Source organism: Phyllobates terribilis, unplaced genomic scaffold, assembly GCF_046119375.1.
Source record: "Phyllobates terribilis strain yellow unplaced genomic scaffold, ASM4611937v1 Scaffold_1__5_contigs__length_1240528914, whole genome shotgun sequence".
Taxonomy (NCBI): Eukaryota; Metazoa; Chordata; class Amphibia; order Anura; family Dendrobatidae; genus Phyllobates; species Phyllobates terribilis.
The window spans coordinates 1,064,432,955-1,064,577,133 of NW_027362761.1; positions in this window are offsets into that span (position 1 = coordinate 1,064,432,955).

A 144,179-nucleotide genomic window follows, 5' to 3' on the forward strand; every position below is an offset into this window, starting at 1 on the left:
TTCATCCCCGGTTTCACCAAAAAGGCAGCTCCTATGCAGGACCTCCTGATAGGCCAGTCCCGGAAGGCCAAGAACCAGAAGCCACCCTTCAGATGGGAGAAGTTAGAAGAAGAGTCCTTCCGCCAGCTGAAGATGGCCCTCACGGGGGATGAAATCCTGGCGTACCCTGATTACAGCCAGCCCTTTATCCTCTACACCGACGCAAGTAACATCGGGCTAGGAGCCGTGCTGTCCCAGATCCAGCAGGGGAAAGAACGAGTAATCGCTTACGCCAGCCGAAAACTGCGACCCACCGAGAGAAACCCTGAGAATTACAGCTCATTTAAGCTAGAGTTCCTGGCAGTGGTGTGGGCAGTCACCGAACGCTTTAAGCACTACCTCGCTTCTTCCCGGTTCACCGTGTACACGGATAACAACCCGTTGACACCTGGACACGGCAAGACTCGGTGCCCTAGAGCAGAGATGGATGGCCCGTCTGTCCAACTACGAATTCACAATCAAATACCGGGCAGGACGCTCCAATACCAACGCGGACGCCCTGTCCAGGATGCCAAACCTACCGGACGTAGGAGAAGATCCAGAGGGACTGGAAGAAGTTGAACTCCCCGCGTTCCACCGTCATGGGACTATCCAGTATTCCCATCGGGTAAGGAGTAAGCAAGCCGCTACGTTTAACCCCTTGCCTCACTACAACTGGGAGGAAACGCAAGACAGTGACCCTGCCGTCCGACTGGTGAAGGAGATGCTGACTCGGCCAGAGGCTCGCCTTGACCCAGACGCTCCGGAGGAAGCCAAGCAACTGTGGGCTGAGAAAAGTCTACTGTTCCTTTACAAGGGGAAGTTGTGCCGCAGAATGGTTAACTCCCGGACGCATGAACTAATCTGGCAAGTAGTGGTGCCACGGAGAGACGCAGCCATGGTGATGGAGGCATACCACGACGGGGCTGGACACTTCGGATGGAAGAAGCTGGAGTTCCTGCTGCGCGGGCAGTTCCACTGGGTAGGCATGAGGGGAACCATCGAGAGGTGGTGCAGAGACTGTGGCCCGTGCAACCTAAGAAGGAAGGACCGTGCCAGTCAGAAGACTCCCCTGCAGTCCATCGTCACCCGGCAGCCGTTGGAACTGGTAGCCTTGGATCATGTAAAACTGACCCCAAGCAGAAGTGGCTACGTTTACGCACTAACCATCGTGGATCACTACTCCCGGTTCTTGGTTGTCGTCCCCGTCAAGGACTTAACAGCTCGAACAGCAGCTAGAGCCTTCCAGCAGCACTTCTGCCGTCCACACGGGTACCCGGACCAAGTGCTGACGGACCAGGGACCTGCCTTTGAAGTGGAGGTCTTCCAGGAATTCTGCAATCTGTATGGCTGCCGGAAGATAAGGACGACACCCTATCATCCGCAAACTAATGGACTTTGTGAGAAAATGAACCAGGTGGTAATGGATCTTCTGAAAACGTTGCCCCTGGAAGAACGCAGTCTGTGGCCTGAGAAGCTGCCCGATCTGGTGGACCTATACAACCACATCCCGGTAGGTTCCACCAACTGTACCCCGGCTTACCTGATGAGGGCAAGGCCTGGTAAGCTACCTGTTGACCTGGAGATGGGAGTCCTGACACCCGAGGACACTTCACCAGAAGCAGACTGGGACACAGAGAGGCAGCAGCAGTACCGGAAAGTACAGGAGAGCGTGGAGCGAAGTCTCTGTCAAGCTAGGGAAAGACAAGAGAAAACTTACAACCAGTTTGCTCCCGCTGTTCCCCTGGTACCCGGAGAGCAGGTCTTGAAGAGGAAAAGGCGGCTCCACAAGTTGGACGACCAGTGGGAGAAGGACCCGTACATCGTACTGCCCTCAAGCCACGACAACCCAAAGGTCTGTACCATCAGTAAAGACGGAGGGGAAACCACAACCATTGTATCCCGGGATCACCTGAAGAAGTGTCCCGAACAGCTACGGAACCCTGAAGAGGAACAAGAAGACCCTCGACCCGTAGAGGAAAGGGAAGACATGGTTAGTACTGTGCTCGGAGACTTCCCTCGGTCTTGGACTCAAGTCAATGGCGCAGTTGTGGTACCCGTACTCACCTTCCTCCAACCAGCATCCCAAGCACCTATGGAGCAACAGGTAGAGCTGGAAGAACAGCCGGTCCAGGAGGCAGAAGACTCCACACAAGCAGAACAGGAGGATCAACCCTCTGCTTATAGTGAGCCTGCCGTACCCCTAGTGAGCCAAAGAGCCGGTAGACAGCTGCCCAGTTTACCCTTGACAGCTCCTACACCCTGTAGTTCAGGGCTAGACAGTCAGCTCCGTAGGTCCACTAGGGCCACTAGAGGCCAGTTACCCGCACGTTGGAGGATTTGAAATGTATAAATTGTTTTATTTGTGGTTACCTGTTTTTCTTGTTGCTTGTAAATAATTATGTGTTTCTAGTTATTTTTAGGAGTCCTTGGTGGATTTACCGGGAATCCTTGTACAATTAGTTGGAGCGTAACCCAGGATGGACTAAAAGACTGATAAGGACTCGGGGCAGGACAGACCCCTACCTGGTTACGTCTCCCTGTTTTGGTGAAATGGACACCTTTGTTTTCTTCAAAACTGCACCCGGTTGCGGACACGCCGTAACCATCTTTATGTGTTTTTCTTATTGTATTATTATTGTTTATACCTTGTTATGTTTTTCTAAAAATATGTTTAGTCCCGGAGTACTAAATTTCACTAGGGGGGAATGTGACACCCCAGGGGTCTGGTTGCCACAGTGATAGAGATATTACGTCTGAGAGCAGGTGGGAGGTCTCTTGGTCAGGGATCCTATGCATGCCACACCTCCTGCCCAGTCCTGGGAGGGGAAGAACTTCCCCTATATAAACCTAGGGCTGAGGCAGGGTTAGTGAGTAGAGAAGAAGTAGAGAAGAGAAGCAGCATAGGAAGAAACAACAGGAGCTCTGTGGGAGCAGTGCTACAAGGAGTCAGGGGCTGGCAGCTGCAGAGCTCGCCCTGAATGAGAAGTTATCACCGGACCCGGAGTCCGAGGCTGTGGGGACTAACTCCTACCCAGCAGCAGAAACCGACCGGCAGGGGATTGCAGGTCCTCTGGCCCAGAAACCCGAAGGCACGGTCACACGCGTGGGACCAGCACCGCCGTCGTGGAGCGAAAGCTACTAGAAGGCCCCGAGTCACCGGCCATACGGGTGAGCACCACACGGTACACTCAGGGACGTGGGCTACTTATACCCGCCTCTAGCAAGGTAGCCAGAAGAGTATCGTTAGTTTGGGAGGCCTACAACTCCGCCTGGCCAGGGGAGATCCCATCTGCTCAAGGACTGACCAGGCCCCAATCGCTAGCCAGTACTCCGGGAGGGTCTATCTTTGTCACCAGTAAAGACCCTGAACTACACCGTACCGTCTCCGAGTGGTTCCTGCTACCCCCATCATCCACGTCGGCTGCCCTGAGGCCATACCCCTCCCGTTGGGGGTTATACTATCACGCTGCACAATCCTACCACCGGCCTCAGCGGTCTGCCCTGCAGCAGCAGCTCCTCAGCTGTACTCAACGGGTGGCGTAGTCGTCCAACATCTACCGCTAATACAGCGCCACTTAGTCTGACTCCCTGGGCACGGACCGGATCACCGCCACGAGACTACAACCCTCAAGAGATCCGGCTCCGGGTAAGCTCCCGCGTGCGCAACGCAGCGCGACACAGGCCCAGGGGCGCGTCAACTGTATTCCACAACATATATCTATATCCATCAGAACTAATGCTGTGTGCCCACTATGCATTTTTTAAGTGTTTCTGTAGCGGCAATTCCGCTGCAGAAAGACTTAATAAAGCTTGGTAGAGGGTCTGCAATGTTCCCCAATGATAATCCGCATGTGCTGTGCACATACTGCTGTAATTTCTGCTGCGGATTATCATTGCGGAAAAATCTGCAGCACTACCAATTATTTTGCGTAATCGCGGCGTTTTTGCCGCCATTGACTTGCATTGAATCGCTTAATATCCGCATGACTACATGTGCCATGTACACATGCGGATATTAAGCCATTCAATGTGCGGATGGTACCCGAGTCTGGAGAAGAGGAGACTCTCCTCCAGACCCGGGTACCATAGTATTTTTTATTTAAAATAAATAATATACATTATACTCACCTTCTGATGGCCCCCGATCTCCATAGCGATGCGTACTAGATCCCCCGCAGCTCGCGATGGTCTAAAAGGACCTGCCATGACGTCATTTAGTCATGTGATGGGTCACGCGACCGCTGACATCGGAGGTCGCATGACCTGTCACATGACTAAATGACGTCATGGAAGGTCCTTTTACACAACCGTGAGACACTGGGAAGACCGGACGCACCGGAGAAGGAGACCAGGGGCCGTCGGAAGGTGAGTATAATGTTTTTTTTTTTTTTTACCATTTTAATTCTTTTTTTTAGCTAACTTGGTCACACTATATAAAATCCATGCCGGTTACATGGATTTATATAGTGTGAACAAGTGGTTAAGCACTTTCCAAGTGATGCTAAAATCACTTGGAAAGCGCTTGACAACCCGCATGCGAAATCGTATGATCAAAACGCTTCACTTACACTTGTCTCTGCCAGGAAAAACGCATGTAAAATCCGCATGCATTTTTTCTGCCAGGGAGATGCAGAAACGCTCAGGAAAAATCCTTCTGAGGACTAATTTAGCTGCATATAATCAGTGGTGATAGCAGGAATTAGGCAGGCAGGGAGTGTATGTGGCAGACTACAGTGCATATAGCAAGAGGGTCCAATAAACGTCTTGTTAGTCTAGGTATTCCACAACATACATATATAGTATATATAATCGTCTTATCCCGTCTGTCTGTCTGTCTGTCCTTCTGTCCAGGAAATCCCTCGTCACTGATTGGTCCGGCCGCGGCCAATCAGCGACGTGGGATTTCAGAAAAAGATGGCAGCCGTTAGCGGTTCATCTACCGCACAGAGGTCAACGGCGATGCAGCCGGGAGATGACCGGCTGCTCGCAGCAGAAGTACCCCGACCGGCGGGCTGGGGCCGCTGATCTCCCGACGGCAAGTGTGAAGAGTGGACCGGGGAGCGGCGCCGCCGGTCGGGATACTTCTGCTGCGAGCAGCCGCTCATCTCATCTCCCAGTTGCTCGCAGCGGAAGTACCCGCACAGGCAGCGCCGCTCCCCGGTCCTCCACGGCTGCGACCAATCAGCGATGTTGGCGCCAAATTTAAACACCACTGTGCTGATTGGTCGCGGCCGGCCGCATACATATTCTAGAATACCCGATGCGTTAGAATCGAGCCACCATCTAGTATATATATATACAGCTCTGGCAAAAATTAAGAGACCACTGCACAGTTTTCTAAAAATCACCATCTCTACATGTCTGACAGCCATTTCATTCCCGTGTCAGTTGAATTCCAACCAAACTACACCTCATGTGCTTCTGATTAGGTGATCACCTGATCTAAATCTTATGTAACGAGGGAAAGTATAAAAAACCCTGCTGTGGTCTTCACAATCATTTTGCAATAGGACAAGCTGGATAGCAAAACAAGTACTAGGAATAGTCCAAAACTAATTTGAATGAAAAAATAACTTTTAACCATGCCAAAGAAGTTGAAAAGAAAAGTCTTGAGTGAGGAAAAGAAGGGCTCATCTGACTTCACTAGCAGAGGGACACAGTGAGTGTTATGTTGCCTTCATCCTTAAAATTTCAAAGATGGCAGTCCATTACAACAAGGTCAAGCAGCAAACATTGGGGGCAACAAAGCTACAGACCGGCATAAGACGAAAGCGACTCTCCACTGACTGGGATGACCGTCATCTTATTCGAATGTCACTCAGCAACCGCTGTTACAGATTTTTCAACAAATAGCACCAGGTATCAGAGGCCAGGGATAATTATTTTTTTGATCTTAATCCTGATTATTTGGTTAAAAAGCAATCCAGAGAACACCGTTATTCTGCTCCATTTGCTTGTTGCCACAGCAGAATACAGCCAGATTCTTTCCATATTACAGCAATAAAAATCCTGAAATTTGTAGTAAATGTGGAAAATATTGGCCTCCATTTGTTGCAATGTGTCAGTGAAGTTATTGACACCAGGTCGCTGTGAAAAATAGTAACCTACAGGCCAGCTATTTAAAACCGTGGTTTCCCGTCACACGTATCACATATAAGTTCGCTCCAAATTCAGCCATTTCTGGCCTCCATTTAAATTTTGTTGCAGTGTGTCAGTGAAGTTATTGACACCAGGTCGCTGTGAAAAATAGTAACCTACTGGCCAGCTATTTAAAACTGTGGTTTTCCGTCACTCGCATCACATATAAGTTTGCTCCAAATTCAGCCATTTCTGGCCTCCATTTAAATTTTGTTGCAGTCTGTCAGTGAAGTTATTGACACCAGGTCGCTGTGAAAAATAGTAACCTACAGGCCATCTATTTAAAACTGTGGCTTTCTGACACACATATCACATATAAGTTTGCTCTAAATTCAGCCATTTCTGGCCTCTATTTAAATTTTGTTGCAGTGTGTCAGTGAAGTTATTGACACCAGGTCGCTGTAAAAAATAGTAACCTACAGGCCAGCTATTTAAAACTGTGGTTTTCCGTCACACGTATCACATATCACTGCGGTTCCAATCCAGCCATTTGTAGTGAACCTGGAAAATATTGTCCTCCATTTAAAATGGGCAAGGCGCGTGGCAAATAACAGGGAAGTGGACGTGATGGTGATGATGGTGCATGCAGAGGACGAGGCCGAGGCCGTGGGCAAGGTGAAATTGTGCCACAACAAACACCCACATCTTCTCTCTCGACCTTACTGTCCCAATTAATAGGGGACCGCAGAACACCACTATTGAACACAGAGCAGTGTGAAAATGTTATTGGTTGGATAGCAGATAATACTTCCAGTCACTTAGCCACCACCACCCCCACCCTGTCTTCCACACGGTCAAGTTTCAGTAGCCGTGAGTCTGGACCGCATATTCCTCACCCTGATCCTCCTTCCTCCCACGATGCTAAGTGCCCGGAGACAACTGATCCCACACTTGGACACTCCAAATGTTATGGATCCGGGTGGTGAAACCTCTGTGCTGCTGTGCAAGGAGGGACCAGAGGGGCGTAACTAGGTATCAACTCTGACCGACCAAGGTCATACAGCGGCTCAATCGACTCCGTGACCAGGAATGGACCTAGTAGAGGGACCAGGTGCTACTCTGGGGACCGACCTTGTATGAGAGCAGGTGACTCCCACGGGTCAGAAGGCAGGGACTGACCGGTACAGCAGATGAGCACAGCAGGTGGGCTGATGGGTGATCAGGGCAGACTGACTGGCAGGCACGGCAGGTATCAGGCAGGAGCCTCCAGGTAGGCTGGCTGGTAGGCACGTCAGGTAACAGGCAGGAGCCTCCAGGTAGGCTGGCTGGTAGGCAGGTGCTTCTAGGTAAGCGGGCTGGCAGGCATGGCAGGTAACGAGCAGGTGCTTCCAGGTAAGCAGGCGGACAGAGTCCATAGACAGACTGGCGGACTGGCAGGAGGCAGACTGTCGGGCTGGAGAGTAGACAAGCAGATGGACAGGACTATTAGTCCGGATGGGGGACTGGACTTGTAGTCCGGCTGGCAGGCTGGACTTCTAGTCTGGCTGGCGGGCTGGTCTTGTAGCCTGGCTGGAGGGCTGGACTGGTAGTCAGGCTAGCAGCGGGACCTGAGGTCTGAATCAGAGTATAACACACAAAGCTACAACCTTGCACTGGCACCTCCATATTGGAGGAGGTGCCTTTTATAGGGGAAGTCCTCCGGCCATTGGCCAGGGACTTTTTAGGATGGCGCACGCGGCCCCTTTAAGAGGGAGGGAGCACGCACGCCCTAAGCACAGAGCCAGGGAAGCTGCGCGCACCAGCAGCAGCTGCAGGGAGGCCAGAAGATGCCGGAGCAGGACCGCGGCGGTAAAGGGGACGGCATCTCTGCCGGGCAGGAGGCAGAGACGCTGATGCTACAGTACCCCCCCTTTACGCCCCCTCTTTTTCAGGCTAGCAAGAAATTTTTTAAGGAGAAGCTGGGCGTGGATGTTCTCCCTGGGTTCCCAAGTTCTCTCCTCTGGGCCAAACCCCTTCCAATTCACCAGAAAAATGTTTTTCCTCTTACCCTCTTGGTGGCCAGAATGTTCTCTACCTCATAGACGTCCTCAGTGGAGACCGGAGCTGGGGAGGTACCTGGATTGTCGGAAAAAGAATTAAGCACAACTGGTTGAGGAGAGATACGTGGAAGGAGTTGGGAATCCGTAAGGTGGCCGGGAGTTTTAACTTGTAGGCTACTGGGTTGATTTGCTTGAGGACTTCAAATGGGCCGATGAACCGTGGACCCAACTTATAGGAGGGTATTTTGAGATGAACATGTTTGGAGGAGTGCCAAATCTTGTCTCCCGGACGGAATTGAGGTGGATCCAGACGTCTCTTATCAGCATGCTTCTTCATCCGCTCATAGGATTGAAGAAGTGCGGATCTAGTGTCTTCCCAAATAGTGGAAAATTCGCTGACCAGAGACTCCGCAGCCGGGTTGTCCACAGAAGCAGAAACGGGAAACGGAATCTGGGGATGTTGACCGTAGACCACAAAGAACGGGGACTTGGAAGAAGATTCGCTCTCATGGTTGTTGTAGGAGAACTCGGCCCAAGGTAGGAGCTCCACCCAATCGGTATGGTGAGCGTTGACGAAGTGCCAGAGGTAGCTGGTAAGGATCTGGTTGATACACTCCACTTGGCCATTGGATTGTGGATGGTAAGCGGAGGAGAAATCCAGGGTGACGTCAAGCAGTTTACACGTAGCTCTCCAGAAGCGCGAAGTGAACTGGACCCCTCGATCAGACACAATGTGGAGGAGTAGGCCGTGGAGACGAAAGATCTGAAGGATGAAGTCCTTAGCCAGCACAGATGCAGATGGGAGACCAGGCAGAGCAATGAAGTGGGCCATTTTAGAGAAGCGGTCAGAGACCACCCAAATGATCGTACAAGCGGCAGAAACAGGGAGATCCGTAATACAGTCCATAGCAATGTGTTGCCATGGGGCGGCAGGTACAGGAAGAAGCAGGAGACGGCCGGCAGGAAAATGTCTGGGAACCTTGTTGCGAGCACAGGACGAACAGGCCGTGACGAAGTCTACCACATCCCGGCGCAGGGTAGGCCACCAGTAATGCAGGGTAATAAGCAGGAACGTCTTCTTCTGGCCAGCATGGCCGGCTAGTTTAGATGAATTACCCCAGTGAAGAACCTTCTTACGATCCAGAACTGCTACAAATGTCTTACCGGGTGGGAGACGAGACAGATCCAAGGGGACCACATTCATCACTTTAGAGGAATCGATGATATGCATAGGCTCCTCCTCTTGATCGGAAGACAGGAAGGATCGGGACAAGGCGTCTGCTTTAATGTTCCTGTCCGCCAGGCGGTAATGTAGGGTAAAGTTAAAGTGGACGAAGAACGGCACTACCTGCACAACTGCCATACCATCTGTTCAGCGTGGATGGCCAGAGGACAGGAAGGAGGAGGAAGAAGAAGAGGAGGAGGATGATGAGGAGAGCATGGTCAGTCATCCTCTTGATGAGGAAATGGAAGTAGTGATGAGCGAGTGAGTTCTGTTAACCCTTTCAGTGAGTATGCTTGGGCAAACTCTGAGCATCTTCCGTCTACTTGGGTGTTTTGTTTCAGTCTGTCTGTGTGCATGATTTGCGACTATTTGACAGCTTTAATACATGTGAGGTATGCTTAAAAAGCAGACATTCCTCACATGTATTAAAGCTGTCAAAGAGTCACAAATCATGCACACAGAAAGACAAAGACATAACACTCGAGCACATGGAAGATACTCGGTGTTCAATTGAGCATACTCACTGAAAGGATTAACAGAACATACTCGCTCATCACTACACGGAAGTCTTGCCTCTTTGCAGTCTGGCACACATGGCCGAGTTTATGTTACGCTGCCTTTCCCATGACCCTCGCATTGTCCAAATTTTGGGTGACAGTCATTACTGGTTGGTAATGCTTTAGACCCACGCTACAGGGAGAACTTTATGTCTCTTATTCCTTTGCAGGACATGCCTAATAAAATGGGGCAGCATGGGAAGGCCCTTGTTGTGGAATTAGTGAAAAAATTCCCATTTGAAATCACTGGCGGCAGAGGTCACAGTTCGTTGAACAACCAAGGTGTACAGGTGAGAGCCAAAAATGCAATCCAGCAGAGGCAGGGGAACACTGTCAAAGTTCTGGGGCAGTTTTCTCAGACCCTACTATCGCACAGGCCCTGAGACATGGGGTACTCTCACAAGGAGTGAAAAGTTTCGGAAGATGGTGAGGGAGTACCTTGCCAACCGTTCCAAAGTCCTCCGTGATTCCTCTGTTTCTTATAATTATTGGGTATCCAAGCTGGACACATGGCATGAACTGACACTCTATGCCTTGGAGGTCCTGGCCTGCCCTGCCACTAACGTTTTGTCAGATAGCGTTTTTAGTGCCGCCGGTGGAATTATAACCGATAGGCGCATTCGCCTGTCAACTGAAAATGCTGACAGGCTGATTCTTATAAAAATGAAGAAGAGCTGGATTGGGCCAGACTTCTGAACACCACCGAATGATAGCAGCGTAACATAAACTCAAATACAGTGTCTTTTTTTGGGGGAGGTCTAACATGCACCTCTGTCTTCACACCCAGACATGGGTATACGCTTCCTGATTTTGTCTATTTGCTCTTGTCTGCCTCCGTCTCCACTAGTGTTGAGCCACCCCCGTAGTGTTCGAGTTCGTTTTGGTTCGTCGAACACCCATGTGTTCGCCGAACTGTTCGTCGAACTGTTCGTCGAACACCTTCGAACACCGTTAAAACCAATGGCAGGCAAACAAAAACACATAGAAATACATAGAAAACACCTTCAAAGGTGTCCAAAAGCTGACAAACTGCTCAGAAGACATAACTAACACATGGAAAAGTGACAAGTACATATAGTCATGCGAAAATAAAAGAGGTGGAGGAGTAAAAGGAGGTGGAGACACAGATATAGGCATGTCATGCCCTTCTAAAATCCAAAAAGTGAGAAGCCGACACGGCCAGTCCGCTCCTGCCCGTGCCACCTCCGTGTCGCCGGGTTTGTGCCAGAGCCGCGGTGAACCCTGACGGCCAGCCCCCCTCTCCCAATACTGGTGCCTGTCCGCTGGTGGGTCGAGCGAGCCCCCCTGTGGTGGAGGCAGCTCTAAGCTTTTTAATTTAAATTGTCTCTCTAATTTGAATGAATACACTTTAAATCCATTTACAAGGATCTATTGGAGGGCAAGTCTCATGCCAGCAGCCGCGGTAATTCCAGCTCCAGTAGCGTCCACTAAAGCTGCTGCAGTTAAAAAGCTTTTATAAGGATCGAGCTCGGCTGTCCACCGCAAGGCATCCTACTGCCAGTCCCAGCCCCTATGCCTTGGGGTGCCTCCTGATGCTCTTCACTAAGTATCCCATGGTCCCAAAGCATTTCCTTTGAAAAAATTAAGTGTCTAAACTACAGGTGGTGTAGCTTGCTTAACAGCCGGGATAATCCGCTGACTAGCAGACACTGCTACTAGGCACAAAGTATTTCCTGGGCTAGATGCAGTTAAAAATTTGTAATTAGATACTCTCGTTGGATGCTGAGAAAGCATTCCATAGAGTCTCCTGGCACGCCATATATGATTCTCTTAAAAAGCTTGGGGTAGGGGTCTAGGGGACCCTTTTATAGCCAAAATCACGGCCCTGTATCGCAATACGTCACCTAGGCTGAAGATAAATGGAACTGTAGCACCCTGAGGGCTCGGTTGCTACAGACGTATTGCACCTCACCCAGAGGTGTGATATCTCACTCTCAGGTAAGGATGGAGTGTGGATCAGGACCCGACACCTGCATGCATTACACCACATTGCCGTGGGGCAGGGCGACCAATATGCCCCTGAGATGGGCACGACAGTCCCTGTCCCTGGCTGGAGTGGGGGGAGGGAACACTGAGGAAGGGGAACCCTGTAGTGCAGGAGCAGGGAGGAAGCAGTTCCTGGGTGCATTGAGAAGGGAGTATAAAAGGTGGGCACCATCTTAGTTCAGTGCAGAGAAGTCTGAGCAGAAGTGGCAGGGAGCAGGGGCTCTGCATGAGCTCTGCTCCGGAGGCGGGCCTAGTAACAGAGGCCCAGGCCTGGAAGAGGGAGAAGGAAGGAAGAGGAGCGGAGAAGGCTCCAGGAACGAGGAATGAAGGGATCCCAGGGGTGCGGACGGGCGAGTCGCCACCGCACGCCCGAATCCACCTGCGTGGAGGGGTCAGGCCAAAGGGGGAGACCGGTCCCCGAACTAGTGGAGGCAGGAAACGACCCTCAGCTAGAAGCAGGAGGCTGTGACATTTTATGTGGCGCAGCCCCTCGCTACACCCGCTAGGAAGGCTATGCTGCACCCACAGCACCAGCCTCTGTCCCCTCTCTTATACATCCTAGTGACGGAGCACCTGCTCTCATCAATTCGCCATAACCCCAATATTAGGTGGATTGAGGTGGGAGGCACCGAGTACAAGTGCTCTCTATTTGCTGATGATGTCCTAGTATATATCACTCAATCACATATATCCATCCCTGCTGTTTTGGCTGAAATAGATCACTTTGTTACATGGTAAAATTTTAAAATCAATGCAGCGAAGTCTGAGGCCCTCGATGTCTCCCTCCCCAAATCCATATAGGATTCCATCCAGTCCAACTTTCCCTTTGCCTGGCCCTCACAGGGTATCAAATACTTAGGAATTCCTATTCATAGAGACCTCTCCCATCTATGTTATCTTAATTTTGGGCCCTTTATTGAACAATTCCATACAGACCACGGTTGGCAAGTTAGAACTGTAAGATTCACTACGTGAACCACTGGTGTTTTGTGGAAAAGCACATGTACACTGCGTTCCAAATTATTATGCAAAAAGTGTTTAGGAGTGATAAGGGAAGAATTTGTTTGTTTGTCAGTTAAACTCATTGATGGTGATGTGTGTCAGGGCTCTTTATATCACTGTAAGCAATTGCAGACACCTGTGCTAATTAGTTTGGCAGGTGTGTCCAATGAAAGGCAAGACTACTTAAGAAGGCTCTCTCACATTATTAAGCAGCCTACATTTTCTGCCAAAATGGGAAAGAAAAAGGATGTGTCGGCTGCTGAGAAGCAACAAATTGTGGAGTGTTTAGGTCAAGGCATGACTACAATCAACATTGTGCGATGATCAGGATGAAGTGTCTTGGCAATCAAGAAGTATGTAGCTGATTCACAGTACACACGTGTGCATGCTGATAAGGGCAAATTGAGGACTCTTTCCTACAGGCAATTACGTCAGGTTAAAAGAGCAGCGGCAAGAAAGCCTTGTCATAGCAGCAGACAAGTTTTTGAAGCTGCTGGTGCCTCCAACGTCCCCCGAACAACAAGATGCAGGGTCCTTCAGAGGTTTGCAGCTGTGCATACGCCATCCTGTCGACCTCCTCTATCCACTTCACACAAGCAGAAACGGCTCCAGTGGGCCAAACATTACATGAAGACTGATTTCAAAACTGTTTTGTTCACGGATGAGTGCCGTGCAGCGCTCGATGGTCCAGATGGATGGAGTGGAGGATGGCTGGTTGATGGACACCCCACGCAAACACGGCTACAGTGCCAACAAGGAGGAGGTGGAGTAATGTTTTGGGCTGGAATCATGGGGAGAGAGATTGTCGGCCCCTTTAGGATCCCTGAAGGCGCTAAAGATGAACTCCATAATGTATGTGGATTTTCTCAAACAGCACTTCCTGCCATGGTTCAAGAAGAAGAACCGTGTATTTCACAGCAAGATCATTTTTCTGCATGATATTGCACCATCTCATGCTGCACATAAAACATCTGCATCTCTGGCTGATATGGGCATAAAAGGGGACAAACTTATGGTGTGACCCCCATGCTCCCCTGACCTCTACCCCATTCAGAACCTTTGGAGCATCATTAAAAGGAGTGTCTATGATGGCGGGAGGCAGTTCACATCTAAGCAACAGCTCTGGGAGGGTATTCTGTCCTCATGCAAAACAATTGAAGCAGAAACCATCCAAAACCTGACAAATTCAATGGACGAGAGAGTTCAGAAGCTCCTTTCGAACAAGGGGTCCTATGTGAAAATGTAACATCACCTACAATAAAGTTTTGAGTTGAAAACTGTTTGATTTCAGTTTCTAACAACCTGCTAATGCTTATAATTTCAAAAATGACCATTTTTTTGGTCTTTATTAAAATGAAAAGGTTGATCGAAAAGTTTGGGGGATCTAAGAGTGTGGCAACCCAGTAGTCATGATTACTTCGAATTCTGACAATATGAGGGTCATGCTGCAGGTAGTGCAGCAAGAAGGCACTTATGTGTCTTGCGCATCTCGGAGCCCCAAAATTATTTTCCGGGCTAGATGCAGCTAAAAATTATTTTTAATTTTAAATCTGGTGGAGCTTATTATAGATGGCCTAATAGGATCAGTGCTGCACACTGCTACAAAGCCCAAATTATTTTCCAGTCAAGATACAGATAAACATGATTAGTAATTTGAAAGCTTAAAACGGTTGGTAGGGTGATTTTAACCAATCATCAAGCTTTCACTCTCCCCAGGATGACACAGGGGTAGAAAAGTCGTTTCGGATCCATGATTTGTTCATCTTTATGAACGTGAGTCTGTCTACATTATCAGTGGAGAGCCGCGTGCGCTTATCTGTCAGCACACCACCAGCAGCGCTGAACACACGTTCAGACAGAACGCTGGCTGCGGGGCATGACAAGATCTCCAAGGCGTAAGTGGCTAGCTCCGGCCATTTATCCAGATTGGAAGCCCAAAAAGAGCAAGGGTCCAGTGACACAGTCGTGGCTTCAATGTTTACTTGGAGATACTCCTGTACCATCGTCTCTAGGCGTTGACTATGTGTCAGACTTCTTGTCTCCTGTGGCCTTGCAAAGGATGGGCTAAAAAAGTGGTGAAATGATTCTGCAAAATTGATGTTACCAGCAGATACTGTGGTTCTGTTACGGTTTGAGTGCTGAACACTTGACGGTCCCACGGTTGGCAAGTTGGAACTGTGAGATTCACTACGTGCACCACTGGTATTTTGTGGAAAAGCACATGTAAGATTCTGCAACAGTCTCTGCTGATACTCCTGCATGCGTGCATCCCTTTCTATGGCAGGAATAATTTCTGCAAATTTACTTTTGTACCGGGGATCTAACAGTGTGGCAACCCAGTAGTCAGGATTATTTCTAATTCTCACAATTCGAGGGTCATGTTGCAGGTAGTGCAGCAAGAAGGCACTCATGTGTGTTGCGCATCCAGGAGCACCAAGTCCCTGTTGTGTTGGTGGCGAGGTAACAATCATGCTTCCTTCCTCTGTCCTCTCCCCCCAACCTCGCACAACAGAAATGTGATCAAGGTCTCCCTCATCTGATGAGTCTTCCATCAGTTCGTCCTCCACTTCTTCCTGGGCTCCTGCACCTTCCTCACTAGTTTGGCTGCTACCATGCGCCCTGGTATAACCATCTCCCCCACCCTAACATGCCTGCCGCCTTGGTGCTGCCGACCGTCTGGACCTTGCAGATGTTAGCCCTTCCGCATACAACTCCTCCTCCTCTACTTCCTCCACCTCCTCTTGTGCCACCACCTGACTCCGAATTCTGTTTAACATGTGCTCCAGCATGTAAATCACCGGAATAGTCATGCTGATAATGGCATCGTCAGCACTAAACATCTTCGTCGCCATTTCAAAACTGTGCAGAAGGGTGCATGGGTCCCTGATCTGAGACCACTCCTCCAGCGTGATTTGCCCCACCTCTGAATCTCGTTGGCCCAGGCTATACGTCAGAACGTATTGCACCAGGGCTTGTCGGTGCTGCCACAGTCGCTGCAACATGTGCAGAGTTGAATTCCACCGGGTAGGCACATCGCATTTTAGCCGGTGAAGTGGCAGGCCCAACGACTTCTGTAGAGATGTAAGTCGCTGAGCTGCGGGATGCGAACGGCGGAAGTGAGCACACAGCGACCGTGCCCTCTGCAGAAGGCCATCTAGTCTGGGATAGTGGGCTAAAAATTGCTGGACAACCAGGTTCAACACGTGAGCCATACAAGGCACGTGTGTGACATTGCCCCGGCGAAGGGCCGCACCCAGGTTTGCAGCATTGTCGCACACGGCCTTCCCTGGTTTCAGGTCAAGTGGAGACAACCATTCATGAAATTGGTTCTCCAGAGCTGACCACAACTCCTCAGCTGTGTGACTCACATTTCCCAGACATTTCAAAGTAAAAACCGCCTGATGACGTTGAGCCCTACTGCCAGCATAGTAAGGAGGTGTGCAGGATCCCTTCTGCGCAGTTAGAAAGCTTGTGGCATGACCAGACAGGCTTTGGGTGCAGGTGGAAGACCGAGAGAAGGTTGAGGAGGCAGAAGCAGTGGAGGAACTTTGACATAAAGAGGATTGACGCACAACTCGTGGGGACAGTAAGACTTGGACAGCAGCCCCTTGTCCTGCTGTCACCATAGTTACCCAGTGCCCAGTCAGCGACATGTAACGCCCCTGTCCATGCCTACTCGTCCAAGTGTCTGTGGTGAAATGCACCCTGTCACACACAGAGTTTCTCAAAGAAGCAGTGATGTTGTGTGCGACATGCTGGTGGAGCGCAGGCACACCTTTCTTTGAGAAGTAGTGCCGACTGGGCATCTGGTACTGGGGCACTGCGATGGACATAAGGTCTCGAAAATCCTCTGTGTCCACCAAGCGGAAAGGCAGCATTTCTGTAGCCAAGAGCTTGCAGATGGTGAAATTCAACCTCTTAGCTTTCTCATGGTTAGGAGGAAATGGTCTTTTACTTGTCCACATCTGAGGGACCGAGGGCTGGCTATTGTGCTTAGACGGGGTTGATAAGGGTGTCCCCGGCAAACTGCCGGTCTGTGAGGAAGATGCAGGCGGACATGTTAGGTTGCCTTGATCCAAAGGTGGTGCTATCGATGTCGGACAGCGCTCAACACCAGCTGGTGTTACCACCTCCAAAGAAAATGATGACCTGCCAATCACGCTGGCTGTTGCGGGTAAAGAGGTGGCAGGTCTGCGCCCCAAAACAGGTGTGACTGCTGTCCCCCCAGTCACAGAGGATGAAGAGGCCGCGGATGCACAAGATATGGCAGACGGTGGTTGGCCCGGCCGGCTAGGCCGCATTGTAGCACACTGAGCTTCCCACTGCAACTTATGCTTCATGTCCACGTGCCGGTTCATGCATGAAGTACTCAAACTATGTATTTTTTGGCCTCTACTTAGCTTTTGCTGACAAATGTTACAGATAACACGAGTTGGGTCATCTTTATCGATCTGAAAAAATGCCCAGGCTATGCAAGGCTTAGCACCCATGCGACCTGAAGAGCCACCACGACTTGTGGTGAGAGGCAGAGTTGTGTTTGAGGATGCAGTTGTTGACGTGCTTCCAGTACTACGTCTCTGTCCAGGAAGGCGCAACCTGACCTCGTCGTCACTAGCATCTTCCTCCACCTCCTCTGCTGACCTCATCTCTTGGCTGACTGTGGGTTGACAGTAAGTGGGATCTCCAACCTCATCATCATCACCCTGTGTGTTATCACACCCGTCGTCCTCAGAGCCAACCTGTTCCTGCCCTGACAAAAAACTAAAGTTGTCGCTCCAATCAGGTATTTGAGTCTTATCATCGTCTTCCTCATTGTCTCCACCAACAGGAGTTACAGATTGGGAATGAGGGTCTACATTATGGTCAGAACCTTCTGCGTCTGGTCCTGGATCCGACTCATAAAGATTCTGGGCATCAGTGCAGATCATTTCCTCGTCTGGATTCACAGAAGCGCTGGAGTCGACCTCTGATTCCCAGGCTATAGTATGAGTAAACAGCTCTGCAGACTCAACCATCTGTTCTACCTCATTCTCAGACGGGCAGCTGGAGATTTGGGAGCTGTGAGGAAGCAAGTGCGATTTGGGTGACACCTTTGAGGACTGGAGTATTTGTGATGTTGAAGTTGATGTGGAGGAGAGCCCACTTAAAGGAGCACTTGATATCCGTTGAAGCACCTGCTGTTTTTGTGCCTCATCTGGAATTTGTAGCGATTGGCATGGCCGTAAGAAAGGGATCTTATTACATTGTCCGCTAAAAGAAGTAGACATTTTAGTTTGGCTGGAAGATGGTCTTTCTTCTGCAGATGTTACTGTTGCTTTAACACCTACCCCACGGACACAACCTTTTTTCCCCTTCCCAACACGCCTATTCCCCTTTCCACCAGCAGCAGGCCTTTTTCCACTCATTTTGGTGGTTAACTAATTCACAACTCTGGAGTTGTTTGCACAAAAAAACAATGGATGATAACCGAGCAGAGCTGAGTGGCCAAACTGTGGTATTAGGCCAAAACTATTGGCTGGGTTAGATGCAGAAAAAAATTATATTCAATTTGCAACCTGATGGAGGTCAGTATAGATGGACTAATACAACAAGTCCCACACACAGCTAGAAGCCCAATATTTTTTCAGAGGTAGATGCAGAAAAAAATATATTCAGTTTGCAACCTGATGGAGGTTAGTATAGATGGACTAATACAACAAGTCCCACACACAGCTAGAAGCCCAAATATTTTTTCAGAGGTACTGTAGATGCAGATAAAAATTATTTTGAATTTGCAACCTGATGGAGGTCAGTATAGATGGACTAATAGAGAAAGTCCGACACACTGCTAGAAGGCCAAATATTTTTTCAGAGGTACTGTAGATGCAGATAAAAATTATTTTTAATTTGCAACCTGATGGAGGTCAGTATAGATGGACTAATAGAGAAAGTCCGACACACTACTAGAAGGCCAAATATTTTTTCAGAGCTAGATGCAGAAAAAAATTATATTCAGTTTGCAACCTGATGGAGGTCAGTATAGATGGATTAATACAACAAGTCCCACACACAGCTAGAAGCCCAATATTTTTTCAGAGGTAGATGCAGAAAAAAATATATTCAGTTTGCAACCTGATGGAGGTCAGTATAGATGGACTAATACAACAAGTCCCACACACAGCTAGAAGCCCAATATTTTTTCAGAGGTAGATGCAGAAAAAGATATATTCAGTTTGCAACCTGATGGAGGTCAGTATAGATGGACTAATACAACAAGTCCCAAACACAGCTAGAAGCCCAATATTTTTTCAGAGGTAGATGCAGAAAAAAATATATTCAGTTTGCAACCTGATGGAGGTCAGTATAGATGGACTAATACAACAAGTCCCACACACAGCTAGAAGCCCAAATATTTTTTCAGAGGTACTGTAGATGCAGATAAAAATTATTTTGAATTTGCAACCTGATGGAGGTCAGTATAGATGGACTAATAGAGAAAGTCCGACACACTGCTAGAAGGCCAAATATTTTTTCAGAGCTAGATGCAGAAAAAAATTATATTCAGTTTGCAACCTGATGGAGGTCTGTATAGATGGATTAATAGAACAAGACCCACACACAGCTAGAAGCCCAATATTTTTTCAGTGGTAGATGCAGAAAAAAATATATTCAGTTTGCAACCTGATGGAGGTCAGTATAGATGGACTAATACAACAAGTCCCACACACAGCTAGAAGCCCAAATATTTTTTCAGAGGTACTGTAGATGCAGTTAAAAAATATTTTGAATTTGCAACCTGATGGAGGTCAGTATAGATGGACTAATAGAGAAAGTCCGACACACTGCTAGAAGGCCAAATATTTTTTCAGAGGTACTGTAGATGCAGATAAAAATTATTTTTAATTTGCAACCTGATGGAGGTCAGTATAGATGGACTAATAGAGAAAGTCCGACACACTACTAGAAGGCCAAATATTTTTTCAGAGCTAGATGCAGAAAAAAATATATTCAGTTTGCAACCTGATGGAGGTCAGTATAGATGGACTAATACAACAAGTCCCACACACAGCTAGAAGCCCAAATATTTTTTCAGAGGTACTGTAGATGCAGTTAAAAAATATTTTGAATTTGCAACCTGATGGAGGTCAGTATAGATGGACTAATAGAGAAAGTCCGACACACTGCTAGAAGGCCAAATATTTTTTCAGAGGTACTGTAGATGCAGATAAAAATTATTTTTAATTTGCAACCTGATGGAGGTCAGTATAGATGGACTAATAGAGAAAGTCCGACACACTACTAGAAGGCCAAATATTTTTTCAGAGCTAGATGCAGAAAAAAATTATATTCAGTTTGCAACCTGATGGAGGTCAGTATAGATGGACTAATACAACAAGTCCCACACACAGCTAGAAGCCCAATATTTTTTCAGAGGTAGATGCAGAAAAAAATATATTCAGTTTGCAACCTGATGGAGGTCAGTATAGATGGTCTAATACAACAAGTCCCACACACAGCTAGAAGCCCAATATTTTTTCAGAGGTAGATGCAGAAAAAAATATATTCAGTTTGCAACCTGATGGAGGTCAGTATAGATGGACTAATACAACAAGTCCCACACACAGCTAGAAGCCCAAATATTTTTTCAGAGGTACTGTAGATGCAGATAAAAATTATTTTGAATTTGCAACCTGATGGAGGTCAGTATAAATGGACTAATAGAGAAAGTCCGACACACTGCTAGAAGGCCAAATATTTTTTCAGAGCTAGATGCAGAAAAAAATTAGATTCAGTTTGCAACCTGATGGAGGTCAGTATAGATGGACTAATAGAATGATGCTATGCCCAAAAGATTTTACTTCACTAGGTGCAGTAAAAAAATTGGTATTCTATACACAGGTGGTATATCTTGCAACACAGATAGGCTACACCACTGACTAACACACTCTGCAATAGGCCAAAAAGGATTAGCTTTGCTAGGTTCAGCCAAATGCTGTGAAAAAACTTGCACAGCACTGGCACAGACCTGCCTGGCAAAAACTGATAGGAACTGATGTAACCTAGTCCTGAAAAGGACTCCAATTACAATTAGTCTTTACTCCCACAACCTATCTATTTAAGAGCACAGACCTGCCTGATAAAAGTCGTAGGAAATGCTGTAACCTAGTCCTTAAAAGGACTGCAATCACAACTATTCCCTACTCCCAAGCTATCTGTATATTTGTGCGAAAATTGGCTTGAAATTAACAAGGTATAGCGCACACAGCAACAGCGGTGCCGTCTAACACGCAGCTGCAGCAGTGAGAAAATGGTGGCGACGGGGAAAATGTCTGGGTCTTATAGGGCAAGGACATGTGACATACACTGCCAATGACACATGCCCTTGCTTGTGTGAAAAAAAGCACTTCGCTCCGTGCGTGCGCTGCTGATAGGCTGACAGATTGCACCTCCCCACTGTAAATGCGGGAAAGAGAAAAAAAAATGCAGATCTTCATTGTTCCTGCAGAGATCCATCCCCTGCCCCTCCCCCCACCCCACTGTACACTCAAACTGCGTATTAACATTAATTTTCATCATTACTGAGAAAAAATCCAGTTATGATTTTGGTGTACGAACAGTTATCGAACATAACCTCGAACAGCCGAATTTTTCTCAAATTGTTCGTGTTCGCCGAACGGCTCGAACACCGCCCAAAACAGCTCGAATTTGAGATTGGCGAACAGTTCGAGTAGAACAACGCTCATCTCTAGTCTCCACATCCTCATACTCCACCACCATATCAGCACCATATGTACCTTATCAACATATCTACATCTCTTGCAAGGGGTATTGGAGTTCCTCCAAATTTTTGGCAACTGTTGCTTCACTGCATAGGCAAACACTATGGGAGAACCACTTCCTAATAATGGGAACATTGTTTTAGGAGGTTCTCTGACCTCTACATCTCTTCCAAGGGGCATTGTAGTGCCTTCAAATTTTTTGCAGCCTTTGAAGTCACTGCATACGCAATAACAGTATAGGAGACCCACTAACGTAAAAAAAAAACACAGTAGGATCTTTCTTTAGTATAAAACCAGAGTCGCCAGTTTAACCTCAATTTAATCACATTGTTCATCTACTGCACCTCCTCTTCCAGTTCGGCCTCCATCTCCGAAAGTCCACATCAGTCACAAGCTGAAAGCACTGCAGCACTGCCTTGGCCAAGCGGCAACAGTCTGTGCTGAAGATAACATGCTTAATGCTTAGGTGACAAACCGCCCACCGCTGCAGAGTTGTTAAAAGCTGTAACACAGCAGCCTGATCTGTGGCTCTCACCGCTGAAAATACAGCCAGGCATGGTCGTGTGTGACAATGGGCAGAACCTGGTGATGGAGAAATGACAGCCGGAGTAGATACAGTTTCCCAAAATCAGTCCTTTCACCGAGCTAAAAAATATGGCTGTGGGGAAATACAACTCACCGACAAGCTGTGGACTGGCTTCGTACCGTCCCTGGCCACATTCATTTGTCCACATGTTTGTGGTTAGGCTGTCCTTCCCAGTAAGTGCACTGGAGATGGTACGGGTAATATAACATAGTAACATAGTTTTTAAGGTTGAAGGAAGACTAAGTTCATCTAGTCCAACCCATAGCCTAACTTGTTGATCCAGAGGAAGGCAAAAAAAAACCATGTGGCAAACACTAAGCTCCACATTGGGGAAAAAAATTCCTTCCCAACTCCATACGACAATCAGACTAGTTCCCTGGATCAACGTCCTATCAAGGAATCTAGTATTTATAACCTGTAATATTATGCTTTTCAAGAAAGGCATCCATGCCCTTCTTAAATTTTAACAGTGAATCACTCATTACAACATCATGCGGCAGAGAGTTCCATAGTCTCACTGCTCTTACAGTAAAGAATCCCCGTCTGTGATTATGTTTAAACCTTGTTTCCTCCAGACGTAGAAGATGCCCCCTTGTCCCAGTCTCAGGCCTCAAAGTAAAAAGATCAGTAGAAAGGTCTTTGTACTGTCCCCTCATATACTTGTACATAGTAATAAGATCACCCCTAAGCCTTCTTTTTTCCACAGTAAATAACCCCAAGTGTAATAACCTGTCTTGGTATTGCAGACCCCCCAGTCCTCTAATAACCTTGGTCGCTCTTCTCTGCACCCGCTCTAGTTCAGCTATGTCTTTCTTATACACCAGAGACCAGAACTGTACACGGTATTCTAAGTGTGGTCGCACTAATGACTTGTATAGAGGTAAAATTAGGTTCTCCTCATGAGCATCTATGCCTCTTTTAATGCATCCCATTATTTTATTTGCCTTTGCAGCAGCACCCTGACACTGGCCACTAAACGTGAGCTTGTCGTCCACCAATACACCCAGGTCTTTTTCAGTTACAGTTTTGCCCAGTGTTTTACAATTAAGCATATAATTATACATTTTATTTCCTCTGCCCAAGTGCATTACCTTACATTTATCCCCATTAAAGCTCATTTGCCATTTATCAGCCCAAGCTTCTAGTTTACATAGATCCTCCTGTAATATAAAATTGTCCTCCTCTGTATTGATTACCCTGCAGAGTTTAGTGTCATCTGCAAATATTGAAATATTACTCTGTATGCCCCCTACAAGGTCATTAATAAATATGTTAAAAAGAAGGGGGCCCAATACTGACCCCTGTGGTACCCCACTGTTAACTGAGACCCAGTCTGAGTGTTTTCCATTAATAACCACCCTTTGTTTCATATCACTGAGCCAATTCTTAACTCACATACATATATTTTCCCCTATCCCCATTGTTCTCATTTTATGTATCAACCTTTTGTGTGGAACCGTATAAAAAGCTTTTGAAAAGTCCATATACACAACATCCACTGCATTTCCTTGGTCCAGTCCAGAACTTGCCTCCTCATAAAAACTGATCAGATTAGTTTGACAGGAACGGTCCCTCGTAAACCCATGTTGATATTGGGTCATGAGGTTATTCTTCTTCAGATACTCTAGTATAACATCTCTTTGGAAACCCTCCAGGATTTTATCCACAGTAGAGGTTAAGCTTACCGGCCTATAATTTCCAAGATCAGTTTTTGTCCCCTTTTTGAATATTGGCACCACATTTGCTATACGCCAGTCCTGTGGTACAGACCCTGTTATTATGGAATCTTTAAAGATTAAAAATAATGGTCTATCTATGACGTTACTTAATTCCTGCAGTACTCGCGGGTGTATCCCATCTGGGCCCGGGGATTTGTCAACTTTAGTGATTTTTAGACGCCGCCGTACTTCCTGCTGGGTTAAGCAAGTGACATTTACTGGAGAATTTTTGTTATCACCAATTATGTTTTTTGTCATGCGATTTTCTTGTGTAAATACGGTTGAAAAAAAATCATTTAGCATATTGGCTTTTTCCTCATCCTCATCCACCATTTCACCCAGACTATTTTTAAGGGGGCCAACACTATCATTTTTTAGTTTTTTACTATTTATGTAGTTAAGGAATATTTTGGGGTTATTTTTACTTTCTCTGGCAATGATTCTCTCTGCCTCAATCTTTGCTGCCTTGATTTGGTTTTTACATAATTTATTTAATTTTCTATATTTATTTAATGCCTCATCACTACCTACTTGCTTTAGTTCTCTAAATGCTTTCTTTTTGTCACTTATTGCGCCCCTTACAGCTCTATTTAGCCATAGTGGTTTCCTCCTATTTCTTGCATGTTTATTCCCATAGGGTATATATTGTACACAGGTCCTATTCAGGATATTAATAAATGTCTCCCATTTGCTTTGTGTAGTTTTATGTCTCAGGATATCGTCCCAGTTTATTGCACTAAGATCATCTCTTAACCGTTGGAAATTTGCCTTCCTGAAGTTTAGTGTCCTTGTAACCCCTCTACTACACATCTTATTAAAGGTTACATGAAAACGTATTATTTTCGTGACTATTACCCAAGTGACCCCCAGCTCGTATATTTGATATGCGGTCTGGCCTATTGGTTAATATTAGGTCTAGCAGTGCCCCCCTTCTTGTTGGGTCCTGAACCAGTTGTGAAAGGTAATTGTCTCTCATAGTAGTCAAAAACCTATTTCCTTTGCTTGAACTACATGTTTCTGTCCCCCAATGTATTTCAGGGTAGTTGAAGTCTCCCATAATAATGACTTCTCCTTGAGTCGCTGCTTCATCTATTTGCTTTATGAGGATATTCTCCGATACTTCCATTATTTTTGGAGACTTATAACAAACTCCTATCAGTATTTTATTATTTTTTCCCCCTCCCCTTATCTCCACCCACAGGGACTCTACATTTTCATTAGATTCACATATATCCTCCCGCAAGACAGGTTTTAAGGATGATTTTACATATAAACACACACCCCCCCTCGCTTGTTTGTACGGTCATTTCTGAACAGACTATAGCCCTGTAAATTAACTGCCCAGTCATGGCTCTCGCCCAGCCACGTCTCAGATATCCCTACCATGTCATAATTATTTTCCAACAAAATTAATTCTAATTCCTCCATTTTGTTGGTGAGGCTTCTGGCATTAGTGTACATGCATTTTATGTATCTCTCTGTACCTCTATTCCTTCTTACTTTATTGACAGTTCTAACCCAACCCCCAATTTCTTTATTTGTGCCCAGGTCACTATCTGCACTATCTTCCCCACCTATAAAATGAATACCCTCCCCCCCAATCCCTAGTTTAAACACTCCTCCAACCTTCTAGCCATTTTCTCCCCCAGCACAGCTGCACCCTCCCCATTAAGGTGCAGCCGGTCCCTAGCGTAGAGTCTGTAGCCAACTGAGAAGTCGGCCCAGTTCTCCAGGAACACAAATCCCTCCTTCCTGCAACAGTTCATGAGCCACTTATTTATCTCCCTAATCTCCCGTTGCCTCTCTGGCATGGCACGTGGTACCGGTAGTATTTCAGAGAATACCACCTTGGAGGTCCTTGCTTTCAGCTTGCAGCCTAATTCCCTGAAATCATCTGTAAGGACCTTCCACCTACCTCTAACTTTGTCATTTGCGCCAATGTGCACCATGACCGCTGGGTCCTCACCAGCCCATCCCAGTAATCTGTCAACCCGATCAGCGATGTGCCGGACTCGAGCACCATGTAGGCAGCACACTGTTCGACGATCCCTGTCTTTGTGACAGATTGCCCTATCTGTTCCTCTAATAATTGAGTCCCCCACTACCAGCACCTGCCTGGCCTGCCCTACTCTCCTATTTCCCTCTTTACTGGAGTTGACACTCCTCCGGCTTTCAGGGGACATGCCTTGCTGCAGTAGTGCTACCCCTGTACCGTCACTCCCCTCATCTGCCAACTTTGCAAACTTATTGGGGTGTGCCAGATCAGGACTAGCCTCCCTGGCACTCTTCCCTCTACCACCCCTTCTAACTGTCACCCAACTAGCGACCTCACTGTCCTGCAGCTCCCGACTACCACCCTCCCCCACATCTACCCCAGTGAGCTGCTGCTCAGTGAACAGCAGACTCTTTTCCATGTTGTCAATGGATCTCAGTATTGCCAGCTGCTCATTTAGATCCAGTATCTGGGCTTCCAAACGCACAACGTGCACACATCTCGCGCAGCAGTAAGCAACCTCGACCGGCTGTTCAAGGAATACATACATGTGGCAAGATGTACACTGGATAGCATTGTCAATAATGGAGCTCATTTCCTAATGGGGATTGCAATATACAGAATGTTAAGTAAAAAGTAAAGTAAAGAAATTAATGAAATACAGTCAGCAATTCAGTCCAAAGTCCTCCCTTCCAAACTCCCTGAATCCAAAGTCACTGAAAAACAAGTCACACACTTACTTTCGTTTGCACTTACGCTCCGGACACACGCAGCTCGTTCACACTCGCAAACTAAGAGATTTAAAGAGTTTTTTTTTTTCCCTTTTCCAGCAATGCACCCTTCACCTCAATGCACTTCCAAAGGACTGAATGCCCAACCAGCTGCCCCTTATAAACCCTTAATTATGACCCCTTCCCCTTAATTAACACCTTGTGAGTAAAGCTACACCTCAGGATTTTAGTGCAATGTAGTTAACCCTTAAATACACAGGTAGTAAACTAAGAAACTAAAACTGTAGTGAGAAAATAGGTTTTAAAAAGCCCAATAAATCTAAACAGGTAGAAAAGCACTCAGCAGGTCACAATGCAGCACTCACCGCAATTCACACAGTTTGCGAGTGTGAACGAGCTGCGTGTGTCCGGAGCGTAAGTGCAAACGAAAGTAAGTGTGTAACTTGTTTTTCAGTGAAGAGGTATTGGGAATCCTGCAGAAAATACCTGTGTGAATTGTGGTGAGTGCTGCATTGTGACCTGCTGAGTGCTTTTCTACCTGTTTAGATTTATTGGGATTTTTAAAACCTATTTTCTCACTACAGTTTTAGTTTCTTAGTTTACTACCTGTGTATTTAAGGGTTAACTACATTGCACTAAAATCCTGAGGTGTAGATTTACTCACAAGGGGTTAATTAAGGGGAAGGGGTCAAAATTAAGGGTTTATAAGGGGCAGCTGGTTGGGCATCAAGTCCTTTGGAAGTGCATTGAGGTGAAGGGTACATTGCTGGAAAAGGAAAAAAAAAACAACTCTTTAAATCTCTTAGTTTGCGAGTGTGAACGAGCTGCGTGTGTCCGGAGCGTAAGTGCGAACGAAAGTAAGTGTGTGACTTGTTTTTCTGTGACTTTGGATTCAGGGAGTTTGGAAGGGAGGACTTAGGACTGAATTGCTGACTGTATTTCATTCTTTCTTTACTTTACTTTTTACTTAATTAATCCACCTGACCTACTTATCTGATTCCCCCATCCATACTTGATACTTAATTGATCCCCCGTCCATACTTAACTGATCCCCCGCCAATATCTAATTGATACACTTGCACATCCCTAATTGATCCCCGTCCATACACCTATATATAAATAATTGTGTTTTGTACTTGTATATATATACTGACTGTATCCCCATATTTAGAATGACGTCCATGTTGGCCGAAGCCGTGCAGTGTACATCTTGCGCAATGTATGCATTCCGTGAGCAACCGCTCGAGGATCCATATTGCTGCGAGAGATGTGAGCATATTGTGCACTTGGAAGCCCAAATTCTGGATCTAAGTGCTCAGATAGCGGTACTGAGGAGCATCGACAACATGGAACGGAGTTTGCTGCTCACCGAGCAGACACTCAATGGGTCAATACTGGGGGTGGAGCATAGAGGGGAAGTGCAGGCTGAACAGGTAGGGAGCTGGATAACAGTTAGGAGGGATAGAGGGAAGAAGTATAGGAAGGCTGGTTCAGAACCGGCATTATTGGAGCACGACTGATCCTCTGACTGCCGGGGGAGTGTATGCTCCAGTAATGAGGGGGAGGGGGGAAGTGTAGGGCAGGCAAGACAGGTTCTGGTAGTGGATGACTCTATTATTAGGGGGACAGACAGGGCAATCTGTCACAAAGACCGGGATCGCCGAATGGTGTGCTGCCTCCCTGGCGCTCGAGTCCGGCACATCGCGGATCGGGTTGACAGGTTACTGGGTGGGGCTGCCGAAGCCTCAGCGGTCATGGTCCACATCGGCACCAATGACAAAGTGAGTGGTAGATGGAGGGTCTTTAAAAATGATTTCAGGGACCTAGGTAGGAAGCTTAGGGCAAGGACCTCCAAGGTAGTTTTCTCAGAAATACTACCAATCCCGCGAGCCACACAGGAGCGCCAACGGGAAGTTAGGGAGGTGAATAAGTGGCTAAAGAGTTGGTGCAAGGCAGAAGGGTTTGGGTTCATGGAGAACTGGGCCGACTTCGCGGTCGGCTACAGGCTCTACCGTAGGGACGGGCTGCACCTCAATGGGGAGGGTGCAGCGGTGCTGGGGAAGAAGATGGCTAATAGGTTGGAGGAGTTTTTAAACTAGAGAAGGGGGGGGAACCAAGGAAATAGGTGGGATGTGAGGCAAGCAAGGGGGAAGGGGAGAAGTGAATATAATGAGGGTGGAGAGGGGGGTGGGGATAGTACAGTTAGATCGTTAGAGAAGAATAGGATGCTAAATAACCCCAAAGTTTTATCTTGCATGCTGACCAACGCAAGAAGCCTGACCAATAAGGCGGATGAGCTGCGGGCGCTTATATCGGAGGAGAGGTATGACATCGTAGGTATAACAGAGACTTGGCTAGACGATAGCTACGACTGGGCGGTAAATTTATTAGATCATAGTTTATTTAGAAGGGACCGGAAACAGGGGAAAGGCGGAGGAGTCTGCTTATATGTAAAGTCATGTCTAAAACCCAGACTAAGGGAAGATATAGGAGAGGGAGAAGAGGGGGTCGAGTCCATGTGGGTAGAGATAGAGGGGGCAAAAAATAATAATAAAATATTACTGGGGGTCTGCTATAAGCCACCAAATATAACAGAGGAGAATGAGAATCTGCTATTAGGACAAATAGACAAAGTAGCAAAACATAATGAAGTGATTGTAATGGGGGATTTCAACTACCCGGATATTGACTGGGAAACAGAAACCTGTAGATCTCAGAAAGGAAAAAGGTTCTTGACAAATATTAAGGATAATTATCTCTCCCAAATAGTGCAGGAACCAACGAGAGGGAAGGCCGTGTTGGACTTAATATTAACTAATAGGCCTGATAGAATAACTGAGGTACAGATAGGGGGGCACCTAGGTAATAGCGACCATAATATTATCGCCTTCAAAATGCCCTTCAGTAGGGTTATCAATAAGGGAACAACAAAAACATTAAACTTTAGGAGGGCGAAGTTTGATCAGCTGATAGAAAACCTTCAACTTATTGACTGGGACAAAGTTCTTAATCAATGGAATACGAATAGTAAATGGGAAACCTTCAAAAGAATTCTGAATACTCAGTGCGAGAGGTATATACCGTATGGGAATAAAAGGGCCAGAAATAAGAGGAAACCAATATGGTTGAACAAGAACGTAAAAGGGGCGTTAAATAGCAAAAAAGAGGCATTCAAGAGATTAAAACAGGAAAACAGTAAGGAGGCACTAATGTGTTACAAGGAAAAAAACGAGAACCTGCAAAAAACAAATAAAAATAGCGAAGGAGGAAACAGAGAAACGTATTGCTAGGGAAAGTAGATCAAATCCCAAACTGTTCTTTACGTATATAAATAGTAAAAGGATTAAATCGGATAATATTGGACCGATAAAAAGTGAGGAAGGCAAAATCATAGAGAAAGATGAGGATAAAGCTAATCTATTAAATAATTTTTTTTCGACAACTTTCACAAAGGAAATAGAACTAACAGGAGAAATGAGAAGTGACAAGCTTAATCCTCCACTAAGTATGACTAATCTAACCCAAGTTGAGGTACAGAAACGCCTCAGTAACATTAAAATAAACAAATCACCAGGACCTGATGGCATACACCCACGAGTACTAAGGGAACTAAGTAATGTGATAGACAGACCGTTATATCTTATATTTAAGGACTCTGTTGAGACTGGGTCTGTACCACTTGATTGGCGACAGGCGAATGTAGTGCCAATATTCAAAAAGGGAGCGAAAAGTGACGCCGGAAACTATCGGCCGGTGAGTCTGACGTCCGTTGTGGGCAAAATTTTTGAAAGCTTCATTAAAGAGGCAATTACGGAGCATCTTGATGCTAATAATCTTTTAATCCTGAACCAACATGGATTCATGAGGAATCGCTCCTGCCAAACAAACCTGATTGACTTCTACGAGGAGGTTAGCTCTCGATTAGATCAGGGGGAACCAGTGGATGTCGTGTATCTCGACTTCTCAAAAGCGTTCGATAGCGTGCCACATAATAGGTTGGTATACAAAATGAGGATGATGGGGCTGGGGGAAAATGTCTGCAAGTGGGTAGCTAACTGGCTAAAGGATAGAAGGCAGAGGGTGATTATAAATGGAATATTCTCAGATTGGGTAAGCGTCACTAGTGGGGTACCACAGGGGTCTGTACTAGGCCCAATGTTATTTAATATCTTTATTAATGACATAGTCAACGGGATAAATAGTAAAATATCAATATTTGCAGATGACACAAAGTTATGTAAAACAATTAATACAAAAGAGGACAGTGCAGACCTACAGAGGGATTTGGATATGCTGGGTAGGTGGAGCATTAAATGGCAAATGAGGTTTAACGAGGAGAAATGTAAGGTCATACATATGGGAAGGAAAAATGGAAGTCACCAGTACTCACTGAATGGGAAATCATTGGGGAATTCAGAGATGGAGAAGGACTTGGGCATCTTGATTGATAGCAAACTAAATTGGAGTGCCCAAAGTCAGGTCGCTGCTGTAAGGGCAAACAGGGTAATGGGATGTATCAGAAGAGGTATAGCTGCAAAGGATGAGAACATTGTTCTTCCACTGTACAAAGCACTGGTCAGACCACACTTGGAATACTGTGCTCAGTTATGGGCCCCAATATATAGAAAGGATATAAACGAGCTTGAAAAGGTACAAAGGAGGGGAACAAAATTAATAAAGGGAATGGAGGAACTGCAATACCCAGAGAGGTTGGCAAAACTAGGACTATTCAGCCTGGAAAAGAAAAGGTTGAGGGTGGACATAATAAATGTGTACAAATATGTTAGGGGACAGTATAGAGATCTTGCCCGGGATTTGTTCAAAAGGAGGGATATTACGGTAACAAGAGGGCATTCACTAAGACTGGAAGACAAAAGGTTTCAGCACCAGCATAGGAAGGGGTTCTTTACGGTAAGAGCAGTGAGAATATGGAATTCACTGAGTGAGGAGACGGTAATGTCAGATTCACTACACCAGTTCAAGCGGGGACTGGATGTATTTCTAGATACCAGGCAGATTTCAGCATATACTTAAAAATAAAATAAAATAGTAGGTTGATACAGGGATTTATTCTGACTGCTCGTTTCTGAGTCGGGAGGGAATTTTTCCTCAGGTGAACATTGGCTAAATCATTTGGGGTTTTTGCCCTCCTCTGGATCAACTTTAGCAATTACAGAACTAACAGGTCGAAATTGATGGACGCAAGTCTTTATTCGCCTTTGCAAACTATGTTACTATGTTACTATGTTACTATTTTCTGCAGGATTCCCAATACCTCTTCACTGAAAAACAAGTCACACACTTACTTTCGTTCGCACTTACGCTCCGGACACACGCAGCTCGTTCACACTCGCAAACTAAGAGATTTAAAGAGTTTTTTTTTTTCCCTTTTCCAGCAATGCACCCTTCACCTCAATGCACTCAATGGGACCCGTGCTTGTGGAAGGCGGAGACAACACCGGGAGAAATAGTTGCGGCTGGGGACCAAGTATGGACACCCGGCCGCTTCTATCATGAGGTTGTGGACAGCTTCCACCTCCACGAGCCTAAAAGGCCACATTTCAAGTGCAAACAGCTTTAGAGTCCTTTCACCAAGCTAAAGAATATGGCTGTGGTGACATACAACTCTCAGAAAAAAAGCTGTGGACTGGCTCCATACTGTCCCTGGCCACATTCACTTGGCCATGTGTTTGTGGTTAGGCGGTCCTTCCCAGTAAGTGCACTGGGGAGGGCACGGGTAATGTTGTGGGACCCATGCTTGTGGAAGGTGGAGACGACAACGGGAGACATAGTGGCGGCAGGGCACCGAGTATGGCCACCACCACCATGAGGTTGTGGACAGCTTCCGTCTCCACGAGCCTAAAAGGCCACATTTCAAGTGCAAGCAGCTGTCAAAAATTTGGCAGTATAGTATTGCGGCCTGTGGGTGGGTGGCTGCATACTTGTACTTGCATTCCAAGGAATGGGGTAGGACAACTGAACGCTGCGCTGGGACAAGGATGTGGACAGTGATTTTTGCAAGTCTGCAAAGACAGGTGCATGGTAGGAGGCCTCTTTGCATGCGCCAAGGATCACTTATGATGGGCACAATTTTAGGCAGTGACCTGGGAGTCAGAGATGCTTCCAGCGGTCTCCCGCATGCTGTTCTCATGTCTTTTCATCACTGTATGCATATGTCTGATGATGTGTCACACACCACATGGCCAAAAAAGGGTGTAAAATGTTAAAATGCATTTGTCTCGGTTGAAAGCAATGCAAAGGTGCAAAAACGCTTCAAAAGCACTACGTGTGAACATAGCCCAAGGTGTGGAGGAGCATTTTTGTTTTTGCTTGTTTATTTTGCCTTATATACAAGTCATTACCCTGGAAAGGATGTTCTTTAACATATTTCCCAGGAAAATGCATTTTGGTTTAGTTTTTGCCTGTTTTATTTTGAGTCCGTAAAAGTGGCGTAATACCTCTGACAACGTTGTTGACAGCAGTGACCTGGGAGTCAGAAATGCTTACAGGGGTCTTCCTCATGCTGTTCCCATGTAATTTGAGCACTGTTCCCATTGATTTGGGCAATTTTTAGGCTCTCTGCAGACTGCCGGGGGGAGCCGCCTGTAAAATGCTCGAGTTTCCCATAGACTTACATTGGGCTCGTTACTCAGACCGAGCACTCGAGCATTCCAATTTGCTCGACCCGAGCAACGAGTACCTGAGCATTTTAGTGCTCGCTCATCACTAATCTTGATCTTTTCCTATGGCTGTACAGTACTTGGGTGTAGAAAAGTTAGATTTTTGTCTACTTGGTATCTTTAAAAAAAATGGTTGATTTTTTGTATTCATCGCTCCTTAAATCAATATTTTTTATTATCATGTGTTTCATGAGCGGTTCACTATAATGTTATCAAATAATAATTTACTCACTGGTAAATCAAAAATGTTGTTCAAGAGTTGATCTATTCTTTGACTTCCAATCTATATTACCAAAAGTTACTGTTCTCCTCTGTTAGTGATTTTAAACACTTCTATGCCTAGAAAAGCCCACAGCCTTTAGTAAGCTTACAGGCAGCAAGTTACTTGAATAATAGCCTCAAGATGTCTTAAGTTCTTATAAGTACAATATTTTTGTGAGAACAATTTATGTAAAATTTGAAATAAAGCAATATTTTTATTACAATGTAGTTTTTTAGGAATTATCGATGTACAGTCAGAATAGTAATTAAACAGTTTTGGTAAATCCTATATTTATTTCCATAAGAGGACATTTAGAGACAGGGCATAGGAAAAATGGGAAAGAAATAGAAGCTATTTTTAAAAGTAGTAGCTGCAATCTACTGTGTGTATTGCATACAGCTGGGCTCTTTTTTTCCAATGATACACCATACAAACAGTAGGCTAGTTACTCCTCTAGAACCTCAAAAAAAGTGATGCCTTTGAATTAGAATGACCAAGTGGATTGTTCTGGAAAATACAATATATCTACCGGTGAGATCATGGCTGTAGCCAATTAACATATTTTAAAAGTGGTAAAAAATTGTTCCAAAGTTCCAGCGTTTTTCCTCATACTTGATGCCTCTTGTTTGCTCTTATGTGAAATCAGTGTCAACAATTATGACAAATTATCTAAAGTGTCTGTCACATTGGGGAATTCAACAGAAAACTGTCAATTTGCATAAATAAAATTATTTGCACTTTTGATATCCATCACATTCATGTACCTAATTTGAGAATAAGTAATCATACAGCTTTCCCATATATACTGTCGCTCACCTCTCATGATTCCTACACAATACACAACCGGCCAGTTCTGTGTTATCTCTTGTGCATCGGATTGCCGCTCTGATAATGTTAACCAGCCATATCAGCAAAATCTGTCTCAGGTGGCAGGATTCCACCAGAGTATTCAGGTAGTTGCCATTCCTGACATTACTTTGCACCACCACAGTAAACTCAACCCCACTGTTCTTGTCATCTTGGTTGTAGCACGTACTATTACATCAAGCTTTGCTAAGCTACTAGGGTTATTCTGGTCATTGTAGTTCAAGCACTGTAAGATCAAGCTTCACTGAGTAACACTGCAGCATTAAACATCCATTGCAAACTTAGCACTGCTACACTGTTTTTTCTCACCTCTTCCGGCACAAGAGCCAGACCTGGCTTCCTTCTCCCATGGCTGCTTTCCATTGTAGTAGTCCTTCTCAGGATTTTCAGGTAACCTGGCAAACTCTTATAACATCCTCACAATAGAGTTTTAAGGCTAGCTCTGAGAGGTCAGGTGCTTGCATATTAATTGCCATTGTTCAGTGTTGTTTCAAGTTGGTCAAAAGATTTCACCTGCTTCATTTAGCTAAACTTCAGCTAGGCATCTGTCATCTCTTCTGCTATTTCTGATTTTCCATGCTACAATCAGCACTATTTCTAAGCATCGTTCAACTTACTAGGTGTTGTCCACACCAACCTCGCAGCATGCAAGTTACCAACTCCTTGCAACTGTTTTCAGTCATGGCCTCTGCAATCAAGGTAATGCATTGCACCGATGGAAGATATTAGTTTCCTATACAGTTACTATTCACATGTGTATCCACACCTGGCTCTGCTTCATCTGTGTACCTGCTCCAATTGTTTGTCAGTTGTCCAGCAGACTCTACTATCTTGTTCCTTTGTGATCCATTTTTTCCTTGTCAAGACCCTCCTCATTACAACATTTCCTCTGGTCAGTGTTGGTCAGCCCTAGGATTAAAGAATCCACCTCACAAGGTGAGTCTAGTCTGTAATAACTGGTTCCTCAATGTTGAGAAAACTCTGCTACATCGCTGATTCTGCTCTGCTGCTATCATACCTGTTCAGCTACTCAAGTTGTTGCTTTTCTAGCTCTGCCACTTCTACCACCACTTGTACCAATGCCCCCTGTGCATGCAGCATTAGAACTGCTCATCTAGACCAAGGGCTTCTGGATTCACCTCTCCAGGTTAGATGTGGCATATTAGAAAAAATCCGGTACTCTGAGTATAGTGAAAAACATATTTTTTTTTATTGCAGTGGTCCATATAGACAATGTGTATTACATGAAACGCTTCCGTCATCAAAGAACTTTCTCAAACATACACTGTAAAGACAAACAAACAAAAAGGCATACCTTGAGAAATATAATACAAAGCATAAAATTAAAAATATAGGTATGACTTAATGCTTAAATGAAGGCCATCTAAACTGGTGTATACAAACTACAAGTCTATCTATGAGCAATGATGAAAAATAAATATTGCAATGAGTAAGATCATTGCAAACAAAGACCACCAAACAAAATACAAAAGTGGAATGAAGGGAAAAAACATAAAAAAGACTGAATAAAAGAAAAATAAAATGAAAATATAATAATAAATTGATTGATATGGGAGTGCCGTATTTCCTTTCTACTACATATACAGTGGGGAAAAGGAGTATTTGATACGCTGTTGATTTTGCAAGTTTTCCCACCTTCAAATAATGGAGATGTCTGTAATTTGTATCATAGCTACACTTCACCTGTGGGAGACAGAATCTAAAAATAAAAAACAGAAAATCACATTGTATGATTTTTAAATAATTAAATTGCATTTTATTGCATGAAATAAGTAGTTGATCACCAACCAACCAGCAAGAATTCTGGATCTCACAGACCTTGTAGTTTTTCTTTAAGAAGCCCTCCTACTCTGCACTCATTACCTGTATTAATTGCACCTGTTTGAACTCGTTACCTGTATAAAAGACACCTGCCAACACACAATCAATCACACTCCAACCTCTCCACCATGACAAAGACTAAAGAGCTGTCTAAGAACATCAGGGACAAAATTGTAGACCTGCACAAGGCTAGGATGGGCTACACAACAATAGACAAGCAGCTTGGTGAGGAGGCAAAAATTGTTGGCACAATTATTGAAAAGGGAAGAAACACAAGACACTGTCAATCTTCATCGGTCTGGGGCTCCATGCAAGATCTTGCCTCGTGGGGTAAGGATGATTCTGAGAAAGGTCAGGAATCAGCCCAAAACTGCACAGGAGTAGCTGGTCAATTAACCGAAGAGACAAGAGACCAAACATTATTGTTAGTAACACACTATGCCGCCATGGATTAAAATCCTGCATGGAAAGCAAGGTCCCCCTGCTCACGCCAGCACATATCCAGACCCGTCTGAAGTTTGATAGTGACCAGGTGGATGATCCAGAGGAGGCATGGGAGAAGGTCATGTGGTCAGATGAGACCAAAATAGAACTTTTTGGTATCAACTCCACTCGTCGTGTTTGGAGGACGTATAGCCCAAAGAACACCGTCCCAATTGTGAAGCATGGTGGGGGGAAACCTCATACTTTGGGGTGCTTTTCTGCAAAAGTGACAGGATGACTGCATCATACTGAAGGGAGGATGGATGGGGTCATGTATCGCGAGATTTTGGCCAACAACCTCCTTCCCTGTGTAAGAGTATTGAAGATGGGTCATGGCTGGGTCTTCGAGCCTGACAATCACGTGAAACACATAGCCAGGGCAACTAAAGAGTGGCTCTATAAGAAGCATTTCAAGGTCCTGGGGTGGCCTAGCCAGTCTCCAGACCTGAACCCAATAGAAAACCTTTGAAGGGAGCTGGAACTCAATGTTGCCCAGTGACAGCCCCGAAACCTGAAAGACCTGGAGAAGATCTGTATGGAGGAGTGGGTCAAAATCCCTGGTGCAGTGTGTGCAAACTTGGTCAAGAACTACAGGAAATGCCTGACCCCTGTAATTGCAAACAAAGGTTTCTGTACCAAATAATAGTTCTGTTTTTCTGTTATATCAAATACTTATTCCATGCAATAAAATGCAATTTAATTATGTAAAAATCATACAATGTGATTTTCTGGATTTTTTTTAGATTCTGTCTCTCACAGGTGAAGTGTACTGCGATAAAAAATTACAGACCTCTCCATTCTTTGTAGGTGGGAAAACTTGTAAATTGGCAGTGTATCATATACTTATTTTCCCCACTATATATTACTGCTCACTGAAATTCTTTCCAACAGAGTAAAAATGTCAGGGCATTTTCTCTACCACAATTTTATATTGTACAACAGGCATACAAACTTTTAAGTCTGCAAAAATTCTATGAAGAATCAAATAACATTTTCAAAAATACCCGATCATGCTGTCCCACCAGAGTATCTCTTGTGAGTATCTCCTCTGTACCATACTATAAGTTTTCTAAAGATGCAGGATGGAAGTTATGAATAAATACCTTTGGTGGAAATGGAAGCCCAAGAACCCTTAGTTTAACATTGTATAAATATATGTAACATACAGGGGTTAAATGTTCTAGTTTTGGCAAGAGGTCTGAAAGTTCTGCTAAGGATAATGGGCTGCACATAACCTGTTATAAATGTTGTACAGACCTTCCCTTAATAATATAGTTGCCCATCATATATCATATTTATATGTGAGGCTTCGGTCCACTGTTTGCTTTGGAGATGCTTGATTAGTGGGTATATATCTATGTATTAGCTTTAATAGCTCTTCTGACCTGTAGATATGTCACCACTATTGTATATTATATATGTGCTACTGACATTAAAGGGTAGGATGTCTAATCGGATGTAAATGGTTATTGCAAATGGATATGCATATTGTAAATGATGAAGGTGATTGCAAATGAGCAGGCTGACGGAATATTTTAATACAATGTACATTAAGCATTAAGGTAATTAGCATAATTGGTCTTCTCCACCATTATCCTCTTTCAGTCTTGTTGCTATACTAGTTATAAATTCTCTGCTATTTTATTGGGTATGAATACTGATTTGCACTCAGTTATTCCTGCACTATGTGATGGAATTTATGTTAATTTTCATTAATTTTATTTGAATATTATGTTTCGCTCTGGTTTTGACAAATATATATAACCGACTGATGTAATCTATCCTCTGGCTTGTGTGATAATTGATCCTAGCAGGAACGCTGTTTAGAAAGAACCTTGGGATAACAGGTCACCCTCCAACATTAATCCTGTCACATAACAGAATCTAGAATTCAGCGCTCTGCGGGAAATGTGAGTTAAGTCAATTCTATAACCCTGTGCTACTATGAATATTATTCTCTTGCAGATTCCTTCATCACAGAATGGAAGTGAGAGTGGTCTTTATATTCCATATTTTAGTTAACTGTACAGTATGTTAAAATAATTGCTCAGGCATAAAATAATAAAGAAGGCACCACCGCGCTAAGTACTGTGACAAAGTGCTGGAGGGGAGGTATGTTTCACTGAGGCTATTAGCTTCAGTGATTTGAAACCCAGAAGTTTTGCTACAGTACACTAAGTGTCTAGGGGTTAAGCAGCCATTTTAAGGACTGGGTTTCTGAAAACAACCATAGAGCAGGTGGGAGTTTGTTCTCCATATTTCCACACCAGGGTGTGGTCTGGGGTTTAAATAGACAGCCTGTTGAGGCATTAGTGGTTCAGTATGTTCAGTATGTTTGGAGAGGCTAACTCCAGAGAAGTGCTGGTGTTGGTGTTGAAGTTGAACCAGTGTTTGTTTGTTAAACTGTGAGCGGGGGGATGCCCCACTACCACAAGGATTGTGCTTTGTGTTACCACTTTCTTTTGTTTTCTTGTTTTGCCCAAATGGCCATGTTTACTTTGATGGACTGTGTTGGTTTATGCTGCATTCTAATAAACCAGCAAGAAATTTAAAGAGACAGCATACCTGTGTCTACCTCTGTGTGCAGTCGAGTGAGCCGCGCTACCACAGTATACAATAGCTTGCGAAAGTATTCACCCCCTTGGCTTTTTACTAATTTTGTTATATTACAACCTGTGTTTAAATATTTTTTAATCTGATTTGTGTGTAATGCATCAGCACTAAATAGTTTAAGTTGGTGACGTGAGAAAAATATAGGCAAAAATTAAATGTATGGGATCAAATAACTAAAGATTGACATGTGCATATGTATTTACCCCTTTTGTTATGAAGCCCCTCAAAATTTCTGATGCAAGCAATTACCTTTATAAGTCACGTGCTTATTGAAATGAAGTCCACCTGTGTGCAAGCTAAGTGTCACATGGTCTGTCAGTATATACACACCTTTTATGAAAGACCAAAGAGGCTGCAACACCATTAAACAAGAGGCACCACTAACCAAACAACACCATTAAGACCAAGGAGGGACAAAGTCAGGGACAAGTCAGGGACAAAGTTGTTGAGAAGTACAAGTCAGGGTTTGTGTTATAAAAAATGTCTGAGGATCCCCTGGAGCACTATCAAATCCCTTATCATCAAATGGAAAGAACATGGTACCACAACAAACCTGCCAAGAGAGGGCTATCCACCAAAACTCTCAGCCCGGGCAAGGATGGCATTAATCAGAAAAGCAGTACAGAGATCAAAGGCAACCCTGATGGAGCTGCAGAGTATCCAAGCAGAGACTGGACTATCTGTCCATGCGACCACAATAAGCCGTACACTCCATAGAAGTGGCCATTATGGAAGAGTGGACAAAAAAGTGCCTTTACTTGCACACAAAAATTGTAAGGCTCATTTTGGGTTTAGCAAAAGACATGTGGGAGACTCCCCAAATGTATGGAGTAACATGCGGTGGTCAGTTGAGACCAAAATTGAACTTTTTGGCCACTAAGGTAAAAGCTATGTCTGGCGCCAAACCAACACTTCTCATCACCCCAAGAACAGCATCCCAACAGTGAAACATGTTGGCAGTGGCATAATGCAGTGGGGATGTTTTTCGGCAGCACGGACAGGGAAAATGATCTGAGTCGAGGGGAAGATTCATGGTGAGAAATACAGGGACATTCTTGAGCAAAACCTGTTTCAGCCTGTCAGTGATTTGAGACTAGGACGGAGGTTCAACTTCCAACAAGACAATGACCCAAAGCATATTGCTAAAGTAATGTGTAAATGTTTTGGAGTGGCCTAGTCAAAGCCCAGACCTTAATCCAAATGAGAATCTGTAGGCAGACTTGAAGATTGCTGTTCATCAGAGGAAAAATATAACTTGAAAGAGCTGAAGCAGTTTTGTCTTGAGAAATGGGCAAAAATCCCAGTTGCAAAATGTGGAAAGCTCATAGAGACTTATCCAAAATGACTTGTAACTTTAATTGCAGCAAAAGGAGGCTCTACAAAGTACTGACTTTAGAGGGGCGAATAGTTATGCAGACTGAAGTCTTATTTGTTGTTTGCTTCACAAAAAAAAACAAAAACAAAGGTTCACAGTTGAAGGTACGTTCTTATCCTGGTGATTTTAGTAAACCGGAAGCAAATGGTTGTCAGCTATAAGAAAAAAAATTGTGTTTGGCATTGTTTTATCCCTTTAAGTGTTAGTTTTCAACATTTGCTGGGCCAAATGTTTTGCATATTTTAGCTAAATAAAGAGTAAGCCTGCACACTCTGAATGCATAATGACCACACCTGAAACTTAACGGCAAATACACATGGCATAAACTTGTGGTGCCAGCTTTAAAATGCAGAAACAATAGTCCAATAGAAAGGTGATGATGAAAAACTGCCCTCACCGTTTATGTAATAATAAGAGTCCTTTATTTCATTTTCGGATAAAATGAATGGAAAGCAGGGAGTGTGGGAGGAGGTGGACGACAGCTGTTTCACGCTCTAACCAGCGCTTCTGCGGGTTCATGTGATCAAGAAACAACATCCTGTCCTTTCTTAAACAGGTGGGTAATTAAATATGCAATAATATTTACATATAATGTGCAAAACAATAAAATAATTTATTAAAACATAGAGAAATCAGATCTATCATTTAAACTTATAGGGCCGGTAGCTTTTGTAACTGAAATCCATTTGGCTTCTTTTTGCAATAATAGCCTCCTCTGTCAGGGAGATTCACTCGTTCTAATCCGGCGAACCTTAGTACCGGGGGATCAGCATTATGAACATTGGTTACATGTAATATAAATCTGTGTGAACCTTTTTTCGTAGTAATAGAATGGAGATGCTCTCTAATGCATATAAACAGGGGGCGTATAGTTTTACCGATATAATAATAACCGCATGGACAAAAAATCGGATACACAACGAACTTGGTCCTACAGGAAATGAAATCTCTGACTGTATGTGTAATGGAGCCTAATCGTAAAGGATTCAATGTGAGGTGTTGACTACAAAAAGAACAAGACCCACATTGGAAATTACCTTTAGGTATGGATTTTGTAAGCCAGTTTTTAGAATCAATTTTTAATCAGTGTTTACTAATCACATCTCCAATGTTGGGACATCTTATATATTAGATAATGGGTTTATTCAAAGCAACATGACACAAATCCTTATCATTTTCGATCATGTGCCAATTATTCTAAATGGCTTTTTTAATAATCTCATCCATGGGGCCATGTTTAAAATTAAAAATGAATTTTTTGGGAGTGTTGAGCTATGATAATTAATTTTCTGCTTATGTAGTAGGTCCAGTTGGGAAAAACATTTTACTTTTTCTAGAGCAGTATTAAGTATTTTTAATGGATATCCTCTACATATGAAGTTAGTTTTTAGCTCTTCTGCTTGTTCTAGAATAACTGAATCTACATTATTAATTTTTCTGAGGCGCATAAACTGACTGTATGGTAATCCATTTTTAGTATGTGATGGATGTGCACTCTCGTAGTGCAAGAATGAATTAGTAGAAGTCGGTTTTTTAAAGACCTCCTTCTTATTTATTGGTAGCCTGTCTCATGATGACCTCTCTGGTGCATTTGTGCCGCCTTAATATGTATCAGACTGCTGTATTACTATGTATTTTGTACCTAAACTATTTATATATCGATGTTTTATTGTAGGCCATTCGGGCACTGTGCTTTTATGTGAGATCATGAGCATTCATGCTTGTGACAGGCTATGTACAAATTGCTATATTTATTTGGAACTAAGCTGAATGCAAATCCATTTTGTGTTATTGACCAGTTTCCAGATCTCAAATAGCTATTCATGTCTGGTCTTTCTATCCACCTTGTAAACTGTCCTGTTCTATATTTTTATACCACGATTTAATAAAGTGATTTTGCACTCTTCATACCAGGTATGCTGTCTTGTCCTCCTATTATTTTTCCCTCTTTTTGGCTTTTGCCTGGCTTCACTCTCAGAATAATAAGCTTCCTGACATCTGGTGATAAATTTGGCTTTGCCTTTGCCATGTTTTAACCTAAAAACACACATTAAAAAATAAGTTTTAGGCAAAATTCGACTACTCATGATAAAATATGCAAAACCAATAGAAAGGAGATGATGAAAAGCTGCACTCACCGTTTATACAAAAATAAGAGTCCTTTATTTCATATTCGGATAAAATGAATGGAAAGCAGGGAGTGCGGGGAGGAGTTGGATGACAGCTGTTTCACGCTCTAACTAGCGCTTCTGTGGGTCCATGTGATCAAGAAACAACATCCAGGATTCAATGTGAGGTGTTGACTACAAAAAGAACAAGACCCACATTGGAAATTACTCTTGTGTCTTACCGCCCCCTCACCCCTGGTAAGCCTACTGGTCATTATTCTGCTCCCAGCTGGTTCTGCTTCTTATTTATTGGTAGCCTGTCTCATGATGACCTCTCTGGTGCATTTGTGCCGCCTTAATATGTATCAGACTGCTGTATTACTATGTATTTTGTACCTAAACTATTTATATATCGATGTTTTATTGTAGGCCATTCGGGCACTGTGCTTTTATGTGAGATCATGAGCATTCATGCTTGTGACAGGCTACGCACACATTGCTATATTTATTTGGAACTAAGCTGAATGCAAATCCATTTTGTGTTTTTGACCAGTTTCCAGATCTCAAATAGCTATTCATGTCTGGTCTTTGTATCCACCTTGTAAACTGTCCTGTTCTATATTTTTATACCATGATTTAATAAAGTGATTTTGCATTCTTCATACCAGGTATGCTGTCTTGTCCTCCTATTATTTTTCCAGGTTTCTCGACAGTTTATGGTTTGTACGGGGTATGTTCTGCCCAAGGCTGGTCAGTGATCCACCCCGTGGTACAACATGTTTCTTTTGGCCATGTTTAGTTGTCCAAAAGCCAAAAAGAGGTAGCTTTGGAATTCAACTGTTCACCTGTTCTCAGAGACAAGTGTAACGTATATTAAAGAAAGAAAAAGAAGGTTATGGAACAGCTGACAAACTTAAAAGTGGATGACCTCAGAAAACTTGCTCCAGAGTTGATCACATTATAAAGAAAAAGTCACTATCTAATGTCCATAAAAGTGCTATACAGATTTTGCATAAAATGAACAAGGAATATGGAGTCAAAGTCGGTGGCCAAACTGTGGTGTGATGGCTATGAGCAGTAGGGTTGAATGAACGAGTTCCAGTCAAGAAGCCTTTTATCTCTGCAAAGAATCGGAAGGTCCGACTTGAGTTTGTCAAAGAACACAGAAAATGGAAAGAGACAGATTGGTCTAAGGTGTTGTGGTAGGATGAATCCAAGTTCAATCTATTTGTTAGTCATGGCAAGCACTATATCTACCGTCCAATTGGAAAACGTAATGATGTTAGGTACCAAACACCTACAGTGAAACATGGTAGGGATGCTTTTCTGCATCTGCCATTGGCCCTCTGCATAGAATTGATGGAAATATGAATGCCACCATGCACAAAGATATACTGGAGAATGTAATGCTGGCACATGGTAAAACCAAAGTAAGCAGGGGATGGAAATTCCAGCAAGAAAATGATTCTAAGCACACATACAGTACAATTTAGTCAAAATTGGTTAGCACAGAAAAATGGTTGTCTGTTGCAATGGCCAAGCCAATCACCTGATTTAAACCAGATAGCGCACCTTTGGGATGAGGTAGGGCGATGAGTTGGGGCCCGTACCCATAGCAATAACGCTTAAATGTTTGCAGATTTGCAAATGGAATGATGGAATGGAGCACGATCCCTCAAGATATCTAGAATGCCCTAGTGGCTTCAATGCCCCGTTGGTGTGGTGCAGTAATTAAAGGAAGAGGTTATGCTACAAAATACTAAGTTATGGCATTATAAACAATGGATTACTCTCTATGTTGTGATCAATAAATAGTATATGGAAAACTTTTGGCAGTCAGTTTTCTTTAATTAAATGTCCATACCTATATTCAAAAGCATTTCGGTTAAAATTAAGGTCTTGCATGATGACAACTTCATGCACTTTCAATTCATCACCAGGGAAATAGCATCACAACAACCAGACAGAAGTAATCACACTTAAAAAAAAAATGCAAAACTTTTGGTCACCACAATATTTCATGCAATAAAATGCAAAATAATTATGTAAAAATCATACAATGTGATTTTCTGGATTTTTTTTTAGATTCTGTCTCTCACAGTTGAAGTGTACCTACAATAAAAATTACAGACGTCTCCATTCTTTGTAGGTGGGAAAGCTTTCAAAATCAGCAGTGTATCAAATACTTATTTCCCCCACTGTAAGTATTTAAGTAGGACCGCAAGTTTTAAGCACAGAGTAAAACTATTTACTGCCTATTCAAGATATGCCACAGCACTAGTGATGAGCGAACGTGCTCGCCACTGCTCGGTACTTGCCCGAACATCACTGTGCTCGATGAGCTTGGCGCTCAGCGAGTATTTCCACTGCATGTTTGGCGCTCTTTAGAGAGCCAATGAACATGCAGGGATTGCCTGCCATTCACTGTAATGCCATAACCATGTTGGCAGTGGGCATTACAGTCATTGGCTGGCCGCACAGCATCATCAGGTGTATACAAGACAGGGCGCCGCCAAGCTCGTCACTGTCTACTCCGGAAACAGGCAGAGTAGGGAGATCTGCTGCTGCGTCAGAGAGAGATTTGCTTGTTTATAGTTAGTATAGGTATTCCACAACATTTATCTATATCCATCTGAACTAACAGTCCTTCTGAGGACTAATACAGCTGCATATAATCAGTGCTAGGCAGGTAGGCAGTGTATGTGGCAGAATGCAATGTATGATATAGCACAAGAGGGTCCATTGAATGTCCTCTTAGTCTAGGTATTCCATAACATATATACAGTACAGACCAAAATTTTGGACACACCATCTCATTTAAAGATTTTTCTGTATTTTCATGACTATGAGAATTGTACATTCACACTGAAGGCATCAAAACTATGAATTAACAAATGTGGAATTATATACTTAACAAAATAGTGTGAAACAACTGAAAATATGTCTTATACTCCAGGTTCTTCAAAGTAGCCACCTTTTGCTTTGATGACTGCTTTGCACACTTTTGACATTCTCTTGATGAGCTTCAAGAGGTAGTCACCAGAAATGGTTTTCACTTCACAGGTGGGCCCAGTCAGGCTAAATAAGTGGGATTTCTTGCCTTATAAATGGGGCTGGGACCATCAGTTGTGTTGTGCACAAGTCAGGTGGATACACAGCTGATAGTCCTACTGAATAGACTTTTAGAATTTGTATTATGGCAAGAAAAAAGCAGCTAAGTAAAGAAAAACGAGTGGCCATCATTACTTTAAGAAATGAAGGTCAGTAAGTCCGAAAAATTGGGCAAACTTTGAAAGTGTCCCCAAGTGCAGCTTCAAAAACCATCAAGCGCTACAAAGAAACTTGCTCACATGAGGACCGCCCCAGGAAAGGAAGACCAAGAGTCACCTCTGCTTCTGAGGATAAGTTTATCCGAGTCACCAGTCTCAGAAATCACAGGTTAACAGCAGCTCAGATTAGAGACCAGGTCAATGCCACACAGAGTTCTAGCAGCAGACACATCTCTACAACAACTGTTAAGAGGAGACTTTGTGCAGCAGGCCTTCATGGTAAAATAGCTGCTAGGAAACCACTGCTAAGGACAGGCAACAAGCATGAGAGACTTGTTTGGGCTAAAGAACACAAGGAATGGACATTAGACCAGTGGAAATCTGTGCTTTGGTCTGATGAGTCCAAATTTTAGATCTTTGGTTCCAACCACCGGGTCTTTGTGCGACGCAGAAAAAGGTGAATGGATAGACTCTACATGCCTGGCTCCCACCGTGAAGCATGGAGGAGGAGGTGTGTTTGTGTGGGAGTGCTTTGCTGGTGACACTGTTGGGGATTTATTCAAAATTGAAGGCATACTAAACCAGCATGGCTACCACAGCATCTTGCAACGGCATGCTATTCCATCCGGTTTGCGTTTAGTTGGACCATCATTTATTTTTCAACAGGACAATGACCCCAAACAGACCTCCAGGCTGTGTAAGGGCTGTTTGACCAAGCAGGAGAGTGATGGGGTACTATGCCAGATAACCTGGCCTCCGCAGTCACCAGAGCTGAACCCAATCGAGATGGTTTGGGGTGAGGTGGACAGCAGAGTGAAGACAAAAGGGCCAACAAGTGCTAAGCATCTCTGGGAACTCCTTCAAGATTGTTGGAAGACCATTTCCGGTGACTACCTCTTGAAGCTCATCAAGAGAATGCCAAGAGTGTGCAAAGCAGTCATCAAAGCAAAAGGTGGCTACTTTGAAGAACCTAAAATATAAGACATATTTTCAGTTGTTTCACACTTTTTTGTTAAGTATATAATTCCACATGTGTTAATTTATAGTTTTGATTCCTTCAGTGTGAATGTACAATTTTCATAGTCATGAAAATACAGAAAAATCTTTAAATGAGAAGGTGTGTCCAAACTTGTCATCTGTACTGTATACATACATATATATATATACTTATATATATATATATATATATATATATATATATATATGTATATATATAAATCAAAGCTAGGCAGGCAGGCAGTGCATGTGTCAGACTGCAGTGTATGATACAGCACAAGAAGGTCCATTGAACATCCTGTCTGCTACTGCTGTAATAATTATAGATATTTCTAGACATAGCCCCAGATATCAGGGGCAGGGCAAATTTTTTTTTAATTTTAATCCTGGTTATTTGCTTAAAAAGCAATCCAGAGTACACCATTTTTATGCTCCATTTGCTTGTTCTCACTGCAGAATAAAGCCAGATCTGTTTCATATTTCAGCGATAAAAATCCAGAAATTTGAACTGAACGTGGAAAATATTGGCCTCCTTTTCCATTCTGTTCCAGTGTGTCGGTGAAGCTATTCACACTAGGTCTCCATGTAGTATAATATTAGTAAATTACAGGCCTACAATTTAAAGCAGTGGCTCTCTGTCAGACATATCACCTAAAAGACTGTTCAAAAATCATACATTACTTCCATTTTCATTCTGTTGCAGTGTGTCGTTGGAGCTTTTCACAATATGTCTCCGTGTAGAATAATATTAGTAAATTACAGGCCTACAATTTAAAGCCATGGTTCCCTGTCAGACATATCACCTAAAAGACTGTTCAAAAATCATACATTTCTTCCATTTTCATTCCGTTGCAGTGTCAGTGGAGCTATTCACACTAGGTCTCTGTGTAGAACAATAGTAGTAAATTACAGGCTGCTATTTATGACCGTTGTTCTCTGTCAGATGTATCACATATAACTGCGCTCCAAAATCAGCGATTTCTCTTGAACATGGAAAATATTGACCTCCATTTAAAATGGGCAAGGTGCGTGGCAAGGGAAGGGTTAGTGGACGTCATAATGATGGTGCATGCATTGTCCGAGGATGTGGCCGTGGGCAAGGTGAAATTGTGCCACAAAAAACACCCACATCTTGTCGCTCTGCCTTCTTGTCCCAATTAGTAGGGGACCGCAGAACACCACTATTGAACACAGAACAGTGTGAAAAGGTTATTGGTTGGATAGCAGATAATGCTTCCAGTCACTTGGCCGCCACCATCTCCACCCTGTCTTCCACATGGTAAAGTCTCAGTAGCCGTGAGTCTGGACCACATATTTCTCACCCTGATCCTCCTTCCTCCCACCATTCCGAGTACCCGAAGACAATTGATCTCAAACTTGGACACACTGAAGAGCTGTTCACTATTCCATTTGTAGATTTGGGCCTCTCGCCCGGCCAGTTTCAAGCAAATCAAGAGGAAAACGCGTGTAGCGATGCCCAAATATTGGAGCAGTCACGGTCACACGAAGGCGACGGTGGTAAAATGCAATTACTGTAGCAAGAGGTGGATGATGATGATGAGACACAATTGCCAGAAAGTCAGGAGGAGGACCAGGGTGCGGAAGTGGATGACGAGGTGATGGATGATATAGTAACTTATCCAACCAGGCAGGGGGTCATACAGAGCGAGGACAGCAGCACACAGGGGGAGCGAGGTATAGCACCTCAAAAGGCAGGAAGAAGCAGTGTGGTGGCTAGTGTTGAGCCACCCCCGTAGTGTTCGAGTTCGGTTTGGTTGTCGAACACCCGTGTGTTCGCCGAACTGTTCGTCGAACTGTTCGTTGAACACCTTCGAACACCGTTAAAACCAATGGCAGGCAAATAAAAACACATAGAAACACATAGAAAACACCTTCAAAGGTGTCCAAAAGCTGACAAACTGCTCAGAAGACACAACTAACACATGGAAAAGTGACAAGTTCATATAGTCATGAGAAAAGAAAAGAGGTGGAGGAGTAAAAGGAGGGGGAGACACAGATATAGGCATGTCATGCCCTTCTAAAATCCAAAAAGTGAGAAGCCGACACGTTCAGTCCGCTCCTGCCCGTGCCACCTCCGTGTCGCCGGGTTTGTGCCAGAGCCGCGGTGAACCCTGACGGCCAGCCCCCCTCTCCCAATACTGGTGCCTGTCCGCTGGTGGGTCGAGCGAGCCCCCCTGTGGTGGAGGCAGCTCTAAGTTTTTTAATTTAAATTGTGTCTCTAATTTGAATGAATACACTTTAAATCCATTTACAAGGATCTATTGGAGGGCAAGTCTCATGCCAGCAGCCGCGTAATTCCAGCTCCAGTAGCGTCCACTAAAGCTGCTGCAGGGATCGAGCTCGGCTGTCCACCGCACGGCATCCTACTGCCAGTCCCAGCCCCTATGCCTTGGGGTGCCTCCTGATGCTCTTCACTGAGTATCCCGTGGTCCCGAAGCATTTCCTTTGAAAAAATTAAGTGTCCAAACTACAGGTGGTGTAGCTTGCTTAACAGCCTGGATAATCCGCTGACTAGCAGACACTGCTACTAGGCACAAAGTATTTCCTGGGCTAGATGCAGTTAAAAATTTGTAAGTAGATACTCTCGTTGGATGCTGAGAAAGCATTCCATAGAGTCTCCTGGCACGCCATATATGATTCTCTTAAAAAGCTTGGGGTAGGGGTCTAGGGGACCCTTTTATAGCCAAAATCACGGCCCTGTATCACAATACGTCACCTAGGCTGAAGATAAATGGAACTGTAGCACCCTGAGGGCTCGGTTGCTACAGACGTATTGCACCTCACCCAGAGGTGTGATATCTCACTCTCAGGTAAGGATGGAGTGTGGATCAGGACCCGACACCTGCATGCATTACACCACATTGCCGTGGGGCAGGGCGACCAATATGCCCCTGAGATGGGCACGACAGTCCCTGTCCCTGGCTGGAGTGGGGGGAGGGAACACTGAGGAAGGGGAACCCTGTAGTGCAGGAGCAGGGAGGAAGCAGTTCCTGGGTGCATTGAGAAGGGAGTATAAAAGGTGGGCACCATCTTAGTTCAGTGCAGAGAAGTCTGAGCAGAAGTGGCAGGGAGCAGGGGCTCTGCATGAGCTCTGCTCCGGAGGCGGGCCTAGTAACAGAGGCCCAGGCCTGCAAGAGGGAGAAGGAAGGAGAAGGAAGGAAGAGGAGCGGAGAAGGCTCCAGGAACGAGGAATGAAGGGATCCCAGGGGTGCGGACGGGCGAGTCGCCACCGCACGCCGGAATCCACCTGCGTGGAGGGGTCAGACCAAAGGGGGAGACCGGTCCCCGAACTAGTGGAGGCAGGAAACGACCCTCAGCTAGAAACCGGAGGCTCTGACATTTTATGTGGCGCAGCCCCTCGCTACACCCGCTAGGAAGGCACCACATAGGGTCAGGGAAACTGGCGCCAAGTTTACCAAGAGGAGGCCCGAGGCAGCCGGACAGAAGTGTTGGTAACAAAGGCCAGACAAAGGACACACAAAGGGGGTCCTGTGAAGCGCTCCAAAGTTATCTGGGAGTTGTCTGAGCCCCTCACCTGGTGAGCACAGTACGACGTGGGCAGCCGTTACCTGCAGAGGTGGTCTGGATAATAAGAACTGTGGGGAGTTATGCTACGCTCTGCTGCACCCACAACACCAGCCTCAGCGGTCTGCCCTGTAGCGGCGGTTCACTCTGACCGCAATCCACGGGTGGCATAGTCGGACATTTAAACATCAAAACCACATAAATAGTTCCGCCACTGGTTTGACCACCCTGAGCCACGGAACCGGGTCGCCGCCACGAAGACTACAACCACCAGCATCCACCAAAAAGGGTCCGGCTCCGGGGGTCCCAAGGCCCAGGGGGTGCGTCAGAACATTTTCATCACCTTTCACAATCACCAATGGGACAAGGCAGGGATGTCCTCTGTCCCCTCTCTTATACATCCTAGTGACGGAGCACCTGCTCTCATCAATTCGCCATAACCCCAATATTAGGTGGATTGAGGTGGGAGGCACCGAGTACAAGTGCTCTCTATTTGCTGATGATGTCCTAGTATATATCACTCAATCACATATATCCATCCATGCTGTCATGGCTGAAATAGATCACTTTGTTACATGGTCAAATTTTAAATCAATGCAGCGAAGTCTGAGGCCCTCGATGTCTCCCTCCCCAAATCCATATAGGATTCCATCCAGTCCAACTTTCCCTTTGCCTGGCCCTCACAGGGTATCAAATACTTAGGAATTCCTATTCATAGAGACCTCTCCCATCTATGTTATCTTAATTTTGGGCCCTTTATTGAACAACTCCATACAGACCACGGTTGGCAAGTTAGAACTGTAAGATTCACTACGTGAACCACTGGTGTTTTGTGGAAAAGCACATGTACACTGCGTTCCAAATTATTATGCAAAAAGTGTTTAGGAGTGATAAGGGAAGAATTTGTTTGTTTGTCAGTTAAACTCATTGATGGTGATGTGTGTCAGGGCTCTTTATATCACTGTAAGCAATTGCAGACACCTGTGCTAATTAGTTTGGCAGCTGTGTCCAATGAAAGGCAAGACTACTTAAGAAGGCTGTCTCACATTATTAAGCAGCCTACTTTTTCTGCCAAAATGGGAAAGAAAAAGGATGTGTCGGCTGCTGAGAAGCAACAAATTGTGGAGTGTTTAGGTCAAGGCATGACTACAATCAACATTGTGCGATGATCAGGATGAAGTGTCTTGGCAATCAAGAAGTATGTAGCTGATTCACAGTACACATGTGTGCGTGCTGATAAGGGCAAATTGAGGTCTCTTTCCTACAGGCAATTACGTCAGGTTGAAAGAGCAGCGGCAAAAAAGCCTTGTCATAGCAGCAGACAAGTTTTTGAAGCTGCTTGTGCCTCCAACGTCCCCCGAACAACAAGATGCAGGGTCCTTCAGAGGTTTGCAGCTGTGCATACGCCATCCTGTCGACCTCCTCTATCCACTTCACACAAGCAGAAACGGCTCCAGTGGGCCAAACATTACATGAAGACTGATTTCAAAACTGTTTTGTTCACGGATGAGTGCCGTGCAGCGCTCGATGGTCCAGATGGATGGAGTGGAGGATGGCTGGTTGATGGACACCCCACGCAAACACGGCTACAGCGCCAACAAGGAGGAGGTGGAGTAATGTTTTGGGCTGGAATCATGGGGAGAGAGATTGTCGGCCCCTTTAGGATCCCTGAAGGCGCTAAAGATGAACTCCATAATGTATGTGGATTTTCTCAAACAGCACTTCCTGCCATGGTTCAAGAAGAAGAACCGTGTATTTCACAGCAAGATCATTTTTCTGCATGATAATGCACCATCTCATGCTGCACATAAAACATCTGCATCTCTGGCTGATATGGGCATAAAAGGGGACAAACTTATGGTGTGACCCCCATGCTCCCCTGACCTCTACCCCATTCAGAACCTTTGGAGCATCATTAAAAGGAGTGTCTATGATGGCGGGAGGCAGTTCACATCTAAGCAACAGCTCTGGGAGGGTATTCTGTCCTGATGCAAAACAATTGAAGCAGAAACCATCCAAAACCTGACAAATTCAATGGACGAGAGAGTTCAGAAGCTCCTTTCGAACAAGGGGTCCTATGTGAAAATGTAACATCACCTAGAATAAAGTTTTGAGTTGAAAACTGTTTGATTTCAGTTTCTAACAACCTGCTAATGCTTATAATTTCAAAAATGACCATTTTTTTGGTCTTTATTAAAATGAAAAGGTTGATCGAAAAGTTTGGGGGATCTAAGAGTGTGGCAACCCAGTAGTCATGAATACTTCGAATTCTGACAATATGAGGGTCATGCTGCAGGTAGTGCAGCAAGAAGGCACTTATGTGTCTTGCGCATCTCGTAGCCCCAAAATTATTTTCCGGGCTAGATGCAGCTAAAAATTATTATTAATTTTAAATCTGGTGAAGCTTTAGTATAGATGGCCTAATAGGAACAGTGCTGCACACTGCTACAAAGCCCAAATTATTTTCCAGTCAAGATACAGATAAACATGATTAGTAATTTTAAATCTGGTGGAGCTTATTATAGATGGCCTAATAGAATCAGTGCTGCACACTGCTACAAAGCCCAAATTATTTTCCAGCCAAGATACAGATAAACATGATTAGTAATTTGAAAGCTTAAAACGGTTGGTAGGGTGATTTTAACCAATCATCAAGCTTTTACTCTCCTCAGGATGACACAGGGGTAGAAAAGTCGTTTCGGATCCATGATTTGTTCATCTTTATGAACGTGAGTCTGTCTACATTATCAGTGGAGAGCCGCGTGCGCTTATCTGTCAGCACACCACCAGCAGCGCTGAACACACGTTCAGACAGAACGCTGGCTGCGGGGCATGACAAGATCTCCAAGGCGTAAGTGGCTAGCTCCGGCCATTTATCCAGATTGGAAGCCCAAAAAGAGCAAGGGTCCAGTGACACAGTCTTGGCTTCAATGTTTACTTGGAGATACTCCTGTACCATCGTCTCTAGGCGTTGACTATGTGTCAGACTTCTTGTCTCCTGTGGCCTTGCAAAGGATGGGCTAAAAAAGTGGTGAAATGATTCCGCAAAATTGATGTTACCAGCAGATACTGTGGTTCTGTTACGGTTTCAGTGCTGAACACTTGACGGTCCCACGGTTGGCAAGTTGGAACTGTGAGATTCACTACGTGCACCACTGGTATTTTGTGGAAAAGCACATGTAAGATTCTGCAACAGTCTCTGCTGATACTCCTGCATGCGTGCATCCCTTTCTATGGCAGGAATAATTTCTGCAAATTTTCTTTTGTACCGGGGATCTAACAGTGTGGCAACCCAGTAGTCAGGATTATTTCTAATTCTCACAATTCGAGGGTCATGTTGCAGGTAGTGCAGCAAGAAGGCACTCATGTGTGTTGCGCATCCAGGAGCACCAAGTCCCTGTTGTGTTGGTGGCGAGGTAACAATCATGCTTCCTTCCTCTGTCCTCTCCCCCCAACCTCGCACAATAGAAATGTGATCAAGGTCTCCCTCATCTGATGAGTCTTCCATCAGTTGGTCCTCTACTTCTTCCTGGGCTCTTGCACCTTCCTCACTAGTTTGGCTGCTACCATGCGCCCTGGTAAAACCATCTCCCCCACCCTCACATGCCTGCCGCCTTGGTGCTGCCGACCGTCTGGACCTTGCAGATGTTAGCCCTTCGCCATACAACTCCTCCTCCTCTACTTCCTCCACCTCCTCTTGTGCCACCACCTGACTCCGAATTCTGTTTAACATGTGCTCCAGCATGTAAATCACTGGAATAGTCATGCTGATAATGGCATCGTCAGCACTAAACATCTTCGTCGCCATTTCAAAACTGTGCAGAAGGGTGCATAGGTCCCTGATCTGAGACCACTCCTCCAGCGTGATTTGCCCCACCTCTGAATCTCGTTGGCCCAGGCTATACGTCAGAACGTATTGCACCAGGGCTTGTCGGTGCTGCCACAGTCGCTGCAACATGTGCAGAGTTGAATTCCACCGGGTAGGCACATCGCATTTTAGCCGGTGAAGTGGCAGGCCCAACGACTTCTGTAGAGATGTAAGTCGCTGAGCTGCGGGATGAAAACGGCGGAAGTGAGCACACAGCGACCGTGCCCTCTGCAGAAGGCCATCTAGTCTGGGATAGTGGGCTAAAAATTGCTGGACAACCAGGTTCAACACGTGAGCCATACAAGGCACGTGTGTGACATTGCCCCGGCGAAGGGCCGCACCCAGGTTTGCAGCATTGTCGTACACGGCCTTCCCTGGTTTCAGGTCCAGTGGAGACAACCATTCATGAAATTGGTTCTCCAGAGCTGACCACAACTCCTCAGCTGTGTGACTCACATTTCCCAGACATTTCAATGTAAAAACCGCCTGATGACGTTGAGCCCTACTGCCAGCATAGTAAGTAGGTGTGCAGGATCCCTTCTGCGCAGTTAGAAAGCTTGTGGCATGACCAGACAGGCTTTGGGTGCAGGTGGAAGACCGAGAGGAGGTTGAGGAGGCAGAAGCAGTGGAGGAACTTTGACATAAAGAGGATTGACGCACAACTCGTGGGGACGGCAAGACTTGGACAGCAGCCCCTTGTCCTGCTGTCACCATAGTTACCCAGTGCCCAGTCAGCGACATGTAACGCCCCTGTCCATGCCTACTCGTCCAAGTGTCTGTGGTGAAATGCACCCTGTCACACACAGAGTTTCTCAAAGAAGCGGTGATGTTGTGTGCGACATGCTGGTGGAGCGCAGGCACACCTTTCTTTGAGAAGTAGTGCCGACTGGGCATCTGGAACTGGGGCACTGCGACGGACATAAGGTCTCGAAAATCCTCTGTATCCACCAGGCGGAAAGGCAGCATTTCTGTAGCCAAGAGCTTGCAGATGGTGAAATTCAACCTCTTAGCTTTCTCATGGCTAGGAGGAAATGGTCTTTTACTTGTCCACATCTGAGGGACCGAGAGCTGGCTATTGTGCTTAGACGGGGTTGATAAGGGTGTCCCCGGCAAACTGCCGGTCTGTGAGGAAGATGCAGGCGGACATGTTAGGTTGCCTTGATCCAAAGGTGGTGCTATCGATGTCGGACAGCGCTCAACACCAGCTGGTGTTACCACCTCCAAAGAAAATGATGACCTGCCAATCACGCTGGCTGTTGCGGGTAAAGAGGTGGCAGGTCTGCGCCCCAAAACAGGTGTGACTGCTGTCCCCCCAGTCACAGAGGATGAAGAGGCCGCGGATGCACAAGATATGGCAGACGGTGGTTGGCCCGGCCGGCTAGGCCGCATTGTAGCACACTGAGCTTCCCACTGCAACTTATGCTTCATGTCCATGTGCCGGTTCATGCATGAAGTACTCAAACTATGTATTTTTTGGCCTCTACTTAGCTTTTGCTGACAAATGTTACAGATAACACGAGTTGGGTCATCTTTATCGATCTGAAAAAATGCCCAGGCTATGCAAGGCTTAGCACCCATGCGACCTGAAGAGCCACCACGACTTGTGGTGAGAGGCAGAGCTGTGTTTGAGGATGAAGTTGTTGATGTGCTTCCAGTACTACGTCTCTGTCCAGGAAGGCGCAACCTGACCTCGTCGTCACTAGCATCTTCCTCCACCTCCTCTGCTGACCTCATCTCTTGGCTGACTGTGGGTTGACAGTAAGTGGGATCTCCAACCTCATCATCATCACCCTGTGCGTTATCACACCCGTCGTCCTCAGAGCCAACCTGTTCCTGCCCTGACAAAAAACTAAAGTTGTCGCTCCAATCAGGTATTTGAGTCTTATCATCGTCTTCCTCATTGTCTCCACCAACAGGAGTTACAGTTTGGGAATGAGGGTCTACATTATGGTCAGAACCTTCTGCGTCTGGTCCTGGATCCGACTCATAAAGATTCTGGGCATAAGTGCAGATCATTTCCTCGTCTGGATTCACAGAAGCGCTGGAGTCGACCTCTGATTCCCAGGCTATAGTATGAGTAAACAGCTCTGCAGACTCAACCATCTGTTCTACCTCATACTCAGATGGGCAGCTGGAGATTTGGGAGCTGTGAGGAAGCAAGTGCGATTGGGGTAACACCTTTGAGGACTGGAGTATATGTGATGTTGAAGTTGATGTGGAGGAGAGCCCACTTAAAGGAGCACTTGATATCCGTTGAAGCACCTGCTGTTTTTGTGCCTCATCTGGAATTTGTAGCGATTGGCGTGGCCGTAAGAAAGGGATCTTATCACATTGTCCGCTAAAAGAAGTAGACATTTTAGTTTGGCTGGAAGATGGTCTTTCTTCTGCAGATGTTACTGTTGCTTTAACACCTACCCCACGGACACAACCTTTTTTCCCCTTCCCAACACGCCTATTCCCCTTTCCACCAGCAGCAGGCCTTTTTCCACTCATTTTGGTGGTTAACTAATTCACAACTCTGGAGTTGTTTGCACAAAAAAACAATGGATGGGAACCGAGCAGAGCTGAGTGGCCAAACTGTGGTATTGAGCCAAAACTATTGGCTAGGTTAGATGCAGAAAAAAATTATATTCAATTTGCAACCTGATGGAGGTCTGTATAGATGGACTAATACAACAAGTCCCACACACAGCTAGAAGCCCAATATTTTTTCAGAGGTAGATGCAGAAAAAAATATATTCAGTTTGCAACCTGATGGAGGTCTGTATAGATGGATTAATAGAACAAGTCCCACACACAGCTAGAAGCCCAATATTTTTTCAGAGGTAGATGCAGAAAAAAATTATATTCAGTTTGCAACCTTATGGAGGTCAGTATAGATGGACTAATAGAACAAGTCCCACACACAGCTAGAAGGCCAAATATTTTTTCAGAGGTAGATGCAGAAAAAAATTATATTCAGTTTGCAACCTTATGGAGGTCAGTATAGATGGACTAATAGAACAAGTCCCACACACAGCTAGAAGGCCAAATATTTTTTCAGAGGTAGATGCAGAAAAAAATTATATTCAGTTTGCAACCTTATGGAGGTCGGTATAGATGGACTAATAGAACAAGTCCCACACACAGCTAGAAGCCCAATATTTTTTCAGAGGTAGATAAAGAAAAAAATATATGCAGTTTGCAACGTGATGGAGGTCAGTATAGATGGACTAGTACAACAAGTCCCACACACAGCTAGAAGCCCAATATTTTTTCAGAGCTAGATGCAGAAAAAAATTATATTCAATTTGCAACCTGATGGAGGTCAGTATAGATGGTCTAATAGAATGATGCTATGCCCAAAAGATTTTACTTCACTAGGTGCAGTAAAAAAATTGGTATTCTATACACAGGTGGTATATCTTGCAACACAGATAGGCTACTCCACTGACTAACACACTCTGCAATAGGCCAAAAAGGATTAGCTTTGCTAGATTCAGCCAAATGCTGTGAAAAAAACTTGCACAGCACTGGCACAGACCTGCCTGGCAAAAACTGTTAGGAACTGATGTAACCTAGTCCTGAAAAGGACTCCAATTACAATTAGTCTTTACTCCCACAATCTATCTATTTAAGAGCACAGACCTGCCTGATAAAAGTCGTAGGAAATGCTGTAACTTAGTCCTTAAAAGGACTGCAATCACAACTATTCCCTACTCCCAAGCTATCTGTAGATTTGTGCGAAAATTGGCTTGAAATTAACAAGGTATAGCGCACACAGCAACAGCGGTGCCGTCTAACACGCAGCTGCAGCAGTGAGAAAATGGTGGCGACGGGGAAAACGGCTTGGTCTTATAGGGCAAGGACATGTGACATACGCTGCCAATGACACATGCCCTTGCTTGTGTGAAAAAAAGCACTTCGCTCCGTGTGTGCGCTGCTGATAGGCTGACAGATTGCACCTCCCCACTGCAAATGCGGGAAAGAGAAAAAAAAATGGAGATCTTCATTGTTCCTGCAGAGATCCATCCCCTGCCCCTCCCCCCACCCCGCTGTACACTCAAACTGCGTATTAACATTAATTTTCATCATTACTGAGAAAAAATCCAGTTATGATTTTGGTGCACGAACAGTTATCGAACATAACCTCGAACAGCCGAATTTTTCTCAAATTGTTCGTGTTCGCCGAACGGCTCGAACACCGCCCAAAACAGCTTGAATTTGAGATTGGCGAACAGTTCGAGTAGAACAACGCTCATCTCTAGTGGTGGCTGCAGACAGAAGGCGGGAATGCGTTCCTCGTAACACCAACACAACGGAAGTTACCAGTACAACTGTTAGGTCTTCCAGAGTCTGGTTGTTTTAAAAAATAGAGTCTGCAGATAACCCCAAAAAGGTCATTTGCACCACCTGCCAGGCCAGCATCAGCAGGGGTAGCAAAACTACCAGCCTGACCACCATCAGCATGATCAGGCACATGGCAGCAAACACCCGACTAAGTGGGCCGAACCCCAGGGTCCAGCAATAGTTTCTGCAGGTGACACCACTGCTTGTTCCGCTGTTGTGCGTGCACGCCAATCCCCTGTCCATTGCGCATGCGATGATGCCTCCCGCCTTGCACCTGTCATTGCACAGTCTCAAGTAGCACCATCAGCAAGCATGTCCACGTCCTTTTCCCAGCGCAGCATTCATTTGTCCCTACCTCAGTCCTTGGAACGCAATCGCAAATACGCAGCCAACGCCCCACAGGCCACACTACTAAATTCACACATTTCTTGAATGCTTGCGCTCAAAATGTTGCCTTTTAGGCTCGTGGAGACGGAAGATTTCGCAACCTGATGGCGGCGGCCATCCCTTGGTACTCGGTCCCCAGTCGCCACTATTTCTCCCGGTGTGCCGTCCCCGCATTACGTGAGCATATGTCCCACAATATTAGAAGTGCCCTCAACAACGCAGTTACTGGGAAAGTCCACCTAACCATGGACACGTGGACAAGTGCTTGTGGGCAGGGGCGGTATATCTCGCTGATGGCAAACTGGGTTAGTATAGTGGAAGCTGGGACCCAGTCGGACCTTGGGATGGAACACATCCTCCCGACACCAAGGATTATGGGCCCTGGGTCAATCAGGGTTGCACTCACATTCTACAGCTCTTGCACCTCCTCCTCTTCCTCCTCTTCAGCATGCATCTCCGAAATGACCACATTAGTAGCAAGCTGGAAGCACTGCAGCACTGCCTCGGCCTAGTGGCAACAGGCTGTGCTGAAGCTAATATGCTTAGGTGGCAAACCACACAACGCTGAAGAGTTGCGGACAGCCCTGAAAGAGCAGGCAGATCTGTGGCTGACACCGCTGAACCTATAGCCAGGTATGGTCGTGTGTGACAATAGCCGGAATCTGGTAGCAGCTCTGAGGCGAGGCGAGCTCACACACGTACCATGCCTTTTCCATGTGCCTAACCTCGTGGTTCAGCGGTTTCTCAAAACCTACCCGGATCTGCCGGGTCTGGTTGTCAAAGTACGCTGCCTGTGTGCCCATTTAGAAAGTCAGCTATAGTTTCCGCCGCTCTTGCCGTGTTTCAGCAGCGTTTGCAGCTTCCAGCTCACCGACTGATCTGTGATGTCTCCACGCATTGGAACTCTACATTACAGATGTTGGGAAGGATTTGGAACAGAAGTGGGCAGTTGTTGACTACCAGCATCAACAAGGCCGTCTGTATTCAGGTCAGACTCCACACTTAAGACCTCAGGAGTGGACATGGATATCAGACATATGTACCATCTTCCAAAACTTTGAGGACTCCACCAAGATGGTGAGCTGCAATGACATCATAAATATCGTCACCATCCCGCTTATCTGTCTTCTGAAATGCTCTCTGCTCACAATCAAAGAGGATGCATTGCAGGCAGAGCAAGATGAGATGGAGCAAGGAACCATACAGGGTGATTACACACAGCCCAGCCTCATCTCATCCCAACTTGGATTGGGTAACAATGAGGAAGAGAAGAAGGAAGAACAGGAGCTAGTTTCCAGTGCTATAGAGGGGACTACCTGCACAACCCTCATACCATCGGTTCAGCATGGATGGCCTGAGGACAGGGAGGAGGAGGAAGAGAGCATGGTCAGTCGTCCTCTTGGTGAGGACATGGAAATATTGCCTCTTTGCAGTCTGGCATACATGGCAGAGTTTATGTTATGCTGCCTTTCCCATGACCCTCATGTTGTCCAAATTGACAGTCATTACTGGTTGGTGACACTTATAGACCCACGCTACAGGGAGAACTTTTTGTCTCTTATTCCCTTGCAGGACAGGCCTAATAAAATGGTGCAGTACGAGAAGACTCTTGTTGCTGAATTATTAAAAGAAGTCCAATCTGAAAATGCTGGCGGCAGAGGTCACAGTTGGACAACCAAGGAATACAGGCGAGAGAGCCACAAACGCTATCCAGCAGAGGCAGAGGAACACTGTCAAAGTTTTGGGACAGTTTTCTCAAACCCTTCCATCATACAAGCCCTGAGGCATGGGGTACTCTCAAAAGGAGTGCAATGTTTCGGAACATGGAGAGGGAGTACCTTGTCGACCGTACCAACGTTCTCCGTGGTTCCTCTGTGCCTTATAATTGTTGGGTATCCAAGCTGGACACATGGCATGAACTGGCTCTCTACGCCTTGGAGGTCCTGGCCTGCCCTGCCGCTAGCGTTTTGTCAGAGCGGGTTTTTAGTGCTGCCGGTGGAATTATAGCCGATAGGCGCATCCACCTGTAAAGGGAAAATGCTGACAGGCTGACTCTTATAAAAATGAACAAGGGCTGGATTGGGCCAGACTTCTCAACACCACCGAATGATAGCAGCGTAACATAAACTCAAATACAGTGTCTTTTTTTGGGAGGTCTTACTCTATTCCCATGCACCTCTGTCTTCACACCCAGACATGGGTATATGCTTCCTATTTTGTCTATTTGCTCTTGTCCTCCTCCTTCTCCGCATCCTCATCCTCCACCACCATATCACCACCATATGTACCATATCTATGTCTCTTGCAAGGGGCATTGGAGTTCCTCCAACTTTTTGGCAGCCGTTGCTTCACTGCATAGGCAAACAGTATGGGAGACACACTTTCTAATAATGGGAACATTATTCTCAGGAGGCTCTCTGACCTCTACGTCTCTTGCAAGGGGCATTGGAATTCCTCCAAATTTTTGACAGCCATTGTAGTCACTGCATATGCATACAGTATGGGAGAAACTCTCCTTTCTAATGGGAATATGTCGTTACTGAGGCCCACCTCTATGTGTCTTTAATTTGTTATTGGGGTTTTTCCTAAATTTTGGCAGCCATTGGACTCACTTCATACCCTATAACTGAATAGCAGACCCTCTTGTAAACATTGTAAAATGTTAAAATTACATTTCCCGGTGAATGCATTTGTCTTAAAAAATAACGTAAAAAAAAAAAACACAGTAGGATCTTTCTTTAGTATAAAAACCAGACTCGCCAATGTAACCTCAATGCAATCACATTGTTCAGCTCCTGCACCTCCTCCTCCAGCTTGGCCTCCATCTTCGAAATGACCACATCAGTCACAAGCTGAAAGCACTGCAGCACTGCAAGATAACATGCTTAATGCTTAGGTGACAATCTGCCCACCGCTGCAGAGTTGTTGAAAGATGTAACACAGCAGCCTGGTCTGTGGCTCTCACCACTAAACATACAGCCAGGCATGGTCGTGTGTGACAATTGGCGGAACCTGGTGATGGAGAAATTTCCCTCTATGCCAGTCCTTTCACCAAGCTAAAGAATATGGCTGTGGTGAAATACAACTCCCAATGAGAAGCAGTCTTAAACTGAAAAACATGACAAATGGACTGTTAAATTTCCATATTAGAGGTGTGAGCTTAGTATAACCGCATTTTGTACTCTATAAAAGCTAATACCTGCAACATGTCGATGAATGTTTTGTTTGTTATATTATATGTAACATTATATTGTTATATTTTTGCTTGTTTCAAGTTTTCTCCCTGATTTCACCACCCCCCTATCATCCCACCTCATCCCACTTTCATTTCCCTATCCCCTTACACTCCTTCCTTCCTCCTTATTCTGATTAAAAATGTTTCAATAAAAATTATTGAAAAACAAACTGAAAAACATTGGGCCCACCAGAGGATTTGATACTGAGGGCTCACCTTTCTCCCCCGCTCAAGAGCCCCATAATTCTCTGGTGGGCCCGTCCAACTCTGCCGAGAAGTAGCCCTGGCTAAGAAAAGTGTGTGGGAAGGTTCCCAGAGACTCTATGGCTGCTTTTTTAATGTGGATTGGACGTGCTTATGCATGTTATTTTTCAAACCTCATTGCAGATCAGGCCATTGTCCAACTTTATAATCATGAAATTAAAGGTGCGAAGAAAGTTGTTTGTGTGTCGAAGCACCACCGACAAGTGCGAGCGGATGTTGGACGGGCTGGCATTGCGTATGCAACAAGCTGCATTAGAGGACTTTCGGGGAGAAAAGACACGCAGAGTAGATACAATTTTCCTCTATGCCAGTCCTTTCCCCAAGCTAAAGAATATGGCTGTGGTGAAATACAACTGTCACTGAGAAGCAGTGTCAGACTGAAAAACATTGGGCCCATCAGAGGATTTAATTCTGAGGGCCCACCTTTCTCCCGCACTCAAGAGCCCCATAGCAACTGCAAAGTTTGCGCCAATCATTAACTCTCCTGATGGAGAAGCCAGGGCCCACCCGAGGATTCTCGGGTTGGCCCATCTAACCCTGCCGAGAGGCAGACGTGGCTAAGAAAAGTGTGTGGGAAGGTTCCTGTAACATCCCTGGTGGCGTGCTTGCATGGTGCACCACCTCCCACCATGCAAGACCGCAATCTTACCTGTCAGTCCATGCTGCACTCTTTACTCCATTACCTGATGTGTCCATGTCTCTTGTCTGATTGCTTAAGGCATCAGCACGGCTTTCTGCTTGTTTATTATAACTACTGTGTGCACAGTCCTAATGCATACCCAGCCTATTGCTGTGAGTCACTGGATACTTAAAACACCTCCACCCAGTAGGAGGTGCCTGAGCAACACTTTCACTCAGTTTGTCTTTTGCAACTGAGGTGCCAGGTCCTGTCCTGACTCTAGTTTGTCCGCTACCCTGGGGGCTGAGTACCCAGGGCCTTTTCCTGTACCTGTGACTTCTAGTCTGTTTCCGCCACCCTGGGGGCCGAGTACACAGGGCCGCTACCTGTATCTCTGACTTCTAGTCCCAGGCTCGTTCCTGTATGTTGTTCCCGGTTCAGTTCCTGTCTGAACAGTGTCCTAGCCCGTTACTTTTTTCTCTCTATGTCCGTACCTTCCCTTTGCCTGCAGTGTCTGAATCTGCACCTAACTCCAACTCATTGTCTCTGTACTTCTGTTTGTGAGTTTTGTGTCCACTCGCTACTTCATTGTAAGTACCTTGTGTGTATCTGGTTCTGCTTGTCCCCTTTCCCTGCCTCCGTATCTACCTCCTGTGTTCTAACCATCTTCCTGTATTTTCCAGTCTGTTCCATGTGAACAGAGCCCTGTCCTGTCTGCCTTCAACTTCTGCTCTGTTCTGCTCTGCTTGCTCAGCGCTCCGGCGGTTCCGCTCTGCTCCGCTTGTTTACCGCACCTGCGGTTCTGTTCTGTTCTGCTTGTTCACCGCTCCGGCGGTTCTGCTCTGCTTTGCTTGTTTACCGCACCTGCGGTTCTGCTCCGCTCTGCTTGTTCTCCGCACCTGCGGTTCCGCTCTGCTTCGCTTGTTTACCGCACCTGCGGTTCTGCTCCGCTCTGCTTGTTCTCCGCACCTGCGGTTTTGCTCCGCTCTGCTTGTTCACCGCACCTTCGGTTTTGCTCTGCTTTGCTTGCTCACCGCACCTGCGGTTTTGCTCTGCTCTGCTTGCTCACCGCACTTGCGGTTTTGCTCCGCTCTGCTTGTTCACTGCACCTGCGGTTTTGCTCCACTCTGCTTGTTCACCTCACCTGCGGTTTTGCTCCGCTCTGCTTGCTCACCGCACCTGCAGTTTTGCTCCGCTCTGCTTGTTCACAGCTCCTTTGGTTTTGCTCCGCTCTGCTTGTTCACCGCACCTGCGGTTTTGCTCCGCTCTGCTTGTTCACCGTTCCTGCGGTTTTGGCCTGCTAGTCCACCGCACCTGCGGTTCTGTTACTGTATCCCAGTCTGTACTGGTCCCTATCCGGCCTGCATTCTTATCTGCCAGTATCTGCCTGTCTGCATTCCAGCCTTGCCTGTCAGCACCCGCCAGTCTGCATACCAGCCGCACCTGCCAGTACCCACCTGCCTACATACCAGCCATGCCTGGTAAGTACCCACCTGCCATCATACCAGCTGTGCCTGCCAGTACCCACCTGTCTGCATACCTGCTAACCTGCCTGTTCCTGCATTCCCCGGTGTGGGTCAACAGCTGTGACCAGGGTGTGACCTGGAGTAGCACCTGGTCCCTCTGCTCAATTCCTCCCTGGTTCACGGAGTCGACTGAGCTGCCTTGTGACCTTGGTCGGACCGGGTTGATACTTAGTTACGCCCCTCCAGGCACTCCTCGGTTCATGGTACAGTGGGATCACTAATCACACTCACGCCAGTCAGTCCGGGCGCGAACATAACAGTTTGCTCAGGCCATGGTTCCCGTTGAGCCCCACGGCCCTTCGCTCTCAGAGATATTTGAATCCTTGTCTGGCGAATACGTGCACTAAGAAAAATTTTTTTCTCAAGCTGAGGTTCAGGCGATTTACGCCCCAGCCCAAATGGAGGTATCAGCACTCGTTCCTGCGGATCCACCACGGTACTATGGGGATTCAAAACGAAGCCGTGCATTTGTGGAGCAATGTATGCTGCATTTCAAATTCTATGCTCACTATTTTCCTACCGATCGGGTTAAAGTAGCATTCATGATGTCCTACCTAGCGGGTGATGCCTTTAAATGGATCACCCCCCTATGGGAAGCATGGGATCCTATCGTCTCTGACCTTCCAGCCTTCCTGGTGGCCTTTCTAATGGTCTTCGATGACCCTAATCCTGAAGCTTCGGCTAATGCTTCCCTTCCCAATATCCTGGAGCAGCCCCGATGGGTGATGTGTGTAGGTAGCCTACCAGTTCTTCAGCCTGAAGAGACTGCTGCCCACACAGAATCCACACAGGATGACAATGCTCCACAGAATGCTTCCCTTCCCAACCTCAAGAGGCAGTCCAGACGTGCAAGGCGTAGAGGTAAATCGTCGCGCCGGGTTCTGTCCTGCAAAGACCTCTGGTTCCCCAGCCTGTGGAGGCAGCTATCCGGACAGAGTCCAAGAAGGATGTCTATGTTCGTCAGGCAAAGCAGAGGCCAGAACTCAGTCACAAAGCTGGATTGCGGTCCCGCTGTGGTTGTTTGGGACCCCCAGACGGTCTTTGTCCAGCAAAGGTTGGAGAATCCCAAGACATTAGGCCTGTGGGAGAGGCTGCCCTTGGCGTTAGTGTTTCCTCTCCACAGATGACCATGACTGTCTCCTTGGCAAGTGAAGGCCTCGGATTAACCGGAAGTTTCGGGCTTAAAGCCTTGAAGAGTCAGTGTCTGATTCCCGTCCGACAACTCCAGAAGCCGGTTTGGGCATTGTCAGCGGAAGGACGAGCCCTACTCAGAAACAGTCAAAATATGTCTGTACAAATTAAGCTCCAGATTGGAGCATTACACATGAAGAAGTTCACATTTCAGGTGCTGTCTGGTTTACCCACAGGTCGTCCAGAGCCGAGAGATCTGGTGCCCGCTCAGGTCTGGAGATCCTGCATGGTGTTTCCTTGGGGACTACTGAGGTGCAAGGGGTGTCCAGTCTCCATATCTTCAGGACAGTCAGCAGTTTCTTTTTCTTCTTCACCAGATCTGCTTGTCGCTGACTCGCTGTGCGCTGAAGTCTCCGAAGGTAAGGAAGTGGAGGCATTGTCCCCACACAGTCTCGACGATTGTACCAATGATCTGGCTTTAGGGACCGCCCCGCCTCGCAGATGTGTCATCTTAGAAACCAGACTGAAGTTGGTCCCTAAGCAAGGATCCTCCATCTTTAACAAATCTGGCAATAAGTCCATCAAGGCGTTGGCTACCTCCAAGTCTCTGCACCCCTCCAACCAGGCAGAGGACCTCCAGTTGCCTCCTGAATCCTCCGGGGTGCTATCTGATAACAAATGGAGAGAGACTTTTCTGCACCCTGTACCTGATACTTCGCCCACTTCATCCTGTAAGCTTGGCAAAGTATACGTCAAGGCGGTGGTTACCCCCGAGTCTCTGCACCCCTTCAACCAGGCGGAGGACTTCCAGTTGTCTCCTGAATCCTCCGGGGTGCTACCAGATAACAAATGGAGAGATACTTTTCTACACCCTGTACCTGGTACTTCGCCCACTTCATCCAGTAAGCTAGGCAAAGTGTACATCAAAGCGGTGGCTAATAGTGTTGAGCGAGCACTAAAATGCTCGGGTGCTCGAAGCTCGGGCCGAGCTCGCCGTGATACTCGGGTGCTCAACCGGAGCAACGAGCCCAATGTTAGTCTATGGGAGACTCGAGCATTTTTGCGGTGGCACTCCCGGCAGTCTTTTAAAAGCCTAACAAGTGCCCAAAAGGATAGTGACAGTGCTCAAATGACATGGGAACAGCATGGAGATCGCCCCAGGAAGCATTTCTGACCCCCAGGTCACTGCTGTCAACAACATTGTCAGAGGTATTAAGTAGAGATGAGCTTTGTTCTACGCGAACTGTTCGCCAATCTCAAATTAGAGCTGTTTTGGGTGGTGTTCGAGCCGTTCGGCGAACACGAACAATTTGATAAAAATTTGGCTGTTCGAGGTTATGTTCGATAACTGTTCGTGCACCAAAATCATAACTGGATTTTTTCTTAGTAATGATGAAAATTAATGTTAATACGCAGTTTGAGTGTACAGCGGGGTGGGGGGAGGGGCAGGGGATGGATCTCTGCAGGAACAATGAAGATCTCCATTTTTTTTTCTCTTTCCCGCATTTGCAGTGGGGAGGTGCAATCTGTCAGCCTATCAGCAGCGCACACACGGAGCGAAGTGCTTTTTTTCACACAAGCAAGGGCATGTGTCATTGGCAGTGTATGTCACATGTCCTTGCCCTATAAGACCAAGCCATTTTCCCCGTCGCCACCATTTTCTCACTGCTGCAGCTGCATGTTAGACGGCACCGCTGTTGCTGTGTGCGCTATACCTTGTTAATTTCAAGCCAATTTTCGCACAAATATACAGATAGCTTGGGAGTAGGGAATAGTTGTGATTGCAGTCCTTTTAAGGACTAGGTTACAGCATTTCCTACGACTTTTATCAGGGAGGTCTGTGCTCTTAAATAGATAGGTTGTAGGAGTAAAGACTAATTGTAATTGGAGTCCTTTTCAGGACTAGGTTACATCAGTTCCTATCAGTTTTTGCCAGGCAGGTCTGTGCCAGTGCTGTGCAAGTTTTTTTCACAGCATTTGGCTGAATCTAGCAAAGCTAATCCTTTTTGGCCTATTGCAGAGTGTGTTAGTCAGTGGAGTAGCCTATCTGTGTTGCAAGATATACCACCTGTGTATAGAATACCAATTTTTTTACTGCACCTAGTGAAGTAAAATCTTTTGGGCATAGCATCATTCTATTAGTCCATCTATACTGACCTCCATCAGGTTGGAAATTAAAACTAATTTTTATCTGCATCTACAGTACCTCTGAAAAAATATTTGGGCTTCTAGCTGTGTGTGGGACTTGTTGTATTAGTCCATCTATACTGACCTCCATCAGGTTGCAAACTGAATATATTTTTTTCTGCATCTACCTCTGAAAAAATATTGGGCTTCTAGCTGTGTGTGGGTCTTGTTCTATTAATCCATCTATACTGACCTCCATCAGGTTGCAAACTGAATATAATTTTTTTCTGCATCTAGCTCTGAAAAAATATTTGGCCTTCTAGCAGTGTGTCGGACTTTCTCTATTAGTCCATCTATACTGACCTCCATCAGGTTGCAAATTAAAACTAATTTTTATCTGCATCTACAGTACCTCTGAAAAAATATTTGGGCTTCTAGCTGTGTGTGGGACTTGTTGTATTAGTCCATTTATACTGACCTCCATCAGGTTGCAAATTAAAACTAATTTTTATCTGCATCTACAGTACCTCTGAAAAAAATATTTGGGCTTCTAGCTGTGTGTGGGACTTGTTGTATTAGTCCATCTATACTGACCTCCATCAGGTTGCAAACTGAATATATTTTTTTCTGCATCTACCTCTGAAAAAATATTTGGGCTTCTAGCTGTGTGTGGGACTTGTTGTATTAGTCCATCTATACTGACCTCCATCAGGTTGCAAACTGAATATATTTTTTTCTGCATCTACCTCTGAAAAAATATTGGGCTTCTAGCTGTGTGTGGGACTTGTTGTATTAGTCCATCTATACTGACCTCCATCAGGTTGCAAACTGAATATATTTTTTTCTGCATCTACCTCTGAAAAAATATTGGGCTTCTAGCTGTGTGTGGGTCTTGTTCTATTAATCCATCTATACTGACCTCCATCAGGTTGCAAACTGAATATAATTTTTTTCTGCATCTAGCTCTGAAAAAATATTTGGCCTTCTAGCAGTGTGTCGGACTTTCTCTATTAGTCCATCTATACTGACCTCCATCAGGTTGCAAATTAAAACTAATTTTTATCTGCATCTACAGTACCTCTGAAAAAATATTTGGGCTTCTAGCTGTGTGTGGGACTTGTTGTATTAGTCCATCTATACTGACCTCCATCAGGTTGCAAACTGAATATATTTTTTTCTGCATCTACCTCTGAAAAAATATTTGGGCTTCTAGCTGTGTGTGGGACTTGTTGTATTAGTCCATCTATACTGACCTCCATCAGGTTGCAAACTGAATATATTTTTTTCTGCATCTACCTCTGAAAAAATATTTGGGCTTCTAGCTGTGTGTGGGACTTGTTGTATTAGTCCATCTATACTGACCTCCATCAGGTTGCAAACTGAATATATTTTTTTCTGCATCTAACCCAGCCAATAGTTTTGGCCTAATACCACAGTTTGGCCACTCAGCTCTGCTCGGTTACCATCCATTGTTTTTTTGTGCAAACAACTCCAGAGTTGTGAATTAGTTAACCACCAAAATGAGTGGAAAAAGGCCTGCTGCTGGTGGAAAGGGGAATAGGCGTGTTGGGAAGGGGAAAAAAGGTTGTGTCCGTGGGGTAGGTGTTAAAGCAACAGTAACATCTGCAGAAGAAAGACCATCTTCCAGCCAAACTAAAATGTCTACTTCTTTTAGCGGACAATGTGATAAGATCCCTTTCTTACGGCCACGCCAATCGCTACAAATTCCAGATGAGGCACAAAAACAGCAGGTGCTTCAACGGATATCAAGTGCTCCTTTAAGTGGGCTCTCCTCCACATCAACTTCAACATCACAAATACTCCAGTCCTCAAAGGTGTCACCCAAATCGCACTTGCTTCCTCACAGCTCCCAAATCTCCAGCTGCCCGTCTGAGTATGAGGTAGAACAGATGGTTGAGTCTGCAGAGCTGTTTACTCATACTATAGCCTGGGAATCAGAGGTCGACTCCAGCGCTTCTGTGAATCCAGACGAGGAAATGATCTGCACTGATGCCCAGAATCTTTATGAGTCGGATCCAGGACCATAATGTAGACCCTCATTCCCAAACTGTAACTCCTGTTGGTGGAGACAATGAGGAAGACGATGATAAGACTCAAATACCTGATTGAAGCGACAACTTTAGTTTTTTGTCAGGGCAGGAACAGGTTGGCTCTGAGGACGATGGGTGTGATAACACACAGGGTGATGATGATGAGGTTGGAGATCCCACTTACTGTCAACCCACAGTCAGCCAAGAGATGAGGTCAGCAGAGGAGGTGGAGGAAGATGCTAGTGACAACGAGGTCAGGTTGCGCCTTCCTGTACAGAGACGTAGTACTGGAAGCACGTCAACAACTGCATCCTCAAACACAACTCTGCCTCTCACCACAAGTCGTGGTGGCTCTTCAGGTCGCATGGGTGCTAAGCCTTGCATAGCCTGGGCATTTTTTCAGATCGATAAAGATGACCCAACTCGTGTTATCTGTAACATTTGTCAGCAAAAGCTAAGTAGAGGCCAAAAAATACATAGCTTGAGTACTTCATGCATGAACCGGCACATGGACATGAAGCATAAGTTGCAGTGGGAAGCTCAGTGTGCTACAATGCGGCCTAGCCGGCCGGGCCAACCACCGTCTGCCATATCTTGGATAAAGGCAACCTAACATGTCCGCCTGCATCTTCCTCACAGACCGGCAGTTTGCCGGGTACACCCTTATCAACCCCGTCTAAGCACAATAACCAGCCCTCGGTCCCTCAGATGTGGACAAGTAAAAGACCATTTCCTCCTAGCCATGATAAAGCTAAGAGGTTGAATTTCACCATCTGCAAGCTCTTGGCTACAGAAATGCTGCCTTTCCGCCTGGTGGACACAGAGGATTTTCGAGACCTTATGTCCGTCGCAGTGCCCCAGTACCAGATGCCCAGTCGGCACTACTTCTCAAAGAAAGGTGTGCCTGCGCTCCACCAGCATGTCGCACACAACATCACCGCTTCTTTGAGAAACTCTGTGTGTGACAGGGTGCATTTCACCACAGACACTTGGACGAGTAGGCATGGACAGGGGCGTTACATGTCGCTGACTGGGCACTGGGTAACTATGGTGACAGCAGGACAAGGGGCTGCTGTCCAAGTCTTGCCGTCCCCACGAGTTGTGCGTCAATCCTCTTTATGTCAAAGTTCCTCCACTGCTTCTGCCTCCTCAACCTCCTCTCGGTCTTCCACCTGCACCCAAAGCCTGTCTGGTCATGCCACAAGCTTTCTAACTGCGCAGAAGGGATCCTGCACACCTCCTTACTATGCTGGCAGTAGGGCTCAACGTCATCAGGCGGTTTTTACTTTGAAATGTCTGGGAAATGTGAGTCACACAGCTGAGGAGTTGTGGTCAGCTCTGGAGAACCAATTTCATGAATGGTTGTCTCCACTTGACCTGAAACCAGGGAAGGCCGTGTGCGACAATGCTGCAAACCTGGGTGCGGCCCTTCGCCGGGGCAATGTCACACACGTGCCTTGTATGGCTCACGTGTTGTCCAGCAATTTTTAGCCCACTATCCCAGACTAGATGGCCTTCTGCAGAGGGCACGGTCGCTGTGTGCTCACTTCCGCCGTTCGCATCCCGCAGCTCAGCGACTTACATCTCTACAGAAGTCGTTGGGCCTGCCACTTCACCGGCTAAAATGCGATGTGCCTACCCGGTGGAATTCAACTCTGCACATGTTGCAGCGACTGTGGCAGCACCGACAAGCCCTGGTACAATACGTTCTGACGTATAGCCTGGGCCAACGAGATTCAGAGGTGGGGCAAATCACGCTGGAGGAGTGGTCTCAGATCAGGGACCTATGCACCCTTCTGCACAGTTTTGAAATGGCAACGAAGATGTTTAGTGCTGACGATGCCATTATCAGCATGACTATTCCGGTGATTTACATGCTGGAGCACATGTTAAACAGAATTCGGAGTCAGGTGGTGGCACAAGAGGAGGTGGAGGAAGTAGAGGAGGAGGAGTTGTATACGGAAGGGCTAACATCTGCAAGGTCCAGACGGTCGGCAGCACCAAGGCGGCAGGCATGTGAGGGTGGGGGAGATGGTTTTACCAGGGCGCATGGTAGCAGCCAAACTAGTGAGGAAGGTGCAGGAGCCCAGGAAGAAGTGGAGGACGAACTGATGGAAGACTCATCAGATGAGGGAGACCTTGATCACATTTCTGTTGTGCGAGGTTGGGGGGAGAGGACAGAGGAAGGAAGCATGATTGTTACCTCGCCACCAACACAACAGGGACTTGGTGCTCCTGGATGCGCAACACACATGAGTGCCTTCTTGCTGCACTACCTGCAACATGACCCTCGAATTGTGAGAATTAGAAATAATCCTGACTACTGGGTTGCCACACTGTTAGATCCCCGGTACAAAAGTAAATTTGCAGAAATTATTCCTGCCATAGAAAGGGATGCACGCATGCAGGAGTATCAGCAGAGACTGTTGCAGAATCTTACATGTGCTTTTCCACAAAATACCAGTGGTGCACGTAGTGAATCTCACAGTTCCAACTTGCCAACCGTGGGACCGTCAAGTATTCAGCACTCAAACCGTAACAGAACCACAGTATCTGGTGGTAACATCAATTTTGCGGAATCATTTCACCACTTTTTTAGCCCATCCTTTGCAAGGCCACAGGAGACAAGAAGTCTGACACATAGTCAACGCCTAGAGACGATGGTACAGGAGTATCTCCAAGTAAACATTGAAGCCACGACTGTATCACTGGACCCTTGCTCTTTTTGGGCTTCCAATCTGGATAAATGGCCGGAGCTAGCCACTTACGCCTTGGAGATCTTGTCATGCCCCGCAGCCAGCGTTCTGTCTGAACGTGTGTTCAGCGCTGCTGGTGGTGTGCTGACAGATAAGCGCACGCGGCTCTCCACTCATAATGTAGACAGACTCACGTTCATAAAGATGAACAAATCATGGATCCAAAACGACTTTTCTACCCCTGTGTCATCCTGGGGAGAATAAAAGCTTGATGATTGTTTAAAATCACCCTACCAACCGTTTTAAGCTTTCAAATTACTAATCATGTTTATCTGTATCTTGACTGGAAAATAATTTGGGTTTTGTAGCAGTGTGCAGGACTGATCCTATTAGGCTATCTATAATAAGCTCCACCAGATTTAAAATTAAAAATAATTTTTAGCTGCATCTAGCCCGGAAAATAATTTTGGGGCTCCGAGATGCGCAAGACACATAAGTGCCTTCTTGCTGCACTACCTGCAGCATGACCCTCATATTGTCAGAATTCGAAGTAATCATGACTACTGGGTTGCCACACTCTTAGATCCCCCAAACTTTTCGATCAACCTTTTCATTTTAATAAAGACCAAAAAAATGGTCATTTTTGAAATTATAAGCATTAGCAGGTTGTTAGAAACTGAAATCAAACAGTTTTCAACTCAAAACTTTATTCTAGGTGATGTTACATTTTCACATAGGACCCCTTGTTCGAAAGGAGCTTCTGAACTCTCTCGTCCATTGAATTTGTCAGGTTTTGGATGGTTTCTGCTTCAATTGTTTTGCATGAGGACAGAATACCCTCCCAGAGCTGTTGCTTAGATGTGAACTGCCTCCCGCCATCATAGACACTCCTTTTAATGATGCTCCAAAGGTTCTGAATGGGGTAGAGGTCAGGGGAGCATGGGGGTCACACCATAAGTTTGTCCCCTTTTATGCCCATATCAGCCAGAGATGCAGATGTTTTATGTGCAGCATGAGATGGTGCATTATCATGCAGAAAAATGATCTTGCTGTGAAATACACGGTTCTTCTTCTTGAACCATGGCAGGAAGTGCTGTTTGAGAAAATCCACATACATTATGGAGTTCATCTTTAGCGCCTTCAGGGATCCTAAAGGGGCCGACAATCTCTCTCCCCATGATTCCAGCCCAAAACATTACTCCACCTCCTCCTTGTTGGCGCTGTAGCCGTGTTTGCGTGGGGTGTCCATCAACCAGCCATCCTCCACTCCATCCATCTGGACCATCGAGCGCTGCACGGCACTCATCCGTGAACAAAACAGTTTTGAAATCAGTCTTCATGTAATGTTTGGCCCACTGGAGCCGTTTCTGCTTGTGTGAAGTGGATAGAGGAGGTCGACAGGATGGCGTATGCACAGCTGCAAACCTCTGAAGGACCCTGCATCTTGTTGTTCGGGGGACGTTGGAGGCACAAGCAGCTTCAAAAACTTGTCTGCTGCTATGACAAGGCTTTTTTGCCGCTGCTCTTTCAACCTGACGTAATTGCCTGTAGGAAAGAGTCCTCAATTTGCCCTTATCAGCACGCACACGTGTGTATTGTGAATCAGCTACATACTTCTTGATTGCCAAGACACTTCATCCTGATCATTGCACAATGTTGATTGTAGTCATGCCTTGACCTAAACACTCCACAATTTGTTGCTTCTCAGCAGCCGACACATCCTTTTTGGCAGAAAATGTAGGCTGCTGAATAATGTGAGAGAGCCTTCTTAAGTAGTCTTGCCTTTCATTGGACACACCTGCCAAACTAATTAGCACTGGTGTCTGCAATTGCTTACAGTGATATAAAGAGCCCTGACACACATCACCATCAATGAGTTTAACTGACAAACAAACAAATTCTTCCCTTATCACTCCTAAACACTTTTTGCATAATAATTTGGAACACAGTGTACATGTGCTTTTCCACAAAACACCAGTGGTTCACGTAGTGAATCTTACAGTTCTAACTTGCCAACCGTGGTCTGTATGGAGTTGTTCAATAAAGGGCCCAAAATTAAGATAACATAGATGGGAGAGGTCTCTATGAATAGGAATTCCTAAGTATTTGATACCCTGTGAGGGCCAGGCAAAGGGAAAGTTGGACTGGATGGAATCCTATATGGATTTGGGGAGGGAGACATCGAGGGCCTCAGACTTCGCTGCATTGATTTTAAAATTTGACCATGTAACAAAGTGATCTATTTCAGCCATAACAGCATGGATGGATATATGTGATTGAGTGATATATACTAGGACATCATCAGCAAATAGAGAGCACTTGTACTCGGTGCCTCCCACCTCAATCCACCTAATATTGGGGTTATGGCGAATTGATGAGAGCAGGTGCTCCGTCACTAGGATGTATAAGAGAGGGGACAGAGAACATCCCTGCCTTGTCCCATTGGTGATTGTGAAAGGTGATGAAAATGTTCTGACGCGCCCCCTGGGCCTTGGGACACCCGGAGCCGGACCCTTTTTGGTGGATGCTGGTGGTTGTAGTCTCCGTGGCGGCAACCCGGTTCCGTGGCTCAGGGCGGTCAAACCAGTGGCGGAACTATTTATGTGGTTTTGATGTTTATATGTCCGACTACGCCACCCGTGGATTGCGGTCAGAGTGAACCGCCGCTCCAGGGCAGACCGCTGAGGCTGGTGTTGTGGGTGCAGCAGAGCGTAGCATAACTCCCCACGGGAGGAGTATAGCCTCAGGGCAGTGTATGCGGAGGATGGGGGTGATGGTGCAGGGCAGCAGCAGTAATGACACGGAGTCAGTGATGCAGTCCAGGGCCTTTACTCACAGTTCTTATTATCCAGACCACGTCTGCAGGTAACGGCTGCCCACGTCGTACTGTGCTCACCAGGTGAGGGGCTCAGACAACTCCCAGATAACTTTGGAGTGCTTCACAGGACCCCCTTTGTGTGTCCTTTGTCTGGCCTTTCTTACCAACCTTTCTGTCCGGCTGCCTCGGGCCTCCTCTTGGTAAACTTGGCGCCAGTTTCCCTGACCCTATGTGGTGCCTTCCTAGCGGGTGTAGCGAGGGGCTGCGCCACATAAAATGTCACAGCCTCCTGTTTCTAGCTGAGGGTCGTTTCCTGCCTCCACTAGTTTCGGGGACCGGTCTCCCCCTTTGGCCTGACCCCTCCATGCAGGTGGATTCTGGCGTGCGGTGGCGACTCGCCCGTCCGCACCCCTGAGATCCCTTCGTTCCTCGTTCCTGGAGCCTTCTCCACTCCTCTTCCTTCCTTCTCCCTCTACCAGGCCTGGGCCTCTGTTACTAGGCCCGCCTCCGGAGCAGAGCTCATGCAGAGCCCCTGCTCCCTGCCACTTCTGCTCAGACTTCTCTGCACTGAACTAAGATGGTGCCCACCTTTTATACTCCCTTCTCAATGCACCCAGGAACTGCTTCCTCCCTGCTCCTGCACTACAGGGTTCCCCTTCCTCAGTGTTCCCTCCCCCCACTCCAGCCAGGGACAGGGACTGTCGTGCCCATCTCAGGGGCATATTGGTCGCCCTGCCCCACGGCAATGTGGTGTAATGCATGCAGGTGTCGGGTCCTGATCCACACTACATCCTTACCTGAGAGTGAGATATCACACCTCTGGGTGAGGTGCAATACCTCTGTAGCAACCGAGCCCTCAGGGTGCTACAGTTCCATTTATCTTCAGCCTAGGTGACGTATTGCGATACAGGGCCGTGATTTTGGCTATAAAAGGGTCCCCTAGACCCCTACCCCAAGCTTTTTAAGAGAATCATATATGGCGTGCCAGGAGACTCTATGGAATGCTTTCTCAGCATCCAACGAGAGTATCTAATTACAAATTTTTAACTGCATCTAGCCCAGGAAATACTTTGTGCCTAGTAGCAGGGTCTGCTAGTCAGCGGATTATCCCGGCTGTTAAGCAAGCTACACCACCTGTAGTTTGGACACTTCATTTTTTCAAAGGAAATGCTTCGGGACCACGGGATACTCAGTGAAGAGCATCAGGAGGCACCCCAAGGCATAGGGGCTGGGACTGGCAGTAGGATGCCTTGCGGTGGACAGCCGAGCTCGATCCTTATAAAAGCTTCTTAACTGCAGCAGCTTTAGTGGACGCTACTGGAGCTGGAATTACGCGGCTGCTGGCATGAGACTTGCCCTCCAATAGAACCTTGTAAATGGATTTAAAGTGTATTCATTCAAATTAGAGAGACAATTTAAATTAAAAAGCTTAGAGCTGCCTCCACCACAGGGGGGCTCGCTCAACCCACCAGCGGACAGGCACTAGTATTGGGAGAGGGGGGCTGGCCGTCAGGGTTCACCGCGGCTCTGGCACAAACCCGGCGACACGGCGGTGGCACGGGCAGGAGCGGACTGGCCGTGTCGGCTTCTCACTTTTTGGATTTTAGAAGGGCATGACATGCCTATATCTGTGTCTCCCCCTCCTTTTACTCCTCCACCTCTTTTATTTTCGCATGACTATATGTACTTGTCACTTTTCCATGTGTTAGTTATGTCTTCTGAGCAGTTTGTCAGCTTTTGGACACCTTTGAAGGTGTTTTCTATGTGTTTCTATGTGTTTTTGTTTGCCTGCCATTGGTTTTAACGGTGTTCGAAGGTGTTCGACGAACAGTTCGGCGAACACACGGGTGTTCGACGAACCGAACCGAACTCGAACACTACGGGGGTGGCTCAACACTAGTATTAAGCCACTTTTACGGGCTCACAATAAAACGTTCAAAAACGAAAGTGAAACTTTTTTCCTGTGAAAAATGTTAATGAACATCCTTTCCAGGGAAAAGACTTGTGTATAAGTTAAAATAAAAGACCAAAAACAAAAATACTCCTCCACACCTTCGGCTATGTTCACAAGTAGCATTTTTTATGCGTTTTTGCACTTTTGTATTGCTTTCAACTATGACAAATGCATTCACCTGGAAATGTCATTTTAACATTTTACAACCTTATCTGGCCATGTGCTGTGTGACACATGCATAAAGTGCTGAAAAGACATGGGAACAGCATGGGGAAGACCCCTGGAAGCATCTCTGACTCCCAGGTCACTGTCTAAAAGTGTGCCCATCATAAGTGATCCTTGCCGCATCAGAAGATGCAGATTTGCAACTATCCCCATGCAAGTTCTAGTCCCAGGGCAGTGTTCAATTGTACCTCCCCCATTCCTTGCAATACAAGCGCAAGTATGCAAACTGCCACCCACCCACCCCCAGGCTGCAATACCATACTGCTTGCTTGCTTGAACTTGAAATTGGGCCTTTTAGGCGTGTGGAGGCGGAATCTGGCCACCACGTCATGGCTGTGTTGGCGGCCTGGAATCCATACTCAGTCCCCAGCCGCCTGGTGGCAGGGTGTCCATACTCGGTCCCCAGCCGCCCCGCGGCCGGGTGTCCACACACGGTCCCCAGCCACCTGGTGGCAGCCGGGTGTCCATAAACTGTCCCAAGCCGCCCCTGTTTCTCCTTGGAACATCCCCCCACACACTTTTCTTAGCCCGACCTGCTTTAGGCAGCATTGGACGAGCCCACCAGAGAACCAGACTCCTCCGTTGGGCCCTGACTTCTCCATCGGTGGAGTTGAGAGTGCCAAGGTGAGAAGTATGATGATGATGACAAAAGTTAGCATCTGCTATGTTTTCTTTTAATGCAAGTGTAAGTGTGCAGCCTGCCACCCACCCACCCCTAGACTGCAATTCCATACTGCTAGCTTGCACTTGAAATGGGGCCTTTTAGTTTGGAGGAGGCCGAAGCTGGCCACTACCTCATGGCTGCTTCGGCAGCGAGGTATCCATACTCAGTCCCCAGCCGCCCCTATTTGTCCTGGTGTGCCTTATACATAAGATTAAGCGCGTATACCAAAACATTACCTGTGCCCTCCCCAGTGCATTTAGTGGAAAGGAGAGCCTATTCCGCTGTAGTGTGTGCATGCCAAACCCCTGTTCATGGTACATGCGAAGATGCCTCCCACCTTGCACCTGTCGCTGCAGACTTGCAACTATCCCCATTCAAGTCCTTCTCCCAGGGCAGTGTTCAATTGTACCTCTCCCATTCCTTGCAATGCAAGCGCAAGTATGCAGCCTGCCACCCACCCACCCCCAGGCTGCAATACCATACTGCTTGCTTGCTTGCACTTTAAATTGGGCCTTTTAGGCATGTGGAGGCGGAATCTGGCCACTATGGCTGTGTTGGCGGCCTGGTATCCATACTCAGTCCCCAGCCACCTGGTGGCCGGGTGTCCCCGCTTGCTCCCCAGCCTCCAGGGGGTGGCCGGGTGTCCATACTCGGTCCCCAGCCACCCCTATTTGTTCCGGTAACCTTTCCCACACATTTCTTAGCCTGGCCTGCTTTAGGGCAGCATTGGCCGAGCCCACCGGACTATCAGACTCCTCCGGTGGGCCCTGGCTTCTCCATCAGGGGTGTTGAGAGTGCCAAGGTGAAGAACATGATGAGGATGATAGAAGTTAGCATCTGCTTTGTTTTGTTGTAATGCAAGCGCATGTATGTAGTAGCGGCTAGGCCTGAGGTGGTCAGCATTTTGACGCATATCCTACCTCCTCCGAGGATTGCTGGATGTTTTCCTGCTACTATCCAAGTTCTATGACTCCCGTTAAAACAAAGCTTCAGGTGATAAATGATGGATGAGGTAGTGGCAAAGGACAAAGAGCAGGAGGAACAGGGACCATTCACATCAATATCAGGCCAGTCAACCAGATATGTCTTATAGGATATGTTTCTGTAACAAAGGAGCAGTTCGGCTACACAGTTATAGTGCATACAGTGAGTGCAATGCCTACCAAAAATTTCGAGGCACGCCAATGCCCCTTGGAAATGACATGGAGGTCATTTTTTTCCTTTTATAGCAACTGGGTCTCCCGTGCACTGTTGGCCTAAGCAGTGAATGGAAGGCTTTCCAAAAATTATGAGGAACTGCAATGCCCCTTACAAGAGCCATGTGTGGCACCCCAGGGGTCTGGTCACCACAGTAATAGAGATATTACGTCGGAGAGCAAGTGGGAGGTTTCCTGGTCAGGATCCCTTAAACATGCAACATCCTCCTGCACCAGTCCTGGGAGGGGAGAATTCTGCCCTTATAAACTGGATCTGGGGCGGGGTTGAGTGAGTCAGAGAACAGAGAACAGTCAGAGTCAGAGTGAGAGCAAGGGAAAGTAACAGCAAGGAGCTCTGTAGGAGCTAGGAGCTAAAGACCAGGGGCTGGAAGCTGAGCAGAGCTCGCCCTGGCAGAAGACAATAGGAACCGGACACAGGAGTCCGAGGCTGTGAGGACTTATATATCCAGCAGCAGAAACCAGCCGGCAGGGGATTTCAGGTCCTCTGGCCATAGAAGCCCGGAGGCTCAGTCACAAGCAAGGGACCAGCACCGCCGTCGTGGAGCGGAGGCTAACAGAAGGCCCCAAGTCACCAGCCATACGGGTGAGCACTACACGGTACACTCAGGGACGTGGGCGACTTCTACCCGCTTACAGCAAGGTAGCCAGGAAGAGTGCAGACAGACGGGGAGGCCTACAACTCCACCTGGCCAGGGGAACTCCTGCTTGCTCACAGACTGACCAGGCCTCTTGTGCTAGCCAGTACTCCCGGGAGGGTCTACCTTATAATCATCAGTAAAGACCCTGAACTGCACTGCAAAGACTCTGAGTGGTTCCTGCTGTGCTCGTGCACCATCACCCCCATTATCCACACTCACTGCCCTGAGGCTATACTCCTCCCCTGGGGAGTTATCCCATTCTCTGCTGCACACACAACACCAGCCTCAGCGGTCTGCCTCGCAGCGGTGGTACTCCCTGACCGCAATCCACGGGTGGCACAGTCGGACAATTAACCTCAAAACCTAAGAAAGACTGCCACTGGTTTGACCAGCCTGAACCACGGGACCGGGTCACCGCCACGGAGACTACAGACCCCAGAGACCTGGCACCGGGTATCCCACACACGTGTACACACGGCCCAGGGGGCGCGTCAGATGCAGTACAGCATATTACAAACATAAGTCCCATTATTGGGGAGTGGGTCTCCCATAGTATTTGCTTATGCCTTGCAAGCAAAAGCTGCCAAAAATTAGGACGGAGCAACTTGCAATGCCCCTTACAAGAGCCATGCAGTACAGCATATTACAAACATAAGTCCCATTTTTGGGGAGTGGGTCTCCCATAGTATTTGCTTATGCTTTCCAAGCAAAAGCTGCCAAAAATTAGGACGGAGCAACTTGCAATGCCCTTTACAAGAGCCATGTAGTACAGCATATTACAAACATAAGTCCCATTATTGGGGAGTGGGTGTCCCATAGTATTTGCTAATGCCTTGCAAGCAAAAGCTGCCAAAAATTAGGATGGAGCAACTTGCAATGCCCCTTACAAGAGCCATGCAGTACAGCATATTACAAATATAAGTCCCATTATTGGGGAGTGGGTGTCCCATAGTATTTGCTTATGCCTTGCAAGCAAAAGCTGCCAAAAATAAGGACGGAGGAACTTGCAATGCTGGCACCCTGGTGGTATAGTGGTGGTGGAGGCTGAGGATAAGGAGAAGAAGATAAAACAGCCGAAACGAGGAAGCATATACCCATGTGTGGGTGTGAAGCGGTGCATGTGAATACACCTCCCGAAATAACACAGTGGATTTGACTTTATGTTACTCTGCTGTCGTTTGGTGGTGATGAGAAGTCTGGCCTAATCCAGCCCTTGTTCATTTTGATAAGGGTCAGCTTGTCTGTTATGTTCTGCTACCAAAGCTAAGGAAAGAGAGGAGATCTGTCCCTACTATAGGACTCAGCTGAATCCCTACGATGTAACAGGGAACCTGATCCTGCGATCAGACCTGCTAAAGTCCTAATCTAGTCTGTACGGAGACCTATAGATGTGGGGAGGGAATCCCTACAAGTACTAAGGACTGGGAGGAATATGGGACACCTCCTAACAGAAATAGTAGCAGACAGACGAACAAACAAAATAGATAGAACATAGAGGTCCGTAGACCAAGCAAACTATCAGAGTTAGATACAGAGCACAGGCTAGCTAGAAAGTAGATATACAATGAAGTCCAGCAAAGCCAGAAGGGCGGAGCAGGACTAAATAGGCCAACAAGGTCATGTGACCAGCAAAGGAAAAAAAACCTAACAGCAAGGTTCTAACAGTACCCCCCCTTCTAAGAGGATCCTCCGGATCCCCTAGGACCAGGCTTATCAGGAAATCTCCTGTGAAACGCTCTGATAAGTCTGGACGCGGAAACATCATCTGACCTCACCCAAGAGTTATCCTCGGGTCCGAAACCTTTCCAGGCCACAAGATACTGCAAACTACCTCTATACCGTCTAGAGTCAAGGATTCGAGAAATTTCATATTCCCCGTCCTCCACCACCGGAGGAACAGAGGCAGAGGCGTCACCATCCGACACAACAGCTTTTTTTAACAGAGAGACATGAAAGACCGGATTAATTCTCCAGGAGGTAGGAACCTCCAACCTAACAGCAGATTGGTTGACAACCTGAAGCACCTTAAAGGGCCCTACAAACTTGGGACCCAATTTCTTAGAAGGAATCCTCAACCGCAGATTCCTAGAGGACAACCAAACCATGTCACCAACAGCGAACAAAACCTCCTGTCGTTTCCTATCAAAGTAGTCTTTAGATTTTCTGTTGGCCTCCTGAAGATTACCACGCACATCCGTCCAAACTCTTTCCAAATCACCGGAAAAATTCTCCTCCTCAGGCACGGCAGATCCCAACTTGGAGAATGACCCAAACGACGGATGTCTCCCAGAACAACAAAAAAAAGGCGAACAACCAGCAGAAGAAGATGTATGATTGTTCAGAGCAAATTCGGCAAGTGGCAGAAACTCAGACCACCCCTCTTGATTGTCTGCCACAAAACAACGCAAGAACTGCTCAACATCCTGGTTTTTCCTTTCTGTCTGGCCATTAGATTCAGGATGATATCCGGACGAAAACGACAAATGAATTCCCAACCTGTCACAAAAGGCACGCCAAAAACGAGCCACGAACTGAGGACCCCTATCAGAAACAATGTCAGTAGGAACGCCATGAAGTCTGACAATTTCCTTGACAAAGGCCTTAGCGAGAGTTTTAGCGCAGGGCAGTTTGACGAAGGGAACCAAGTGACACATCTTGCTAAAACGGTCCACGACCACCCAGATGACAGTAAAACCCTCAGAGGGGGGAAGGTCAGTTATAAAGTCCATAGCCAAATGTGTCCAAGGAGCACTGGGGACCTCCAAAGGACAAAGCAACCCCGCAGCAGGAGTATGTGAGGACTTAGATCTAGCACATATAGTACATTGGCGCACCCACTTAATGACTTCCTTCTGCCATCCAGGCCACCAAAAACTGCGACCCACCAGTCTCTTGGTCTCAGAGATTCCGGGATGACCTGCCAACCGAGATTCGTGACACTCAACAAACAAATCTCTCCTAAAGGTCCCAGGCACAAACAACCTCCCATGAGGAGTGTTAGATGGGGCATTCTCCTGAGCTTTAAGAATCTCATCTTCCAAAACGGAGTCTAAAGCAGCTATCACAACACCTTCTTGTAAAATGTTTTCCTCTTTCTCAGCACCGACTATGGGAGAAAAACTGCGAGACAAGGCATCCGCCTTAACATTCTTAGTACCAGGGATGTAAGTAACGGAGAAATTAAACCGCGAGAAAAACAGTGCCCACCTAGCCTGACGGGCATTCAGGCGCTTGGCAGCATCAAGATATATCAGATTTTTATGATCCGTAAGAACCTGAACGGGAAATTCCGCACCTTCCAAGAAGTGGCGCCAGTGTTCAAATGCGAGTTTAATAGCCAATAATTCCCGATTACCAATATCGTAATTCAATTCAGTCTCCGAAAATTTTTTTGAAAAAAAGGCACAGGGATGTAATCCATCCCCGTTATCCTGAGACAATACTGCGCCAACCCCCACAGAGGAAGCATCAACCTCAACCAAAAACGGCCTAGTAACATCAGGCTGCATAAGGATGGGAGCAGAGGTGAACCTCTCCTTGAGATACACAAAAGCTTCAATGGCCTCAGAAGACCACTGAACCGCATCAGCACCTTTCCTGGTGAGATCAGTCAGAGGTTTGACAATACTAGAAAAATTTTTTATGAACTTTCTATAGTAATTGGCGAAACCCAAAAACCTCTGTATCGATTTCAAACCAATAGGCCTAGGCCATTCCTGCACAGCCTGAACCTTAACCGGATCCATCTCAAAACCTTTGCTGGAGATAATGTAGCCCAAAAAACTAATTCTCTGTACAGCGAACTCACATTTCTCCAGCTTAGCAAAAAGCGAATTGTCCATTAATAACTGTAATACCTCACGCACGCTCCGCCAATGAGACTCCAGATCTGGCGAATAAATCAAAATGTCATCCAAATACACAACCACATTTTTACCGATCAAAGGTCTAAGGATGTCATTAATCAGATTCTGAAAAAATGCAGGAGCATTAGTAAGACCAAAAGGCATAACCAGATTCTCAAAATGACCCACAGGAGTGTTAAAAGCAGTCTTCCATTCATCACCCTCCTTCATGCGCAACAGATTGTATGCCCCCTTAAGGTCAATTTTAGAGAACCACTTGGCCCCCAATAACTGGTTAAACAGATCAGGAATCAATGGCAGTGGGTAAGGATTGCGTACCGTAATTTTGTTAATCTCACGAAAATCCAGACAAGGACGTAAACCGCCGTCCTTTTTTTTTACAAAAAAAAATCCAACCGCCACAGGAGAATTAGAGGGCCTAATGTGACCGGCGGCCAAGCTTGTCTGTATGTATTCCTCCAAAGCCTTCCTCTCAGGAATAGTAAGGTTAAATAAACGACTCTTAGGAAGAGTCGCTCCAGGGACAAATTCAATAGAACAATCATAGTCTCTATGGGGAGGCAAAACCTGCGACTCCTCCTCAGAAAAAACTCTCCAAAAATCCTGAATAGGAACAGGCAATTCTCCCCTATCCAAAGCTGCAATACGCCCGTTACAACACTTGTCATAACATTTATGGCTCCAGGATTTAATTTCACTGGTAGACCAATCCAGTACAGGATTGTGAAATTTTAACCAGGTCAAACCCAATATTACTGGAGAAGGCAAGTTATTCAACACTACCAAATCCAATTTCTCATGGTGAACACCATTAATAGTGAGAGGAAATTCACTGACCTTGAGAGTAATATTCTTCAAAGGGGAGCCATCCACAGAAACCACAGCAATGGGGGATGATAAAGGTTCAGGTTTTAAATTGAGTTTTTCCACGAATCCCCCATCAATTACATTCAGTGTAGACCCGCAATCAACAAACACCCGAAATTCCATCAATTTTTTCTGAGCAATTGTGGAAGCAGCTAAAAATACACCCTTGGAATTTAAACAGGCAATACGGGCGTGACTGACCATTTTTTTTTCTTTCTTCATACGAAGCTCACAGCCTTTAATCAAATGACCAGATTCTCCGCAATAGAAACACAAGCCTTCCGAAAAACGACGGTCTTTTTCTTGAGAGCGAGGTGCCACCGATCCAATCTCCATCGGTTCACCACTGTTAATACACACATTATCATAACCAGAAACTGACATAGCAGAGGATTTGCTCTCATTAACCCTAGCACGCAGTCTTCTATCCACCCGTATAGCTAATTGCATAGCCTGTTGCAAATCCTCAGGTGTAGGATAAGCAATTAGCAGGTCTTTAACCCTTTCACTGAGCCCAGCAAGAAATAGACTTTTCAGAGCAGAATCGTTCCACCCTGTTTGAGTGGACCAACGACGAAAATGTGTACAATATTTTTCCACATTACCAGATCCTTGTTTTAAACGTCTCAACTCAGTCTCAGCTGATGCGACACGGTCAGGATCATCATATAATAGCCCAAAGCAGAAAAAAAACTATCCACTGATCTGAAGCATGAATCACTAGGTTGCAAAGAAAAGGCCCACTCCTGAGGCTCTTTGCGCAAAAGTGACATTATGAACCCTACGCGCTGGGATTCATCCCCAGAGGACTTAGGTCTCAAACGAAAATACAATAAGCAAGCATTTTTAAATGAAAAAAAATTCTCGGTGTTCACCAAAAAATAAATCCGGCAAACATACCTTAGGCTCCAAGAAATGTGCTCCAGGACAGTTACTCACGTGCTGACGGAGCTCGGCCACCTCCAGAGAGAGTCCCTGCAGGCGATGAGCCAAATCCTGAACCGACACCATGATGGAACAGAAAAATCTTTCCTTAGAGAATTTGCTGGCTGGACTTACTGTTATGTTCTGCTACCAAAGCTAAGGAAAGAGAGGAGATCTGTCCCTACTATAGGACTCAGCTGAATCCCTACGATGTAACAGGGAACCTGATCCTGCGATCAGACCTGCTAAAGTCCTAATCTAGTCTGTACGGAGACCTATAGATGTGGGGAGGGAATCCCTACAAGTACTAAGGACTGGGAGGAATATGGGACACCTCCTAACAGAAATAGTAGCAGACAGACGAACAAACAAAATAGATAGAACATAGAGGTCCGTAGACCAAGCAAACTATCAGAGTTAGATACAGAGCACAGGCTAGCTAGAAAGTAGATATACAATGAAGTCCAGCAAAGCCAGAAGGGCGGAGCAGGACTAAATAGGCCAACAAGGTCATGTGACCAGCAAAGGAAAAAAAACCTAACAGCAAGGTTCTAACATTGTCAGCATTGTCAGTTGACAGGCGAGTGCGCTTATCAGTTATAATTCCCCCAGCGGCACTAAAAACACGCTCCGATAACACGCTAGTGGCAGGGCAGGCCAGGACCTCCAAGGCGTACAGAACGAGTTCATTCCAAGTGTCCAGCTTGGATGCCCAATAATTAAAAGGCACAGAGGAATCACGGAGGACGCTGGTACGGTCGGCAAGGTACTCCCTCACCATCTTTTGAAACTTTCCACTCCTTGTGAGAGTACAACTCAGGGCCTGTAAGCTGGGCGGGTGTCAGAAAACTGTCCCAGAATGTTGACAGTGTTCCCCTGCCTCTGCTGGATTGGAGTTGCATCTCTCTCGCCTGTACTCCTTGGTTGGGCAACGAACTGTGACCTCTGCCGCTAGCGTGTTCAGATGGGAATTTTTTTAAGAGTTCTGCAGCAAGGGCCTTCTGGTACTGCCCCATTTTTGTAGACCTCTCCACCTCAGGAATAAGAGAGTGAAAGTTCTCCTTGTAGCGGGGATCTACAAGTGTCACCAACCAGTAATGACTGTCACCCAACATTTTGACAACGCGAGGGTCACGGGTAAGGCAGCGTAACATAAAGTCAGCCATGCGTGCTAGACTGGTTATCGGGCAAGATTTCCGTGTCCTCAACAAGATGACGACTGACCATGCTCTCCTCCTCCTCCTCCTCTTCCTCCTCCCCCCTGTCCTCAGGCCACCCACGCTAAACCGACGGTATGACACTTGTACAGGTACTACCGTCTACAGCGCATGATAGCAGCTCCTGTTCTTCCTCCTCCTCCTCCTCCTCTCCCTCATTGTCCCCCAATGCACGTTGGGATGAGATGAGGCTGGGTTGTGTGTAATCGCCCGCTACGGCTTCTTGATCCATCTCATCATACTCTGGCTGCAGAGAGCGTTGCAAAAGACAGACTAGTGGGATGCTGACACTAATGATGGCGTCATCGCCACTCACCATCTTGGTGGCCTCCTCAAAGTTTGTCAGGATGGTACATATGTCAGACATCCAGGTCCACTCCTGAGGTCTTATGTGTGGAGTCTGACCTGAAATATCGACGGCCTTGTTGCAGCTGGTACTCCACATCTGCACTCTTCTGCTCACAAATCCTTTGCAACATGTGGAGGGTAGAGTTCCAACGTGTGGGGACATCACACACCAGTCGGTGTGCCGGAAGCTGCAAACGCTGCTGCAACACAGCAAGGGCGGCGGAAGCTGTAGCCGACTTGCGAAAATGAGCTGACAGGCGGCGTACTTTCACGAGCAGATCTGGCAACTCGAGGTACGATTTAAGAAACCGCTTAACCACGAGGTTAAGCACATGAGCCAGGCATGGTACGTGTGTGATCTCACCTCGCCTCAGAGCCGCCACCAGGTTACGGCCATTGTCACACACGACCATGCCGGGATGTAGGTTTAGCGGTCTCAGCCACAGATCTGCCTGCTCTTTCACAGCTGTCCACAACTCACAAGCAGTGTGAGGTTTATCACCTAAGCTTATGAGTTTCAGCACAGCCTGTTGCCGCTTGGCGGAGGCAGTACTGCAATGCTTCCAGCTTGTAACTGATGTGGTGATATCTGAGATGGAGGCTGAACATAAGGAGGAGGAGGAGGATGCGCAGGAGCTGTACTCTGTGGGGGCAACTCTGACTGACATAGGGCCCGCAATCCTCGGTGTGGGGAGGATGTGTTCCGTCCCAAGGTCCGACTGGGTCCCGGCTTCCACTATGTTTACCCAGTGTGCCGTCAGAGAGATGTACCATCCCTGGCCACAAGCACTTGTCCACGTGTCCGTTGTCAGGTGGACTTTACCAGTAACTGCGTTGTTGAGGGCACGGCAGATGCTTTGGGACACGTGCTTCTGTAGTGCGGGGATGGCACACCGGGCAAAATAGTGTCGGCTGGGGACTGAGTACCGAGGGACGGCCACCGCCATAAGATTGCGGAAGGATTCCGTCTCTACCAGCCTAAAAGGCAGCATTTCCAAGGCAAGCAGTCGTGAAATGTGCGAATTTAGGAATGTGGCCTGTGGGGCGTTAGCTGCGAATTTCCGCTTTCGATCAAAGGTCTGGGATATGGACAATTGAACGCTGCGGTGGGACATGGACGTGGACGTTGATGCTGTTTCTTGAGAAACTGCCATAACAAGTGAAGACTGAGAGGAGGGGGCATCTTTACATGCAGTATGGACAGGGGATTGCCTTGCACACACAACAGGGGGTTCTATTGCACGCACAACAGTGGAAGAAGCAGTGGTGACACCCGCTGACACTGGTCGTGGACCCTGGGTTTCGCCCCACAAAGTCGGGTGCTTTGCTGCCATGTGCCTGATCATGCTGGTGGTGGTCAGGCTGGTAGTTTTGTCACCCCTGCTGATGCTGGCATGGCAGGTGGAACATATGGCCTTTTTGGGGTTATCAGCAGAGTCTTTAAAAAAATTCCAGACTCTGGAAGACCTACCGCTTGTACTTGCAACGTCCCTCGTGTTGGTGTTACGGGGAACGGTTGCCTGCCTTCTGTCTGCGGCCACCACACTGCTTCTTCCTGCCTGTTGGGGTACTCTGCCTCCCTCCCCCTGTTTGCTGCTGGCCTCACTCTGCATGTCCTCCTTCCACGTTGGGTCAGTTACTAGATCATCCACCACCTCCTCCTCTTCCACTTGCGCACCACGATCCTCCTCCTCACTTCCTGGCAATTGTGTCTCGTCATCGTCCACCTCTTGTGACAACGTCGACTTCCTGTGGCCGTGACTGTTCAAATATCTGGGCATCGCAACATGGGATCTCCTCTTCCACCACTTCAAGCGTATCAGGCGAGGGGCCCAAGTATGGAAATGGACCAGTGAACAGCTCTTCAGAGTGTCCAAGTGTGGGATCATTTGCTGTCTGACGACACTCGGCATGGTGGGAGGAAGGAGCATCAGGGTGAGGAGGAGTATGCTGTCGAGACTCATGGCTACTAAGAGTTGACCGTGTGGAAGTCAGACCGGAGGTAGTCGTGCCCAGGTAACTGGAAGTATTATCTGCTATCCAATTAATAACCTGTTCACACTGATCAGTTCTCAATACTGGTGTTGTTCTGTGCTTCCCTAGTAATTCGGTCAAGAAGTGGGAGCGAGAAGATGTGGCACATTATCACCTTGGCCACGGCCCCGTCCTCTGCACGAACCATCACCAGAACGTCCACTTCCACGTCCCTTGCCACGCGCCTTGCCCATTGTAAATGAAGTAAAATAGCTTACACTTGCACTATCAATGGAAAAAGGGTAATAAAGAGTAGATTAGAACCGTGGAAGAGGAAAACCACAGTTATTGTTTACTGGGGTATACCTCACTTTTTTAAATAGAGATATTTGCGGCTGAACTGTGAGCGACACACTCAAACTGCTTTTTTTTTAGATACCTAAGGCCCAAAACTGGATAGTACAGCGATTTGACCCGTGGAACTGCGAAACCACACTGGGATGTCGGGCCTACACAAGACTATTTTCAACAGATATATTTTTGTGTCACAACAGTCAGGAGACACTACTGTTTTTCTTTATGGAAAAAACTACCAAAAGCTGAATAATAGAGATTTTTTACCGTGGGATGGCAAAACCACAGTTATTGTTTACTGGGGTATACCACACTTTTTTAAATAGAGATATTTGCGGCTGAACATTGAGCGATACACTCAAACTGCTTTTTTTTTTAGATACCAAAGGCCCAAACTGGATAGTACAGCGATTTGACCCGTGGAACTGCAAAACCACACTGGGATGTTGGGCCTACACAAGACTATTTTCAACAGATATATTTTTGTGTCACAACAGTCAGGAGACACTACTGTTTTTCTTTACGGAAAAAACTACCAAAAGCTGAATAATAGAGATTTTTTACCATGGGATGGCTAAACCACAGTTATTGTTTACTGGGGTATACCACACTTTTTTAAATAGAGATATTTGCGGCTGAACAGTGAGCGACACACTCAAACTGCTTTTTTTTTAGATACCAAAGGCCCAAAACTGGATAGTACAGCGATTTGACCCGTGGAACTGCGAAACCACATTGGGATGTCGGGCCTACACAAGACTATTTTCAACAGATATATTTTTGTGTCACAACAGTCAGGAGACACTACTGTTTTTCTTTACGGAAAATATACCAAAACCTGAATAATAGAGATTTTTTACTGTGGGATGGCAAAACCACAGTTATTGTTTACTGGGGTATACCACACTTTTTTAAATATATAGATTTGCAGCTGAACAGTGAGCGACACACTCAAACTGTTCTTTTTTTTAGATACAAATGGCCCAAAATGGATACTACAGAGGTTTGAACCGTGGAAGTGCAAAACAGCACTTCTGTTTCTCTAGCCTACACCAGACTATTTTCAACAGTTATATTTGTGTCTGAAAAATCAGAGACACGCTTTTTTTTTTGGGGGGGGGGGACACAACAAAAGGTTAATAAGACGGGTATTTGTACAGTGTGAAGGAGGAAAAAAAAAAGGAGGATTTAGATGAAAAAAAATTGATTTTTCCTGGCCCCCGACACCTGGTGCTAAGTCCAGCAATTTCAGCAACAGGAGCACACAGGACTGTAATGCAGCATTTGCTGGTATAACCACTGTGTCTCCTATACAGCCTGCCTGCCTGGTATCTGGGATGGATATTAGTCCTGCAAAGGACTGATTGTTTGTTCTGGCAGCCTTTACAGACCCTACACTAACTATTTCGCAGTTTATATCTCTCCCTAAATCAGCAGCGCTGTCCCTACACTGTCTAATCCGGAGCGACTGTGTCCAAGATGGTGGCGCCCGGTTTTAAATACTCGAGGTGACGCTGTGCGGCCAGCCAATCACTGTAATGCCCACAACCAACATGGCTGCAGCATTACAGTGACTGGCTGGCAATCCCTGCATGTTCATTGGCTCTGTAAAGAGCGGCAAACATGCAGGGCGGAGACCCGAGCTCCCGCCCGAGTAACCCGGAAATGCTCGGTGCTCGCCGAACATCCTGAGTAGCGTGATGCTCGGGCGAGTACCGAGCAGTGTCGAGCATGTTCGCTCAACACTAGTGGCTAACCCCGAGTCTCTGCACCCCTCCAACCTGTTGGAGGACCTCCAGTTGTCCCGTGAATCCTTTGGGGTGCTACCCGATATTAATAAGTGGAGAGAAACTTTCCTGTGTCCTTTTCCTGGTACCTCGCCCACTTCATCTGTTGCTGAGGATGGCCCGATGGAAGGAAGCATCCTAGTTACCAAGATGATGAGACCAGCTTTGTTCCCTCTAGTGGACAGAAGAGGAAATCTTCTTGAGGAGAAGGATCGGCCTCCAAATTCTCTGCAGAAAATCCTTGCTGGCTGGAGGAAGAGGGGGCGTAAAGGGGGGGTACTGTAACATCCCTTGCGGCGTGCTTGCATGGTGCACCACCTCCCACCATGCAAGACCGCAATCTTACCTGCCAGTCCATGCTTCACTCTTTGCTCCATTACATGCTGTGTCCATGTCTCTTGTCTGATTGCTTAGGGCGTCGGCGTGGCTTTATGCTTGTTTATTATAGCTACTCTGTGCACAGTCCTAATGTGTCCCCAGCCTATTGCTGTGAGTCACTGGATACTTAAACCCCCTCCACCCAGTAGGAGGTGCCTGAGCAACACTTTCACTCAGTTTGTCTTTTGCAACTGAGGTGCCAGGTCGTGTCCTAGCTCTAGTCTGTCTGTCACCCTGGGGGCTGAGTACCCAGGGCCTTTTCCTGTACCTCTGACTTCTAGTCTGTTTCCGCCACCCTGGGGGCCGAGTACCCGGGGCCGCTACCTGTATCTCTGACTTCTAGTCTGTTCCCGCCACCCTGGGGGCTGAGTTCCCAGGCTCGTTCCTGCATCTTGTTCCTGGTTCAGTTCCTGTCTGAACAGTGTCCTAGCCCGTTACTTGTTTCTCTCTATGTCCGTACCTTCCCTTTGCCTGCAGTGTCTGAACCTGCACCTAACTCCAACTCGTTGTCTCTGTACTTCTGTTTGTGAGTTTTGTGTCCACTCGCTACTTCATTGCAAGTACCTTGTGTGTATCTGGTTCTGCTTGTCCCTTTCCCTGCCTTCGTAAGTACCTCCTGTGTTCTAACGATCTTCCTGTATTTTCCAGTCTGTTCCATGTGAACAGAGCCCCGTCCTGTCTGCCTTCAACTTCTGCTCTGTTCTGCTCTGCTTGTTAACCGCTCCAGCGGTTCCGCTCTGCTCCGCTTGTTTACCGCACCTGCGGTTGTATTCTGCTCTGCTTGTTCACTGCTCCGGCGGTTCTGCTCTGCTTTGCTTGTTTACCGCACCTGCGGTTCTGCTCCTCTCTGTTTGTTCTCCGCACCTGCGATTTTGCTCCGCTCTGCTTGCTCACCGCACCTGCGGTTTTGCTCCACTCTGCTTGTTCATCGCACCTGCGGTTTTGCTCTCCTCTGCTTGTTCTCCGCACCTGCGGTTTTGCTCTGCTCTGCTTGTTCACCGCTCCTGCGGTTTTGCTCTGCTAGTCCACCACACCTGCGGCTCTGTTCCTGTATCCCAGTTTGTACTGGTCCCTATCCAACCTGCATTCTTACCTGCCAGTATCTGCCTGTCTGCATTCCAGCCGTGCCTGTCAGCACCCGCCTGTCAGCATACCAGCCGCGCCTGCCAGTACCCACCTGCCTACATACCAGCCGTGTGTGGTAAGTACCCACCTGCCGTCATACCAGCCATGCCTGTCAGTACCCACCTGTCTGCAAACCTGCTAACCTGCCTGTTCCTGCATTCCCCGGTGTGGGTCAACAGCTGTGACCGGGGTTTGACCTGCAGTAGCACCTGGTCCCTCTGCTCGGTTCCTCCCTGGTTCACGGAGTCGACTGAGCCGCCGTGCGAGCTTGGTCAGACCGGGTTGATACTTAGTTACGCCCCTCCAGGCACTCCTCGGTTCATGGTACAGTGGGATCACTAATCACGCTCACGCCAGTCAGTCCGTGTATGAGTCCCATGCACTCTATGGCTGCATTTTTAATGGGGACTGGCTCCGTCCGTACCATCCTTGGCCACATTAACCTGTCCACGTGTTTTTGGCTAGGTGGTCCTTCTCAGTGAGTGCACTGGGAAGAGCACGAGTAATGTTGTGGGACCCATGCTTGTGGAAGGTGGAGACAACACTGGGAGAAATAGTGGCGGCTGGGGACAGAGTATGGACACCGGACCGCCGCCGCCATGAGGTGGTGGACAGCTTCTGCCTCCACAAGCCTAAAAGGCCACATTTCAAGGGCAAACAGCTGTCATAAATTTGGCAGTATAGTATTGCAGCCTGTGGGTAGGTGGGTGGGTGGCTAGCTGCATACTTGTGCTTGCATTCCAAGGAATTGGGTAGGGATAACTGAATGCTGCACTGGGACAAGGACGTGGACGATGATTGTTGCAAGTCTGCAACGACAGGTGCATGGCGGGAGGCATCTTCGCATGCGCTAAGGATCACTTATGATGGGCACACGTTTAGACAGTGACCTGGGAGTCAGGGATGCTTCCAGGGGTCTTCCTCATGCTGTTTCCATGACTTTTCAGGACTGTATGCATGTGTCTGATGATGTGTCACACACCACATGGCCAGATAAAGTTGTAAAATGTTAAAATAACATTTCCCAGTGAATGCATTTGGCATTTGTCTTGGTTGAAAGCAATGCAAAAGTGCAAAAAGACATCAAAAATGCTATGTGTGAACATAGCCCAAGGTGTGGAGGAGCTTTTTTGCTTTTGGCTATTTATTTTGCCTTATATTCAAGTCATTACCCTGGAAAGGTCGTTCTTTAACATATTTCCCAGAAAAATCCATTTTGGATTTGTTTTTTGAATGTTTTATTGTGAGTCCGTAAAAGTGGTGCAATACTCTGACAACATTGTTGACAGCAGTGACCTGGGAGTTAGAAATGCTTCCAGGGGTCTTCCTCATGCTGTTCCCATGTCATTTGAGCACTGTTCCCATTGATTTGGGCAATTTTTAGACTCTCTGCAGACCGCCGTGGGGAGCTGCCTGAAAAATTCTCAAGTTTCCCATAGACTTACAATGGGCTCGTTGCTCGGGTCGAGCACCTGAGTATTCCAATTTGCTCGACTTGAACAATGAGTACCCGAGCATTTTAGTGCTCGCTCATCACTACACAGCACGTTATATATGCCATTAATCATAAGACTTTTTTCTTTTATCACCAGTATATGTCATTGTGGAGGCTTTCCTTTGGGCCTCAATTAGTATTCAGCACAAAGCAAAGATTTAAAAAAAAAAAAGTTTAAGGTCTAAGTAAAACATATAAGCTTTAAGGCGAACTTTTTACCTCTTTACAGAGTACTGAAAGCCTAAAATGAAAATACAATTGTGCTCTTGAATATTGATGAATGAATTTTTACAAGCGACATTCTCTATACAAAATCTGAATCTCTCTGGTAGATTAATTCTTCTTTACTTAAGAGTTTGGCCGGTTTCACATGTCAGACATTCACAGTCAATTTATAAGCCATGATGGTGACGAGTCTCTTGACCCGAGATCAACAGCCTCTTTTATGCCTATGAGGCTATTGCGCTGAGGTCTGGAGACTCGTGGATGATCCAGACATCTCAGTATGCGTTTAGACCATGGATGGTTAACGTGTGAAACTGGCCTTATTCACTTGGCGCAATAATTATGAATAAACACCAGAACTTAAAAAAAAATATTGAGGGGAAATAGCTTCTTTAATTAGAATATTTCCTGTTGAATTGAAATGCTACAAATGTTGGAAAACCATGACAATGACAACATTATTCTAAGAGAATGCTCACAGTGGACTCATAAGCTATGGATTTTGCCAAGCAGAATATCTGCAGCAAAATCTGCAATATCCAAAACCAATAAAAAAAAAAAGTCCTTATTTTGGCTGCAGATTTTGCTGCATTCCATAAGGTAAAATTCATGGTTGACATGTTGTGGATTAAAAACTTGCACCATAAGTCAATTTACACTGCAAATTTTTATTAATGAATAGATCACATACAGCGGGTGAAATAAGAATGGGCCAAAATCACACCTGAGCAATGCATGCAACTAGTTTCTCCATACAGGAAGCGCATTGAAGCTGTCATCATCAACAAAAGCTTTTGTACAAAATATAAAATACATTTTAGTAAGCGTGTTCAATACTTTTTCCAGTGTCATTATTACACATAACTTAATTTTTGGACATCTATGGTTTGATTGCTTTGCCTGTGTGAATTGGATGGAATTTTACCGACATCTGGTGAGAATTTCATGTCAAAAGCACCTTTAGAAATATATTTAATTAGGAAATTGGTGACATGTTCAATACTTACTTCACCCTCTGTCCATGATACTTCCTGATTGTGCACACATTCTGATACATAAGTAATTGGCACCAGAATACTTATTTAAGTATGCAGAATACGTAAGTGTAAAACTAGATTAGATCATTAAAGTCATAAATATATATTTTTTATCAATCTGATCTAAATGTTGCTGTTTTCTTCAATCTGGTGTTGTTTTTCTTTTATTTCTATGTTTCTCTGTTTCTGAGATATGACCCTTTCTTGCCTGCATATAAATCGGGTCTTATTAGCCAAGTGGGCATGGTCTTCTAGATGCTGGACATGGAGTACAGATGAGGACCACACCCAATTGGCTACAAAGGCTTGATTTACAAATAGGAAAAAGGGGGCCATATCTCAGGAATAGAAAAGTACAGGAACAAAAGAAAAATAACTTCAGATTCAGGAGAACAGGGGCATTTACACCAGGTAAAAATTACATCTCTATGACAAGTGACAGGTCATTTTTAAGTGGTTATTAATTATTTTTGGGGCTTTTTAAATTTATTTCTGTATTGTTAATAAAACATGTACATATTTTTCTAGTTTAATGGTTCTTTCCAAAGGCGAAGAAGGCCAGTACGCAGACTATATTATATACATATATAAGAAAAAAAGAAACCCAGTGAGAACAACTCAACCTTGATATAGCAACATTACTCATAATCTCTGTAAAGTATTTTGTAAAAAATATTGATTTAGAAAGTTATAGCAAGAAAAAAGTCAAGCTAGCGGAGGTGAAAATCAAAGAGAACAATTTAACTAAAGTACTCCCATAAAGAAACATACAGTACTTTCAGACTGAGGACACACATACTATTGATTTTATGATAGAACATAGCCTGGATTGCAGGAGTTTCTAGCACAATAGAAGAACATTACATGTGAGGATGTTAAAAGGTAGCTCTTTTTTTAGTTATGAATATTTATAGCTAACCAGTCACATACTGAAGACATGGGATAATGTACAGTCTTCTGTAAATTATGAGAAAGCCACCAATGAGTTCCATGACAATATCCTGTAAAACCATGATTTGCTGTTCTTTCTTAAATGGTCATGGAATTCTGACAAAGGTCATCATTCCGAATAATACACTTTTACCTGTTGCAGAACCACTTTGTGAATAAGGAGTGCAAGCTTCAAGTCCATCACCTGTGAAGATATGTTATATCCAAAGCTTAAAAATGGAATATACTGTATCAGCTCAGAAATTAGAGGTATACACAAATGTATGTCTTGAATAACATATTTTTAGCAGTTCAAGGGAATCTGTCACCTACAAAAATGCTATTTACCTGTAAGTATAGTGGTCATCTGTAGGTATGTAGCATTTTAATCATGTTTGGCAGTGTAACTGGAACAGCAGCTAAAGGGAGAAAATGAAGTTATGCTCTTCCTGCAGCTGCTGTTCCAGTGATCGGGGTGGGGCAAGAGGCTGTAAATGTCACCAATCATTGCACAATTTGCATCCTGTCATCATTCTCCTGCATCATGAGTGACAGTCTGCTCTGTACACATACAGGTGCATCTCACTAAATTAGAATATCATCAAAAAGTAAATTTATTTCAGTTCTTCAATACAAAAAGTGAAACTCATATTATATAGAGTCATTACTAACAGAGTGATCTATTTCAAGTGTTTATTTCTCTTACTGTTGATGATTATGGCTTACAGCCATGAAAACCTGTTTGCAGGTAAATAGTGTTTTTGTTGGGGACATGTACGAATTCAGTAGTTAGTTAACATGGGAACAATAATATATACAATAGTAAGTGAATAAAGAAATACCAACACTGATATAGTGAAGATGGAATCTACACTAACAGGTGGAAACACAGAGCAATAACATAAACCTATAAAGAATTGAGTTTATTGACTGGCATGCTTCCCCTCTATGCCTTGGATTTATCTTATCACATGGTATAGCACAGCCAATCAGGAGGGACTGTCATAGTCTGTATAAAATCACAGGCAGGGAATACAGGGGCCATTTTGAGATGAACGAGCATTACAGCTCACAGCTTTATCATAGAAATAGGTTGAGAAATCTGTAAAACAGTAAACATATTTTTCACGCTTCACCAAGGAGCCAGACGGCGCACGGTGAGACTGATGGAAAGGTGATCACTGCCACAAGGGAAAGATTAGAAGAACACCCCTGAATCTTGCCCTGTGAAACCCTGAGCTCCCTAACGTCCCTATATGGGTTCTTAACCCAGTGCGGTGATCATGATCCTATCCTTGTCTTGCCCTAAGCTCGGCCCTGGCTAGTGCATAGGGCAGCAGAAATGCTAGTCCTGTTCTATAATACAGATACAAAGAGAAACAGGCAAGGATAAAAGAAAATAGCAATCACTCTAAGTGCAGCCAGACTATGGAATTATATATAAAGGGAGAATAAGGGAGAGGCAAACTAAGAAGGGAGAAAAAAAGAAGGAAGACATCAACCTTCCAAAAAGCAATCTCTGGAGATGACTCCTAAACGACTTCTCTTTCCACGGCTCACAGCTCCCAAACCAATTTGAAGGCATAGCAAGCTATCACTGGCAACTTCCCAAGCTAAGAGGCGAGTACTTATACCAGGGGAGTGGAGAAAATCAGAACAGCTGAGATTACTCAGGACAGAGAGCTTGAGGAGCCAAGCAGGAGTGTTTAACCCTTGCAATCAATGAACCAGGGAAATCTGCATGTCTAACTGGAAAGCAATGCTAATCCAACCAATGCAGGAGCACATGTAGCGAAAAGCTGCGATCTTCTAACCTCTGAAATAGAGGAAACCACTCCCTATAGCGTTACCCCATGACAATATTCTATAAATAGTGTAAGACAAATCCAGAGGATGCAATCTATATATGGTGAGGTCACTATGACATTACACATGATGTGTTTTCATTAAAGACCTTGAAAGGGATTGGATACAGTCCTAGGAAATGTCACAGTGTCATACAGTGCTTTTCAGAGTATTTGGAATGCCTGCAAATCGCTGCAAATAAAACTTTTTTGAAGAATTCTACAGAGCTGGCGATTTCTAATTTCAAAAACTTTTCTCATCAATAATGGTGTCATATCAAGTGACCAGAAGATGTGTAGTATAGGTACCTGGTATGTAGCTGGTAAAAGTGATAGTTTGTATAGTAGTTATTGTATAATGATAGAGCTAAAAGTTATTGTATAATGATAGAGCTAATGATAGATAGCTGAAAAAAGGTAAATTAGCTTGTGATTAGCAGAAGAGGTTAATCAGTAGTAATCTGTAGGTAGGTTATATTGTGTCTATTTGATGGATCAAATTTGGTTAACACATGGTGATCAGGTGGCTAGTGTCGAGAGGAGGAGTATATATATACAGATGCAGTCTATCTAAACACAGATAACATGGCACTGGGATATCACGGCACAAAAAAAGTGTAATTTGACTCACAACTTGACATCAGTCAATGACTTTTACAATGTTAAATTATATAAATCCTCTTAATGGGTTCTTCTCAAGTTGTCTATGGAGCACATTCATAATGACCAGACCAATGTGCTTAAAGGGTGTGGTAAAAGTATATTTTTATTAAAAATGCAATATTTAAAAATAAGAATACCTAATGTTTCCGAAGAAAATCATTTTCTAAATTCTAAACCATTACAACTATACTTTATGGAGGCTGACATAGCTGTCAGCTAAATAAAGTGAGAACGTTCTCACATAGAATGTAATTACAATAATTACATTTACAGGGTAAATAATGACAACTACCTTCAAAGCCGATGTGTGTTTTATGTATAATTGCTGCGTTCCACGATTTAAGAGGCATTTAAAAAGAGCTATCACTGGACAGAATATCCACTCAATGATGCAGAAGGATATTAGCTTCCTTCAATATGACGTAGATGACATTCAGCTAATCAGAGGTTACCAGCCTAAGAAATGGATATCAGATATCAATAGGAAAAAGCAACTCTCTCATACTTCTCCTCAACCTGAATTCTGCCTCCTTTCTTCTGCAGAAATGATTTAAGACTTTCCCATAGCAAATATTAGTAATATTAACACAACTTATTTCACTATTTTTCTTTTACCTTAAGCCTAGTACATTATATAACCAGCCATTGTATCTAATAATTAGAGTAATGCCATTATTTAAATATAGAGAGTATATGTACAATATCAGCAATTACATTATAGTAGCATACAGTTTTGTTCTTACAAACTATAGAATAATGTCATTACTTAAAAGTATATATTTTAACAAAATTAGGAATTGCATTATATTACCACAGTTTTTAGATCTTGCAAACTACATCTGCTGTGAATGGCAGCAGAAACTAAAGCATTGCAAGAAAAGTTTTCTGGTGACCTCTGGTGGGTAAATAGTGATAATACTATTAAATATGGCAAATGTGATGCTATTAGTTAGGAAATGGAAATATTAAATTGGTCTGAGTCAACATTTCTTATTTCTATATTTTAGGAGTTAAATAAAATCAGAATGTGCTGTTGCTGAAAAATAGTAATTTTGGCACTTTCATGGAATTTCTTGTGGTGGCTTTTTTACTTTACAGCTTTTACTATCAATAATTTAATATTTTGATCAATGAGATTTTTGAGGATGTGTCACTAAGAAAACTGATTATTTCTATATATTTATTTTTATTATTATTTCTTTATTTTTATATTGGGTAAGACCAGGAATCAAAGTTTTAATTTTTTTATTTTTATTTTTTAAAAACTTGTTTTTATCACTTTTCACTTTTTTTAGGACCCCTAAACTTGAACTGCAACAAAACTTGATAGCTTGCACTATATACTTCAGCACTACAGTGAAAAGTGGAATTAACTATTCCTATGAGCCTACCCATAGACTTCCAGGAGGTCCCCAAGTGGTAGCACCTTCTTAATTCATGTGACTTATATGCCAGTCAGAAATTGATAGTTATATTTAAATAGTAAGAGGGGTTTTCCCACAAATGAAGTTAATTTTAATCAATATATCTTGGAATAATAATAAGTAGTGATGAGCGAATATGTTCGAGATCCGATCTCCAAACTTAAGTGGCACATTTGGATTCGTGATCGGAAAGGCGAGCAAGATTTGTTAATTTCGGAAAATCTGTAACGATCTGCGAATTTCCGTGGTTATGTGATTGCGGGTAAACTACAGCGTTTTTTTACAGTTTTGCTAGCATAATGCTTGTGTATGATGAGCGGGGAGCCGTGGTAGATGAGTGGGGGGGGGCTGGTGATAGGTCAAAACAGGTCAGATCAGCGGCGTGCTTTTTTTTTTTTTCCTGTAGTTGGTAACTTTAAGTCAGGAAAGCGCGGCTAGCCAATCAGAGCGCAGGAAGCATCCACAGTGTCCCAGACACAAGGGCTTCTGCAATTGGCTGCTGAAATCACATGTCCTCTCCATATAAAAATCAGCCATGTTCCCTCAGTGCTATTTTAGGCATGTCACTGAAGGAGATAGATGCTGGTTGGTGTGCTCTGTCCTGTCTAATGAGAGATATTAGCTAGATAGATGGGCGCTTCTGTGGAAGGCAGATAGTGTACATAAGTTCTGTCCTGTATACCTGTTCAATCGACCTTGCAGCCCTTTTTTTGTTTTTTGTGCAATTACTGAGATTCTCACAGAAAGAGCAGGGTCTACGACACAGAACAGTGTTGTGCATCGGTTCTACTGTCTGTGCTCCATGCAGACCTTCAATTTATTTTTGCACTTGTTAATGTGATAAAGCAAGCAAGCAAGCCCTTGTAGGTCACTTTTTGCTTTTGTGGGGTTGAAATTCTGCAGAGCTTGTCAGTGCAGAGCACAGAAAACTTTTTTTTTCATTTGCTAATGTGATAGTGCAAGCTGTGTTAGCCAAGTTTGTCATTTTTTGTGGTTGAAATTCAGCTGTTTTCAGAGCAAAAAAAAGATTTTTCCTGTTGCTAGCCACAGTCCACCAAATATTTTTTTGTGTCACAGACGTGTTACACTCTGCTAAAAGCCACCTAGTGCTTTTAGTGGAGGTGAAATTCATCTGTTTTCAGAGTAAAACAAAAGATTTTTTTCTCTTGCTAGCCAGTGCCACAGTCCACCAAAAATTTTTTTTGTGTGGCAAACATCATACACTCTGCTATACCTCAGCTACTATGTTAGTGGCGGTGAAATTCAGCTGTTTTCAGGTTTTCCACAGTCCAACAAAAATTTTTGGGGGGGACAAACGTGATGCAGTCTGTTAAAATCCACCTACTATTTTAGTGACGGTGAACCTCAGCTGTTTTCAAAGTAAAAAATATATATTTTTTTGTCTTGCTAGGCAGAGTCCACAAACAATTTTTTTGTGTGACAAACGTCAGACACTCTGCTATACGTCAGCTACTACGTTAGTGGAGGTAAACTTCAGCTGTTTTCAGAGTAAAAAAATTGATTGTTTTCTGTTGCTAGACAGAGTCAAAAAATTTTTTTTTTCAGTCACAAATGTGTTACACTCTGCTATAAGCCACCTTGTCCTTTTAGTGGTGGTGAAATTCAGCTGTATTCAGAGCTTGTGCAGAGTCAAATAATCTATTTTTTGCTGTTGCTAACATTATTCAGCAGGCTAGATCTGAGTTTGAAATTTTTTTGCGAATATATCCTATGTTATGCAGGCTTCATCCACAGTAAAAAAAATACTTTGTTTGATTCCTAACGTTATACACTAGGGACATCTCAGTTTGAAATAGTTTGGAGAATATTTCCTATTTTATACAGGCGTCATCCACAGTAAAAAAAAATACTTTGTTTGGTTCCTAACGTTATACAGCAGAGACATCTCAGTTTGAAATAGTTTGGAGAATATCTCCTATGTTATACAGGCCTCATCCACAGTATAAAATACTTTCTTTGGTTCCTAACGTTATACAGCTGCAGCATCAGAGTCTCTGCCTCCTGCCGGCAGAGACGCCGTTCCCCTCACCGCCGCGGTCCAGGTCCGGCGTCTTCCTGTTCCCCTTCTGCTGTGGTGCGCACCGCACGCAGTTTCCCGGGCACTGTGCTTAGGGCTCGCACGCTCCCTCCCTCTTAAAGGGGCCGTGAGCACCGTCCTATAGAGTTCCAGGCCAATGGCCGGAGGACTTCTCCTATATAAGGCACCTCCTCCAAAATGGAGGTGCCTGTGCAAGGTTGTTGTTCTATGTGCTAACACTTGCTCCAGCCCTCAGGTCCCTCTGCCTGTCAGTCCTGCCTGCCAGTCTGTCTGTCAGTCCAGCCCGCCAGCCTATCTAACAGTTCTGTCCTCCAGTCTGACTACAGTCGTGCCCGCCAGCCTGCTTACTTGGAGCACCTGTCTGTTACCTGTTGTGCCCGCCAGCCTACCTGGAGCACCTGCCTGTAACCTGTCGTGCTCACCAGCTTGTCTTCCCAGAGCACCTGCCAGTTATCTGCCGTGCCCACCTGCTTGCCTACCCGGAGAACCTGTCTCTACCAGTTGCCTGCCATGCCTGCCCACTTGCCTACCTGGAGCACCTGTCTGGCTATCTACCGTACTAGCTTGCTTATCTACCCGGACCACCCGTCAGCCTTCCTGCCGTGCTCATCCGCTGTACGGGTCAGCTCCTGTCATCTGACCCGTAAGAGTCACCTGCTCTCACACAAGGTCGGTCCCAGAGTGGCACCTGGTCCACCTGCCCGGTCTCTCCCTGGTTCACGGAGTCGACTGAGTTGCCATGTGACCTGGGTCAGTCCGAGTAGGCACTTAGTCACACCTCTCTGGTCCCTCCTTGCACTGCAGCACAGAGGTTCCACCACCCGGTCCTGTAACAACAGCAGGGACATCTCAGTTTGAAATAGTTTGGAGAATATATCCTATGTTATATAGGCCTCATCCAGTAAAAAAAATAATTTGTTTGGTTCCTAACGTTATACAGCAGGGGCATCTCAGTTTGAAATGGTTTGGAGAATATCTCTTATGTTATACAGGCTTCATCAACAGTAAAACAAATACTTTGCACGGTTTTTAACACTATATAGCAGGAACATCTCAGTTTGAAATAGTTTGGAGAAAACCTCCTATGTTATATAGGCGTGATCTACAGTAAAAAAATACTTTGTTCGGTTAGTAACGTTATGCGGCAAGCCATATCTTGTCATTTAGTGCCGCTAAAATTCAGGTGTGCAGATCTGTTGCAGAGGAAAAAATCTAATTTTGTTTTGCTAATAACTACAGTATCTGAGCAACATGAGTGGGAAAAAGAGAGGTCGTGGTGGAAGGGGGAATAGGCATGGAGTTCAAGGTATACGTGGGGTGGGTAGTAATGTTAGTGAAAGCACTAGTCAACCAACACCGTCATGTCCTATCCAAAGACAACTGACAACTTCTATTACTGGACGGGCTACTCCACTCCCTTTCTTTGGCAGCCGCACAGTGATATGCCTTGTTGATAAGGACCAGAAAGAACAGGTGCTCCAGTGGATGGCAAGTGCTGCTTCAAGTGGCCTCTCCTCTTCCTCCTCCACCTCAACATCACAAACAGTACAGTCCACAGAGGTGGCACCCCAATTACCCTTGCTTCCCCCCATGTCACAACTGTCCAAGTGCCCAACTGACTGTAGCGAACCACAGATGGACGAGTCTGTAGAACTGTTCACCCATTCTATACCACGGGCATCAGAAGTGTACTCCAGACACTCAGAGTCAAGAATAGGAGGAAAGCATCTGCACTGATGCCCAAAAATTTTTTTACGTTGAATTCGGGGCAGGACAGAGTAGGATCCAAGCAGGTTCCTGACCCTCGTCACCAGACGTTAACCATCGGAGAGGGAGGTGATCCTGATGAGATTCAGATACCTGAGGCTCATGCCAACTGTACTGTGCTGTCAAGGCAACAAGAGGAGAAGGGTCACTCTGAGGGGAGGAATGGGATAACATATTGGATGATGACGAGGTTGCACATTCAACTTGGTGTGAACCCAGAGGCATGCAGCTGAGTAGCTCATCTGAGGAGGTGGAGGAGGAAGAAGAGGAGGTTACGTTGTGCCTTATGTCACAGACATGGAGTGATGCAAGTACGAGGAGCACTGCATCCTTAGCCACAACCATGGCAGTGACCAGCAGCGGTCGCAGGTCTGCAGCTTGCAGGGGCAGCGAGGGTAGCCTAGAGTGGGCCTTTTTTGAGACCGTAAAAGATGAGTCAGCTCACGTTATATGCAAACTTTGCAATAAAAAACTCAGTAGAGGGAAAAAGTGCAATAATTTGACTACTACATGCATGAACATTCACATGCGCAATCAACATGCGTTACTCTGGCAATTTCACTGCGATAAAATGCGGACCAGCGGACCTCAACAGCCATCAGCTTCCCCATCAACCGCATCCACTGCTTCTTCCTCCTCCTCTGTTACCATGCCAAATATTGGCATGCAGATTTCCCACTGCAGAACCTCTGCTTCTCTACCTGCTCCAGTCAGGCTGAGTGAGAGACCGTCAGCTGTAATGGACGCAGACATGCATGCTGTTTGTTTCACCGAGCACACCACATCTTTCTCAACCCACCGTAACATGCACCCCTGCACCTCACTCACAGATCAGCAGTTTGTCTGGTTCATCATACTCCCTCCTCTCTCAGCACTACAGCCAGCCCTCGGTCCTGCATTTGTGGTCATGTAAAAGATTGTTTCATCCTACACATGATAAAGCTAAGAGGTTGAACTCCATAATCTCCAATCTGTTGCCCACGGAAATGGTGCTGTTAGGCCCTAATTTTTTTAAATGTGAATACTCCTGATTGTGTTTTCATCTGCTGCATTGGCTGTAGTGGAAGAGGTGTCTGTCCCCATTATAATACTTATACTCAATTTAAATTAGTTTTTTGGTGCAGATATTGTTCTCACAGGAGAACACATGATAAAATAGAAATTGGTTTTCTTTCTACTGTGGTATATAAAGCAGGCTACATCTCCGCTTAAAATTGTTTGTGGCAGATATTCTTCTCCACACAGGGGTACACACACTTGATAAACTCAAAATGGGCACCTCTTCCTCCTCAGCCTCAGCCTCCATCTCCAAAATGACCACATCAGTCGGAAGCTGCCTCATCCAAGTAGCAACAGGCACTGCTGAAGCTAATATGCTTAGGGGACAATCCGCACACCTTTGAAGAGTTGTTTACAGCTGTAAAAGAGCAGGCAGATCTGTGGTTGTCACCGCTGAACCTACAGCCAGGCATGGTCATTTGTGACAATGGCCAGAACCTGGTGTCGGCTCTGAAGCTAGGCAACCTTAAACACATACCATGCCTGGTCCATGTAGTTAAGCTTGTGGTTCAGCGGTTTCTCAAAACCTACCCGGATCTGCCTAACCTGCGTGTCAAAGTACGCTGCCTGTGTGCCCATTTTCGAAAGTCACCTACAGTTTTGACTGGTCTCGCCGTGCGTCAGCAGCATTTGCAGCTTCCAGTTGACCAATTGGTGTGCGATGTCACCACACTTTGGAACTCAACCTTGCAGATGTTGGGAAGAATTTGTGAGCAGCAGTGGGCAGTTGTTGAGTACCAGCTTCAACACCCCCGTCGGCATTCAGGTCAGCCTCCACACATAACAACTGAGGAGTGGGCATGGATGTCAGACATCTGTGTCATCCTCCAAAACTTTAAGGACTCCACCAAGATGGTGAGCGGCGATGACGCCATAATTAGCGTCACCATCCCACTTCTTTGTCTTCTGAAATGCTCGCTGCTCACAATTAAAGAGAAGGCATTGCAGGCAAAGCACGATGAGGTGGAGCAAGGAAACATAAAGGGTGATGCCACACAGCCCTGCCTTATCTCATCCCAATGCAGATTGGGTGCTAATGAGGAGGAGGAAGAAGAGTATGGGGAGGAACAGGAGTTGGTTTCCTGAGCTACAGACGGTACTACCCACACCACATTCATACTGTCTGTCAGCATGGATGGCCTAAAGAAAGGGAGGATGGGGAGGAGGAGGATGAGGAGGAGAGCATGGACAGTTGTCCTCTTGGTCAGGACTAGAGTTGAGCCACCCCCGTAGTGTTTGAGTTCGGTTTGGTTTGGTTCGTCAAAAACCCGTATGTTCATCGAACTGTTCGTCGAACACCTATGAACACCGTTAAAACCAATGGCAGGCAAACAAAAACACATAGAAACACATAGAAAACACCTTCAAAGGTGTCCAAAAGCTGACAAACTGCTCAGAAGACACACCTAACACATGGAAAAGTGACAAGTACATATAGTCATGCGAAAAGAAAAGAGGTGGAGGAGTAAAAGGAGGGGGAGACACAGATATAGGCATGTCATGCCCTTCTAAAACCAAAAAAGTGCGAAGCTGACAAGGCCAGTCCGTTCCTGCCGTGCGACCTCCGTGTCACCGGGTTTGTGCCAGAGCTGCGGTGGACCCTGATGGCCAGCCCCCCTCTCCCAGTAAAATTTGTAATTAGATCTACAGGCGGTGGCTACTCCGCTGACTAGCAGATACTGCTACTAGGCCCAAAGTATTGCCTGTGCTAGATGCAGTTAAAAATTTGTAATTAGATACTCTCGCTGGATGCTGAGAAAGCATTCCATAGAGTCTCCTGGCACGCCATATATTACTCTCTTAAAAAGCTTGGGGTAGGGGTCTAGGGGACCCTTTTATAGCCAAAATCATGGCCCTGTATCGCAATCAGTCAGCTAGGCTGAAGATAAATGTAACATTTTCATCACCTTTCATAATCACCAATGGGACAAGGCAGGGATGTCCTCTGCCCCCTCTCTTATACATCCTAGTGATGGAGCACCTGCTCTCATCAATTCGCGATAACCCCAATAAGAGGTGGATTGAGGTGGGAGGCACCGAGTACAAGTGCTCTGCATTTGCTGATGATGTCCTAGTATATATCACTCAATCACATATATCCATCCCTGCTGTTATGGCTGAAATAGATCACTTTGTTACATGGTCAAATTTTAAAATCAATGCAGCGAAGTCTGAGGACCTCGATGTCTCCCTCCCCAAATCCATACAGGATTCCATCCAGTCCAACTTTGCCTGGCCCTCACAGGGTATCAAATACTTAGGAATTCGTATTCATAGAGACCTCTCCCGTCTATTTTATCTTAATTTTGGGCCCTTTATTGAACAACTCCATAAAGATCTTACTTCTTGGACGGTGAAGGATTTTTCCTGGTTCAGCAGAATAAGTATACTAAAAATGAACGTCCTACCTAAACGCTTATACCTCTTCCAAACCATTCCCGTGGTAATTCCCTCAAATTTTTGGAAAAGACTACGCAGTAGCTTTTAGTCTCCCCAGGATGAGACAGGTGGGGCAGATGGTGGTTGTCCCGGCCCGCTTGGCCGCATTGTAGCACAGTGAGCTTCGCACTGCAACTTATGCTTCATATCCATGTGACGGTTCATGCATGAAGTGCTCAAACTATGGATTTTTTGGCCTCTACTTAGCTTTTGGTGACAAATGTTACAGATAACATGAGTTGGGTCATCCTTAGCGATCTGAAAAAATGCACAGGCTATGCAAGGTTTAGAGCCCATGCGACTCTGCTACTAGCAATACTATCAAATGGTTGGCTGGGTTAGATGCAGAGCGTCTGGGTTTGGTTAGGGGTCCCCACAGTCTGCCTAGGCTAGATGCAGTTAAAAATTCTCATTAGATACACAGGCGGTGCAGCTTGCTTCGCAGCTGGGCTAATACGTCCAAAGTATTGGTAGACTCTATACTAAATAAGAAAGGATTCACTGACTGTGGTGGCCCCTCCGTGGGCCGTGGCGATTGGTGGAGATTTGGTGGATGATTATAGGAAAAAGCTCCTTAATAGAGAAAGTTGGTGGATTTATACTTTAAATACACGTGTACCAGCGGGTTTAAACATCAGACATGATTTGATGTATCATTATGAGTGATCATTTATAGATTATTATTATATATATGTTTCTTTTTCTTCTTTTCTTTTTCTTTTTGATTATTTACATTTATATGCATTGCTTCTATGCTATACAATTTTAACATGGTATGTGTGTTTAAATTTCTGATTAACTCAGCCTTGAACAGGTGCATAGCAGGACATGACATATAAATGCCACTTCCTTGCTGTTTTTTTGCTATGCAATGATTTAGAACTCGTATATATATTGTGCAGAAAGAAGGGTGAAAGTCTGCCCAGGCGGGAGGAAATTGGAGTTTCATAACACATATTTGAACAGGAGAGGTATTAGAGGCCTGCAATGGAGGTAATCAAGGTACGGAGAGAGGCAAGAGGTCCGGTCATCTTAGTTATACAGGCCGGGGGAAACGACATAGCTTATAACAAGAGCGCATAACTAATGGCAATAATGAAACTAGACACTGAGCGCTTCAGAGAATTTTTCACAAAACTAACTATAGTATGGTCAGAGATTGTGCCGAGAACGGTATGGCAAGGTGCGTGAGACATCACAGCCATCGAACGGACAAGGCAGGTAATAAATATTCGGATGGCAAAATTTATAAGAGACAGAGGCTGTGTAGTGAATGTGATATGACACCGACAACTGGAAGGAGATAAAGCAGGCCTCATAAGGCCCGACGATGTTCACTTAATGGATATTGGACTGGACATATTCCTGTCAGGACTCCAGGACGGAGTGGAACAAGCGTTAAGAGTGATGGATGGGGGTCAGAGTCCTGCATATGAGTAAGCAGGATCCTCCGTGGCCTGGAAATAGAAAGGACATGTTGGAGAGTTACACTTGTTGGCCAACTTGCCGCTGTGGAGACTGGAGACACAGGGCATGCTGCAACAAGCTGAATTATTTTAGAAATAAAATGCATTTCTAATGGAATGAGTATAAACAGTTAATAAAGCTGTGAACGATCCTCACCCATCCAGTTGTAAGAGTTACATGATTGTATTGTCAATGAAAGGGGGGCATTAGGGGGCTGAGCGTCTGGGTTTGGTTAGGGGTCCCCACGGTCGGCCTAGGCTAGATGCATTTAAAAATCATTATTAGATGCACAGGCGGTGCAGCTTGCTTCGCAGCTAGGTTACTACGCTGACTAGCAGACACTGAAGCTTTGGAGCAGACCTCTGAGTAAACAGCTCTTCAGACTAAGCCATCTGTGTTACCCCAAGCCATAGTGTATGTATTTTCTTACGGTTAAAAGTGGGGGAGGAGACCCAACCCACCTCTAATTGACGATGGCAACGTCACGTGAAACAATGCAAGGGGACTCCAAAAAGAGTCTCCATTTTTTCCAAAAATTTGTGGCACAGACACCACTTAAGTGGCATCAATTGCCCCAGAGTTGCTTAAAACGGTTGGTTAGAATGAGTACCACACACTGCTACAGGCCCAAAATTATTTTCCAGACAAGATGCAGCTAAAAATTATTAGTAATTTGCAAGCTGGTGGAGCTTAGTATAGATGGCATAATAGAATGATTACCGCACACTGCTACAGGCCCAAAATTATTTTCTAGACAAGATGCAGCTAAAAATTATTAGTAATTTGAAAGCTTAAAACGGTTGGTGAGGTGATTTTACGAAATCCTCAAGCTTTTACTCTCCCCAGGATGACACAGGGGTAGAAAAGTCTTTGCGGATCCATGTTTTGTTCATCTTTATGAACGTGAGTCTGTCTACATTCTCAGTGGACAGCCGCGTGCGCTTATCTGTCAGCACACCACCAGCAGTGCTGAACACACGTTCAGAGAGAACGCTGGCTGCGGGGCATGACAAGATCTCCAAGGCGTAAGTGGCGAGCTCCGGCCATTTATCCAGATTGGAAGCCCAAAAAGAGCAAGGGTCCAGTGACACAGTCATGGCTTCGATGTTTACTTGGAGATACTCCTGTACCATCGTCTCTAGGCGTTGACTATGTGTCAGACTTCTTGTCTCCTGTGGCCTTGCAAAGGATGGGCTAAAAAAGCTGTGAAATGATTCCCCAAAATTGCTGTTACCAGCAGATACTGTGTTTCTGTTACAGTTTGAGTGCTGAACACTCGACAGTCCCACGGTTGGCAAGTTAGAACTGTGAGATTCACTACATGCACCACTGGTGTTTTGTGGAAAAGCACATGTAAGATTCTGCAACAGTCTCTGCTGATACTCCTGCATGCGTGAATCCCTTTCTATGGCAGGAATTATTTCGGCAAATTTACTTTTGTACCGGGATCTAACAGTATGGCAACCCTGTAGTCAGGATTATTTCGAATTCTGACAATTCGAGGGTCATGTTGCAGGTAGTGCAGCAAGAAGGCACTCATGTGTCTTGCGCATCCAGGAGCACCAAGTCCCTGTTGTGTTGGTGGGAGGTAACAATCATGCTTCCTTCCTCTGCCCTCTCCCCTCAACCTCGCACAACAGAAATGTGATCAAGGTCTCCCTCATCTGATGAGTCTTCCATCAGTTCGTTCTCAACTTCTTCCTGGGCTCCTGCACCTTCCTCACTAGTTTGGCTAATACCATGCACCCTGGTAAATCCATCTCCCCCACCCTCACATGCCTGCCGCCTTTGCGCTGCCGACCGTCTGGACCTTGCAGATGTTAGCCCTTCCGCATACAACTCCTCCTCCTCTACTTCCTCCACCTCCTCTTGTGCCACCACCTGACTGCGAATTCTGTTTAACATGTGCTCCAGCATGTAAATCACTGGAATAGTCATGCTGATAATGGCATCGTCAGCACTAAACATCATCGTCGCCATTTCAAAACTGTGCAGAAGGATACATAGGTCCCTGATCTGAGACCACTCCTCCAGCGTGATTTGCCCCACTTCTGGATCCTGTTGGCCCAGGCTATACGTCAGAACGTATTGCACCAGGGCTTGTCGGTGCTGCCACAGTCGCTGCAACATGTGCAGAGCTGAAGTCCACCGGGTAGGCACATCGCATTTTAGCTGGTGAAGTGGCAGGCCCAACGACTTCTGTAGAGATGTAAGTCGCTGAGCTGCGGGATGCGAACGGCGGAAGTGAGCACACAGCGACCGTGCCCTCTGCAGAAGGCCATCTAGTCCGGGATAGTGGGCTAAAAATTGCTGGACAACCAGGTTCAACACGTGAGCCATACAAGGCACGTGTGTGACATTGCCCCGGCGAAGGGCCGCACCCAGGTTTGCAGCACTGTCGCACACGGCCTTCCCTGGTTTCAGGTCCAGTGGAGACAACCATTCATGAAACTCGTTCTCCAGAGCTGACCACAACTCCTCAGCTGTGTGACTCACATTTCCCAGACATTTCAAAGTAAAAACCGCCTGATGACGTTGAGCCCTGCAGCCAGCATAGTAAGGAGGTGTGCAGGATCCCTTCTGTGCAGTTAGAAAGCGTGTGGCATGACCAGACAGGCTTTGCGTGGAGGTGGAGGACCGAGAGGAGGTTGAGGAGGCAGAAGCAGTGGAGGAACTTCGAGATAAAGAGGATTGACGCACAATTCATGGGGACGGCAAGACTTGGACAGCAGTCCCTTGTCCTGCTGTCACCATAGTTACCTAGAGCCCAGTCAGCGACATGTAACGCCCCTGTCCATACCTACTCGTCCAAGTGTCTATGGTGAAATACACCCTGTCACACACAGAGTTTCTCAAAGAAGCGGTTGTGTTGTGTGCGACATGCTGGTGGAGCGCAGGCACACCTTTCTTTGAGAAGTAGTGCCGACTGGGCATCTGGTACTGGGGCACTGCGACGGACATAAAGTCTCTAAAATCCTCTGTGTCCAGCAGGCGGAAAGGCAGCATTTCTGTAGCTAAGAGCTTGCAGATGGTTAAATTCAACCTCTTAGCTTTCTCATGGCTAGGAGGAAATGGTCTTTTACTTGTCCACATCTGAAGGACCGAGGGCTGGCTGTTGTGCTTAGACGGGGTTGAGAAGGGTGTCCCCGGCAAACTGCCGGTCTGTGAGGAAGGTGCTGGCAGACATGTTAGGTTGCATTGATTCAAAAGTGGTGCTCTCGATGTCGGAGAGAGCTCAACACCAGCTGGTGTTTCCACCTCCAAAGAAAATGATGACCTGCCAATCACGCTGGCTGTTGCGGGTAAAGAGGTGGCAGGTCTGCGTCCCAAAACAGGTGTGACTGCTGTCCCCCCAGTCACAGAGAATGAAGAGGCCGCGGATGCACAAGATGGGGCAGACAGTGGTTGGCCCGGCCCGCTAGACCGCATTCTAGCACAGTGAGCTTCCCACTGCAACTTATGCTTCATATCCATGTGACGGTTCATGCATGAAGTACTCAAACTATGGATTGTTTCGCCTCTACTTAGCTTTTGGTGACAAATGTTACAGATAACACGAGTTGGGTCATCCTTATCGATCTGAAAAAATGCCCAGGCTATGCAAGGCTTAGCACTCATGCGACCTGAAGAGCCACCACGACTTGTGGTCAGAGGCAGAGTTGTGTTTGAGGATGCAGTTGTTGACTTGCTTCCAGTACTACTTCTCTGTCCAGGAATGCGCAACCTGACCTCGTCATCACTAGCATCCTCCACCACCTCCTCTGCTGACCTCATCGACTGGCTGACTGTGGGTTGACAGTAAGTGTGATCTGCAACCTCGTCATCATCACCCTGTGTGTTCTCACACCCGTCGTCCTCAGAGCCAACCTCTTCGTGCCCTGACAAAAAACTCAAGTTGTCGCTCCAATCAGGTATTTGAGTCTCATCATCGTCTTCCTCATTGTCTCCACCAACAGGAGTTACAGTTTGGGAGCGAGGGTCTACATTATGGTCAGAACCTTCTGCGTCGGGTCCTGGATCCGACTCATAAAGATTCTGGGCATCAGTGCAGATCATTTCCTCGTCTGGATTCACAGAAGCTCTGGAGCTGACCTCTGATTCCCAGGCTATAGTATGAGTAAACAGCTCTGCAGACTCAACCATCTGTTCTACCCCATACTCAGACGGGCAGCTGGAGACTTGGGAGCTGTGAGGAAGCAAGTGCGATTGGGGTGACACCTCTGAGGACTGGAGTATTTGTGATGTTGAAGTTGAGGTGGAGGAGAGCCCACTTAAAGGAGCACTTGATATCCATTGAAGCACCTGCTGTTTTTGTGCCTCATCTGGAATTTGTAGCGATTGGCGTGGCCGTAAGAAAGGGATCGTATCACATTGTCTGCTAAAAGAAGTAGACATCTTAGTTTGGCTGGAAGATGGTCTTTCTTCTGCAGATGTTACTGTTGCTTTAACACCTACCCCACGGACACAACCTTTTTTTCCCTTCCCAACATGCCTATTCCCCTTTCCACCAGCAGCAGGCCTTTTTCCACTCATTTTGGAGGTTAACTAATTGACAACTCTGTAGTTGTTTGAACAAAAAACGATGGATGGGAACCGAGCAGAGCTGAGTGGCCAAACTGTGGTATTAGCCCAAAAGGATTGGCTGGGTTAGATGCAGTAAAACAATTTTATTACATACACAGGTGGTGGAGCTTAGTTTAGATGGACTAATAGAATGAGTCCCACACACTGCTACAAGGCCAAAATTATTTTCCGAGTTAGATGCAGATAAAAATTGTTTGTAATTTGCAAGCTGGAGGAGCTTAGTATAGATGGACTAAGAATAAGTCCCACACACTGCTACAAGCCCAAAATTATTTTCAGAGCTAGATGCAGATAAAAATTATTTGTAATTTGCAAGCTGGAGGAGCTTAGTATAGATGGACTAAGAATAAGTCCCACACACTGCTACAAGCCCAAAATTATTTTCCGAGCTAGATGCAGATAAAAATAATTACTAATTTGCAAGCTGGTGGAGCTTAGTATAAATGGCCTAATAGAATGATGCTATGCCCAAAAGATTTTACTTGGCTAGGTGCAGTAAAAAAATTGTATTCTATACACAGGTGGTGTAGCTTGCAACACAGATACGCTACTCCACTGACTAACACACACTGCAAGAGGCCAAAAAGGATTTGCTTAGCTAGATTTAGCCAAATGCAGTGAAAAACACTTGCACAACACTGGCACAGACCTGCCTGGCAAAAAGTCCTAGGAAATGCTGTAAAATAGTCCTCAAAAGGACTGCCAATACAATTAGTCCCTACTCCCAACCTATCTATTTAAGAGCACAGACCTGTCTGCTAAAAGTCGTAGGAAATGCTGTAACCTAGTCCTCAAAAGGACTGCAATCACAACTATTCCCTACTCCCAAGCTATCTGTATATTTCAGAGAATATAGGCTTGAAATTAACACTGAAAGTATAGCGCACACAGCAACAGCGGTGCCGTCTAACACGCAGCTGCAGCAGTGAGAAAATGGTGGCGACGGGGAAAATGGCTGGGTCTTATAGGGCAAGGACATGTAACATACACAGCCAATGACACATGCCCTTGCTTGTGTGAAAAAAAGCAGTTCGCTCCGTGTGTGCGCTGCTGATAGGCTGACAGATTTCACCTCCCCACTGTAAATGCCGGAAAGAGAAAAAAAAATGGAGATCTTCATTATTTCTGCAGAGCTCCATCCCCTGCCCCTCCCCCCACCCCTCTGTACACTCAAACTGCGCATTAACATTTATTATCAGCATTACTGTGAAAAAATCCAGTTATGATTTTGGTGCACGAACAGTTATCAAACACAACGTCGAACAGCCGGATTTTTTTCAAATCGTTCGTGTTCACCGAACAGCTCGAACACCGCTCAAAACAGCTTGAATTTGAGATTAGCGAACAGTTCGAGTCGAACACCGCTCATCTATAGTCAGGACAGGGAAGACTTGGCTGTTGGTAGTCTGGCATACATGGCTGACTTTATGTTCCTCTGCCTTTCCCATGACCCTTGCATTGTACACACTTTTGTAGACAGTAATTGCTGGTTGGTCATACTTCTAGATCCACACTACAAGTAAAACTTTCTATCTCTCCTTCCCGTGGCGGAGAAGTCTAGTAAAATGTTGCAGTACCAGAAGGCCCTTGTTGTGGAATTATTAAAAAAATTCCCATCTGAAAGCTCTGGCGGCAGAAGTCACAGTTCCTTGGACAACCAAGGAGTACAGGCGAGGGAGACACAAATACGACGCAGCAGAGACAAGGGAACACTGTCAAATGTCTGGGACAGTTTTCTCAGACACTTTCAGGGCCATCTGACAAGGAAGGAAAAGTTTTGGAAGATGCTGAAGGAGTGCCTTGCCGACCGTACCAACATCCTCCGTGATTCTTCTGTGCCTTATAATTATTGGGTATCTAAGTTGAACACGTGGCAAGAACTGGCTCTCTACGACTTGGAGGTCCTGGCCTGCCCTGCCACTAGTGTTTTGTCAGAGCGGGGTTTTAGTGCTGGCAGGGGCATTATAACTGATAGGTGCACCCGCCTGTCAACTGAAAATGCTGACAGACTGACTCTTATAAAAAAAGGGCTGGATTGGGACAGCAGCGGAACATAAAGTCAAATCCAGTGGCTTTTTTTGGGGGGTCTATTCCAATGCACCTCTTCACACCCAGACAGGGGTATACGCTTCCTGATTTTTTCTATTTTCTGCTGTCCTCCTCCTTCTCCTCATCCTCCACCACCATATCTCCAGGGTGACCGTGAAGCAACACCCACATCATTTTTTGGAAGGGTGTTTATGATGCCCGTAGGAAATTTTTTTAGAGGACTACCTCTAAATTCTGTATGTTATACAGTATGTTCTGTTCATGCATACCCCCAGGGGTAAATGTCTTTCAGCCCATGCACTTAGTGCATGGGCATTACCAGTATAGGAGACCCACTCCTTTATAATGGGAACATTTCTTTTACTGAGGCCCTCCTCTATGTGTCTTCAAAAGGGTACTGGATTGCGTCCTAATTTTTGGCAGCCCTTACAGTTACTGCATATGCTATAACAGCATAGGAGACCCACTCCTTAATAATGGGAAATTATTTTTTTTAAATGAGGCCCTCTATGTGTCTTCAAATTAGTATTAGGGTTTTTCCAAAATTTAGGCATCCGTTGCAGTCACTGCATGCGCATTAACTGTATAGCAGAACCGCTCCTTTATAATGTGAACTTTTTTTTACTGAAGCTTTCCTCTATGTGTCTTCAAATTAGTATTGGGGATTTTTCCAAAATGTAAGCAGCCTTTACAGTCACAGCATACGTAATAACAGTATAGGAGATCCGCCTCTTTATAATGGGAAATAATTTTTTTTTTAAATTAGGCCCTTTATGTTTCTTCAAAGGGGTATTGGGGTTTTTCCAAATTTTGGCCAGGCCTTGAAGTCACTGCACAGGCTACAACAGTATAGGAGACCTGCTCCTTAATAATGGGAACAACATAGCATAGCCAGCTGATGGCCCTCTAACAATAGTGAGGGCCGACTGCTGGCCCTTTAAGAATAGGCTTCTTGACTTTCAGAGTCCCTCCTTCATAAATGAAAAAGGATGTGTCTGATGATGTCGAGATACCACATGGCCAGATAAGGTTTTAATATGTTAAAATGACATTTACCAGTGAAGGTATTTTTCACCTTTGAAAGCAATGCAAAAGTGAAAAAACGCATCAAAAACACTATGTGTGAACATAGCCCAAGGTGTGGAGGAACATTTTTGGCTTTGGTTATTTATTTTGTCTTATATATAAGTCATTACCCTGGAAAGAATGTTCTTTAAAAAATTTTCCAGGAAAATCCATTTTGGTTTAGTTTTTGTAGGTTTTATTGTGAGTCCATAAAAGTGGCATAATACTCTGACAGCATTGCTCACAGCAGTGACCTGGGAGTCAGAAATGCTTCCAGGGGTCTTCCCCATGCTGTTCCCATGTCATTTCAGCACTGTTCCCATCGATTTGGGCAATTTATAGGCACTCTGCAGACTGCCGGGGGGGGGGGGGGGGGCGATGGAAAAATGCTTGAGTTTCCCACAGACTTACATTGGGCTTGTTGCTCGGGTTAAGCACCCGAGCAACGAACACGCAATCGTTTTAGTACTGATTCATCACTAATAGTTATGGATACATTGCAATTCTATAACAAAGGAAATAGTATTTTTTGATCCTTAAAAAAAAACGATCCAGTTGAAATCAGTTTTTTTAGGCGGACAAAGAGAGTTGTATCTCCACAACTTTTTTGCTCAAGAATTGCTGCAGGATCCATTCTACCTGATGGACATGTGAACATAGCCTTACCCTCTCTACATCTCCCCTCCGTTGACCTTCAATTATAAGCTCTATATCCCCTTCCCATTTTTCTTTTCTTCCTACTGGGAATATTGATAGCAGTAAATGCAACAATCCTCACAGTGCAGCATTGTGCGGTGATCACCAGGGTACAATCTATATGGAAGTAATGCTGTGTACAATTTACATATTCAATACAGATCAGCGGATACCCTATATCTGTTGGAAAACTACTGTTTGGGCGCACAGCAGGGCACGGAAGGGAAGGAGCGCCAATTGAATTCTGGAGCACAATTTTGGCCGGAATAGATTGCAGATGCCATGTAATATTTCACGAGCACTTGACATGTCAAAACAGCAGAAACAGCCATTTTGCTTTTCCAGAACCTTTGTGCTACTTGTAACGTGGAAGCCCCTATCTTTCCTTTGACAAATTATGGACCTGAGTGAGGACTTGCTTTTTTGGTGAATGGAGTTAAAGCTTTTATTGGGAACATTTTACCTAACATTTTGGATCACATTTATCCTGTGCTTTATGCTGAGCACAAGATAAATGTGATCCAAAATGTGATCTATGCTTACAGTGGGTACAGAAAGTATTCAGACCCCTTTAAATTGTTCACTCTTTGTTTCATTGCAGCCATTTGGTAAATTCTAAAAAGTTTATTTTTTTCTCATTAAAGTACAATCTGCACCCCATCTTGACTGAAAAAAAACAGAAATGTAGAAATGTTTGCAAATTTATTAAAAAAGAAAAACTGAACTATCACATGGTCATAAGTGGTGTTGAGCGAATTTGTTCGGCATTTCAAATTCGAGTTCGTGTTCTGGGTTCCGGCTTGTTCGCGCCAAAATATCAGCTCCGCCCACGAACATCCCTGATTTGCCACACTGTCACGCATATAACCGTTGACTTTGATAGTTGACTTTGTGGAATTTTCTCCCACTTCCCTACTGCATCTCTGGAGCTCAGTCACAGTGATTTTGGGGTTCTTCTTTACCTCTCTCTCCAAGGCTCTTCTCCCACGATTGCTCAGTTTGGCTGGATGGCCAGGTCTAGGAAGACTTCTGGTGGTCCCAAACTTCTTCCATTTAAGGATTATGGAGGCCACTGTGTTCTTAGGAACCTTGAGTAGTGCAGAAATTCTTTGGTAACCTTGGCCAGATCTGTGCCTTGCCACAATTCTGTCTCTGAGCTCCTTGGGCAGTTCCTTTGAGCTCATGATTCTCATTTGATCTGACATGCACTGTGAGCTGTGAGGTCTTATATAGACAGGTGTGTGCCTTTCCAAATCAAGTCCTAGCAGTTTAATTAAACACAGCTGGACTCCAATGAAGGAGTAGAACCATCTCAAGGAGGATTGCAAGGAAATGGACAGCATGTGACTTAAATATGAGTGTCCGAGCAAAGGGTCTGAATACTTATGACCATGTGATATTTCAGTTTTTCTTTTTTAATAAATTGGCAAAAAATTCTACATTTCTGTTTTTTTTTTCAGTCAAGATGGGGTGCAGAGTGTACTTTAATGAGAAAAAAAATGAACTTTTTAGAATTTACCAAATGGCTGCAATGAAACAAAGAGTGAAAATTTTAAAGGGGCCTGAATACTTTCCATACCCACTGTATATCGGGGTTTCCTTCTAAATCTCCGAGTGACATGATTCAAATGAAACCCTTGAGGGATTCATTCACTATGAGGCAGCAGAGTTACTCTTTGCTCTTTCTGGCCTCTGTTCAGCATTGTCCTTCTATTCAGAGGTGCACAAAACTGTGGTCGATGGCACTTTTATTGCACGCTAAAAAAGACTGACACCACCGGATCATAGGCCAGACGTCATCCACGGTGTCTCCATCTGCCTCATTACAGGGAATCTTCTGCCGGGGGTTCCGTCTGAATCACGTATTTCAGAGATTTAGATGGAAACCCCGGTGTAAGGCTCAGTGCAGAGCGTAGAATAAATGTGATCCAAGCCTTTCTGCAATCTTTGGGAGGCAGAGTGAACAAATCAGCAGCAGATGAAGAATTGGTTTTATTCCTTTTTTCCTCGTGCGGTATAAGGGATTAGGCGACTTTATTCTTCGGGTTGGTACGATTACAGCGATACCAAATTTTTATTGGGTTTTTATGTTTGGCAGCTGTCACGCACTAAAAATAGTTTTTTATTGCAAAAACAAGTTTTTGCATCTACATATTTTGAGAGCTATATGTTTTCTACATTTCTGACGACAGAGTCATGTGAGGGCTTGTCTTTTAGGAATGAGTTGATGTTTTTATTGGTTCCATTTTCAGGCACATGAAATTTTTTGATTGCTTTCTATTCCAATTTTTAGGAGGCAGAATGAACAAAAACCAGCAATTCAGGAATTTTTTTGCCTTTCCATGTGTGGTTAAATTGATAAGGCAGCTTTAATCTTTGGGTCAGTACCATTACAGCGATACAACATTTATATAATTTTTTTGCCGCTTTCACACAATAAAAACTATTTTATAGAAAAACTAAATGTTTTTGCTTTATTCTGACAGCTATAACTTTTTTATTTCTCCATTGAAGGAGCTGTATGGTGGCTTGTTTTTTGGGGGACAAGATAACCTTTTGAGCTATAACATTTTTATTTACATACATCTTTTGGATCGCATTTTATTACACTTTTTGTTTAGCGGTATAATGAAAAAGAATAGTTTATTTTGCCACTTTTTTTTTTCACGGTGTTCACTGAAGTGGTTAACTAGTGTGACAGTTTTATAGGTTGGGTCTTTCTAGACACTATGATGCCAAATATGTGTAATGTTTTTGTTAATTTCATTTTGTTTACTCTGATCGCTGGTATAATGCATTGCAATGCATGATCACTGCAATGCATCATACCCGTCAGTGTTGCAGTGACAGAAGCCTCTTAGACCATGCTCAGAGAATGGTCTAACAGCCTTGCCATGGGTGACTCGAAGTTCATAATGATGACCATGGGTTGCCATTGCAATAATCGAGCACTGAAAATGACTCCGTGGGGGCACTGATCGGACGGGAGAGGGAGCCTCCTACCTCTGCCAGGCCTCTAAAAGCTGCGATTGTTATAGATCGCTGCATTTAGGAGGTTAAAATACCTGAGGCGATGCGGGCACAGCTCCTGGCACTGACAGCCGGGTCTCGACTTTAACTTAAGCTGAACGTCCGGCGGCGATTGTGCGGTCACAGATCCTGTGCCCGCATGATCACCATGACGTATGTCAAACGTTAAAAGTCAGGAACCCTTGCCTATCTATGATGTATGAGTACATCAAAGGTCTTGAAGGGGTTAAAGAATGAAAAAAAAAACATGAAAAATCTTAGGCCAATAAATACAAATTTTTATGTGTAAACAAACAAGTACAGTTATATGAAAAAGTTTGGGCACCCCTATTAATCTTAAGCTTAATGTTTTATAAAAATTGGTGTTTTTGCAACAGCTATTTCAGTTTGATATATGTAATAACTGTTGGACACAGTAATGTTTCTGCCTTGAAATTAGGTTTATTGTACTAACAGAAAATGTGCAATCTGCATTCAAACAAAATTTGACAGGTGCATAAGTATGGGCACCCTTATCATTTTTTGTTTTAAATACTCCTACCTACTTTTTACTGACGTACTAAAGCACTTTTTTTGCTTTGTAACCTCATTGAGCTTTGAACTTCATAGCCAGGTGTATGCAATCATGAGAAAAGCTACTTAAAGTGGCCACTTGCAAGTTGTTCTCCTGTTTGAATCTCCTCTGAAGAGTGGCATCATGGGCTCCTCAAAACAACTGTCAGATGATCTGAAAACAAAGATTATTTAACATAGTTGTTCAGGGGAAGGATACAAAAAGCTGTCTCAGAGATTTAACCTGTCAGTTTCCACTGTGAGGAACATAGTAAGGAAATGGAAGAACACAGGGACAGTTCTTGTTAAGGCCAGAAGTCGCAGGCCAAGAAAAACATCAGAAAGGCAGAGAAGAATGGTGAGATCAGTCAAGGACAATCCTCAGACCACCTCCAGAGAGCTGCAGCATCAACTTGCTGCAGATGGTGTCACTGTGCATCGGTCAACTATACAACGCACTTTGCACAAGGAGAAGCTGTATGGGAGAGTGATGCGAAAGAAGCCGTTTCTGCAAGCACGCCACAAACAGAGTCGGCTGATGTATGCAAAAGCACATTTGAAGAAGCCAATTTCTTTTTGGAAGAAGGTCCTGTGGACTGATGAAACCAAGATTGAGTTGTTTGGTCATACAAAAAGGCGTTATGCATGGGGGCAAAAAAACACAGCATTCCAAGAAAAACACTTGCTACCCACAGAAAAATTTGGTGGAGGTTCCATCATGCTTTGGGGCTGTGTGGCCAATGCCGGCACCGGGAATCTTGTTAAAGTTGAGGGACGCATGGATTCCACTCAGTATCAGCAGATTCTTGACAATAATGTTCAAGAATCAGTGATAAAGTTGAAGATACGCAGGGGATGGATCTTTCAGCAAGACAATGATCCAAAACACCGCTCCAAATCTACTCAGGCATTTATGCAGAGGAACAATTACAATGTTCTGGAATGGCCATCCCAGTCCCCAGACCTGAATATCATTGAACATCTGTGGGATCATTTGAAGAGGGCTGTCCATGCTCGGCGACCATCAAACTTAACTGAACTGGAATTGTTTTGTAAAGAGGAATGGTCAAAAATACCTTCATCCAGGATCCAGGAACTCATTAAAAGCTACAGGAAGCGACTAGAGGCTGTTATTTTTGCAAAAGGAGGATCTACTAAATATTAATGTCACTTTTCTAGTGAGGTGCCCATACTTATGCACCTGTCAAATTTTGTTTGAATGCAGATTGCACATTTTCTGTTAGTACAATAAACCTCATTTCAAGGCAGAAACATTACTGTGTCCAACAGTTATTACATATATAAAACTGAAATAGCTGTTGCAAAAACACCAATTTTTATAAAACATTAAGCTTAAGATTAATAGGGGTGCCCAAACTTTTTCATATAACTGTATACATATTTGGCATTGCTGCATCTGGAATAGCTAGATCTATAAAACTATCACATAATTTAACCTCAACAGTGAGCACCCAGAAAAAGAAAGTTTAAAACTAAGTTTTTCATCACATCACTAAATAAGTGGAGTTAAATGCGATCATAAATTTATAGGTAAATAAAATTGGTATCCCTCAGAAGATCATCAGTCCCCGCTTGTAAAAGAGATCCCTCATTCAGCTCAATCAGCAGCATAGGGCGATACAGAAACTATTTTTTTTTTCTATAAAATTATTTAGCAGTAAAGCATAACAAAAATACATGTGATCACTGTAAGAGTAGGTTCACACAACTGCTTTCACCACATATGTGAAAAGCGGTCTGATTATTCAGCGTTAGATCAGACTGTCATCATTTTTTGCAGGAGTCATAATGGTACTGACCCAAAGAATAAAGCTGTCTAACACCTCACGGTGAACGGGGTACAAAATAAATACATAAAACCAATTCTTTTCCTGAAATTGATTTGTTCATTCTGCCTCCCAAAGATCGCAGTACGGCTATGTTCACACATGATTTTTTTTCAGCTTTCTTTGATGCGCTTTTTTTATGCAAATTTTCAGCTGCTCTTTTAAGTACCAGCAAAGTCTATGAGATTCCAGAAATCCCATGCACACATCATGGTTTTTTTTGTTTAGGATTTTGTGCTTTGCATGTTTTTTTGAAAGATAGAGCATGTCACTTCTTTCAGTGTTTTTTCAGTGTCTTTTCACCCATTGGAAGTAATGTGTGGTGAAAAAATGCTGAAAATGTGCTGAAAAAATGTCACCTGCAATTTGGCATGTTTTTTGTTCATCTCAGTGAATAAGGGCTTTTTGCCAGAAACGCATTGAGATGTATTCCCAACCTGCATGATCTTTTAAATTATTTTGTAGTAAATTGAGGATTTTAATTATTTTTGGGACTCACCAAAATTATTTTCTTATGTGAAGCCGTAAGTCACGGCTACTGGTTGGAGACCCACAACATTGTAAGACGGACTGAGTCATATAAATAGGACACGGTGAGGCTGCTTTTTTGTTTATTTACATTTTAATTAATAGATCTTAGACTAAAATATTGGAATAATATAACATGTTATGTAAGAGCAGTAAGAACATATGGCCTAAATTAAGTATGTAATAACAAGGATAAAAAAATGTTGAATAATACAGGTAATAAAGTAGGATGCCAAAAAAGTGCCCCTCAAACACAGTAAAACACCCCCACAGTAAATACTTCTACAGTACCCTCCATACACAAGGTATAATGACCCTACTGTACCCCCCTCCCTCAATTCCCCTAACCAAGTATGGTGACCACATCACAGTATAATTCTCTTACTGCAATCCCACACAGTATAATGAACCCCATATAGTCCTCCATACAGTATAATGGGCCCCATATAGTCCTCCATACAGTATAAAGGGCCTTATATAGTCCTCCTTACACAATAATGGCCCCACATAATGCTCCATACAATATAATGGGTCCCACACAGTTCTCCATACAGTATAATGGGCCCCACATAGTCCTCCACACAATATAATGGGTCCCACATAGTCTTCCATACAGTATAATGGCTCTACATAGTCCTCCATACAGAGTAATGGGCCCCACATAGTCCTCCATACAGTATAATGGGTCCCACAGAGTCCTCCATACAGTATAATGGGCCCCACATAGTCCTCCATACAGAATAATGGGCCCCACATAGTCCTCCATAAAGAATAATGGGCCCCACATAGTCCTCCATACAGTCTAATGGGCCCCACACAGTCCTCCATACAGAATAATGGGCCCACATAGTCCTCCATACAGTCTAATGGGCCCCACATAGTCCTCCATACAGTATAATGGGCTCCACATAGTCCTCCATACAGTATAACGTGCCCCACATAGTGCTTCATACAGTATAACGGGCCCCACATAGTGCTTCATACAGTATAATGATCCCCACATAGTGGTTCATACAGAATAATGGGTCCCACGTAGTCCTCCATACAGAATAATGGGCCCCACATAGTGCTTCATACAGTATAAAAGCCCCACATAGTGCTTCATACAGTATAATGTGCCCCACATAGTGCTCCATACAGTCTAATGGGCCCCACATATTGCTCCATACAGTATAATGGGCCCCACATAGTCCTTCATACAGTATAACGGGCCCCACATAGTGCTTCATACAGTATAACGGGCCCCACATAGTGCTTCATACAGAATAATGGGTCCCACATAGTCCTCCATACAGAATAATGGGCCCCACATAGTCCTCCATACAGAATAAGGGCCCCACATTGTCCTCCATACAGAATAATGGGCCCCACATAGTGCTTCATACAGCATAATGGGCCCCACATAGTGCTTCATACAGTATAATGGGCCCCACATAGTCCTCCATACAGTATAATGGGCCCCACATAGTGCTTCATACAGTATAAAGGCCCCACATAGTGCTCCATACAGTATAAAGCGCCCCACATAGTGCTCCATACAGTATAATGGACCCCACATAGTCCTACATACAGTATAATGGGCCACACATAGTGCTCCATACAGTATAAGGGCCCCACATAGTGCTCCATACAGTATAATGCACCCAACATACTGCTCCATAAAGTATAATCTGCCCCACCTAGTGCTACAAACGGTATAATGGTCTCCACATAATCCTCCATACAGTATAATATGCAAAAAATGCTCCATATAGTATAATGGCCTCACATAGTCCTCCTTACAGTATAATGGCCCCACATAGTGCTTTATACAGTATAATGGCCCCACATAGTCCTCCAAACAGCATAATGGGCCCCACATAGTGTTTCATACAGTATAATGGGCCCCCCATAGTGCTCCATAGTGTAGCTCCATAGAGCTACATTTTAATTAATAAATCTTAGAATAAAATATTGGAATAATGTAATATGCTATGCAAGAACAGTAATATATATGGCCTAAATTAAATATGTAGTAACAAAGGACAACAAAAACTTGGGGGGAAAAGCAACATTTTAGTAAAAGGAAAAAAAATAATATATACATAAAATTAGAGTGACAATGCATTCTATAGAAAAAATAAAAGTTGGTCTTATTCAAAGTCTCGCCACCTGCTCATAATGATCTATAATAGCCTTTAAAAAATTGTTTCTTTTGGTCGAGTTTAAAAGGTGGCTCAAAGTCCTCTATTTCAGCCCTTGAACACTTAATAGCCATTAAAATAGGATTTGGGTAGTTTTCATATATAGCAGCAATAAGGGCCCCACCGCTCCTTGAAACTCTCTACAATTTGCTTATTTGTAATTTGTAAAGAATATTTAATATTATTATTAGTTTATATTTCCTGTTTCCAGATTACAGACAATATTCAGTATTATTCACTGTTTTAGGTAAGTCTTCACCACTCCCATTGTGTCTTTTCACGTCTAATTAAATTTGTGCCTGAAATTCACTTACTTTCATTTATAACAGTAATTTGGAAGTGTTGATGATATTAGGGTGATTTGCACAACTAGGGTAAAGTGAAGTTTATGTCATTGGCCAGTAGTAACACTAGTACACAGGCCGGTACGATCAGATCAGCTGTCATTTGCTGGAAAACATGCAGGCTCAGCGCCGGAGCCCGCACCAGAGAGGGGGAGGTGACCTCTGACAGATATACACGTCATAGGTCATTAACGAGTGTTTATTTGAATTTTGCACTAGCAAACACTGGCACTCCTGTTCCTTGGTTCGCCGGCAAACCCAGACTTAGATATCAACACTCCAGGCACCTACCATCGGGCCCGATGGATGGCAAAGTGACATACGCCTCTGAATATCTTCATGTTTCGGCACTAGTGTTGAGCGAGCACTAAAATGCTCGGGTGTTCGAAGCTCGGGCTGAGCTCACTGTGATACTCGGGTGCTCGACCCGAGCAACGAGCCCAATGTTAGTCTATGGGAGACCCGAGCATTTTTGTGGCGGCACCCCCAGGCAGTCTGTAGAAAGCCTAAAAAGTGCCCAAAACGATAATGACAGTGCTCAAATGACATGGGGACAGCATGGGGATCGCCCCAGGAAGCATTTCTGACCCCCAGGTCACTGCTGTCAACAACGTGGTCAGAGGTATTAAGCCACTTTTACGGGCTCACAATAAAACGTTCAAAAACGAAACTGAAAGTGCTTTCCTGTGAAATATGTTAAGGAACATCCTTTCCAGGGTAAAGACTTGTGTATAAGGTAAAATAAATAATCAAAAACAAAAATACTCCAACACACCTTGGGCTATGTTCACAAGTAGCATTTTTTATGCATTTTTGCACTTTTGTATTGCTTTCAACTGTGACAAATGCATTCACCGGGAAATGTCATTTTAACATTTTACAACCTTATCTGCCCATGTGCTGTGTGACATATGCATACAATGCTGAAAAGACATGGGGAAGACCACTGGAAGCATCTCTGACACCCAGGTCACTGCCTAAAAGTGTGCCCATCAGAAGTGATTCTTGCCGCATCAGACTTGCAAGTCCTTGTCCCAGGACAGTGTTCAATTGTACTTCCCCCATTCGTTGCAATGCAAGCGCAAGTGTGCAGCCTGACACCCACCCACCCCCAGGCTGCAATACCATACTGCTTGCTTGCACTTGAAATTGGGCCTTTAAGGCATTTGGAGGCGGAATCTGGCCACCACATCATGGTTGCGTCGGCGACCTGGTATCCATACTCAGTCCCCAGCCGCCCGGCGGCCGGGTGTCCACGCTTGGTCCCCAGCCGCTAGGGGGTGTCCATAAATGGTCCCCAGCCGCCCCTATTTGTCCCGGTAATCTTCCCCACACTTTTCTTAGCCTGGCCTGCTTTAGGGCAGCATTGGCTGAGCCCACAAGACAACCAGACTCCTCCGATGGGCCCTGGCTTCTCCATCAGGGGAGTTGAGAGTGCCAAGGTGAGGAGCATGATGATGATGATAGAAGTTAGCATCTGCTTTGTTTTCTTGGAATGCAAGCGTAAGTGTGCAGCCTGCCATCCACCCACCCCCAGGCTGCAATAATATACTGCTAGCTTGCTTACACTTGAAATTGGGACTTTTAGGCATGTGGAGGCGGAATCTGGCCACCACGTCATGGCTGCGGCGGTGGCCTGGTATCCATACTCTGTCCCCAGCCACCAGGGGGCCGGGTGTCCACGCTTGGTCACCAGCCGCCAGGGGGCGGCCAGCTGTCCATAAACGGTCCCCAGCTGCCCCTATTTGAAGGACAGCCTAACCACAAACACGTGGACAAGTGAATGTGGCCAGGGATGGTCCATCTCACTGACGCCTTCACACTGGGTTAATATTGTGGAAGCCGGGACACAGTTGGACACTGGGATGCAACACGTCCTCCAGACCTAGAGGATGGTGGGTCCTGGGTCAATCAGGCTTCAACACAAAGTTCAGAAGGTAGACAGCAGCAGTGGTCAGCCTCCTACACAACGAGTAAATTATTCATGATCATGAGACCATCCATCTCCTTAGCTTTCTGTTCCTCGGAATGCAAGCGCATGTATGTAGTAGTGGCTAGACCTGAGGTGGTCAGTGTTTTGGCGCATATCCTACCTCCTCCGAGGATTGCTGGATGTTTTCCTGTTACTATCCCAGTTCTATGACTCCCATTCAAACAAAGCTTCAGGTGATGAATGATGGATGAGGTGGTGGCAAAGGAGAAAGAGCAGGAGGAACAGGGACCATTCACATCAATATCAGGCCAGTCAACCACACATGTCTTGTAGGATATGTCTCTGTACCAAAAGGAGCGGTTCGGCTACACAGTTATAAGGCATACAGTGAGTGCAATGCCTACCAAAAATTTCGAGGCACTCCAATGCCCCTTGGAAGTGACATGGAGGTCAGAGTGCCTTAACTAAACTGTTTTTTCCATTTATAGCAACTGGGTCTCCTGTACACTGTTGGCCTAAGCAGTGAATGGAAGGATTTCCAAAAATTATGAGGAACTGCAATGCCCCTTGAAACAGATGTGGATTACAGCGTACTAAAAACCTTCTACCCATTATTGGGGAGTGGGTCTCCCTTAGTGTTCGCCTATGCATTCAAAAGAAAAAGCTGACTAAAATTAGGAGGAAATGCAATGCCTATTGGAAAAGTCGTGGAGGTTAGAGGTAATTAAAAACAACATTTCAATGCCCCTTGGAACAGCTGTGGAGTTCAGAGTGGTTTAACAAGACGGATTTAATGCCCCTTGGAATAGACGTGGAGGTCACAGTAGCTTAACAAGATGGTTTTAATGCCCCTTGGAAGAGATGTGGAGTTCAGAGTGGTTTAACAAGACGATTTTAATGCCTCTTGGAAGAGTGGTGGAGGTGGCAGTAGCTTAACAACACGATTTTAATGCCCCTTGGAAGAGTGGTGGAGGTCGCAGTAGCTTAACAAGACAGTTTTAATGCCCCTTGGAAGAGCGATGGAGGTCACAGTAGCTTAACAAGACGATTTTAATGCCCCTTAGAAGAGAGGTGGAGGTCCCAGTGGAATAAAAAGACAATAAGAATGCCCATTGGAAGAGTGGTGGAGGTCGCAGTAGCTTAACAAGACGGTTTTAATGCCCCTTGGAAAAGTGGTGGAGTTCGCAGTAGCTTAATAAGGCGGTTTTAATGCCCCTTGGAAGAATGGTGGAGGTCGCAGTAGCTTAATAAGATGGTTTTAATGCCCCTTGGAAGAGCGGTGGAGTTTGCAGTAGCTTAACAAGACGGTTTTAATGCCCCTTGGAAGAGTGGTGGAGGTCGCAGTAGCTTAACAAGACGATTTTAATGCCCCTTGGAAGAGTGGTGGAGGTCGCAGTAGCTTAACAAGACGGTTTTAATGCCCCTTGGAAAAGTGGTGGAGGTCGCAGTAGCTTAACAAGACGGTTTTAATACCCCTTGGAAAAGTGGTGGAGTTCGCAGTAGCATAATAAGACGGTTTTAATGCCCCTTGGAAGAGCAGTGGAGGTCGCAGTAGCTTAACAAGACAATTTTAATACCCCTTGGAAGAGCGGTGGAGGTCGCAGTGGAATAAAAAGACAATATCAATGCCCCTTGGAAGAGTGGTGGAGGTCGCAGTAGCTTAACAAGACGGTTTTAATGCCCCTTGGAAAAGTGGTGGAGGTCGCAGTAGCTTAACAAGACGGTTTTAATGCCCCTTGGAAAAGTGGTGGAGGTCGCAGTAGCTTATCATGATGATTTTAATGCCCCTTGGAAGAGTGGTGGAGGTCGCAGTAGCTTAATAAGATGGTTTTAATGCCCCTTGGAAGAGCGGTGGAGGTCACAGTAGCTTAACAAGACGATTTTAATGCCCCTTGAAAGAGTGGTGGAAGTCGCAGTGGGATAAAAGACAATATCAATGCTCCTTGGAAGGGTGGTGGAGGTCGCAGTAGCTTAGCAAGACAGTTTTAATGCCCCTTGGAAGAGTGGTGGAGGTCGCAGTAGCTTAACAAGACGGTTTTAATGCTCCTTGGAAAAGTGGTGGAGGTCGCAGTAGCTTAACAAGACGGTTTTAATGCCCCTTGGAAAAGTGGTGGAGGTTGCAGTAGCTTAACAAGACGGTTTTAATGCCCATTGGAATAGCGGTGGAGTTTGCAGTATATTAACAAGATGATTTTAATGCCCCTTGGAAGAGTGGTGGAGGTCGCAGTGGAATAAAAAGACAATATCAATGCCCCTTGGAAGAGTGGTGGAGGTCGCAGTGGCTTAACAAGACGATTTTAATGCCCCTTGGAAAAGCGGTGGAGGTCGCAGTAGCTTAACAAGACGGTTTTAATGCCCCTTGCAAGAGCTGTGGAGGTCGCAGTAGCTTAAAAAGACGGTTTTAATGCCCCTTGGAAAAGTGGTGGAGGTGGCAGTAGCTTAACAAGACGGTTTTAATGCCCCTTGGAAGGGCGGTGGAGGTCGCAGTAGCTTAACAAGACGATTTTAATGCCCCTTGGAAAAGTGGTGGAGGTCGCAGTAGCTTAACAAGACGGTTTTAATGCCCCTTACAAGAGCCATGCAGTACAGCATATTAAAAACATTATTCCCATTATTGGGGAGTGGGTCTCCCGTAGTCTTTGCCTATGCCTTCGAGGCAAAAGGTGCCAAAAATTAGGAAGGAGGAACTTGCAATGCCCCTTACAAGAGCCATGCAGTACAGCATATTAAAAACATTATTTCCATTATTGGGGAGTGGATCTCCCATAGTCTATGCCTGTGCCTTCCAAGCAAAAGCTGCCAAAAATTAGGACGGAGGAACTTGCAATGCTGGCACACAAGAGCCATGCAGTACAGAATATTAAAAACATTATTCCCATTATTGGGGAGTGGGTCTCCCATAGTCTTTGCCAATGCCTTCCAAGCAAAAGCTGCCAAAAATTAGGTCGGAGGAACTTGCAATGCTGGCAAACAAGAGCCATGCAGTACAGCATTTTAAAAACATTATTCCCATTATTGGGGATTGGGTCTCCCATAGTCTTTGCCTATGCCTTCCAAGCAAAAGCTGCCAAAAATTAGGATGGAGGAACTTGCAATGCTGGCAACACGGACCACGGTCACCCTGGTGGTATAGTGGTGGTGGAGGCTGAGGATAAGGAGAAGAGCAAAAAACAGCCGAAATGAGGAAGCGTATACCCATGTGTGGGTATGAAGCGGTGCATGGCAATACACCTCCCGAAATAACAGTGGATTTGACTTTATGTTACTCTGCTGTCATTTGGTCGTAATGAGAAGTCTTGCCCAATCCAGCCCTTGTTCATTTTGATAAGGGTCAGCTTGTCAGCATTGTCAGTTGACAGGTGAGTGTGCTTATCAGTTATAATTCCCCCAGCGGCACTAAAAACACGCTCCGATAACACGCTAGCGGCAGGGCAGGCCAGGACCTCCAAGGCGTACAGAGCGAGTTCATTCCAAGTGTCCAGCTTGGATACCCAATAATTAAAAGGCACAGAGGAATCATGGAGGACGCTGGTACAGTCGGCAAGGTACTCCCTCACCATCTTTTGAAACTTTCCACTCCTTGTGAGAGTACCCCGCGCCTCAGGGCCTGTAAGCTGGGCGGGTCTCAGAAAACTGTCCCAGAATGTTGACAGTGTTCCCCTGCCTCTGCTGGATTGGAGTTGCGTCTCTCTCGCCTGTACGCCTTGATTGGTCAATGAACTGTGACCTCTGCCGCTAGCGTGTTCAGATGGGAATTTTTTTAACAGTTCTGCAGCAAGGGCCTTCTGGTACTGCCCCATTTTTGTAGACCTCTCCACCTCAGGAATAAGAGAGTGAAAGTTTTCCTTGTAGCGGTGGTCTAAAAGTGTCACCAACCAGTAATGACTGTCACCCAACATTTTGACAACGCGAGGGTCACGGTTAAGGCAGCGTAACATAAAGTCAGCCATGCGTTCCAGACTGGTAATGGGCAAGACTTCCGTGTCCTCACCAAGATGACGACTGACCATGCTCTCCTCCTCCTCCCCCCTGTCCTCAGACCACCAACACTGAACCGACGGTATGACAGTTGTACAGGTACTACCATCTACAGCGCATGATATCAGCTCCTGTTCTTCTTCCTCCTCCTCCTCCTCTCCCTCATTGTCTCCCAATGCACATTGGGATGAGATGAGTCTGGGATGTGTGTAATCGCCCGCTACGGCTTCTTGATCCATCTCATCATACTCTGGCTGCAATGCCTCCTCTTTAATTCTCTTCAGAGAGTGTTGAAAAAGACAGACAAGTGGGATGCTGACGCTAATGATGGCGTCATCGCCACTCACCATCTTGGTGGACTCCTTAAAGTTTGTCAATATGGTACATATGTCAGACATCCAGGTCCACTCCTGAGGTCTTATGTGTGGAGTCTGACCTGAATATCGACGGCCTTGTTGCAGCTGGTACTCCACAACTGCTCTCTTCTGCTCACAAATCCTTTGCAACATGTGGAGGGTAGAGTTCCAACATGTGGGGACATCACACACCAGTCGGTGTGCCGGAAGCTGCAAACGCTGCTGCAACACAGCAAGGGCGGCGGAAGCTGTAGCTGACATCCAAAAATTAGTTGACAGGCGGCGTACTTTGACGAGCAGATCTGGCAACTCGGGGTACGATTTAAGAAACCGCTGAACCACGAGGTTAAGCACATGAGCCAGGCATGGTATGTGTGTGATCTCGCCTCGCCTCAGAGCGGCCACCAGGTTACGGCCATTGTCACACACGACCATGCCTGGATGTAGGTTCAGTGGTCTCAGCCACAGATCTGCCTGCTCTTTCACAGCTGTCCACAACTCACAAGCAGTGTGAGGTTTTTCACCTAAGCTTATGAATTTCAGCACAGCCTGTTGCCGCTTGGCTGAGGCAGTACTGCAGTGCTTCCAGCTTGTAACTGATGTGGTGATATCTGAGATGGAGGCTGAACATGAGGAGGAGGAGGAGGATGATGCGCAGGAGCTATACACTGTGGAGGCAACTCTGACTGACACAGGGCCCGCAATCCTCGGTGTGTGGAGGATGTGTTCCATCCCAAGGTCCGACTGGGTCCCGGCTTCCACTATGTTTACCCAGTGTGCCGTCAGGGAGATGTACCGTCCCTGGCCACAAGCACTTGTCCACATGTCCGTTGTCAGGTGGACTCTCCCAGTAACTGCGTTGCTGAGGGCACGGCAGATGTTTTGGGACACGTGCTTGTGTAGTGCGGGGATGGCACACCGGGCAAAATAGTGTCGGCTGGGGACCGAGTACCAAGGGAAGGCCACCGCCATAAGGTTGCGGAAGGATTCCGCCTCCACCAGCCTAAAAGGCAGCATTTCCAACGCAAACAGTCGTGAAATGTGCTAATTTAGGACTGTGGCCTGTGGGGCGTTGGCTGCGAATTTGTGCTTTTGTTCAAAGGTCTGTGATATGGACAATTGAACGCTGCGGTGGGATTTGGACGTTGATGCTGTTTCTTGAGAAACTGCTATAACAAGTGAAGACTGAGAGGAGGGAGCATCTTTGCATGCAGTATGGACAGGGGATTGCTTTGCACGCACAACACAACAGGGGATTCTCTTACATGCACAACAGCGGAAGAAGCAGTGGTGACACCCGCTGACACTGGACATGGACCCTGGGGTTCACCCCACAAAGTCGGGTGCTTTGCTGACATGTGCCTGATCATGCTGGTGGTGGTCAGGCTGGTAGTTTTGTCATCCCTGCTGATGCTGGCATGGCAGGTGGTACAAATGGCCTTTTTGGGTTTATCAGCAGAGTCTTTAAAAAAATTCCAGACTCTGTAAGACCTACCGGTTGTACTGGCAATGTCCCTCATGTTGGTGTTACAGGGAACTGTTGCCCGCCTTCTGTGTGCGGCCACCACACTGCTTCTTCCTGCCTGTTGGGGTACTCTGCCTCCCTCCCCCTGTGTGCTGCTGGCCTCCCTCTGCGTGTCCTCCTGACACATTGGGTCAGTTACTAGATCATCCACCACCTCCTCCTCTTCCACTTGCGCACCACGATCCTCCTCCTCACTTCATGGCAATTGTGTCTCGTCATCATCCACCTCTTGTGACAAATTGCCAGCGTCGACTTCCTCTGGCCGTGGCTGTTCAAATATTTTGGCATCGCTACATGAGATCTCCTCTTCCACCACTTCAAGCGGAGCAGGCGAGGGGCACAAATATGGAAATGGACCAGTGAACAGCTCTTCAGAGTGTCCAAGTGTGGGATCAGTTGCTGTCTGACGACACTCGGCATGGTGGGAGGAAGAAGCATCAGGGTGAGGAGGAGTACGCGGTCGAGACTCACGGCTACTAAAACTTGACCATGTGGAAGACAGACCGGAGGTGGTGGTGCCCAGGTAACTGGAAGTATTATCTGCTATCCAATTAATAACCTGTTCACACTGATCAGTTCGCAATATTGGTGTTGCAATGTGATTCCCTAGTAATTCGGTCAAGAAGTGGGAGCGAGAAGATGTGGCTGTTGGTTGTTGCACATTTTCACCTTGGCCACGGCCCCATCCTCTACACGCACCATCACCAGAACGTCCAGTTCCACGTCCCTTGCCACGCGCCTTGCCCATTGTAAATGAAGTAAAATAGCTTACACTCGCACTATCAATGGAGAAAGGGTAATAAAAAGGAGATCAGAACCTTGGAAGAGGAAAATCACAGTTCTATTTCTCTGGCCTATACCAGAATCTTTTAAACAGGTATATTTGTGTCTGAACACTTAGCGAGACACTCAATTTTTTTATTTTTTATGTAAAAAAGGCAAAAAGGTGGATAATGCAGAGATTTGAACCGTGGAACTGCAAAACCACAGTTCTAGTTATCTGGCCTACACCAGACTCTTTTAAACAGATATATTTGTGTCTGAACAGTCAGAGAGACACTATTACTGTTTTTTTTATGGAAAAAATGCCAAAAGCAGGATAACACAGAGATTTTAACCGTGGAACTGCAAAACCACAGTTCTAGTTATCTGGCCTACACCAGACTCTTTTAAATAGATATATTGGTGTCTTAACAGTCACAGACACACTCAATTTTTTGGGGGGTGGGGAAAAATACCAAAAGGTTAATAAGACGCGTATTTGTACAGTCTGACCGTGGAAAAAAAAATACAGGATTTAGATGAAAAAAAAAGGATTTTTCCTTGCTCCTGAGACCGGGGAATGAGTCTAGCAATTTGACCAGTAGGAGCACACAGGACAGTAATGCAGCGTTTGTTGGTATAACCACTGCATCTCCTATACAGCCTGCCTGCCTGCCTGATATCTGGGATGGATATTAGTCCTGAGAAGTAGAGATGAGCGTTGTTCTACTCGAACTGTTCGCCAATCTCAAATTCGAGCTGTTTTGGGCGGTGTTCGAGCCGTTCGGCGAACACGAACGATTTGAGAAAAATTCGGCTGTTCGAGGTTATGTTCGATAACTGTTCGTGCACCAAAATCATAACTGGATTTTTTCTCAGTAATGATGAAAATTAATGTTAATACGCAGTTTGAGTGTACAGCGGGGTGGGGGGAGGGGCAGGGAATGGATCTCTGCAGGAATAATGAAGATCTCCATTTTTTTTTCTCTTTCCCGCATTTACAGTGGGGAGGTGCAATCTGTCAGCCTATCAGCAGCGCACACACGGAGCGAAGTGCTTTTTTCACACAAGCAAGGGCATGTGTCATTGGCAGTGTATGTCACATGTCCTTGCCCTATAAGACCAAGCCATTTTCCCCGTCGCCACCATTTTCTCACTGCTGCAGCTGCGTGTTAGACGGCACCGCTGTTGCTTTGTGCGCTATACCTTGTTAATTTCAAGCCAATTTTCGCACAAATCTACAGATAGCTTGGGAGTAGGGAATAGTTGTGATTGCAGTCCCTTTAAGGACTAGGTTACAGCATTTCCTACGACTTTTATCAGGCAGGTCTGTGCTCTTAAATAGATAGATTGTTGGAGTAAAGACTAATTGTAATTGCAGTCCTTTTCAGGACTAGGTTACATCAGTTCCTATCAGTTTTTGCCAGGCAGGTCTGTGCCAGTGCTGTGCAAGTTTTTTTCACAGCATTTGGCTGAATCTAGCAAAGCTAATCCTTTTTGGCCTATTGCAGAGTGTGTTAGTCAGTGGAGTAGCCTATCTGTTTTGCAAGATATACCACCTGTGTATAGAATACCAATTTTTTTACTGCACCTAGTGAAGTAAAATCTTTTGGGCATAGCATCATTCTATTAGTCCATCTATACTGACCTCCATCAGGTTGCAAATTGAATATAATTTTTTTCTGCATCTAGCTCTGAAAAAATATTTGGGCTTCTAGCAGTGTGTGGGACTTGTTCTATTAGTCCATATATACTGACCTCCATCAGGTTGCAAACTGAATATAATTTTTTTCTGCATCTAGCTCTGAAAAAATATTTGGCCTTCTAGCTGTGTGTGGGACTTGTTCTATTAATCCATCTATACAGACCTCCATCAGGTTGCAAACTGAATATAATTTTTTTCTGCATCTACCTCTGAAAAAATATTTGGGCTTCTAGCTGTGTGTGGGACTTGTTCTATTAGTCCATCTATACTGACCTCCATCAGGTTGCAAATTAAAAATAATTTTTATCTGCATCTACCTCTGAAAAAATATTTGGGCTTCTAGCTGTGTGTGGGACTTGTTCTATTAGTCCATCTATACTGACCTCCATCAGGATGCAAACTGAATATAATTTTTTTCTGCATCTAGCTCTGAAAAAATATTTGGCCTTCTAGCAGTGTGTGGGACTTGTTCTATTAATGCATCTATACAGACCTCCATCAGGTTGCAAACTGAATATAATTTTTTTCTGCATCTACCTCTGAAAAAATATTTGGGCTTCTAGCTGTGTGTGGGACTTTCTCTATTAGTCCATCTATACTGACCTCCATCAGGTTGCAAATTAAAAATAATTTTTTGTCTGCATCTAGCTCTGAAAAAATATTTGGCCTTCTAGCAGTGTGTGGGACTTTCTCTATTAGTCCATCTATACTGACCTCCATCAGGTTGCAAACTGAATATATTTTTTTTCTGCATCTACCTCTGAAAAAATATTTGGCCTTCTAGCAGTGTGTGGGACTTTCTCTATTAGTCCATCTATACAGACCTCCATCAGGTTGCAAACTGAATATAATTTTTTTCTGCATCTACCTCTGAAAAAATATTTGGGCTTCTAGCTGTGTGTGGGACTTGTTCTATTAGTCCATCTATACTGACCTCTAAGAGGTTGCAAACTGAATATAATTTTTTTCTGCATCTAGCTCTGAAAAAATATTTGGCCTTCTAGCAGTGTGTGGGACTTGTTCTATTAATCCATCTATACAGACCTTCATCAGGTTGCAAACTGAATATAATTTTTTTCTGCATCTACCTCTGAAAAAATATTTGGGCTTCTAGCTGTGTGTGGGACTTTCTCTATTAGTCCATCTATACTGACCTCCATCAGGTTGCAAATTAAAAATAATTTTTTGTCTGCATCTAGCTCTGAAAAAATATTTGGCCTTCTAGCAGTGTGTGGGACTTTCTCTATTAGTCCATCTATACTGACCTCCATCAGGTTGCAAACTGAATATCTTTTTTTTCTGCATCTACCTCTGAAAAAATATTGGGCTTCTAGCTGTGTGTGGGACTTGTTCTATTAATCCATCTATACAGACCTCCATCAGGTTGCAAACTGAATATAATTTTTTTCTGCATCTACCTCTGAAAAAATATTTGGGCTTCTAGCTGTGTGTGGGACTTGTTCTATTAGTCCATCTACACTGACCTCCATCAGGTTGCAAACTGAAAATAATTTTTTGTCTGCATCTAGCTCTGAAAAAATATTTGGCCTTCTAGCAATGTGTGGGACTTTCTCTATTAGTCCATCTATACTGACCTCCATCAGGTTGCAAATTAAAAATAATTTTTATCTGCATCTACCTCTGACAAAATATTTGGCCTTCTAGCAGTGTGTGGGACTTTCTCTATTAGTCCATCTATACTGACCTCCATCAGGTTGCAAATTAAAAATAATTTTTATCTGCATCCAGCTTTGAAAAAATATTTGGCCTTCTAGCAGTGTGTGGGACTTTCTCTATTAGTCCATCTATACTGACCTCCATCAGGTTGCAAATTAAAAATAATTTTTATCTGCATCTACCTCTGAAAAAATATTTGGGCTTCTAGCTGTGTGTGGGACTTGTTCTATTAGTCCATCTATACTGACCTCCATCAGGTTGCAAACTGAAAATAATTTTTTGTCTGCATCTAGCTCTGAAAAAATATTTGGCCTTCTAGCAGTGTGTGGGACTTTCTCTATTAGTCCATCTATACTGACCTCCATCAGGTTGCAAATTAAAAATAATTTTTATCTGCATCCAGCTCTGAAAAAATATTTGGCCTTCTAGCAGTGTGTGGGACTTTCTCTATTAGTCCATCTATACTGACCTCCATCAGGTTGCAAATTAAAAATATTTTTTATCTGCATCCAGCTCTGAAAAAATATTTGGCCTTCTAGCAGTGTGTGGGACTTTCTCTATTAGTCCATCTATACTGACCTCCATCAGGTTGCAAATTCAAAATAATTTTTTGTCTGCATCTAGCTCTGAAAAAATATTTGGCCTTCTAGCAGTGTGTGGGACTTTCTCTATTACTCCATCTATACTGACCTCCATCAGGTTGCAAATTAAAAATAATTTTTATCTGCATCTAGCTCTGAAAAAATATTTGGCCTTCTAGCTGTGTGTGGGACTTGGTCTATTAGTCCATCTATACTGACCTCCATCAGGTTGCAAATGAAAAATAATTTTTATCTGCATCTAGCTCTGAAAAAATATTTGGCCTTCTAGCAGTGTGTGGGACTCATTGCATTAGTCCATCTATACCAAGCTCCACCAGCTTTTAAATTAATAATAATTTTTAGCTGCATCTAGCCCTGAAAATAATTTTTCTTCCCAATAGTGGTAGCAATAGAAATATGGGGAGCGCGCCTGGCTTACAAAAATATACGCTTCATAACAAAAAACACCAGCCTAGCGCACTGCATTAATAAGATGGCATCATCGTCTCCCCCAGTGCTAGGCCTACTACCCAGGCTAGCATTCCTGTGCCTAAAACACAATGTATGGGTCCGCGCTAGCCACTATGCTGAGGGGTCTAAAGTTGCTGCTAACGCTTTATAACAATTCAATTGGCAGATTTTCACAGAGCTCTTCCACAACGCCCACCCATCGGGCAACAGTTGCCCACTTTCCCTATGGGATCTAGTGGCGAATAGTTGATGCCATTAATCAGAGCGTCAGTTTCCCCGTCGACGTGGCAAGCATACGGTAAGGCATGGGAAGAGTCGACACGACTAGTAGCAGGCAGACGGGTTGACCAATGTGAACAAGCCAGATCACAAGTCACCATAGAATTTCTCCACCAGCTAATTATGAGGGGCATATCAGGGGCGTCAGCGCAGCGGTGTCTGACCGGAGTAGCATTTCACTTCCAACTACTGAATTGGGGAGATGTGACAAAGGTTCATTATCAGACAATCCATAAAAGGGTGGAAAAGGGGTCAGCCAAGTCAGGAGTGTAGACGTCCCGTCCCGTGTCACTAAAACTGATTTCTCACATCATATCCCTAACACCATTAACATGACACTCACAATTTGAAGCAACACTACTGTCTACTGCATTTGTGATCGCCTTCTTCGGGGCGCTATGCATAAGCGAATTAGTCCCTCAATCCAAAATTACCACCAGTGGAGGCTTATTACACCAGGACGTAGTCATAGCCAATAATGCAATACGTCTACGCATACACAAATCGAAAATGGTTCCAGCGGGCAGGGGCACTTGGGTACTTCTACAACCCACAAACGGTACACTGAGTTGGGTAACAATAGTAAAAACATATCTAACCATCAGATCACAAAGTAATTTCTTCCTATCACACATTGATGGAATGCCATTATCAAGATACCAGTTCCAAGCTATATTTAATAAATGCATAACATCGGCAGGGAACCACCCCAAAGATTACGGGACACACTCATTACGCATAGGCGCGGCCACGGAAGCAGCAAGAGCAGGACTGTCAGAAACGGAAGTTCAGAGGATAGGTAGATGGCGATCCACGTGTTTGGCAAGATACATAAGACCGGACTTGTTATCCTAACGTGGTTTGTTTCTTTTACAGGTGACGCTAAGCCAACAGTGTGGGTGATAGGCCACTCGTATATGTATTGGGCAGAAAAAAGGGCGAAAGTCTGCCCAGGCGGGAGGAAATTAGAGTTTCATAACACATATTTCTACTAGAGAGGTATTAGAGGCCTGCTATGGCCACAGGTACTAATGGAGGTAATCAAGGTAGGGAGAGAGGCAAGATGTCCGGTCATCTTAGTTATACAGGCCGGGGGAAACAACCTAGGTCATCATAACAGCGCATAACTAATGGCAATAATGAAACTAGACACTGAGCGCTTCAGAGAATTTTTCACAAAACTAGCGATAGTATGGTCAGAGATTGTGCTGATAGCGGTATGGCAAGGTGCGCGAGACATCACGGCCATCGAACGGACAAGGCGGGTAATAAATATTCGGATGGCAAAATTTAGAAGAGACAGAGGCGGTGGTATGACACCGACAACTGGAAGGAGATAAAGCAGGCCTCATACGGCCCGACGTTGTTCACTTAATGAATATTGAACTGGACATATTCCTGTCAGGACTCCAGGACGGAGTGGAACAAGCGTTAAGAGTGATGGGTGGGGGTCAGAGTCCTGCATACGAGTACGCAGGATCCTCCTTGGCCTGGAAATAGAAAGGACATGTTGGAGAGTTACACTTGTTGGCCAACTTGCCGGAGTGGAGACCCAGGGCATGCTGCAACAAGCTGAATTATTTTAGAAATAAAATGCCTTTCTAATGGAATGAGTATAAAGAGTTAATAAAGCTGTGACCGATCCTCACCCATCCAGTTGTAAGAGTTACATTATTGTATTGTCAAGGAAAGGGGGGCTGTAGGGGGGCTGAGCGTCTGGGTTTGGTTGGGGGTCCCCACAGTCTGCCTAGGCTAGATGCATTTAAAAATTTTTATTAGATACACAGGCGGTGCAGCTTGCTTCGCAGCTGGGCTACTACTCCCAAAGTATTGCCTAGGCTAGATGCAGTTAAAAATTCTACGCTGACTAGCAGACACTGAAGATTTGGAGCAGACCTCTGAGCTCTTCAGACTCAACCATCTGTGTTACCCCAAGCCATAGTGTATCTAGTTTCTTACAGTTAAAAAGGGGGGGGAGCGACCCAACCCACCTGGAATTGACAATGCCAACGTCGCGTAAGACACAGCAAGGGGACTCCAAAAAGAGTCTCCATTTTTTCCCAAAATTGTGGCACAGACACCACTTAACCCTGGAACGCATACCTGGGGCCTCGCAGGCCCGCCCTGTTAATTGTTTTCTATTTTCTGCAAGATTACTTTAGTTAGAATTTTGAAACTCTAGGTATTCTTCATGTATATAGTTGTTTGTCATTTGAGTTTGAGTTATTCCATGTTATTTGCACACGAGCCTAAAAGGCCCCAGGTATATGAAAGTGTAGATTTTTATGGTCATGCATTCTAGGGTTAAGTGGCATCAATTGCCCCACAGTTGCTTAAAACGGTTGGTGAGGTGATTTTACCAAATCCTCAAGGCTTTAGTCTCCCAAGGATAACACAGGGGTAGGAAAGTCCTTGCGAATCCATGATTTGTTCATCTTTATGAGCGTGAGTCTGTCTACATTCTCAGTGGACAGACGCGTGCGCTTATCTGTCAGCACACCACCAGCAGTGCTGAACACACGTCAGAGAGAACACTGGCTGCAGGGCATGACAAGATCTCCAAGGCGTGAGTGGCGAGCTCCTGCCATTTTTCCAGATTGGAATACCAAAATGAGCAAGGGTCCAGTGACACAGTCATGGCATCGATGTTCACTTGGAGATACTCCTGCACCATCCTCTCTAGGCGTTGACTATGTGTCAGACTTCTTGTATCCTGTGGCCTTGCAAAGGATGGTCTAAAAAAGTGGTGAAACGATTCCACAAAATTGCTGTTACCAGCAGATACTGTGTTACTGTTACGGTTTGAGTGATGAAGACTCGACAGTCCCACGGTTGGCAAGTTAGAACTGTGAGATTCACTACGTGCACCACTGGTGTTTTGTGGAAAAGCACATGTAAGATTCTGCAACAGCGTCTGCAGATACTCCTGCATGCGTCAATCCCTTTTTATGGCAGGAATTATTTTGGCAAATTTACTTTTGTACCGTGGATCTAAGAGTGTGGCAACCCAGTAGTCGGGATTACTTCGAATTCTGACAATCTGAGGGTCATGTTGCAGGTAGTGCAGCAAGAAGGCACTTATGAGTCTTGCGCATCCAGGAGGACCAAGTCCTTGTTGTGTTGGTAGCGAGGTAAGAACCATGCTTCCTTCCTCTGCCCTCTCCCCTCAACCTCGCACAACAGAAATGTCATCAAGGTCTCCCTCATCGGATGAGTCTTCCATGCCCATCGCCAGTTCGTCCTCCACTTCTTCCTCGGCTCCTGCACCTTCCTCAACAGTTTGGCTGCTACCATGCGCCCTGGTTAATCCCTCTCCCCCACCCTCCCATGCCTGCCGCCTTGGTGCTGCCAACCGTCTGGACCTTGGAGATGTTATCCCTTCCGCATACGACTCCTCCTCTACTTCCTCCACCTCCTCTTGTCCCACCACCTGACTCTGAATTCTGTTTAGTGTGTGCTCCAGCATGTAAATCACCGGAATAGTCATGCTGATAATGGCATCGTCGTCAGCACTAAACATCTTCGTCGCCATTTCAAAACTGTGCAGAAGGGTGTGTGGCGCCCCTGAGGGTTCAGTCGCCACAGAGTTACTGCATCTCACCCAGAGGTGTGGTATCTCACCCTCAGGTAAGGAAGGCATATGGCTCGGGACCCTAACACCTGCATCCAACACATACCAGCAGTGGGGGTAGGGCAAGATTGCTCCTAAGGGAGAGCACAGTCCCAGGTCCCTAGCTGGTTTGAGGGTCCTATGTAGTGGGTGCTTAGGGGAGCAGCTTAGCGGAGCACATGACAGGGAGAGTATAAATAGGAAGCTATCTTAGAAAGAGCAAGCCAGTCAGAGGAGGAAAAGTGACAGGAGCAGAGGCTCGGCATGAGCTCTGCTCCAGAGGCGGGCCTAGCCTGGGAGGCCCAGGACTGAAGGAGAGAAGAGAGGAGTGGGAGCAGGAAGGCTCCAGGAACCAAAGGGACCCTAGGGCTATGGGCCGTGCAGAAGGCCACCCGTACTCCTGCTGCTACGAGGAGGTAGAGGGGTCAGACCAGATAAGGGGAACCGGTCCCTCAACTAGCGGAGAAACAGCAAGGCTCAACTAGAAACCGGAGGCTGCAGCATTTCATGTACTGCAGGTAAAAGTCCACACCAGTCTCACTAAGAAGGTAGCCACATAGGACCCAGGGGACGGAACACAAGTCGCCCGCCAAGGCCCGAGGATACCGGAGAGAAGTGTCACTGGGTGTGAGGTGCAGGTAGAAGGCCAGAGAAAGGACACACAGAAGT